This window comes from Magnolia sinica, chromosome 19, assembly GCF_029962835.1.
Source record: "Magnolia sinica isolate HGM2019 chromosome 19, MsV1, whole genome shotgun sequence".
NCBI classification, from domain to species: Eukaryota; Viridiplantae; Streptophyta; class Magnoliopsida; order Magnoliales; family Magnoliaceae; genus Magnolia; species Magnolia sinica.
This window is the reverse complement of record NC_080591.1, coordinates 5,030,695-5,158,954: the sequence shown is the minus strand read 5'-3', so window position 1 is coordinate 5,158,954 and position 128,260 is coordinate 5,030,695. Positions and strand designations below refer to the sequence as shown.

Below are 128,260 nucleotides of genomic sequence, written 5' to 3'. Positions count from 1 at the left end.
AAAAATTACGAAAACCTTAAGATGAGCCCTTTGGAATTTTAATGGAGAGAAACTCAATCACCACTGTTTCCTTTAGTGTAGTCCACCTAATATTTATATGATCATAATTTTTGGTATCCTGTCCTAAAATGGTACGGAGAAACGGATGGACGGCGTGGATATACACAAAATTTCACGGTTGGCCCCACAGTAGGGGAGTGATTTGATACTCTGGCAGAGTGTGAATCTTGATACAAAGTCACCCAGAAACTGTACACGTGGCATAAATTGACTCAAATTAAACAGAATAAATTGTGGAACCCACAGCATCTAATTCAAAATACAAAAATCAGATTGATTGAACGATCCTAATCCATGATTTGTCTACACTCGTTTGTTGAAATATGACCATTGGATATTTTTCATTCAGCCGTCCAATAAATGACCACCAATCCAGTAATCATATAAACAAATAATGTTAATTTTAGTTTTATGGCACATCTAAACCAGGACCCTCAACTTGGACAGTTCAATTTGAATTTATTCCTATGCTACGTAAGCAATTTCTAAGTGCCTGCGTACAATTCATCACACTCTGCAGAGTATCAATTTATTCTTAAAATAAACGGCGATCCACGTTCGGCCTCGGCCTTCTCATTTATTTACGCGATTTTGACTCAAATGCATCGGATTTTCTATTGATTAGCTTTTGGAGTGTAGTCGAATTTCTTTTTTTAATTTCCCTATTAAAATAAACGGTCATCCTTGATTGGATTTTTCCTTGTTTTGATCAATGCTCTGGCATTGATAGAGCTGTGGTGAAAGCTGGATCTGGGATCTTTGTTGGAGGCATTACGAGATATACGAATATTAGGATCTTTTTCAGTTGAATTTTGACAATTGCTGTATTGCAATTCATAGCCGTCTATCGACCACAAGATATAGAGGCTAAGATTTCACATCGAGGAAATTTTTTTGGCACGGTCCATCCACAAGGGGACACAAAAGATCAACGGTCGGGATTAGTGAATCATGGATAATACCGTTAGAATTGAGAACCCGTGCACACTGTGCAAAGATGCTGACACGTATTATATAATGTACTAGCGTGTGACATCCACTGGGCCCACATGCTAAGATGGTCCGACGATCTGGACCGTCCATATTCCATGCCGTAGAAAAAACCATTACCCCAAATCACGCTTCACTAATGATCGTAGCCTTTGAATTTAAAAGTTGAATATCAGCCATTCAAAATTTTCTTTTCAGTGGTATAAATTCAAACATAGATAGTCACAGTCACAATCATTTGTCCAGAGACCTTAGTTTCTTACAGTGGCTCTTATCAGCTAAGACTTGGACGGTTCCGATCATCAGACCACACATTTGGAGCGCACCGCTGGGGCAACCTGGAATGAAATGCAGGCATGCCACGTGTACATTGTACATGTGGGGGTGAATATGATATACCATACTCTGCCAGAGTAACATATAGTAGTTCCTTTGCCTTTTTCTTTTTCTTTTTCTCTTCTTTTCTGAGAATTGGTCGAATACATCGCGTTGTACCAAAATGCAATACATTGAGACTCTAGCCGGGCAATCTTCCAATCATCCAAACCGTTTATATGACGAATACCAATTTGTACGATGGAAATAAACTAAATAAAACTCTCAATTGGGTTATTTCAACCTTTAATACTTTGGCTTTTTCGCTATCACTATGAATGGTCACTATATCCTTTGTATAATCGATGGGTCTAAAACTTCAAATCAGAGACTTTTTTGTTCGTCTCCCATCCAAATAAACCCCTAACAAATAAACGGATTGTTTCACTGAAAAAGGCCCAAATCCAACGGCTATATTTCCGACGTGTCTTGTTACAATACATTCAGATGTATTGTAGCAAACCTTTTTCTTTACGCTTTCTTTTCTTTTTTTCGTTTTCATTTTTTTTATTTACTTGGCACTTACGGCGCTGTGATGGTGTAAAAATGCACACGTGTAAATGACTGTGAGCATGTGAAGACCCACGTTTCAAAACTCCCTCCCCATGTGACCATTCAACCCATTCTTTCAGTCAAGTGTCATCCACGTCTCCCTTGTCGTAGTTTTTAAAAGGGTAAGACTTTATACTCTGGCATGGCCTGATAGATGATACACAGCCACATAGGTATAACTTCGAAGTAGCATACGTGTCATAAAAGGAATTCAAATTAAACTGAAATTACGGTTCCAATTTAAATGTACCATTAACCAAAGGCTAATATTTAATGAGAAGGTCTGAAGTCCAACCGGTTGGACCACAATTTGCAGTCCACCCGGTGGATAAGTTACATTATGTTAATTTCATGGGACATCCAATCCGTTCAATAGATTTTAACCACCATAAGGAATCATAGATAAATAAATCCTTCCTATCCACTTATTAAATAACCCACACCATATAAAACCGTGTATATCCATTAATAAATATCAAAATATAAATGTGGCTTATTTGATAGTGGATAGTCAGAGTTTTTGGTGGGGATAATCTATTGAACGGATTGGATTTCCCATGAACTTAACAGGTTGTAAGTTATCGACGGGGTGGACCGAAACTTTGGTCCAACCGATTGGACTCGAGACATTCTCGTATTTAATTAGTTTTTATTATCAGATTCGTCAACATTTATTGGACGGTTGAGAATGAAAGACATCGGACTGTCTTATTTCAACCAACAGGTGTCCACGAATCAAGGGTTAGAACTTTTCGACCAATCTGATTTTGGGAATGTGACATTGAGACGGAGGGTTCCACAATTTAGACCGTTTACTTTTGAGTTATCTTTTGCCAAGTGCACAATTTTTTAGGGCATGCGTGTTAAGAGACATAGCTTGCCAGAGTATCAAATCCCCTTTTATTCGACAGGTGAACTGGACTTCTAGAAGCCCTCGATTTACACGTGGGTGATCAATGCAAATATATTTGCATCTTCACCGTTCAAACGGTGCAAAAGTCTAGATGTGGGCCACACCCACTTCTTGTATTGGCCACAGAAAACTGGTGGAAGCACCTCTACCACATAATTGGCGTGCATTGGAAGACCGATGTGGACCGTCTGATCGATTGGCCACCAGTCAGTTAGTAAAATAGTTACAAAATTAGCCGTTGAAGTCGTACAAAGACCTCCTGTATATAGACCCAAACCCATCCAGTCGGTTTGCACACCCACAAATCCAATCCGTTGGATGATCACAGCCAACCTAGGCATAGATGCATCTCTACTCCGATTGGTGGCATGCTTGTCCATCTAAACCGTCCAATCCATATCCCACCTGATTGCCCCTGGATTGGATGGTCCCGATTCTTAGGATGCAATGTGCACATCAATTGGACCATTTGGATGATTTGCACAACGACCGTTAGGTGTAACTTACACGTTATATCGTTTTTCAGTTTTAATTTCTATAATTGCAGTTTACCTAATCAGAAAGGACGCAGAGTGCTGACCCTACTACCACCGACCTCCGTGGTGGCAGGATTCCGTGGGGCACACCATGATGTATGTATTTTATCCACACCGTCAATCCTTTTTGCCAGATCATTTTAGGCCTATCCACACCGTAAATCCTTTTTGCCAGATAATTTTAGTCCATGAGCCAAAAATTAAATCACATCCAAAGCTCAAGTAGACCACACCACATGAAACAGTCGGGACAGTGACATCCACCGTTGAAACCTTCCTAAAGGCCTCCAGTGATTTTTATTTGTCATCCAAGCTGTTCGTAAGGTTACACAGATCTAGATGAAGCTAAATCACAAATATTGGCTTGATTCAAAATGTCTGTGGCCCCAATAAGTTTTCAACGGTAGGTCTTTATTCCCTACTGTTTCCTATGGTGTGGTCCACTTGACCTTTGGAAATAATTCAATTTTGAGCTCACAGCCTAAAATGAGCTGGTGAAACGGATGGACAGACTAGGTAAACCATAGCCATCACGGTGGGCCCCACAGAGTCCTGCCACTTTGGAGGTCGGTGGAGGCAGAGACCACGCAATCCACCTCCATTAGAAAATAAGGTGTGACTTTGAAAAAAGTCACCATTTTGATGGACACTACAGCTAAGAATTGAAACTCTCTATAGTACACGTGGCAGGGTGATGAAAGATCTGGTCCGCCCATGTGCAGTGCCTTGACATGGATGGTTCATATCTTAAAAAATTCACACCAAATAGAAATTCCTATCCATCTATTTTTTGGCCATTAAAGTTACGGTGGAAAACAAAAATAGCTAAGAATTAAATGAGCGGTGGTATATATATTGCAGAAACGGTAGCTGACAGTTTTTTATTTTTTTTGGACACGGATGTCCTGTGGAAGTTTTGGATGAAGTTGATATTTGCGTTTTCCCTTCATCTAATTCTATCTCATCTAATTCTAACTTATGAGGAGGTTCTATGGTAAATAAATATCATAACGGGCCTTACCCTGGCAATTGCTTTCTATAGTGTGGTCCACTTGATCTTTAGATCTGCCAATTTTTTGACTCATGTACTAAAAATGATATGGAAAATGGATGAATGGTGTGAATAAAATCCATGCATCGTGATGGCCCCTTAAATACTCCACTGTGCTGGGCTCCATACTGGCAGGGGTAGTAGCCAGTAGGCGTACTAAACAGGATTTTAGGCTTCCTAAAACTAAGGAAGTATCATACAATGCCGGGCCATGCTTCTGGTAATCCAAAACCTTTGGTATGTTGGGTCTTTACCAATTACAATTATTATGAACACACCTGGGTGAACCAATAAGAGGCTATCATTTGTCAATACTACGCTGCTAATAGGGCTGAAAGTTGGGTGGGTTGAACCTGATCCACCCGTGACCGACCTGACATTGGGTTGGGCTTGGGCAAAATGTATGAAGTCCGATTTCAGGCTTGAGCTATACAAACACCAACCCGATAAAACTTGGGTGGGGCTTGGGTTGCCTGACCCAACCCAACCCAACCCAAACCCGATCAATACGTAAGTTACTTATAAATTATAATTGCGTGTGGATTGTATGTGTTGAAGACATAGGAAATTCCGGTGTTGTTGGGTCTCATTGGTCCACATCATTTCCGATGACTCAAGCTAACAAGAAATGTTGGATTTCTCTCTTAAATAGATTGTGTGCTACACAACATGGCTTTTAAATTAGTTGTCGTCTTATATTTTAGCTTGTTTGTTTAGAATAAATGAAGCTCTTTGTGATAAATAACTACATATATAATTAATAAAATCATAAATATAAAAAATAAGGTGTATTAAAATCTAATAAATTAATGCAATCAATAAAATATTAGCACGTATCCACCCGACCAACCCGTCCAACCTGATCGAACCCGCTTGGGTTGGACTTGGGTTGAGAATTCCCAACCCAATGTTGGGTTGGGTTGGGTTGGGTTAGGGTTCAGGTACAAGAACCTTGGATTGGGCTAGGGTTGAGCACCAACCCGCCTGACTTTCAGCCCTAGCTGCTAATAATGACAAAATATATTTTATCTCACCTTATTTGCATACATGTCATCTGCCGAAAGTAAAGTGGTGTAGAACTGTGCTCAGCCTTAATTTATGTGGCGCATGTTACTGAGGTAGCTTCCAAAATGAAAAATCTTCTTAAAGACGTTGGGTGCTCTAGTGGTAATTATGAAAATTTAAGGGATAGGATTAATATCAAAGTAAATGAAAACCAATGGATTGAGACTTGATCCAAGTCCTCACAGATTTTCAGAAAATAATTGAACATCATAGAAGCTTAAAATTTTGAATTAGTAAGGAAATTCAGCTAAGATTTTGCTGCCTCCCCAAGCAATAAAAGGAGAATGCGATGCAGAGCGCTATAAGCTCACAGGAAGCACAATCACAATCATTCTACATAGCACAATACTACATAGTGCAATACTTTCTTTAATTTATCATAGTTTTTAATTCATTAGCTTCTCTCTAGCTAATTTTATCTTAGTTTTTAATCCCTTTTTAGGTTTAGATTTATTTTAGTTTTTAATCCAACTGATTGTTAATTTAGATCACTATTGTCCAACATCATTGCTATGGTATGTTTAATAGTGGTATAGAATATAAATAGCATTCTATTGTTGCATCTCGATTAATTGAGTCATTACTTAGAATATCAAACACCCTAGTCATATCTTGCTGACCACTTAGATCGTCTGTCTACACAGACAATTCAAGTATTTATCTCTTTTTTATTTCTTTATTTTAGTTTATTTCTCTATCAATTACAGTGAGCATCAATTTTATTGACATCAATTTTATGTCAATAAAATTAGTACTAGTTTTTACCTTTATTTTTAAAAATGTTCATTTTCATTCCATTGAGAAATACAAAAGTTATAATCATGGGTTAAAGAAAAAACCCATCGGTGAGAGAAAAAACCCTTATATGCAAAGCAAGATAATAATAAATAAATAAAAACTATTAAAAAGGATTGGCCCCTACCATTCTACAAATGGCCTGATTACTAAAATAACATGTGGTTGAGAGGGCAGCCGACTCTTTGAATTCGGTCTTAATAGGCCAATCTAAATGCAACGGCACCTGCTTTGGATCAATCTTACACACACACACACACACACACACCACGAGGTCCAACTCATGGGAACTTTCCATGAGGTCGAGCTGTGTGGGCCCCACCATGATGTTTGTCGAACATCAACACTGCATTTGATGGGTCCCATGTAGTTTATGGGATATCCCAAAAATCAGCTGTATATGGAATTCTGGTCGGCCATACCATGTAAAACCATGTGAAAACATGCCTAAAATGCCCACAAGTGAGAGAATTGCATTCTGACTGGGGTTAATAGTAGTTGGTACAAGTGAGAGAATAGGCTGACTCGAGTGGTGTTGGGGCATCATATGAGTGACAATCACTGAGGATTGAGCAGGTCTGTGACAATCCCAAAGCTCTTCAAATCGATGGTTTGGATCAATGGGCTGCGGGCCCACCGGTACAAATTGAAACCTGAGTAAGTCATGCATCTTATGTGGTGGAGCCTTGCAAAATGCCACAAGAATAAATGCTTTATTTCTTTAAATACGGTGTATTTTACTCTCAAGCTTAAGAGAAAACGTCGGTATCCTCCAGTGCAACCCATGCCGCTTTACGGTATGGCCACCGGCTAGGCACAGAAGCTGCTGAGAGTGAGGCGGGCCAGGTAAAAACAGTTTAAGCTCTATCTTATTGAAACAACAGCAAGAGAATACAACACAGCAGATTCTAGCTGTGAGTGTGGTCAGTTGAACCTGTTGCTTAGCCTCATGTTCCGTCTTGATGTCACCTCGGCTGCCCAAGTCCTCCCAATTTCCGTTTGAAATTTCCCTGCAAATTAGGAAGTTATTGAAACTTGCCAAATTGAATGTGATTGCAATGAAATCCGGTAGATGAATTATCAACCACTTCTGTTATTCTACTTATGAGACTCGGCCGGTACCTGCTGTGGAGAGAAAGAACTCGTCCAAGACCTTCCCGTGTTCTGCGTGCAGTTTAGAATGGTTATGAATAAAGACCACCCCCATAATATGACTTTGAAGATGATATTTACACCCTTTTTTATGTATACACCGCCCCTTTTTCTCTTCAGTAAAGTGCATGCGAATCATTAAAATGCTACTACAGAGGGGTGTTGGGCATGGAAGTGAATATCAGTTCCCTACCACAAATTGAAGCATGATACAATGGAGGAAATGATTATTTTTTCCCCCTTAACTTTGAACATTGACGGTCAACGCGTCTCATTGTCATTACCCAATAAATTAGAATGAAAATGCCCCAAGCAAGTAGAGAAAAGATGTTGTCGAATGAGTATTGTAAAGTGTCATTTAAGTGTTGATTGTTCAGTTGCCAAGTGTCATTTAGGTGCTGATTGTTCAGTTGGCATCCATTGTGATTACCATGGTTAAAAAATTCAGCATATATATAACATAGTTCCAAAACTTGTGGGCTTGACTTTGCGTTTTGAGCCCAGTCGTTGAGAAACTCGGTACTGGGCCTGACTCAGCCTGAACTCAGAGAGACTTGTCAAGTCGACCTAATGGCTCGGTTAACTCAGTGTGACTCGAATTGAGTGACTTGCCTCCTGATGAGGGTTTTTATTAAAATAAAGGTGGAGTGGCATTCAAACCCCCAACCTCAAACAAAGGAAGAAATGCCCTTAACCAGTGAGCTATCTGTGTTGTTGTTGTTGTCAGCTGGCACGTAGCAGAGATTCTGTAGAGTGATCAACTGTGTAAAGTGAGTTCCTCTATTTGAGTTACATACCATATTACCTATACTAAATTTAATTATTTTAAATATGTATTTTCATTCCTAATATTTTCGATTTACAATATTTAGATATTGAATTAAGTCAGGTCAATTCTTCTTTCTTCTTCTTCTTCTTCTTCTTCTTTTTTTTTTGGAGTCGAGTTCTTGGGTTTTTAAAGTATGATATATAGATAACTCAGTTGAATTCGACATGACTAAATCAAGGCTCACGGAGATTGACAAGAAAGTCTATTGAAATTGCCAGCTGTAAATACCAAGTGTCTATGCCCAGGAAAAGCAAAATCAATACTTTTTTAATTGGTCTGACCTACAGACCTGGCCTGACCAGTTCAAAATCCAGGTACAAACCAACCCAGGCCCGGCCCTTTGGCAGCCCTACATTTGGATGTTCAGTTGAACTGAATTGCAATAGTTTAATTAAATATAGAGAAACACACCTACAAGGACGGTAGGACCATACCCATTTATAATCATGATCAGATCAACCCCCCTTTTTCAATTCCACACACTTCAAGTCGAGTTTGAAACAATCGAAAATTTTATTTGGGTCCCCACTTTTGTAATTTACACTTCATTTTAATTGAATTATTGCAATTGAAGTCAACTGGGCACCCAAATGCAGTGAGTTTTTCACAATTTGCTTGAGCCTCTCTGACACCAACAAACCAAATTGGAAGCTTGTCAAAAAAGAAGAGATAACCCAAATGGAAAATAGATCAGCTTTCCAGTTTTCATATAAGTTTTCCACTTAGTTAAGGGCTGGAAAACTTAAAGAGGATATGGTATTTTGATCTTAAACACACTCCAACTGTCGCAATTTCCCCGCCCTCAAAAGAGAATCCTAGTTCCCTCCTTCAGCTTTTGGTAGAAAAAGAGATCCAAAAGGAAGGGGAGATCAATGAGGATGTTCATGATAGAATTAGGGATGGGTGGATGAAGTGGATGTGTGCTCATGGGCTGTTGTGCGACCATCATATGCTAATGAAACACAAGGAAGATAGCCTATGATTGCAACTGGACTGTTAGGGTATATAAGGTAAGAGTGTTACAAAACTACAAGGCAATATGACAAGAGGATAGCATGGTAGAGATGATGATGTCTAGATTTGTGTGAAGACCAGGAAGCATGGAATCACAATGAGGTCATTTGAAGTAGCCTATGAGTAGCCCCAATAAGAGATGAGGATGAAGAGCAGAGTAAGATGTATGAGCCATGTAGAAAACTCAAGACAACCCCTTTAAGAAGGCGAAATTTTAACCACGGTTGAAGGGCCTAAAAAAGAGAGTGAGACTTGGATTGAGGTGGTCAGGAGGGATAGGAAGGTTTGTTTAATTACAACTGAGGATATGGCCTCAGCAATGACCGGTGAAATGGAATTCATAAAGCTGACTCCAAAGAGTTGCAAAACTGCAATGATGATGAAGAGGGAGGAGTTCTGAGACCCTATAACAATAAGGCATGATGCACCTTGGCTACATTAGCCTTTATTTCCTAAGGGATGCAAGGGGGACTCAATGGTTTATGGTTCTTTGATTCTTTCAAAGCATCCATGTGGCAAAAGAAATGCTTTTGAGCACATGGACATGTGCATGTTGGGTGCACACTCACACACCATGTGCAGAAGGCGAGAAATGTGAATATCATCGTTATCGTTGCCATTGTCATCATCAACATCATTATCTTAGCCTTTCTCCCAACAATTTGGGATTGGCTTTTAAATTGCTGATTGGAAAGAAGTTTTGCAGTTGTCTGTCTGATAGACATCAACGTAATGCAAGTAATAAGCAACCGCATGCAACAAGTGCAAATGATAACAATCGCAAGAAGCTTGTGATGAAGATGCCAGCTCCAAAAACCCCCAATTTGCTATCCTACTATCCATTTGGTGGGCCCAACATGTGGAGATGTCTTTGGAGATTTTTATGGACTTATGATCCCATGTGCAATTGGAGCTGTGTGTTTTTTTTTTTTTTTTTTTTCAGCAATTGGAGCTATTTTTTTTAATAGTATTCTTTTAGTATAGACTTCGAAGGATTTTGTTAGAAGTCCAAAATTAGGTCTTTGGTTGTCTTCGGCAATATTTCCCTTGTAAGGAATCTTATGTCTCATTAAGTCATTAATAGTTTCCTATTTGGAAGATTTCTATCTTAAGGAGCTATTTTTTTAGTATAGACTTTGAAGGATTTTGTTAGAAGTCCAAAATTAGGTCTTTGATTGTCTTCAGTAATATTTCCCTTGTAAGGAATCTTATGTCTCATTAAGTCGTTAATAGTTTCCTATTTGGAAGATTTCTATCTTGAGGCATACTTAATAAGATATATTCAATAAGAACGAGATAAAAATAAGAATAAAAGGGAGAGATTTAGATCCACGTGTGATGATTTTGGATTTTTTCTTCTTAACCATAGAAGTTTTTGTTATGGGGTAGAATCAACGGTTTTTATCTATGAATGTGTGTTTGTGTTTCTTCATAGATGCCAAATGGCAATGATAGGCTGTATTAAAAAAAAAAATTGTGTTTTTAGGGAGAAGGTAATCTCTTGCAAGGGAAGAAACCTCTAAACAATCAACTTCTTGAATTGAGTGATCTGTGCAAAAATTCCTTGTTCTCCTCTTCTTTTCTTTTCTTTTTTTTCCCCCTCATCCATCCCGTGTCACCAAAACTCACTCTCGCCATGGGAGCAACTCAAGTCCAACAACTGATGGGTTCAGGAGTGGGACCCACATGCCCAGCCCTTGAACCAATCCTTTTCTTGAAGTTATGGATTCATTTTCCCATGAAATATGAATGTAGCTCCCCTAAACAAAAACATTAAAAAAATGTTTTCTGCATACATGTTCAGTTGTGCAATATTTTCATATTGCATGCATGGATGTCTGTGTGTCTGTGTGTGGGTGCGCATTTTTGTGCGTGGGTGTGTGCATGCAGTGAACACTGTCTTGACTTATCTTCACGTGCATGTGTAGGTGTCAATGCGTAAGTAGCCATAACTATCGAAACAAATATACAAATACATGTGGACTAAAACATATACTGCTATAATTTAAGGGAATCTAATTCTCTCGCATTTACTGCAGCATCTTTTAATCTTGTAATTCTAAACTTGTATTCATGTGAGTTGAACTTAAAAGGATTATAAAGTAACGCTTACCAGTTTCATACTCCAAAGCTTGCAGAATCATTTCCACCTGGGTCAAAATGATCACTAGTTAGTTCCCAGACTTGTCTTGCAGGATGTCGGCATCCCAATAATTCACTAGAAAGCATTAGAAGGCATTTTGTGCATAAGGGTATGCTACTGTCTGGAGATTGGGGATGCTGATCTGGGTTATAGTCTAACATTCGCAGTGATTTGGCAACTTCACCATTGAGTAGTCAGTTTCTGGTTGCATGCAGACCATTGCTCTGTTTCGGGTAACCATTCTTTTGCAGGTCACTTCAGATGGCTACTACATTCAAATCCCTCACCTTTGAGGTATGTGTTTGCCGCGGGTGCCATGGGGAAGGAAGGAACCGCATAGAGTTCCATCACACAAGCTGCATAATTGCCTTCTCTTTGCATATAAACAGACATTAAGTTTTAGATCATCCTACCACTTTTATTCTCACCATACATGGGACAATGCTATAAAAGGCAAGTATGCAGATGTACAACTTGTGCTTGAGAACGCTCATGCCAAAATATATAAAGAACAGATGGACGAGCTCACTGTTTGCAAATTCTTTTGGGTTTATCACCCAAGTGTTGTTAACTGATTGTGCATACACTCTAGATCTCACTCTCATGTGTAAGGTGCATTTAGTCACTTCCTCCACAGTTTCACCATTATCAATTTTCCCTTGGATGACACACCTCACAATTTTCAAGCCAAACAAAACTTCAGAAGAAAAACCTATACTTTTACAATCAACAGCCAGAGAAAACTAATCATTCAACTAAGTCTCCGGTAATTCATAGTTCTGACTAAGATGGGCAAGTGTTCTAAAAGAAAACCTTCAGCAAGAAAAAAATTCCAGCACTAGAGAGCCAGAATGAAGATGAAAGAACCCATCTTGAAACATACTTGCAAAGGACTCTACTCCTTTTTGCTATTGGCTTAGATTTCTCATTCATCCACAACCACACAAACAACATATGAAATAGGAGTATACGATTTGATGAAGGGAGCAAAAGGAACACTACAAGGGTTCAAAAGAGCTTATTTGAGCCTGGAAATTTGGGAGGGAATAACATCTCTAGAAACTTCTCGACTTTTATATCATTTATGTATTTTGTAGAAACTCCTTGAATTGATGGAAAGTGATTCATGTCGGAATCAATTTTACAGGAAGACTGAATTCTTCTGACAATCGCCCTACAAATATTGTGGTTAGAAATTTAATTATTTAATACCTTTCCTTCTTTCCTAAACTTGTGTTGAAGGACGGGTTCTGCATTTTTACATTCTTTGGATAGCTATGAACAAGTGGAATCTTCAACCCTTTCATTTATATACATCCTGTACTTCCCCAGAAAAGGATGTCATTCAAATGCATGGTAAAAAGACAAAGCAACTGACCTCCATACGTCACCATGCCCGAGATATTCGGAATTGACATCAGGCATGATGCAATAGGACATGAGTGTTTTCTTATCATGAAACACCTGCTACAATACAACTAACCCATCTATGAGTAACAACACAGTACCAAGTTCTCCTCAGATGGCTTCATCCATGAGTTATTGTGACCAAAATAATCTACTTATTCATTAACCCAGCAGAAATTGTCACCTGGTTTCCACTATAACTTCCGTATAAAAGGGTCCAATAACTTACACATTTCATAGGTTGTGAAACCATGCGACTCTATAAGCTTACTTTTCAATTTAGTCTGAACCAAACATGTCAGCACAAAGAGGCATTAAAAAAAGAAGAAGTTAAATCACCCTAAAATCATGTGAGATTGGGTTTGAAACACAGAGTCCCAAAGAAATCATATTTGGTGCTGCCACTACTCAAGAAGAAGAATGCCTTTCAAACCAAAAAAATCATTCATTCTGTGCATAGTACTAATATTTTCAAATCAAAGCAGAGAGCGAATATACTTTATCAAAATCCTTCACAAGATTAGCCTCTATAGAAGAATTGTTCTCATACTCTGCCCAAAGTTCTTTTATCTCCTCAGCTGCAGGAAGCAAAACAACCAATTACAGACAGTATTGTATCCAAATAAAACAAGCATGCAAGTAGGTAATTCTCGATTATAAATATCATGCAGTACCCCTCATTCCTCCACCAAGGACTTTACACATTTCATTCAAAGCATCTTGTTCGCGCCTATGCTTTTCTTCTTTAGGCACACCATCTGAGGGTGTGATATCGCCCACAATAGCTGTTAAAACCATAGTTGTATCTCAAACTCCAATCACAAAAGCTAAGAATTTATTGCATACAAACTTGTCCTTAACCAGTAAACTGTGTGAAATTCATAACAGATAGAAGTTCCGAAAGAACTCAACATAAGTCGTGTATTTTGGAACAATAGCCATGGGCATCCTTAATTATTAACTGTAAAGAAGATGCTTTCTACGTACAACTTGACAATTGATAGTCCACTGGACAAAGATCTACACACTTAACTCTATTATTATAAGATGCAGCGGTTAATGTCCTCAGCCTTTCTCATTTTCCTCCTCATTTCCTTCTTCCCAACTTTATTCATTTCCCGTTTAGTCCAGGTCCTTGCACATTCCCATCTTTGCAACCATGTTGTTTAATCAGAGGTTTTGAGCAAAGCCAGGACTGGTATCACATGGAATGATTTCAAATTATATACTTGCCCATCCTCGATACTCGCAGCATTCTCCATTTTGCTTCCCTCATCTTTTAAATTACATCCAGGTCTTTTTAATGGGCTAGACTCCTATTTTAGTTTGGCAACAGTTACAAAATGGTGGTGACTCTCCTCACATGTGGCAATCATGTACCTCTATCCAGACTATCCAAATTGTGGGTCCCATTGTGGGTGGAGCATATCTCTGAAATCACAATGATCAAGCAATCATAACCATCTATCTCTGAAGAGTCACCAGCATTTTTAAATGGCACAAAACTAATGTAGGAGTCTAGCCCCTTTTTTAAAAGTGTTCTTCTATATGAGTTACAACAACAAACTTGGTGACCTGTTAGTAACACTTTTAAGAAAAGATTTCAATTGGCTTAGTTTACAATCAATCCAGTAGTAACTGCACTCACAGCTTCTGGTAGTTTCATGGTAATGGTCTCACTGTATGTTTTGTAGAAGAAAGTGCATGCTATTCTTTCCCTCTTTTGCCTTTTCCAACTCTTTATTGTACTTCAATGACTCCCTGCACTCTCTCTTGCACTGACTGTGTCAGCATTTGTTCATGGAGTGTTTAGTGTTTACATTTCATAGGTTTCTTCCACCTTGAAAGATTGCCACATATTGAATGAAGCAAGCGCAAAAACCTTGCCTGTATTCTATGGATATTTGAAGAAGTCATGTATCTTCTCCTTTCAGCATTTGCTTCTATTTTATGAATACTTTTCATAATGATACAATGTAAGACAGATCATGTCTAGGAGCTCATCAACTCCAAGATGTCCACATGGTTTTGTTCGTGTAAATCTATTCCATTTTCATAATTCCATTCAGTTCCAAAGAATGCTCATTCAAGCATCATGCAACCAAGGTGAATATCAGGAAAAAATAAAAACTGCAATCAATCAAAGGGAAGAACCATTTGAGTTCAGAGTACCTTCTGCAATGTCATGCACTATTGCAATCTTAATACATCTGTGTAAACAAAAAGAAAGGTTTCAATAAGCCAAAGTTGAAGTGAAGAGAAAACAAATGATGAAGTAGGATTAATTGAGAAAAGAAGAGCATGAGGTTGAGTACGATGTGACAGGAGACAACCTTTCCCTGTTTACACCAGGAAGGTCACCAGCAATTAAAGCCATCAGTGCCATGCGGTACATGTGATCAGCAATAGATTCAGGACCCTTGATTCCATGGTTGATCCATCCCTTCCTTTTTGTAGTCTGAAAAGGAAAAAGAAAAGAATGGAAGAAAAAAAACTGATGAAACTGAAATAATCATAGACATAACAAAGGCACGTGAATTCCTGCATGGTTAGATATCTAGGCCCTGTTTGGTAGATGCCTAAAAATGAGTTCATCTCTCTTACATAATAATTGTTAATATGAATTTATTATGTGTTAGATATCAAGATTCGATTCCCCTCCTTGGCATTACCCGATACAAGTAGTTGTGAGTGATTGCGTGTATCCGCAGGGATTAGTCTCACTCTAAAAGAGGTGGGGACACCCCGTGTCTTCCAAAAAAAAAAAAAGATCTCTAATATGTAATTTTTTATTTTTTTTTAGAGGCAACGAGAGAAATTTTATTAAAATAAAGGAGAAAAAGGACAAGCAAACAGCAAAAGCAGAAAAGGAAGCACACAGATCTGCTGAGATGGCAGAAGAGAGGCTAACACCCTAAAAAACAGAAATCCCGGCCTATCAAGCCTTTAATGTTAACAGCCCATTCCACCATCATGTGCTTGGCCTTGTCCCCAACAGCGAGGGCGGACAAAGACGTGTCATTGAAGCATCTTTCATTTCTTTCCAGCCAGACTGACCACCAGATGGCCATGATGACCCTTCTCCAAATCACAGTTCTAGATTACCGATCTTGCACCCGTGCTAGGACCATAGGAAGGTATGAGCCGTAGGGGGGTTACACTAGGAGATGTTGAATTGGGAAAAGAAGTCGTTCCAGATTTGAAGGATGAATGGGCAGTGGACGAAAAGATGATCCACCGATTCCGCATCCTGCATGCAACAGAGGCAGCCACTGACCAGCTGCATACCATGTTTCCTGAGGTTGTCAACAGTGAGAATTCCGCATCTTGCATCTCTAATACATAATTACTATTAACTAAAATGAAATCAACGCATTTTTAGGCATCTAATATAGGACATGGCACAAATGCATTCTTAGCATGGCTGGACCAAAAGAAGGCCAAATGGAAGAGGAAGTAATTTGTCAGATCCGGGCCTAGTCCCACGTAGGGCATGACATAATCGGGACCCAGGCACATCCAGTCCGAAGAAATTCATTCCGGATTGGGAGAAATTACCGTTTGAAGTGTGAACCATAAATCGGCCATAACTTTTGATTCGGGAATCGTCACAAGACGAATGACCTATCGATCTTTATCTAGCAGGCTATCCAGGGTTAACTGACCCACAAAGTGGGTCATGTTCGTCCGTTTCGCGAGAAAATGCATGCTTTTTTTTTGGGGGGGGGGGGAGGGATACTATTTTTAGTAATTTCGATTTTTGTCGTATTTCCTCATTTTTAGAGTTTTATATTTCCATCTTTTTTAAAGATTAATTGTAATCAAGCCAAGAATCATCCGGTAAGGTTAATTTAGGAATTTCTATTTTTTGCAAAACTTACCATTTCAGGCAAGTTCTATTCTAGTTGAATTAGGACTTTTATTGGAATTAGAATTTCGTTATTTTGGATAATTTCGAATTAGGATTTTATTTTTTTCTTTATTAATGATGTAATCAAGAAATCATACACATTAAACATTATTCAATAAAATATTTGAATCTTCTCTTATTATTTCATGTTGATTCAAGAACTATCTTGTGAATTCAAGGTTTTGACTACTTGAGAAAGATGGTGATCTTTCTCATTACTGTTTCATGCTCTTCCTTATGCCAACACCTGCCAAATACGACCTTACACTTTCTATAGAAGGACTAAAGCAAACAAGCATTTGCATGCAATACACCTCGAGTAAAAAAAAATGAAATTTGATGGATACCGATTGAAGAAGACTGGGGGAATCTCTTCATGGCACACGAGTGTGATATCCAAGCCATTCAACATGCAGGCCTGTGCAAAGATGCATGGTCCAAAACTCCAGCCGTTCCATCCATCAAATAGATAGCTTGAAATGACAAGTGTTCCACAATCAATGTACACATTTGCCCACCTAATGAGCAAATTGGCCTGATTTCTGGGCCAAGAGATGCTCATGGTGGGTCCAGTTGCACATGCCATGTTGTATATCCAATTGATCGATTCCCAATCCCAACAATCATCCAACAATTTAAAACCCAATTTCATAGTAAGTACTCTCACTCCCAGACCCAAAACCATTAACACTCCATTCAGTTTCTCTCATGCACATGTAAATTTTTTCCAGACAAGAGTATAGTCGAAATGAGGATGTTGAGATGGATGAGTGGCAAGACAAGGAAGGATAGAAATAGAAACAAATGCATTTGATGATGGGGACATCACGCGCACTTATGCCGCCCTCCTACACACGTACGTACGTAGGATGACCCCACCATCGATCTGGCTCGATGACGACGTCCAGGGAGGGCCTCCTAGCTAGAAGTCAAGTTTTGGTTCAGAAAAGTGGCCCGATAGTTAAGAAAAGCCCACCATGGGATCTCATGATCGTGGCCCACTCGTCGGATTGGTTTTATATTTTAGGTTTTGGTTATTGTTATTATTTAGAACATCGTGAACGCTTTAGATTTCCTTGTTTGGTTTTTATTTTAGTTTACTTCATCGCCAAGTAATAGGTGTCGCACATGGTGTGAGTTTTTGGGTATAGGGTTCTCCCTATAAATAGGCACCCCTTGTAGTTCTTTTCATTCATTAAAGTTAATAAAAAATTCCTGCTTTATTTTTCTGCTCTCTTCGTGAGTTGTGGAAGAATTCAAAAGTGGGTGCGAAGCCCTCCCTTTTCGAAGGGCTAACTACCGTGGTGCGAAGCCACATCAATCTCAATTCACCCCCATCTTCCATCATCTTTTTTCCATCTTCTCCCACCATCCGTACTTCGAATTTGTCCTTTTGTTGCTTCAGATTTCTTCATTACAGCAGGTTTCCAGATTTCGGCCCGCAGGCAAGCTGAAACTTCAGCAGAGAACCACGCATACACTGTACATCGGATCTAGCTGAGATTGGGAGGTTTTGGAGTCCATCTCTGGCCGATTAGGGCCAAGGTGGCCTTTTTTCTGAATAGTGGGCCCCACACACGTGCGGCATGGATCACAGGCACGTCCGTCTGGGCCATTGTTGCTATCTACACGCGGGATCATCTTTTGGCTCAAGGTTCCTTGAATTGAAATTAGGGAATCCCTTGGATTAGGGACTGATTTTTATGCGTGAGTAGTTGATTTTATTTCCCTTTGACATCATTTGGTTTATAATTTTTATTGCTCCAGTCCTAGCCTGTGTCGGCTTGGACCCACATAGATTCCCCTTTTTTAATTGAATGTTTGGATTTTCATGTGGGACATGGAATTTGTGTGATTGTTTCTGAATTGGTGGGAAATCTTGCATATCATATTTAATTTTCCATGTCTTGCATCATTTGAGCAAATTTAGGAGTAGCACCAATAGGTAATAAGACGAGGGGAAGTAAACTTAGATGGTTTCGTCATGTGCAACAAAGACCAAAAACTGCATCGGTTAAGATTGAGTAGGTGCAACTGTCCAAGTGAAGGCTCTACGAGGGTAAGGGGAAGGCCCAAAAGGACGTGGATGGAGGTACTAAGAAAACATTCGATGACCTACCGTCTAACTGAAGGTCTGGCCCTTGATAGAGTGGATGGGTGGAAAAGGATTCATGTAGCCGACCTCAATTAGTTGGGATAAGGCTTAGGGGCCGTTTGATAAAACTTATTTTCAGCACCTATCACTGAAATTTGATATTTCCATGATTTTCAATGATTCAGATCATTTGGCAAATCTAATTTATTAAGTGCTTAAATTAATTCATCAAAAATATGGTTCTTTTTTTCATCTCCCCTCCCTTCACATAATGCTGAATGCTGAAAGTGGTGGTGCATTAAAATTTCTTTTCACTCTTTGACTCAAATATCCCTAAAATTATTTCAAAACTACAACTCAGCAATTTAAGTTTTCAGCACCTTAGTTGATTTTCAGAGCTTTTTTTTTTTCAGTTTATCAAACAGCACCGTAGATGATGATGATGCAGCATTTGCCAGATAACAGACCAAGCAGAACCAAGTTGACTCATCCCAGTTTTAGAGATGATCTATTTCTAGCCCAAAACTACAACAGTCCACGGCAATAATTTCATTAGGCGCGTAGAATCACTCAAATTGCAGCCTCATGTGTAATCCGAGGTGTGTTTGGATGTGCTTCCAAAATTTGAATTGCAATGATCAGTTCAATACAGTGGAAACTAAGCAACCCAAATTGCAATTACTCCTTCAGCATCCATATTGAGGTATTGTGCTCGAAATCACAAATTACACTGCTTTCAAATGGAACTTGAAAAGGGAAGCTCCTCATTATGAAATTTGCAGATTCTCATCGGCCATAAATCCTTACTGAAAAAGTTCATGATTCAATTCAATTGTGTGTCCAAACATGGCCTTCGCATTCACAGAGAATTCCAACAGTGATTACCCACATTTCTCAAAGCAACAATATCCACACCGAAAACACAATCACCGTGCGAAAATGCACTAGTAAAGAATTTCTGAATCCAAATCACATAAGGAGTCATTTGGATGCCTGTAAATGGGGCAAGTTGGGGAAATCATTTATACTATGCATTTGCATTAACTTTTTTGCCTGTGCCTGTAAATCATTTACACTCTGCATTTGGATGACCTTTTTTGCCTGCAAATCATTTACAGGCAAAAAGGTGGGATTTCATTTACAGGCTCTCCATTTACAGTGTAACGGCTATATTTTCAAATATTGGCTCTCCATTTATAGGACTTGAATAATTTACAGGCTATCCAAACACAAACAATCATTTACAGCTTACAGCCAAACAGGGCAGGCTGTAACTACTTAAACCATTTACAGGCATCCAAACGAGAGAGAGAGAGAGAGAGAGAGAGAGAGAGAGAGAGAGAGAGAGAGAGAGAGAGAGAGAGAGAGATCGTGCAATACCTTGAGGCGATGGCACAACGTGAGGAAATCGATGGCCGAGGACGTAACCGTACATCCGTCCATTGGATCGGACGATTGCTTCGATCCTCCAGTTCCATCAGCGCTAGCGTGAGAACGGACGGTGAGGATGGTTCTTGGAGTTCGGCTGCGGTTCCCGAGTTTTAAGAAGGAAGGAGAAGAGGGAGAGGAAAGACAAGATCGATGGTGGAGATGAGAAGAAGAAGGAGAAGAAGATGAAGAAGAAGAAGCAGATGAAGGAGAAAGGGCTAGATTCGAAGACATTGATTTCCTCGTTTTTCCGGGAAACAGAGTTTTCTCAGATTTGCGTTTGGAAATGAGAAATGCGGAAAACGAGAGAAAAGTACGGACTGTTGAAGGCGGAACTGTTTTTGCGGAGATTTCAATTGCGGGGAAGAAATGAAAATCCCAGACGCGAAGACAATGGAGAGGAATGAGGGCTCTGTCTGTTTTCCATTCGTGGAGTTATTTGATACTCCGGCGGCGTATGAAGCTTGATACGCAGTCTCTCGGAATTTGTACACGCAGCATACTGGTATAACCCACTAAAATCTGGAAATCCAAGTCATACTGGTTAAACAATTCTAACATTTGATTTTTGGACACTCAATTTTTGAAATAGGACCAATTGATAATTTCCGTTTTTAGCCGTCCAAAAAATGTCCATTAATGTGATATTCGGAGAACCGAATGAGCTAAATTTTTGGTTCGTGATAAATCTAAATTGGTACCCATAATTTAATTTTAGTTATAATTTAACTATGCAATTTCTTAGTGCCTGCGTACGAACTATCAAACTAGTCAGTGTATCAAAGTATTTCTTGAATCTATTTTGTAACTACGGTTATATTTTCCAATGAAATCAAATTTTGATATAAAAAATAAAATAAAAATATTTCCCTCCATTTTCAAGCTTGTCCTCCCTCTGTCACGAGGGAGGATTCCAGCGTGTGTCGCCTTATTGGGGCCGATGTAATGAGATGGTACAAAAATTTTAATCGTTCTTATTCGAAGTTCTTCAGTAGCTAAGATATCATCCCATAATTTCCGTACAAATATGATCCTATCCTTCGATTTTTAGTGTTTAATTTGATCCATTGAAATTTATTTTTAATATAATATGTTCATCTGCATAAAACGATGGTCTCAGAATCATCATATAGTGTGATTTTCTTATAGCTTCCTATGCCTTGGACGGTTTAGATCATTGGAAAAATCTCATCACGTGGCCCTACTGAGGCAACACGTGCTGGTATCCTGAGTCGAGACAGACGAAATGAATTTTCCACTTCAACGTCTGCGTTTTAGTACGTGTGTCGTTTTGCACGTTCTGTACATTGAAAGGGCCGTGGAACTCGTGATTTGGTGAGGGACCGGAACACGTGTCAGAGATCCCGGTGGACGATTCACGTGCCAGAGATCCAATCCATTCATCAGGTAGGGCGAAATATGAACGTATCGGATACCAAAATTCAGTGCGGTAAACTCGACGAGTGAAACAGTGCCCGGAACTTAAAGCTGTTAGTGTAATCCCGTCTGTCTGTGTTGTTATGTTAGACCAACTTAGATTAGGAGTAGTGTACTTTTCTTTCATCTACGCCAAGTGCCAGATCACAAGAATCCTCTTGTCTTTTTCAGCAGTATAATTCTCTTTGCTTACAACCAAGTCATTAGGGGAAGGAAAATATAAATCCGAGGCCTTGTCGTATACGTTACATATGTTAGATTGCCGAGTGATATTTTGAGTTCTTTCTACTCTTGTATTGCAAGAATCGAATCCTCTATTCTATATTATGTGAGAAAAAAGTCATTTTCAACTAAAAACAAAAAAGAACTCAGTAGGATACAGACAATTTACTTCACAATCGTTTAATTTCATTTGCGGCCGGTGGTTGAATAATTGGCTGAACAACTTAAGTGCATTGTCATAGAAAGCTTTGGTTCAAATTGAGCTGTGGAAAGCTTTGGTATGCGGGATAACATACATATGTACCAACGACCAGAGGTCATAAGCATTCGGTTCGAATTGAGCTGCAGAAGGCTTTGGTATATTGGACACCATACTCTCGTACGTAGTACCCAATTGGCGTCCAAATGCTTCAAGAAGGTTTGAATGGTAGGTATCCAATCCCCACCGTTCCCTGTGGTATAGTTCACTAGAATTTTGGATCAATCAGATTTTTAGGCCTAAATCCTATCATGAGCTGACACAAATGATGGGCGGGTTGGATATCAAACACGCATCACTAGGTGGACACACTTTTTTTTTTTCGTGGCTTAGCATAGATAATTTTCAGTGGAGGAAGGGCTCTGATCGGACCAGAATCATCTGCAACACTTGTTGCATGGAACACATGCAACAAAAAGCTCTGATGGGCCCACCACGTCGTGGGCGGGACATCCCCTACGTCCATCGGTTCATGTTAGAAGGTCAAAAACCATGCCGATCCAAACTTACGTAGGCCATACCACAGGGAACGGTGGAAATGGGATCCCCACCGTTGAAACCTTCCAAGGGCCCACTCATTATTCTGAGATTAGTTAGGTGATACGTGTGTTGCACGTGACTGGGAAGAATAAACCAATAATGTAACAGGTACGGTTAGGTGTACCAAAAATAAGAAAACAAGCTAGTTTCACACGCACCTATTCCACACGCACCATTACCTTCAACAAATGCGCCAGTGCATCAAGCGCGTGGGACCCACTTCCATCGGGACGGTCCACTTATTTGGGTCCTCAATCTCTCCTTGGATCAATCGCTATAAAAGCTTGAGCCATTAAAGGTTGGTGTAGTAATGTATATCAGGAGACTTTAACACAAGTTAATTTGAATAATAGGTGGATTACGTCCATGCATGGATTCAAATTAATTATCAATATTGCCAAATGGTCATTCGCCTTCTCAGTGGCAGTATTCATATTTCATGGGGGTGGGTTTAATGTTTTTAGTGTTGTCGATGGCTTAGATAAGGTCAGTCCAATCTCAACTTGAAAGCTAAAAATGATATGATGGGCCAAAATAAATAAATCTGGCTATGTCTGCGATGAATAATGATATTCATGTATGAGATAAGTAGAGCCACCCTCTCTTGTGTAAGGTCTTGGTTGTTTATGAAGAGTTTGGATACTTTAGAAACGTTGTTATTACTAGAGTCATGGATAATCATACTTGTTCATGCTTCATTAAGGTGGTGTGCATTCACATCACTTATGCTATTATTTATGTTTACCTATGACTCATGGGATGGCATGTTTCACACAAACTTATCATCAATGTCCAAGTCTATGATAGATTTGAACCTGACCTCAAAATGCCTATAAAAGGGGGCTAGCTCTTGTCTTAAAAAACAGGAGGTTCAGAAAAAACTCTAATAAGCTAGAGGAATTCCTGGCCAGTCTTCAGGTTCCATTTTGGGCATGGCTTTAGGTGGAACCCAAACTGTGGGGATCACTGTGATGTAAATGCCTTAAATCCACACCATCCAATCATTTTTACAGCTTATTTTAGTGGGTAATTCAAAAAATGAAGTAAACCCAAATCTTAGGTGGACCACACAACATGAATAGTCGTGATTGAAATCCTCTCTCTTAAAAACTTCATGGAGTCCACCGGAATGTTTATTTTCCATCTAACCTGTCGATAATGACTTAGATGAAGAGACCACACAAATATCATCTTGATCCAAAGCTTTTGTAGCCTGGAAGAAGTGTTTAACAGTCAATTACTATTGTTTCCTGTGGTCTAGCTGAGATTTGGATCAACTTCATTTTTTAGATCATGCCTTAAAATGAGTTTTCAATACGGATGAATGTCGTGGATGCAAGGCACATACATCATGGTGGCCCCATGGATCTAGGGATCCATCGAAGCCGCACTCTACATTTTAGACATGAATTGGCCATCCATGATGCCAGCTAATGACACATATCCATGACTATCCCACCCCATAGCTTGACATGGATTGTTAGTCGCTATACGACCTTACCTAGTCCAAAATGACCACACACACACAAGCACATCGCTATACGACCTTACCTAGTCCAAATACACACACACACACACAGATAGGGATTTTTACTAAATGGGCTTAGTCTTTTAGGCCTGGGCTTAGTACAGCAGCCCAACCCAGACTGAAGCAGGCCAGCCCAAAAGGGCAATGGAAGAGCCTGGCCCATTGATAAACTTATTTTCAAGCAGCCATTTGATTATCAACAATACCAACGTTGGGATATTTTCAACTATTCATTCGATGGTCCCTAGGATCTCTCAGTCAGTAGTTTTAACTTATGCCCCATCTGCACTGGGCTCCACAATATGAACGGTCTGGATTGAACTGTTTCGAACGTCCAACGCATGTGCCACGTTGACACGGATACCGCATGGTACAGATGCAACTGTACCTTTTTACTACGAGAATTACTGGTGTGGGATCTCTGCCGTAAGCTTCGCATTACCTGATCTATTTTCATGCATGCAGGCACACGTTGCTGGTCAGTCGCGTTTCCCTCCTGTAGTGGATAATATTGGATCGGAAGTTATCTGATGCATCTCCAGAGGATTACATTCCATACACATGCACATTGCAGATGTACACGTGGAATGCATTTAGCACAATCCAAACCGTCCAAATAATTGACCCCTTGTAGAATATTTAGTTGACCGTTGAATCTCTTTAATGAATATTCGGTTTTTGAATTTGGACGGTTGTGTGCTTATTATTTAACCGTCCATTTCGTAGCCGCGAATCCGACAGTTATAATGACCCTTTCAACGTCCAAGTAAAACCGGTCAAATAGTTTGTTTACGTGTAACGGTGCATGTGAATCACACGTGCCTATATTTCTGCATGGATGTGCGGCCTTTCCATCTGCTCGCCTGCAGTGATTAGGTCAATAGCCTAAAAGCTAAGACTGTTTCACTCATCATGTAGGCCACAATTTCCAGCCATCCATTTTCTTTCTACATTGTGGCCCACCAAAGCAGTTAAAACGGGTCCTCATTCTCTGGCCAGAAGCACGTGTGGCTCAGCAAACCTCCAAGATTGGAAGATCCCAAGGGCCATTGTTTCAACACTCTTCAATTGGAGGACAGTTTTGTGTACGGACACATCTACATGTGGGTTCACGTGTCATAATGCGACACGTGTGTGAGATCTGATCTTTCCATCGGGAGTGAGACACTATTTAGATCTTCTAGCATGAAAATCAGGCCATTTCACACGTGAAGTGATCCACACCGTATCAAAACAAATGAACGGATAGAAAAATCTTATAACTATCCATTTACTTTGTCTGATTTTTTATGCAGAAGATCTGATGATTATTTACAACCTCGTGGAAAGCCCAGATCTCATACACGTGCTTCATATTTGCACTTGTGCCTGCATGTGGATGTGTAAGGATATACACGCACGTGGAATTAACAAACCTCTCTAGTGTCCAAAAATCTAATGGTTGAGATTGTCTTATCAAGGAGATCTTTTATCCATTAACTATCCACTGTGAAATGGATCGAAGATGGGCCCACTTGTTAGAACCGCAAACTGGTATATACGGACCCAATCGTCTACTACACCTGATGCACCCAAGTCTTTTGGCCCACATATTGTATACGTGAAATCCACCCCGTCCATCAGATGACAACCCTTATATCCACCGTACATATAAAAGATCAGTCCCGTTAAAAAAGTCAATGGAGCATGGCAATGACAACAATGTAAAATTGCACCTAAAACCTCTAATTTCAATGGTTGTGGCTCGCGTGGTTTTTTTTTTTTTTCCCTTCCTTTCGTCTTGTTGAGTTAAACCTGATGAAAGATAAACACCATGGCAGCTACATACACAAACCGACGGTTGCCGTCCTGTCCCGATTGTTCTCTACGGTGGATCGAACAGATCTTCTGCTCCAGGTCCCATCTTCGAGGATAATACCTGATGAACGGACTGGATTTCACATATACAATATTGTGGGCCCTAAAAGGGGTTAGGTTAGCGTATAATAGCAGTTGTGGCGGGTATCTTTCAATTTTACAAAAACCTACTCAATTAACATTGAATTTACATTTCAGTTCCTTTTTCAAAAAAGTTTTCAAGCAGGCATCCCCACCTAGCTATCAATTCCATCAATATTATGGCACCCTGGGCCTGCTAGTAAATAGATCGGCTACTTGAAAGAACAAATCATCACATTTATGTAAAATCCACCCGGACCACCACGTGCATCACCTCATGTTAATGGAAAAGCCAAAAAATCTCCCCCATCCATGATTTAGGTGGACCATATAATTGAAAATAGTGTATAAGCAACAATCACCCTCTAAACTGTTTCCCTTGGTACAGCCCACATAAATCATGGATGAGGATGAATTTCAATAATCAGGCTTAAATATTATTTATGTGGCATCTAACAGTTAGAGTGGACTTCATATAATCATCATATCAGGCTTTGTGAAAATCAATGGTAGACATCACTCTTTTAATTGTTTTCTTTAGTATGTCCCACCTAAATCACAATTCAACCTGAATTTTTATAGTGAGTCTAAATTGGAATTACACATTTAATTGTTGGAGTAGCTTTACATAAACATTGTGGTGGGCCTTAAAAAAATCAAATCCAAGCATCTCTTTCCAAGAGAGTATCTACAGAAAGAAGGGGATTGCATGTGACACCATTCTTGATTTTGCCTGGCTACTGTGGTTTTTACGTAAAATCTACTCCAAGCACTAGATATTGGGATAATATTAAGCTTAGAGACAAAAAATTAAACTGAGTTGTTATTATGGTGGTATACATGGGAGAAAATAGTTTGGAAAGAGGCAACAACCCTTTTTTTTATATATAGGACCAATGGACTATGATAATCATATAAAATCTATGACAATCATTAGATTCAACACAAACATTTAAGCCTATACCCCAATCATACCCATCCATGATTCACGTAGGTCATACTAGTGGAAATAAATTGGTGAGCCAGTGTTGCCTTGGACATTATTTCTAATCATGTGGTTTACCATAGATTGATTCGATTTCTGGGCTCTTGACTCAACACAGGATGTTACACCTAGTGGTTGTGTAGACTTGAGCCACTCTCGTAGAAGGTATCGGAGTGGTAATTATGTCACTGAGGTAGCTTTTTGAAAACCTATCAAAAAAAAGTATTAAAATGTAAATTTTATATTAGTTAGATGATTCTTTTGTAAATTTCTCTATCATAAATTCGTGCCTTGGAGGTTGGAGCCAATCTCTCTGTCTCTCTTTCTTCATTTCCTTCTCGCCTATTCGTTTCCTTCTCTCTCTCTCTCTCTCTCTCTCTCTCTCTCTCTCTCTCTCTCTTCATTTCCTTCTCTCTCTCTCTCTCTCTCTCTCTCTCTCTCTCTCTCTCTCTCTCTCTCTCTCTCTCTCTCTCTCTCTCCAAGATGGCTAATCCTTTACAGACAGGTGGGATGGTTGTCGGCATCATCGGTATTGAAATCTCTCTCTCTCTCTCTCTCTCTCTCTCTCTCTCTCTCTCTCTCCCTCCCTCCCTACTTGCCAATGTGACATTTCTGTGGAAGATCTAGACCATTCATCTCATGGGCCCTGTTTTGTACGTACCATGGCCAACCTAGACCGGTCCGATCATGAGCGGAGCCATACGTATTTCATAAATGAACATCGTTCCACGTTCAAGCCATGGCAAACACCAATTTGGCCCCACCTGATGGACGATGATCTGAAATACACGTTGGCATCTGTGTGTATAGTAGGATTTGAATTGCACTCCCAAGAATGGCTATATCAGTGGTCCTCTCTCAATCATGGGATTCCCCACCACTCTCTCTATTAATATGATAGAGCCACCTTGCTCTATTCTTGTGGAAGGGTAGAGGTTGATCGGAACCGTCCATCTAGTGGTGTCTCTCTTAGATGGCCCATGATTCCAAAGCCACGTCCATTTTGGCTGAGTTTGTAATCCACGATGGGGTCCACTAGGTGAATTGGAGGGTGGTTCTATCATATTATGATAGGGACCGTTCTATCATATCGGTTCCCTCCTATCCATGAAAAACAACACCTGGAGATCCTTCATTTCCTGTAAATAACAGGAGTCGAACCGAGTCATCTTGGCATGGCTCGGCCAGCAGTTAACACCAGTTCAAATTTGGCTCAGCTCGGTCCTCGAGCTTGACCAGCTAGCTCAGCTCGGTTCCGTGAGCAGCTTGAGGTAGTTCAAGCCGAATTCAAGCTTGTGAGACATTTCTCAAATATATATAATGCATCTTCTATCTCTCATATAATGTAAAATAGTAACAACACATTAAAGATATTTCATCAAACACTCAACAAGTAATGTAAAAGAAATCAAGGTATGAGAGCAATTCTATGGTATAAAGTTTTTTTTTTTTTTAATATTGATTTGTTTTGTGTCCCTTCTTCCCTCGCCACCAACTGATTTTTTAGAGAATGTATGCATTTGAAACAACACTTCATTGAGTCATTTCAGCCAACACTTAGTGAGCAACATTAAGATAAAAATTAGGGCTAAAAGTTGGATGGGTTCAACCCGACTAACTCATGACCAACCCAACATTGGGTTGGGCTTGGGCGTGATGTATCGGGTCTAGTCTTGGGCTTGGGCTATACAAACACCAACCTGATAAAACTTGAGTCAGGCACGAGTTGCTTGACCCAATCCGAATCCCATCAATATATAAGTTACTTATAAATTATAATCAAGTGTGATTTGTCTGTGTTGAAGGCATAGGAAATTCTAGTGCCATCGATTCTCATTTGTCTGTCATTTCCAATGACTCAAGCTAACAAGATTGTTACATTTCTCTCTCCCAAATAGATTGTGTGCTACACAACATGACTTTTAAAGAAGTAATTGCCCAATATTTTAGCTTATTTGTTTTTAAAAAATGAAGTTCTTTATGATAAATAACTAAGTATATAATTAATAAAATCATAAATACAAAAAATAAGATGCGTATTGAAATATAATAGACAAATGCAATAACGAAAATATTAGCATGCATCCATCTGACCGAGTCCACTTGAGTTGGGCTTGGGTTGATCAGAATTCCCAACTCGAGGTTAGGTTAGGTTGGGTTAGGGCTAAGGTATAGGAACCTTGGGTTGGGCTAAGGTTTAGCACCAACCCATCCCATCCGACTTTCAACCCTAATAAAAATAACAAAGTCACCAAGCTGATTCGATCCGAGTCGATTTGAGTTGAGGTTCGAGTCAAGCTTGGGTAAGCTCAAACTCAACTCAAAATCTTGACTTTATCCGAATCCAATTTCAAGCTGAGGTAAGTCAAGCTTTTCTGAGTCAAGTCAAGCAAGTTGACAGAGCTAACTCAACTCGGACGAAAATGGCATGATTGGATGATCCGGTGGTTCCCACGGTGGCCTGCAAATGAATTGCTCAAAGCTGAAAGGCCAGGGGCTCATATTCTACGCGGATGGGACGGAGCACGTACGATCGAATTGCGTGATGAGCCACGCACCAACAACTTGGGTGGTGTGTTGGCGCCATCAATTTCTGTGGGTCTCACCATTTATGTATGTGTTAAATCCACCCTGTCCATCAATTTTGCAAGATCATTTTAGGGCATGGGTCCAAAATTAAGGCAGATCAAAAGCTCAAGTGAACCACACCAAAGAAAGCATTGGGGATTGAACGCTTACCATTGAAAACTTCTAAAGGGCCACAGAAGTTTTGGATCAAGCTGTTATTTGTGGTTTCCCTTAGTCCATATCTGTGTGACCTTATGAACAGATTGGATGGCTAATAAATATTATGGTGGGCCTAGGAAAGTTCCAACGGTGGGATTGATTGTCCATAGGCTTGTTATTAGCAGTCTATCTATTAGCCAGAAATCAAAAGGTTTACTTTCTCCCAGGGAGTTTGAGGCAATCCATTTTTGGTCAGACCCAGCAGGGCAATGGTCTGGATCACCAAACCATGGGCCCCACTAGTCTTTTGGGTGGTTTAATGGTTGGGCGTGGTTTTGCCGGTTAGCCCGTGCAACAACAAGCTAGGTGGTCCCATTGCGTGTGTGACATGTGCTGGTGCACCAGCTCATCTTATGACGTGAGCTCAATACTCAGCTATCTAGATGGCTTGTGTGCCTCCTATTGTTGGAAGCTATGTAGGGCCCACAGAGATTCTTGTGACAAATATACTCCGTACATCAATTTTTCAAGGCCACCATAGGACAGGAATCCAAAAATCAGGCAGATCCAAAACAAATGAGTATGTTGTTTATGTCTTGAATAGCTTATCTTAGTTTCTACTTATTAGCTAGATAAGTATATTTGTGAAACAACATACTTATCAACTTCTCGTCTCGTTTGTCTTTCCTAATGTCTCTTCAGCAACTTAAGAAAATAGAAAATCTAAAAGTATTAATTGAAATAATTAAGTAATTTTAAGTAAAAAAGTTACTTATAACTAATCACAAACCAAACTTACTTATCTAAAATAAGTTACTTATCTACTATTATAAGTAGAAAAAGTAACTTATCTGGTGGCATCCAAATGGGCCCTCAACAAGTTAATCGAACCTGAACCAAATTAGACTCCTCAACAAGTTAATTGAACTTGAACCGAACAAGTTTCGTAGTGACTTGGCTTGATTTTCAATTGAGTCGCGTCTTGGATTTTCGAGTCAAGTCACCCATTTTTAGAATTGTGGCTCACTTCCACAATCTTTCTAGTTTTGATTAATGGAGATTGTACACTTATACAAATGATGATCAGAAGGCCTAAATTTGGGGTGGTAGGCCAGTTATTGAATTGTATTTCTCTAATCTTCTCAAGAATTTTCTTTTGCAGGAAATATTATATCCTTATGCCTATTCTTTTCTCCATTGTAAGTTATTTCATATACTGTTGTGAGCAAAGTACAACCATATTTCTTTTTAAAATTAAACTTATTCATTTGAAATAGTAGTGTACTTTCATAAACATGCTTGTTAAAATACATTGAGATGTATTGCTATTTTTTTTATATCACGATTGTAGTCATTAAATATGGAGTTATATTGATTGAACTGGACATTTTTTATGAACCTTGTTATGGATACAAAAAACAACTTCAATAATGGAAGATTATATCAATGGCCCACTAAAGGATAATAAAAAAAAAAAGAAGTCATTTTTAAAATTAAAAGAGATAAGATTATCAAAAGGTTGAAATATTTCAATTTATATCCTCAATTCACAGTGACATTAATAATTTGAATCACTAAAAAATGACCCTATATCTAATAGACACGACCTCAACGAAGAAATAGCAATACGAACCTGATAGTAAACTCGTCTTTGTAATGATTCCATAAAATATATATTTTTATATCATTTAAATATATGGGAGGGGGTTTGTACCTCCATGGCATGAGATTTTAATACCTCTAAGTTGTATAATATACACCATGTGTGTGGAGTCATGCTCACCCACACATCTTCTTAGGTGAGCACCCATGCACACCTTTACACTGTCATGGGCACCAAATCCAAATGGTCCATGTGATGCAGCACCCCATGAAGCCCTTGGGGCCCAACTTTCAAACTTAAAATTCAAGTCAATCTATGACTTAGGTGAGCCCCACCAAGTGCTTTTATATGTTTTAGGCATGTCTTCACATAATTTTAGATGGTATGGCCCACCTGATTTCTGTATATGGGTGATTTTTGGTATAACCCATAACCTAAGGGGGACCCATCAAATGCACAGTGTTGATGTTCAACACACATCATGGTGGGGCCCACATAGCTCGACATAATGGGAAGTTCCCATGAGGTCGACACCATCTAAAATCATGTGAAGATGCGCCTAAAACATATAAAAGCACTTGGTGGGGCCCACCTAAGTTTTGGATGCGGCCGAAACTTGGTCTGACCCCTCATCCAAGTGGGACACACACAATGGACGTCTGGATTTGTGAACCACATCTCGGTGGCCCAATAAATGATTAGGAATGTTTTAATGGGAGGGTAACCCTTCTCAACTATTGTTTGTGGTGTGGCCCACCCAAGTCATGGATTAACTTGATTTTTAAGCTCATGGCCCACCATGGAATGGTGCATGCATCTAGCTGATGGGGTAGATGTTTGACACACATCACGGTGGGGCCCACATAGCTCAACCTCATGGAAAGTTCCCATGAGGTCCACCTCATAGTACCATTTCCCTATATATATATATATATCTCCAAACCCTAACTTCTAGTGCCATTGACTGGCCTATGAATAAAAAATTGGTTGATTATACCACTTAATGGTCCAATAATTGTTCATTTTTCTCATTAAATGGGAGTTTTCTGATACTAATTTGTATACCAATTAAAAGGCTAGAATCGTCTTCACATAAAGTCAATTGTATAAAAGAACATTACTATCCCTTTACCATATGAAGAAGTGAAGTTTGTTGTTGAAGTTGTTGGAAGACCAAGAACTTAATGGCTCAACATGATCACCCTCAGTCGGTAGGCCAGTAAGTGTACATATATCAGGAATAGATGGGCTTATAAACCCATATAAAAAGTGAAAAGTATTAATCACTTGACTCTAGAAGCAAATGGTCGCAGCTAGCAAATGAGATTATATAGTGGGGGAAAATGAAAATAAAAATCCCAATTTGTTGCCAAAGACCACCAAATGTAGTCTGGACTCTCTCTAACCAGAGTATCCAATCGGGAGTTAGGTTAGTCCATAGTCAAGGTTTTGAATCAGCAACTAGGCACATGCTCCATCATAAGGAACAACTTCGGAGCAAGATTTGTCCTTTAAGGAAAAGATGAAAGAAAGGGGAGAGAGGCACAAGGTTGTTAGAATGAGCGAAGGGAGGGCCCGGCATAAGGCCCTTAACAGATAATGAGGTATAAGGAGTTAGGGTCTCCGGGCGAATAGAATCCCCAAGATGAGTGAGAATAGGCTCTAAAAGGTTAGGAGCTGGAACCTCCATGGCGGCCGATCCAAGTACGAGTTTAATGTCCTGAGGAGAATTCCCAAAAGCCATGACAACTAGAGAGGAAGGGAATAAAAGTGGTCTAGGAACAAGGGAAGAATGATTGCGACGGAACGTAACCATATAAAAATGAAATGAAATATCATAATTCATGTCCATAATAAAAGCTGACAATCATGTTAGGTGAATTCTGACGTTCACATTAAACGCAAACACCATGCAGTCACACGCCATATGTCTAGTCAAAACTTGAACATCAAAGTCTTATCGCATCTCTTGATACAAAGGGACATGGGCACTTTGTTTACACACATTTTTTAACCCCTGATGTGATCTAATAGAAAATTACCATGTGGTGATACTATGTGTTTGACACATATGAAAGTCGTACTCACACCCGAAGAGATCTTCAGTTGATCTCCCTTCAGCGTTACACATTTCATTATTAATACGGTGACACAGACCCTTATACATGCCTTTAGGGGGATGAATTGTTGCATTCCACATGGCCATGATCAACGTGCCCGTTATGAGGCAGCGTACCTGGCATGACTATAAGAAAACCCACCAAGAGAACAGATCTAATCACATGATCAATGCAATGCTCAAGAAGGTTTTAAAGATCAGGAGATCGGACCAATATTTAAGCCAATCCAACTTTAGTTCAGACCCAAGTCGGGATAGACAGACACATCGGCTCGATTAGGTTCCACATTCCACACATCAATCAGAATTAAGAGAATTGGAGAAGTAGATCCAACCTGGTCCAATAACAGATCAATATTAGGTATCAAATCCCCCTCACTCTATACCATCACCTTATGGATGGTTAAATGCAGGCGATGGTTAAATCAGAATCATTTAACACCTCGAAGTTGACAAGATGGGTCATCAACAGAGATGTTGACTGGCCATGAATGGTCCTGGTCTAGCCCCTAAGGTTTTCAAATTTTGGTCTAGTTGTCTTCATCAGAAGAATCTTGGCATTCTCAGGCTTGATATTTGGTGGGTCACGAACATCTCTGCGAATGATCAATTACAAGAATATGATTCAAGAAGCCAACAAGTCCAGATCCTGGTTGGAGTCATTTCTTCTTCATGCAAGCCGGTAGTTCCAGATCAATCAAGAAGATTTCTATATCTAGAATTGTAATGTGAGCGCAGAGGACCCGAAAGTAACAAGGAAACTCAGCAAGGAGTTTCACCGCCTCAATAAGCTATAAAAGGAATAGACAAAGAAGAGCTTGAGGCCCCACGCTAAACACATCTATCTACTTTTCATTTATATTTCCTTAGTTTAGCTTAGCTTAGTTCTAGCATAGATAGCTACTGCATAGTGGCTCCCACTACTATACCTTAGGAGTAGAGTAAACATCCTTAACCTTAAGTTTTAGGATCATAATTAGTTAAGTTTCGATTTAGTTGATCATACTAATATGGTCACATCCTACTAACCACTCGCCTAGGTCATCTGTTCTGACAGATGTATCAGGTATTTATCTTTTGTTTTTGTTTATTTCTTTGGTTGATTGTTACTCTATTGATTGTAATGGGTCATATATTGAAATATCATTAAAATCGGTATTGTTTAGCTTTATTTTATTTATCTATACATTCTTGTTCATTTGAGAGACATATAAACCTAAAGGCTAGTAAAAGAAAAGGTCTTTAAGTCCATAGACTCACGTCTATTGTCACAAGGCAAAACGAACTCATTCGGAAGGGCTAACCCCTACCCTTTCACAAATTTCAATCGCAATCCGGTGGTTGAGAGGATAACTGGATTTTGGTTCGGTCTCTAATCTATCCATCTCGACATCGGGGACACTAGCGATTCAATCAAAACCTTTGAGTCTAGTAGACTCTGGCATGCCTGTGCATTTTACCCACACACGAACAACCAATCTAGGCCCTCGCTCGCACATGGTCTTGTTTCATTGAATTGATAGCAACAATGGTCGAAAGAAGTTGTGTATTTTATACATGTGTAAAAAGGAGATAGCTTTAACATAAATGATTTATTATTTTTAAAAATATTTGAACACTTCAAATAAATACGCAACACTTATACCGATTAACGAACCTTAATGTAAATTCATCATATTAAGCTCTTATTATTTGATTGAAACTTATGGCCACAAATATTTACCTTTCATCTTTTTTTCAATAGAATGTAACTTTCTAATGTTGATAGCTTTTTCATCTACCATACATGAATGAGTTACTTATTCTTCTAGCATACATTTATAATGCCAATTTTAATATATATATATATATATATATTTGTGCAATAGTACTAAAAACTTATTTCACTTATTTTACACTAGAATATTAAAATAAAAAAATGTTGATCATATAATGAAAAACTATTGCAGGCCAACGTTTATCAAAATATGCAAGAAGAAATCGGTTGAGGAGTACAAACCATATCCATATCTAGCAACCTTGCTCAATTGTATGTTATGGGTGTTCTATGGGACTCCTTTGGTGAGCCCTAATAGCTTGCTTGTGCTCTCCATTAATATAATTGGAGTCGGATTCGAAGCCACTTATCTCATCATCTACTTCATGTATGGCAATAATAAACAGAGGGTATGTATGTATTGCAAGCATATTTGTTAGCATGGTAGACATGTACAAGAATCAACACACACACACACACACACACGTATATATATTTATATCAAGTGGGCCATTTTGTATTTTTCAGGGCCCAAAATTCAAAAACTAGTCCATTCAACATTGGGCCAATAGTTCATAATCAGCATACCTGATTAACATTTTGTCTAATAGAACTTATGACCCACTTAATGTACGATGTGGATCTTGCACAAGTTTGCAGCATAAATGTAGAATTAGCAAAGTTCTTATCAATATAATGAGTTAGAATTCTAATAGTACTTCTTTAATAAATTTAATGAGTTGAGACGAGTTTTCTAATGGTGACTAAGAGAACTTTCCTATTATGCATAAACTCCCTCCATGTGGGGCCCATAGTTGAGTTATCCAGATGAATGGACCATGTTCTAGAGTAGAAGATGCTAATTAACATTCTTGTTAGACTTCTTGAGGCTCACAATACCGATATTAACATGTGCATATTTATCCATTACATTATATTGAGATTTTTATGTTTGAGTTTATATGTGTGCATATCATTGGTTTATGATAACTCATATATGTCGATTTCTAGATTGAGTATTATAATGAGATGTCAATATTTATTGATCTAAAGGCTTGATCTACTTCTTGCACAGATATTGGCATTGATATTTTTCTAAGTCCAACATGCGCTAGCAAGAACTGGCTAGCATGGAATGATTTGTACTCATCTTCACGTTAGCATGGAATAGATGTATTGATTAAGGTTAACGCGAATTTATTATCAACACAATGCACATTGACGATCAAGGTCAATGCAAGTTCATGTTCTCACTCAATGATCACTTAGGACAATGTAAAATGAATAGAAAACAACATCCAAGGAGATAAATGTTGATTTGCACTCAAGTATACCGCATCATGATAACAATTTGCATCTCAACGTGGCATCGTTCCTCCAACTAGACTTCCTCTTGTGCTAGCAGTCAAGGTCAACATAGAATACAATTTGCACCCAACCTGCACCACCATAACACACTCTAAATTATCCAATGGTAGTGTGACGTGTATCTATATTTGCTTAACAACTTTTAAGTAGGAAATAACCAGCAAACACCCCGTTAGCATGAAATAATTGACTCATATGGTTGATACCTAATTTTTAAGACCTAATCAAAATGAGCCCCCATATATCTTATGACACTATTGCGCCACTCCGATCCAACACCATCTAGCCCGTGCCAAAGAACTGATGACATCTTTTTGTGACTAAGGAGCGGGCTGCCAAAGGCATATCGACGTCATTTGTAGGGCCCCCTTATGTTGTGGCAGAAAATTGTTAGGGTAGGCACAAAGGGTCACACAAATCAGCTACCTCTGCAAACTAGAAAAATTTGGCCCCATAGGCTTATAAATACATCTCATCAACTTATTTCGAGAGAACTTTCTTTTGGATGGACATTTTAGAGAGAATCAAGATTTTCCTCTAGAACATTCTTTAACTCTTTTATAATAAGGTGCTTTAAACACAAATGCTTTCTAAGACGAGCCTCACTTGCCTAAACATTCTCCCCTACTGGGAGACCCATGCGCGGTGTGCCAAGACTCTCAAGAGAAGCCATGGGTGCCATGCACCAAGTATAAAAAATAGGGCTCCTTCATTCTCAATGAAAAATCATCATCATCGATCTTTCACCAAGCTCCATGAGATGAGGAAATTACCATTTTGGCATATAGTTAGAGTTCTTCAAGAACAACTTTGTTACCCGTTTATCACAAAATGTCTTCATCCTCCAGTCTTTCAGGTCCTTGAGAGGCAAGTTATTCATTCGACACCAATCTTATTTTATGTCATCGTAAGTCCAAGGGAAATATATCCCTAGCCAACTACACAAATAATGTGCAGAATAAAAATTACAATCTTACTTGTGGTTAAGATCGGAGAATCAGTACGCACTCTAACATAAGACAAAATGTATGGTATGAATGATATCTTAAAGGAAGAATATCACTCAGGCATTTATTGTTATAGGTAGCAATAGCCCACAGTGCCTTGTAAATACTTGCTAAAGCTAGTGGAAGAAAGGAGACCCTTCTTCTAACTGCCATTCTTCTAGCCATTACCAGGGTTGAAGGTCGAACCCCATTTTCTTGGTGAGAGCTCAAAAACATAAATTGTTTCAACCAAGTCACTTGGAAAGCTACCAACTTAGCTTTCAGAGACACTCTCACTTGCACTAATGCCTTTAGGGATTCTCCTATTTCTCAGTCATATTCTTTAAAATTGGAAAGTAGGCGATCTCGTAAGGAATCTATTGGGGTTAGAGTAGAAGCAATCCCAAATTTAATCAAACTTACGAAAGACAAATGCAATCAAATTATGCATAAGTACACACGAATTTTACATGAAAAACCTGTTAGTGTATTGATTTGTGCACATTGTTTGTCAATCATATGTATTTATGTGTCAATGAGTCAATTGAGCCCTTGGAAGCTGAAGACCAAAGACACATAAATACCTGAGCATCAAGGAAGTGAAGAACAGGTAAATAAGATGCCTTGGTGACCCTAACCTTTACCCAAAATGACTCCTTGAACCTTTAGATGATCAAGGCCTAATAAGTAAACCTTGTTGATCATCCATTAGTCTTAGGAGCCTAATTATAACATATAGAGTAAGACTAGAAGAGGTGAGAAACTACTATGAAATCGTTTGCATAAAATAGCAATTTTCGTGTGATTCTTGATCTCATCAAGCGATCATCGATCATTCTCGATCGATTGAAGGTGCCCAAAAACGTCCAGCAACAAATTAACAAATTTTAAAAATTTCTCAATGTCATCAAACCAGCTTTCGATCCCATTAAATGAGAGTTTGATCAATTAAAGGCATCGCTTGATTGAAGGCATTGCTCGATCAACTGAACCGGCAATTTTCTGCCCCTTTTTTTAATATTGGAACTTGGTTCCATTATATAGTGCATACAGACATTGAAAGGGGTTTTCGATGCAAATAGAGACTAGATATTTTTTCACTCATACCACACATCCTAGACCACTATCCAAAGAGTTTCATGCCAATCTTCTTGTGATCCTTCACTCTAATGAGCATTTCATGATCTTCTTCGAAGATATCTATGAACTCTCACCTTTATAGAGATTAGACATTATGTCAATAGTCAAATCTTTGTCTAAACTCTTTAGAAAACCCTTCTAGGTAAATCTTTATAAGTATTACAATTTTTCATTAGTTGTAGGAGATTCACTCAATCTCCTATCACATAGTTTATCGCATTGGAGCATCACATGCAAGGTGTTTGATCGTGGAGCTGAAGCATTGCCAATGCATCGGCATCCTGATCAGGGGAGGATTTGAGGAGCAAATTCAAGAATGGGAGAGCTTTGAAGAGCAACTCAAGATTGACGCATCAACGAGGCTCAATCCGTCAAGTAAGGTTGTCATTTATAGAGTCTTTGTACACTACTTCCTTATATAGGATTGAGTGTAAGAGTTTGATTGCTAAACTCAATTAGGTTCTTGTGTAGGACTTAAATCAAGTCCTTGTGTAGGACACCAACACGGGTGTATATGTGTAGGTTCTCATGTAGGACCGAGTAGAGTTGTACACGAGCCGAACCAAGTCGAGCTTGGTACAGCTTAACTCGGCTCGACCACTAGCTGACCCTAGCTCAAACTCAGCTTGGCTCGGTCCTCAAGCCTGATTGCTAACTCTGCTCGGTTCGGTCAGTAGCTCAGGCCAGTTCGAGCCGAGTTCAAGCATGTGCGGCATTTTCTCAAACACATGAAGTGCACCTTCAATTTCTCACAATATGCAAAATAGCAACAACAGTTTACATGTATTTCATTAAACACTCAGTAGGCAACATCAAAATCAAGATACAAGGGTAGTTTTATCACGTATTTTTTTATAGTGATTTATTTCATATCCATACCTTCCTTGCCACCAGCCAATCCCGCGGAGAATGTATGCACTCGAAACAACACTTTGTTGAGTCATTTCATCAAACACTTGGTAAGCAACATCAATATCAAAATAACCGAGTCACCGAAGTGGTTCGATCCGAGTTGAGGTTCAATCCTAGTCGATTTGAGCTCGGACTAGCTCGAACTCGGCTCAAAATTTTTTCAAGCTCCAAAAATCAGCTCAACTCAACTCGAACTCACTTTTGAACCGAGTCAAATCGAGCTTTTTTGAGTCAAGTCGAGCGAGTTAATGGAGCTAACTCAGTTCATGTATAGCTCTAGGACTGAGGTTGTTGGTTAGCTAATAGAAAACCAACTCAAGTCTCTTGTGGGAGCCTCTGACGAGAGTGTACGCTAGATAGGTCTGTAAAGGTTAGAGGTAAACCTAATTTAAAACCTCTGATAGTGAAATTCAGTATACTAATGGGTTAAGTGTGTCTGCCAAGAGTGGAGTAGGGTAACTGAACCACTATACATACTTATGTTTGGAATTTTTTTTGAGCACTTGTTTAATTATGCTTATGTGATTGATTGATGAATTATATGTATGCATTATTAAATGAATATTAGAAGTTGATAGTTAGCGCATCCCACACACACACGTACACTATCTTTTATAGACTAGTTGCCTCATCGAAATATAATTTGTAGTCTATGTGATCGGACACTCTATTGGCTTGAAAGCCTTAGAGTTAATTGTCATAGTTTAATTAGTAATTAGCTTAAGTAAGCAATTGTGTTTAAGTGGGCATAAATTTTATTTGATCCTAATCACCCTTCTCCTTAAAATATAGCTTTCATTTTATAGCTCTACCAAGCTTCTGCACATAACAATAGTATCTTACACCACGTACAATTTTAAAACTCTCACGGAAAAAAAATTCTTCACAAAGTGATAACAAATTCACTATGAAATATAATCTACAAAAGATTGATGCACTTATACTGATGAGAACCCCTTCGAATCTCCTTAAAACCTTAGTTTTTCCTCTCTAAAACCCTTAATGATGCTCCTCTTATGCCATAATTCTGATTACATCCGATATATATATATAATATTATAACCAAAATAGAAAATAAAATATGTAATTACACAAAATCATGGGTTTCGTTGATTGGACATCGATCAAGCAATCCTTGATTGATCAAGTTGTCATGTTCAATCAATCGAACATGTACAAAATTATCCAGAGAGTTAATTGAATTTTTCAAAATTTTGTCGATCGATCGACTCGATAGTTCAATCCATTGAGCCTATCCAAAACTATCCAGAGACCAATCTACACAAATAGGAGTTCATGTTTACCATGATTTTTTTTTTAAAAAAATATGGGATCTATATGGGGCTCACTTTAGTTAATGTAAATCCAACCCATCCTCATACATGTGATCGTGTATCACTGACGCAGGGATGAACGTGATGAGGATAACTACTCTGAATCTACGGAGCTTCTCTGGACTCCTCATAGAGACTTCTCAAATCCACGAGGAAAGAAAGCAGAAAATAGAAATAAATTCTAATAAATTCAAAATTGATTAATTGATCAATAAAAAAGAGTTCACAACCCTTTAAATAGGGGTACCAAGCAATGGGAAAGAAATCAGAATCAAACTACAACTCAAACTCCTAGAATCCGCGACTTACTATAAATAGTAAACTTAGTATTTATAGACGGTCGTGATGTCTACTAGTGCGCAAGGTTTTCGGCCAAAAATAGTAAGTGTCCTATTTGGCTTCACCAAACCGTTCTCCTAATTATTCTAAGCTCTTTTCATGTTGGGCGCAACTCTTAAAGCCCAACGGATGAAGAGTTATAATCAAACTAAAACTTATTATTTATAGTAAAAATGAAATTAAAACAGGGAAATGATTGTCGATCCGGGGGTTTTTCACAATTTCGGGCTGCATAACCTGGCATAGCAGGGTTGGTTGGCTAAAGTAGCTCGTTCTACCCCAAAATCATATATTTTACGTCAGATAACTCATTTTGGATTGCGAGATACGCTCGATTTAAGGTCCGACGGTCTGGATCACTTCTATTGTCGACCGGGCCTTTTCTGATCCATCTTGGCCATGAAACTATCCGCGACCTGCTCTACATCAGTCACCACATGGGCCCACTTAAACTACTTATTAGGCTTAGTTCATACATGTGACGTGTGGGGTCATATGGATCAAGTTTAGATCTGATATAAGGTGGACCCCATATCCCTAGCCCCTTTAAAATTATTTGGGCCCACCTATTTTGGACGTGCAAATGTCCTATGTATACTCTTATTAGACATCGTCAGATAACTATATTGCAGTCCACTTTTTACCCACTTACTGCAATCTAAAATAAAATATTAACCATACATCTTATAATACCCGTTAGTGCCTTCATAACTAGTGGTCACATGCCCCAAATAATTATTGTATGGTTAAGATCTAACTGAAAAAAGTTGGGTTGTACAAGTGCATGCATCCCACAATCCTAAGTGACATTAGCTAACTTGTGGCCCACTTTCAGGTAATCTAATGGTCCCCTTTGGGACATCTAAGTCAATGGAATTGTAGTCCTTGTCTTAACATTGAAGCATTTGGTCATTTTTCTAGAGCAGATTTCAGATTATAAAGTTATTGGATAGATAAGATCGACTCTCCATCGACTAAGGAATGACCTACATTAAAGGGGGCATATATTTAGATATAGTGAATTGATTAAGATGAAACTTTATCTGAGTTTCTTTTAAGACATGCATATGGGATCAGACATATCGTATCAAATATTGGGTGTTCAAATCTATCCATAAAAATCTAGAACTGTCCATTGTTAAAAGTTACCTGAAAATAGATTGTTTTGATCATATTTGTCAGATATAAAGTTGGATTCGACCCAAGCTTGATCCATAGCTCAACGGGCACAACTTGAAATCATCTGTTGGCTCATATTAGACTATGGAGCACTCGATCATGAAAATTCAATTAGATCAGTCTTCGATTGATTTTTTTTTTTGGCATTTGATTCATATTGATTTGATGATCATGTGTATGTGTATTTGATCTCTGATTAATTTGTAATTAGTGATCACACGTGTGGCATATGTAACGCCCGCTAACTCTTGGTGGGTGATGGCGTCACATGTCCTGCTCATGATGGTCGTGTGGGGTCATCATTTCAATAAGCCTGTCCATGTGATCATATAAGCAGCTTGTACGATCATATTTTCATCTGATCACCTAGTTATTGGCTTGGCCACGCTGGGTGGATTTGTGAATTGATGACTTGGCCCTAAACACTACATGATGTGGTCACTAAATTAACTTATTTTTCTATCTCTAGCAAACCTTGTATTTGAAAATAATATGGGTAAATATAACAATTTGCTAATTTTTTAGACATTCGTTATTTACCAAATAAATTATTTTTGCAAAGAAAGTACTTATTTTTATGTATTAGAACTTTTTTCAAACAAATTACCAAACAGATTTTTCAATACTTATAAGTACTAAAATTTAATACTCTAAGATATAAACATGTAATTTAATTTTCACACCTTATTTTTAATTTACCAAGTGGCACCTTAGTCTTACAAAAATCTTCTCTCCTGAAAATACTAGTACACCAAATTAGAGATTCCCTTGTGTAGAGTGTTCTCTTCATTCTTATACTAGAAACCAACATATTTGGAGGCATTTCCTTTGTTTCTATGCATAAAAGAAGACAATGGTAATTACGCATTCGAATTAAATTTGTTCATAAAATATTTTAAAATAACTATTTTTCGATGCTTCCACCATCAAATCTTTGACATTTTTTACTAATGTAAATTGATGTGGTCACTTTTTAACTTAGTATTTGCATGCCAATAATTAAAATCTTAAAATTGTTTTATTGAGGAGACTCTTTGAGCATAATCTATCACGATAGAAGAAGCTCAATGGTTTGAATTACTAAACTATGAGCCCACCTATACAAACACAATGTGTAATATAAAAATTTTTGTTAGTCGCCGACATGAAACTTGAATTGTAATAAAGTACCCAAATAATAAGTACATTTATTTTATGTTTTTCAGCTGAAGGCACTTCTAATTTTAATGGTTGAATTGATGTTCGTGACTGTGGTGGTTGCCCTTGTGCTAACCCTTATTCACACCTACTCAAAGCGGACATTGATTGTCGGGATCTTGTGCGTCATCTTTGGCACTTGCATGTATGCTTCCCCACTCTTGGTCATGGTAAGTAGTATTCTACTGATTTCCTCATATTTGAATATTGTGTGCATATTTATAGTGCATGGGATGCACATGCAAATCAATTTAAACACAACAATCCACAAAACAATGGGTGAGCCATATACCCTAAATTGTACTAATGAGGTAATTCTAATTTTAAAAATTAAAAAGCAAACACTATAAAATAATGAGATCTAACTGAAAAATAAACAAGCTTAATTCACAAAAATACTAAAATCGTATATGTAATGTGATTATAGTAAAATATATATAAAACATGCATCGAAATATATATATATAAACAAAAAAGATGTCATAAGATTTAATGTGGTTTACCTTAATATGACTACATCCATCGAATTATTAACTAGTAAATTCAATTTTTTATAAAAAAACTAGGGGTTATTGAATAGATAGGAATTTATGCCATAAATAATAAATAAAGCAAAAACTCTTACTTCTTCTCTTATTTTGGAGAAAACTTTTGTGATTGTCCAACCTACATCAAAGAAGATAATTTTTTATCTATATATACCTTACTAATAAATGAGATAACTCATCTACAATCCAAAGAGAAGATAATTTCTATAAGGGGTGTTTAGATGAACATAAAATTTAAAATTTGACAAATTTTAATTACCAAATTCATATACTAATAAATTAACATATTTAGTTGTCCTTAACTACAAAATTTAGAAATTATGTAATTAACAGAAGAGACATAAATTAAGAATATAACAATTTAAAAATGTTGAATATAAAGTTGAAAAATCATGAGTTTATTTGGTTAAGCAACAAAATATCATTTTTCTTAACATTGATCTAATGATTATATTTATATAATCAACATCATATTTGAGAGGGGCAAGAAATCGAAGGTAGATCAAGCATAACAAAAGGTTCAAATAATCTCTTTCTTTTAGTATATTCAATATGAATTGTCTTAAGCCATTACTTAGATGGCTAGGATTATCTTATCAAAATAATTTTTAGAATAGATGGCAATCAAAGGTTAGCCGACATGATTGATATTGATCAAACTTTTTTTATGATATAATGAATGTCAATGATTTATTTTCTAATAATTGACGCTTGCCAGGATTATCATATCTAAGTGGTTTTAGGGAGATATTAACAATGAAAGATGAGCCCCGTATGATTAAAGGTGTAGATCACTGATATGACCTTTTTTTAACATAATAAACATTGACAAACCATTTTTATTATTGATATGATGGTTATGTCATGATATCAAAATAATTTTCTGAGAGACAATCAAATGTGTGTCATATATCAAGATAGTTTAAATCAATTACTAGACTTCTTTATTATATTCAATATAAATCATATATTTTTCTAATCATTGATTTTCATTGTTAGCATTATCTTATGAAAATGATTTTTAAAAGAGATATGCAATGAAAATGATAAGCTCCATACGATGGATAGTCCAAATCATTGATCAAAACTTGTCTATAATCGACCGTCCCTTTTTATACACATAAGTTAGATGGCTACGATCATCCCATTAAAGCACTTTTTGATATGAATGATACTCAAAGGTTGGTCCCGTCTGATGGATAGTTTAAATAAATGATCGAACTTATCTATCACAACCAACATAGATAATTTATTTTTTATGTCATATCAGATGGTTATGATTATCTAATCAAAGTAAGTTTTAAAAGGGGATTAAGATTATAAGGTGAGTTACAAATGATGGATAATCAAAATTACTAATCAGACATTTAATAATATAATAACTATGGATCATCAATTTCTTCATTATTGGTTTGGTGATTAAGATCAATTGATAAAATGATTTTTTATAGTTATAAATAATTAAATCTGGATTCCAAATGATGAAAGATTCAAAACGGTGACTCATTATGGTATAATCAATTTAGATCATTAAGCTTCTAACCCATTTCTAAAATGATTAGATCATATGAGCAAAATAACTTTTGAGATGGTGAGTAATCAAAGACATAACCCACATGATGAATATGATGAAAAATGATTAAACATTTTTTAGCATAATGAATGTGGATTATCCATTTCTTAGTCGTTAACTGAACTTTTTTTATAATCATATGTTTCATATAAAAGATTGTGATTAGGTCATTTCTAAACTATAGTTAATTTAGACCATCAATGTTAATGACCATTAATTAGATGGTTTGTATAGTCCAATTTTCAGTATTTAAAAGCAACTTAAAAAGGTATTGTAAGCTTCTCTATTAAAATTTAAAGTTAATAAGGCTACACAAACAACAACAGAGGAAAATAATAAATTTTACAAGAAAAGTCAAACAACAAATCTAACAAATTCTTAAGGTCATTCAAATCATTAAATTGACTAAATTTATGCATCTAAACACCCACTTAATATTTGCTAAGATTAATTTTTTTTAAGAAAAATGCATTTATGATCTCGAAAAAATGTTCATCACTAAAAGGCAACGTGATGGATTACTACACTCAGTAATCTCTGACTTAATAGAAAATTCAACAATTTGTCTTTTAGTAATTAATTCCTAAAAAATAAGCAATAACCACTAATTTACTCTATGTGTTTTCTTTAGAATTGAAAATGAATGCATGAGAGAAAATTTAAAAGTAGTATTAATGGGTAATGAAATGAGAGAAAGTAGACTTAGATGGTTTCATCATATGCAATAGAGATAAAAAATTGCATTAATTATGAGTGAATAAATACAAGTTGAAAGATCTAAAAAAAATAAGGGGAAGGCCCAAAAGGATGTGGGCTAGAGTAGTAAGAAAAGACTTCATAACCTATGGTCTAACTAAAATTATGGCCCTTAATAGAGTGGAATGATGGAAAAGGATTCATGTAGTCAACCTCGATCAGTTGAGAAAAGGCTTAGATGATTATCTCTTTTTTTTCATGATAATAATTATTTTATACTTTCACCCAATATTTTTAAAAAAGCATTAATTTAAAGTTTCATCCTTAAAAAAAATTTAGAACCTAATAAAACAATCATACTTTTAAACCTTGAAACATTCATTCTCGCAATTTCATATACAACCTCAAATCTATGAACATATTGTATATTATTTTTTATATTAAAAATTATCTTTCCTTACTCATTACTATCAAACTTTAATAAAATTATTGAAGTAATATGAAGCTCATATTTTATCAATTGGAAAAATAAATGATCGATGCTACGCAAATACTTTGAAGAAAATAAAAACCTATTTACCTTTTCTTTTGCAAATAAGAGAATTATAGGGACTACCACCTTATCTTTTAGCCTTGTACACATTACTAGAAATCACATTAGAAAAATTAGGGGTGTCAATAGGTTCAAAAGAGAAGATACTATCACTTAGACTTTAATATTGTGCTCTAAGTTGAAAGTGATCAAACTTATCCCATTATTTCTTCGAAAAATGTTCCTCCTCAAGTCAAAGTAGATAGTCATTATACATAAGTCATGTCACATTGAAATAATAATTTTTATATTATTATGAGGCTGTGTACCCTACAAACATTTGTATAAAAAAAAATTTCTATAACTGTTTTTCATCGTCATGTAAAGATTATTAACATGTGCCTAAAGGTTATTAACATGTAAGAAACTCATTTCCCCATATGTAAATGTTAGTGTATTATTTGAATGGGGTCTACGACATTATGTGTATACCATCCAACCTACACATTAAAACAATTATTAAGTGGGTCACACTGTAGAAAATAATAGACAACCACCTCAAAACTTTCAAATTCACGTGGTGGCCCATGCGATGGTTGATCAACCTTTATAGATGAGTTGAGTCTATACATAAACTATATCGTGACTCACAAGCAAAGTTATAGAGTAAGTTTTTTACAAAAAATTTATGAATTATTCAGCCTTAATAACTACATCCAGCATCGTCTACTATATTTAATATAATAATCATTGTCATTAATATAATCAACATCATCCCTATCATCTAATATTATATATAATGTGAGTAGTGAGGATAATTTTACCTGCACGATTAATTTTTCAAAAATATCGAACTAAATCAAAGATAATGGTATTTTAATAAGTTGGAGGCATGCGACTGATTAGTTACATGTAATTGAAATTTATCCACAAAATCCCTCAATGACATGAGTTTTATCTGCTCAATCTCTCTATGCATGTAACCCACATTATCGTGCATTCCACACTTCTCTTTTTCCATGTGTCATCGTTTTTTAATCCCTTTTTACATATAGCCTACACTCTCTCTCTTTATCTTATTCTATTTTCATATTACCTGCAACATTTATAATCTCTCTCATCTCTCTCACCCTTTCTCTCTCCACATGTGTTACAAATGCTATACCCTTAGTAATGTGATGCACCTATTGTACCCTACACAGGGATAAACGTGATGAGGTCGATCACCGTCTTCCTCAAGGATAATTACTTTGAATCCACGGAGCTTCTCTGGACTCCTCACAGAGACTTTTGAATCCACAACGAAAGAGAGCAAGAAAATAGAAAATAAATTCTATAAATTTAAAATTTAATTGATGATTGAAATAAACCAGTTCACAACCCTTTAAATAGGGATACCAAGCAATGGAAGAGAAATCGAAAGCAAACTCAACTAAAACTTCTTAAAATTCGTAACTTATTATATATAGTAAATTTACTTTTTATAGTAAGTTTCCTATGTGGCTTAACCATATTATTCTCCTAATCATTCTAAGCACTTTTCATGTTGGACACAACTCCTAAAGCCCAACGGATGAAGAGTTATAATCAAACTAAAACTTATTATTTATAGTAAAAACATAATTAAATATAGAATTTGACAGTCGATCTAATGGAATCTCACAAATTTGGCCTGGCTAACCCAACATATTTGGGTTGGTTGGATAAATTAGCTCGTTCTACCCTAAAATCATATATGGTACGTCGAGTAACTCATTCTGGTTTGCGAGATATGCATGTTTTAAGGTTCTAACAGTCTTGATGACTTCTGTCTCTGATCGGGCCTTCTCTGATCCATCTTGGACATGAAAGTGTTCGCGACCCGCTCTACATCATACTATTAGTAACCTAACAATGATAATGAACTATTTAAACCTCACTTATGTACATATTATATTAAAGTTTTCACTTTAAGTTAGTTTTATTACTCAATGATTTATATTGTTAGTTCGTATGTCTCATTCGAGGATGAGCGATACTGATGTACTTACTTGATTGGGCGAAATTCTGACCTTCTAATTTGTGGCCTAAAAATATAAGAAAAGAAATCAGCATTGATATTCATTAATTAAAAAACGCCCAATATTAGTGAATGTGGTATTTAAATTGATGATATTTTAAAAGAGCAATTCATATATAGTGCAGTTTAATAGATAAATCACCTATACAGTTAAACATGGTTTTCACTTAGACAAATTAAAAAGATTGCTATATCGTACATATGTAAAAAATTTATGCAATTCTCTCCTATTGGTACATGAAGAAGGCTTGTGTAATAATTTAAACCATTGATTTCATGGGCCATGATGTGAATAGACTACAAGCCAACACTTAGAGTAGCATAATTATCTAATTCTTGTGAGATATTCTTAATGAATGTGGGTCAGCATTCTGATTATTCCTTTAAAATATTAATAACATGTCTACTAGAGTTCAATCTCATTTCTTTTCAGGATGTGGCGTATCACCTGATGTTCCGCCAAAACAAAGATCTCAATCACTATGCACATTTATCACATGTACCACAAGTGAAAAATTATATAGAACTTCTATGCAACGGCCTACATATTAGTATTATTCAATAGGAACAATTAAGTTTGACTTAGGAACGATTAAGTTTTACTTTTAAATTAAGGATAAGTTTGGTTACACAACATATATATCATGAAATTTTATGATATTTCACAATTATTGAGTCTAAGTTGGTGCAAATTTTCATGATAATTCAAGTAAGCATACCAAAATTGATTTTAGTTAATAACTAATGTTTTGTGAATTATTGCAGAAAATGGTTGTAGCTACAAAGAGTGTAGAATTCATGCCGTTGACTCTCTCTCTCGCTTCCTTCTTCAATGGAATATGTTGGACGATTTATGCCCTCCTCGATTTCGACCTCTTTGTCTTGGTAAATATGAATCGGTGAAAGGAATCAAGAAGAGATTGATTCTTCTACCTGTCCTTGCATAATAAGTTTATTTTAGAAGTGTTAGATGTCATTAAAGTTGTACACGAGTCGGGTTAACTCGTTTAGCTTAGTCAGCTTGCTTGATTCGACTTAGAAAAGCTCAACTCACCTCGGCTCGAAATTGGATTTGGACTGAGTCAAGCTAGTTTTCAAAGCTCGAAAAAATTTTGAGACAAGTTCGAGCTTGCCCAAGCTCGACTTGACTTGGATCGAACCTCAACTCAAACCGAATCGGATAGAATCAATTCGGTGACTCGGTTATTTTGATATGAATGCTACTCGCCGAGTGTTTGATGAAATGATTCAACGAAGTGTTGGCGAGGAAGGATGCCAGATGTTTGATTTTGATGTTGCTCGATGGGTGTTTGATTTTGATGTTGTCTCTCGGTGTTTGATGAAATACCTATGAAATGTTGTTACTGTTTTGCATTCTGTCAGAAATTGAAAATGCCACACATGCTCGAACTTGGGTTAGCTACTGACCAAACCGAGCTGAGCTGGCCAGACAAGCTCGAGGACCGAGCTGAGCCGAGTTCGAGCTGGGGTTAGCTACTGGCCTAGCCAAGCCGAGTTGTGCCAAGCTCGACTCAGTTCGACTCGTGTACAACTCTAGATGTCATACACTCACCCAAGTAAACCCCACGTACAACATTTATAAAATAAACTTATTTAATACTACAATAACTTGTTGGTGAATTATCCTCGAAAAATAATAAAAGATAGAAAGAAAAATAATAAGGTTGTATACTTTAAAATCATTTTTGTAGAAAACGATTTTTCTACAACTCTCATTCACTTACCTATGAATGTTAATAGAATGTGTGGATCTTATTCACCTACGTATAAATCTTACCCAACTGTCTATGTGGGATCTATTGTGTTGTCTATATGCCACCTAACCAGTGCGTCAAGTGAATCTCACCATGATGGTGGGATGCTCAAAAAGTTCGGTCTATATAATAATTAGTAGGACCCACCGTAATAAATAATGAACATGCCCAAAAAAATTCAACTTCTGATGGCCCATGCGATGGTTGGATTATCTTTATTTTTAAGGTATCTCATTTTATTAGTGGAGTGACCCTTTTAGATAGATTAAATTCATAGTTGTAGAAAAAGTTTTTTTTTGTGCTTTTACAAATGTCATAAAGAAAATAATATTCATTATTTACTGGGATAAGGATCAACACCCCCTTCATTATTCTTCTTGTACCAACTACACTTTGTTTCAACTTTTATCCTAACTCACATCGTGCATTTAGCTAATGACTCAATCCGCCACTTCTTTTGAAGAAAATCACATAATTAATTTTAACTCCTTTTTATTATGCCATTTATACTTTCAAATTACATATGCATGGAGTAAGTGATTTGGGCTTTCCATCTACACTGTACTAGCGTACCTCATGCTAGGCAACTTCCAATGTCACTTTTGTAAATTGAGACCACATTAGTGAAACTTTCATGAGATCCACCATATCCATCAAGTACGCTACCTCATGTTTACCATTAAACCTGAAAATCATGTTAATCTAAAAATCAGGTAGGCTACAACATATAAAATAGTTATGATGGAACGCCCCTACTAGTTTTATGTAGAGCCTTCCATGGTGTTTATATCATCCAATCCATTCATCTGACATGTCTAATCAATATGACAAAAATATCCAAAATTACATTATTCTAAACTCAGGTGGACCATATCTGACAAATTTATAGGTTTTAAGAATTTTTGGTGCGGCTTGCCTAATAATTAAATTAACTTGACTAATATGATTTTAAAAACAAAAACAAACAACGAGTGGTGTAAATGATGGACGGTATAAACTTTCTCCATTTCTTCCATTTCTAAAGTTTCTTTCAGTTTTTTAGTGACAATAGCCAATTATATTTTGCCTAAATGATTGACATGCATGTTAAGTTATTTTAATGGTTCCATTATCTGTTTTGGAGTATACCTACTCAACAGTCAATAGTTATATCCTTTTGAAAACTTGAGTATTATAACACAATCCACATTTTGATGCAGGAAAACATCAAAATAATAATAATCTAAATTGATGGGGTGGCTCATGATGGCCTTGGTGCCAACTTGAAAGGTTGTGCAAGATCACAACCATTCATAAAGTGGGGCTCAAGCCAATCCACTCATTAGTGAGCTATACGTGTCTTAGAAAAAAATTGGTTGGTGTGCCATCTCCTCTAATCAATGGGGGTGGATCAGGTTATTTTGTGAATGTAAGGGTGAGTTAGAAGAAATGTTAAAAGAGGGGGCAATTGGTCCTACAAGGTTAAATAAGGGGGTGCATGTTCATTATCCTTTATTTATTTATTTCATCACACCACGTGATATAGAAACTCTCAATTATAAAGTAAAGTTACCTTATGCTTCATATGCATGTATTTGTAGATTGTAAACTTGGTAGACATATCACTTAAATTAAACCATCCAAATGGTGGGCCTCAATTTAGATAGGTCATAAACCAAAAATTATTTGTCATCTCATAGCAATGGCCACCTTACATTGCTTGAATTGTTCTACACACTTTATAAGTTCACATGTGATGGGGTAGGTGAACTACCAATAGGGTTTTTTAAATATAATCCCACATCTTCGTCTATTTTTATTGAACTCATTTCCTTATCAGTATTCTTATTCAACTCTATATTTTATTATAAAATCCTCTCCTCTTTTTATACATGATCAAAACAATCTCCTAAATGATGTTCCATTATAGAACTCTTAACTTTTTGCCTTTTAAAACCAACCTTCATAGTTTCATTTGCCCGTAAGTATCCCACATGGCATTTTTTGGCATCACATTAGTGTTGAGTTTTTCGGTCTTGAAACCCAATCAATACCCCACTTATGTCATCATAGATAGTACTTGTGATTATAATAAATGATATATGATCATGATGTGAGGGTGTGGACGTGCACATGAGACAAGCCGCCAGGTCTATGTAGGTGAGATGTGGACATCGAATGTCGGTTGCTTATGAGACTTAGAGTCATCACTACTGAATAAACTTAGAACCTATGGCCAATTAGGCACCATAGGGTTGCAATGAATCAAGGAGTTAAAGACTCCCTGCCTTGAATGTCGTGTCCTAGCTCGTCTGAGAGCTAGATTTGCCCTGTAATTGGCCTCATTTAGAGATCGCAATGACCTTAGTGACAGAGAAGAAAGGGGTTAGGCCCCCTTCCCTAACCGCACTGACGTGCAATCTCTACTATGTGGGTTTCAAAATTTATTGGGGAGCTCAATCGTGATAATGGAGACGGTGCGCTCGACGTTGATCATGATTGAGGGATCTGTTGTTGATGTCTTAAATCTATAAATCAATAGGTCTATCGATGCTATCGAGTAAAGTTTAATGCCATCGAACAGGTGCTCGATGCCATCGAAAAAATCCAAAAAATTCATATTTAGTCGCCAAAATGTTTTGGCGTTATATTCAATGACATCGAGGTGTTCGATGCCAACGACAGTCTATTGATGCCATCAAAGGTGTCATCGAGCGTGCACATAATTGCGTAAGTGCAGGATTTATTTCCAATTTTGATTGTGATTCTTGTATATACATACATATATATATATATATATATATATATATATATATATATATATATATATATATGCTATATACATACATATATATATGTGGTTGTAATCAGGATTTAGAGTATCTCAGAGCTTTCTCATTCATTCTAGGTTTTAAGGGCATAGCTTGGGGTGATTCAAGGCTTGTTCGGATCAAGTAATATCTATCTCTTGTAATTTTCTGCTTCATAGTGCATCACTGTCACTTTATGCTGTGATTTTTTCCTACAAGGGTTTTTTCACCTTAAATTTGGAGTGTTTGTGATTAAACTTGATTGTGTGATTGGAATACTTTGCTTAATTCATCTCCTATGCTTCTACGGTCCCCCAACAAAATCGATTATTGCTTGAACATAAAATAAAGGAATAAGATTGGTCTTTAGTTTCTAATGGGTCATTCTAATGGGCCAGGATCCGTTGATTCAGTAATGTACAAAGTATACACCAAACATGGTCGACCAATAAATAAAATAAGTACAAGCGAGTATATAAAAAGGAATATGTTGCAGTGTGAAATGACTGAGATGAACAATAACAGGTGAATCGCTTAAGGTGACTGCGCAAGTTAGAAATGTGGGAGAGAAACAAAGAACCCTAACAATCTTCTAGTGAAAATTTGGTCGGCGTCTTGGATCCTGACCTTACTCTACTTGTTCTGGACTGTCAAGATAATTCGAGTTGGCTGAGTATATGGTTGGCCGATGGGTGGGGTACTCTTTCCTTCTTTTATTTATTTTCTTTCCCTCTCTTTTCTTTCTCTCCCCTTCTCTTTTTCCATTTTTTTCCTCTTCCCACTACCTTCCCAAGAGGGGACTCTTTTTGTAGAGGTGCTGGCAGAAGTCTAATTTTTACTAGATGTCTCGATGGTTAATTCAAGCCCCAACACCTCCCTAGATTGTTGTTGTGTTTGGGATATCAAATTTTGGGTTTAATATGTGGTGGTGGAAATTCAATTTCGGCCATCATACTCAACTTGAGCTAAAGGCGCTATTGACATCTTATATCATGGGAGGCCACATGACAACTTCTAATTTGAGAAAATGTTCTGGCGGAAACCCAACTTCTGCTGAGTATAAAAAGATCAATTTTGTCCTATTTTGGGAGTTAGGCTATTCGAATAATGTTCTAGGGTTTGAATTGGGTTGAGAGAGTTTCTTAGGGACTTATACAGGGTTTTAGGTTAGTCGATTTCGAGATTTTGGTTTTGGCTTTTGGTAAAGGTTCGAGTCGAGGTTTTCGACTTTGAACTTGAGTTTAGATCTTGATCTCATATGGTCAACCACCCTGTTTCCAATAAGGTGTCTACAGAGAGTATGTATCCTCACTTTACATATTTTAGGTAGTGTTTAAATACATCGTATGGTTTGATTGAAGCCATGAAAATCCTCATTGACATTGTATTGGGCGAAGTGCCTGTGGCTAAGTTAATAACATAAGAGAGATGTGGCCCAAAGGGACCTTGTCCATGAAAAAGAGTATTCGAAACCATCATGTGGTTGGGCTAGCATGCGTGTATAGTTGTTATGTAACTTAATGACCAAATTAGTAGGATTGCAGCTCTTGCAAAAAAGTTGTACCTTGGAGATGTAAAGCATGAAAAATCATCTTTCCTGAGGTATGCAGTAACTCTATAAATCTCTCTTTTTTTTTTTCTTTTTTTAAAAAACTTTTTCCATTGAAATTTATATTGTTATCTTGCATCCATCTCCTTATTTATTTAATTGCTGATATATAATTGTTGAATTCTTATTAAATGCAATCATACAAAGAAGAAGATGATGACTTTCATGTAGAAATGATTAAGCTTTCATGGTGGACGTCCCATACTTGATAGTATGATTACTTTCTTCTTTTCTTATATTCATGTTAGTTTCTTTTATGGTGTGCATGTTTCTATTGTTTAGATGTCTTTCTTCATCTTGTTCTTTTCTCGTTGAAGTCATCTTGTTCTTTTTCTTGGTGAAGCCATCATTCCTTATGTGTTGTGGTTTTGGATTGGAAATCATTCACAATACGTCAAGACTTTAGCCTTTGAATATGTTGTTGATGTCTTAAAATTGTCAATAACAAGGTTTGTCAATGCCATCGACAGACCACTTGATGTCATCGAGCAAATGTCGATACCATCGACAAATGCTCGATGCCAATGGAAAAATCCAGAAAATCCATGTTGGTTGCTTGAACATTTTGTACACACATTTGGAGATGTGGGCTTGACCCATCCACAGGGTGGATCCACGTGTAGGGGCGTGCACACATTTGGAGATGTGAGCTTGTCCCACTTTCTCACTCCACCAGTATGAAGGATGTGTTTGATGTTTCCCTTGAAGGGGTATTGAGAAGATTCCAGGAGCAAAGGACATAAATGGAATTAAAAAATTGGGAATGGGAGATCTTGTATGTTGCATTTTGTACTTAACTTGGGTGGGGTATATTGATGGAGGGACAGGATGTTAAAGTAGATCGGTGGACGATTAGATGGATGTGGTTGGTGGATTTTATATTGATTGGTTAGCTGCAGAGACAGTTATTAGTTACTGCCACAGTCTCTGTGGTTAAAGATTATTATGTGTGTGAATCATTCTATTGTCCTTTTCTTCTATTTGTGCAATTATCTGACATATAATACAAGTAGATTACATACCCCACTCTCTCTCTCATACAATGAACAAAGGGCTTTAAAATTGTTATTAAAATTCCGTCCTAAAATCTGACCATTGGCAACATTAATAAGCATTCAAAACTGTTTCTAAAATTGTGCCTAAAATGTGACTGTTGGCACCAGAACGGTTTAAAACCGTCCTTAAAACAGTACCCAAAACAGTTCTAAATTGTTCCTGATTTTCTGCGATGCCTCATTTAGGAACGGTATTAAACCATTCCTGAAGCATTTAGGGACGGTTTAAAACCGTTCCTAAACAACGATTTTGGTGTAGTGTCTGTCTAGTGCTACGGTTGGGTGTCCAAGGGGGTTTGGACATCTAGGGCTCTCTCATTTCTAAGACATGATCTATATATAAGGAAGATACTATGGTCTCAAAGATGCATAGTATATGGTGTATTATATTAAGAAGGAAGATCATTATAACTTGTCTAATCCATGCACCCCAACCATCCAAATCTCTTTATTATCTGGGTCACCATCCTTGGGAAATCTCATGTCTCTCAAAGGGTAGGATCAACAGATCTTAGCCATTGGATGCTCATCTAGTATGATTTAAAACAAATAGTTGGTTAAAATTGATAGTCAACAATTGACAATTCATTGTTAACTTACTGAAAATGTTAGAGGTGTTGGGCATCCTTTAAAACACTTGATGGATGGTCCAAACCATAAAATCAACCCACATACTAATGTCCCTAGCAAGCCAAGTGGATCTCGTGTCGAATTGTATGGTCTTTGGCGATCCTAATTATGTGTCAGCTAGCTAAAGCACAGTCAATCAGGATCTCTCCATCCAAACATCCTAAGGTTTAGGGATTTTACGGAACTAATGCAACTGCAAGTCGTTCTAGGTTGGGCAAGATGGGTTTCTCAATATAGATGCTTGCCAAATATCCTACCAATGCAAGCAACAAAGGTACCATCCATGGCACATTCACATAGTCATAAAGGGCAAAGATAAGGTGTAAGGATACCAAATTGGCCCATATCGGTGGAGACTATCCATCCTAACACTAAGTCAATCCCATCACATAAGATGACCATTTGTATATGATCATAGATTTTTCTTAGAACCTACATGGTAATGGTCATGGCATTGAGATTCATGGACAACAACGGCCACCCTCCCTTGGCCAGTGGCCATTGTTCCAATCTTAGGTGTGTTGGGGTCGCTCCTCATATGGAGGTGGAACCCACAGTTGTAGGCTTAAGTGGCCTTCAATGGCACGTGTGTGAGAGTATTTTGGTCTTTTGGCCAAGCAAAATAAAAGGATAGAAAAGGCTTTTTTTGCATGGTGAGAAAATTCTAGTAACATCGTGGTTTTTCTTTATTGGAGAAAAAGATTAAAAAAAGAAGAAAGAATGGGGTTTTGTAAAAGACGAAAATGAAAAGCCTTCTACCACTAAAATCATCACATACGGGTTCATGAGGGTTCATTCACAACGTCTGTTTCTTCGATTGTTTCTCCAAAAGTTGTGTTGAGGATTTTCTATAATCCCTGATTAGTGAAAAATTCCTTTTTTATTGTTGCTTGTAGTCCACCTTTAGGTGAAGTAATTTAGGTATCCAAGAGAGGAATCTTCATAATTGTGATTCCATTATTTTTATTATAGTGGTTTTGTGCCGGACTAGGTTCCGTTGTCTAAGGTCTCTTCATAATCTTATTTTCCCTTCACCTCTGAGGATTTTCCACATAAAAAAATCTTGGTATCTCTTGCATTTTATATATTTGATGATTTGCTTATTTGTGTTAGAAGTGATTTTCATTCTTTAAATCTTTTATATTATTAATCACATTGATTTGCACAAAGAAAAGAACCTCGTGTAATTTCCCAACGAGATGTTCAAGAACAACTAAGAGGAAACCTTTCCAAAATCCATTTAAATAAACATATTCCACACACATTAACTAAGGCAATGAATAATTGAATAATCCTTGCATAAAACTGATCAAAAGCAACAAGATATTAGTTTTTTTTTTTTTTAATTCCAAGGCATGATCCCAACATTTCATACATAGACCCTGCATTCAGCTTATGAGCTATGATTGGACAACCATTGGTCCAGCCCAGTCGGGCCAGCGCTTCTACACTTTTATTTTCACGCATTTAATATCTTATTATACATGCAGATACCGAATGGATTGGGTACGATTTTTGCTGTGGCTCAGTTAATACTATACGCATGCTACTATAAGTCGACTCCCAAAGGCGATGAAGATATATCCAGACAAGTACAGTTGACTGCCATCACCACTTCTACTGATTAGAACATCCGTCCGTCTTCTCACCTTCAACCATGATAGTTCTTAAGGCTTTTTATTTTTTGGGTTTAACCAATTTTCCTTTGTACTGAGCAATCTTGTTAGGTTGACAGGCCATTAATGGCTTGGTTTTGCACAGTCCAATTGTTTAAATAAGCTGATCATTTAAATATTTAAAATAACTAAAATAAAGTAGAATATATATGAAACAAAACTCATGTAAAATCAATGTGAAATTTTTAGGAAAATAGAAAATGATAAATATATAGTATTTTCTTCTTCTTCTTCTTCTTTTCCCAAGAATGAACAGTGTAAATGTAATTTTGAAAGATCTATGGATGGAGGAATTTTGACTTGTTTTGAATGAAATGATTAATGGTGGTTTTGTATGAAACCCAAGCATGGGTTGAGCTTGATCCTGTCTTGGATCTCACTAATGCTTCATACACTTATTTGTTGAATGCTGACCATTGATTACTTTTCATATTCTACTTCCTATGTGTGAATTGGTGGCATGTGTTGTGATGATCTATACCTAGTAATAGCATTCCTTGGAAATGTTTTCTTCCATTTTTATTTTTTCTTTTCTTTTGCCAACTTAGTAGATATATGAGAATTGATCAGATACAACAAATGTACATGAACTTTAACATTCATCCATTTCTTTCCATACAAGGTATTACATGCAAAAACATCCCATCCGTCCAAATTTCAGATTTTTCAACTCATTAACTAATTAATCAGCCAGTTCTTGCTTTCCATAATGAGCTTATTAATTAGAGGGTTGTTTTTGTATAACTGCCCGCCTTAAGGGCCATCCACTTATAATTGTCTGCTTTTAAAATATTTAAATTAACAAGTTTATACTTTATGTGGAAAAATAGTCGCCTCTTGGACTTTGACAGGCCCCCAATGTCAAGAAAACAATGCAACGGTGTGAAAATTATATATTTGCCCTTACTTTCTTTGGTATTTATGGCTATACTCGGCATAAGAGTGCGGGTTAGTAGAAGATTTGATGGGATCACCTTTATCTACCTATGTGATTTACACTGTCCATCCATTTTGCCAACTCATTTTAGGGCATCTGCCCAAAAAATAAGTCTGATGTGAATCACATGTGGACCCTACCACACAACCCCATTACAAACTTCTCGGGGAGTAGTAAAAGTTTTGGATCCAAGTTGATATTTATGTTTTCCCTTCATCGACTCTATAAATAAGTTGGATGATAAATAAACATCACTGTGGCCCCTGGGAAGGTTTTTAATAGTGCATGTTAAGTGACCATTGTTTCCTCTCATGTGGCCCACTTAAGTTTTGGATCCACCTTATTTTTGGTCACATGTCCAAAAAAAAGCTCGCAAACTGAATGGATGGGTGGATTTCTCACAAACATCACAATGGCCCACCAACATCCAAGTGCAAGAACTTTATGCAAAAGGCTATTGCAGGACATCCAATCATTTTCATCGGTACACGGCATTGCGCTTGACAAGAGCTAATAAGACATGCTAATTTTCCCTATTACGAATAGATTGCGTATTACATCACACAACTTTTACCGTGTGGAGCTTGTCTAGGCCACACCATGATTTATGTATTAGATCAAACCATCCATCAATTTTTCCGGATCATTCTAGAGCATGATTTCAAGAATGAGGCAAATCCAAAGCTCAACTAGACCATGCCACTACCTTCGTAAGATCAACCATGAGGTTTATTTATCGTCTAACCTATTCATAAGGTCACATAGCCCTGAATTAAGGTAAAACACAAATATCAGCTTGATCAAAGCCTTCCATAGCCTTAAAAAATTTTCAATAGGGAGTCCAATTCCTATTGTTTCTTATAGTGTAGTCCACTTGATATGTGCATCTACCTTGTTTTTGAGCTCATATCCTAAAATCATTGACAGTGTGACATAAGAAATGGATCATGGTGGGGCCATGCAAATTTCACACATCAAGAAATTTCATTGTTTGTTGTGAAGCACATTGTAGGAAGAGAGGAGAACTGGAAATGTTGCATGTGGAACTTCCATGGTCCCTATCATGGTGTATGTGTCAAATCCACACTATCCATCCATTTTTCCATATCATTTTAGGGCATGAGACCAAAAATGATGTAGATCCTAGTCTCAAGTGAGCCACACTATAGGAAACAGGGGGCATTGGATGTTTACTATTGAAAACTTTTGAGGGCCACCGAAGGCTATTATTAAGATGATATTTGTGTTTTCCATTCATCCAAGTCATTATGGCCTTATGAAGAGGTTAGATAGCAAATAAACCTTATGGTGGACCTCAAGAAGTTTTCAACTATAGTTGTTCAATCCCCACTACTTTCTATAGTGTGATCCATTTGAGCTTTGGATGTGCCTCATTTTTGGGCTCAACCTCTAGAGTGACTTGGACAAATTGATCAGAGTATGTATCTAACACATAAATCATGGTTGGGCCAGAGAAGTTCCATACGTTCAAAATTGTTTTGTGTAATACACAAGATATTAAGGAGAGAAAATCAATGAGTTTTAGGAGCTACTATCATTTGCGATGACATGGACCAATGAGGAGCGACAACATTGAATTTTCGTGTGCCTTCAGTGAAGTGGATTTCCTATTCATAGAGATATCTGTGCCCAAGGCTGTGCGGGGCCCATAGAGATGTTCATGACAAATCCATCATCTATCTATTTTGAAAAACCAAAATAGGACAGGATTTTAAAAATCAAGAAGATCCAAAACTTACAAGGGCCATACAACCAAAAACAGTGGGGATTGAATGCTTGGCTGTGATAAAAGTTTTTTTTTACCAGTGTGATTTTTGTCCTATAGTTTATCTAAGTGGTAATAGTTCTATGAACGGTTTGGATGACATATAAACATCATGGTCAGCTCTAGGAAGACTTCAACGGTGGACATTGTTGTTCCCACTATTTTGTTGGTGTGGCCCACATGAGTTTTAGACCCACATGATTTTTAGAATCTTATCTTATTATGGTCTTTAAAAGTAGATAGACATAATGGATTTGTCACGGACATATAAGCCCCACGTAGCTGCATGCAATCCTCTTCCACCTCCAACACAAACTATCCACACTCTTAGTAAAAGAGCTAGTTGATTTTAATTAGAAGATAGTTTTGTCATTTTTGAAAATATAAATTTTAAGCCATATAAAACACTAATGCCATTAGATGGTGCAAAGCATGAGCTTGTTAATTTAAATATTTTAAAACTGAGTGATTATAGGTTGATCACACTAAAGGTGGATGGTTATGTGAAAAAACCTCTATTAATCACAATAATGTTGCAAGATTTTCAAAATATTGGCCGTTATAATTATTTTGCAAAACTATTAAATATTAATTTAAAAGGTTATTTAAAAATTTAAAACTATTTTTAGCAAGATTTTCCTGATAATATATCGAGAGAGCCCGCAACCTCTTAAGTTGGGTTGTCAAGGGGCTGAACTTCATATTATTCAATCCCAGCCCAAAATCCTCTAGACTAGCCCAAGCATAGTCCATGTCCAAAAGAAAATCGGGAGTGCTGCCCATGCCTAACCCGGCTCATGATGTGAAAATACAATAGAAATTTTAAGTTATCTACATTAAAGTTAAATTAAATTAAATTTGCAATTCCACTTCAAAGTAAATTACTAAGTCATGCATCTCATATTATCCACATATATTGCACCCGTAAATTACTAAGTCATGCATCTGATATTATCCACATATATTGCACCCATGACCCAAAAGGATAAAATCTCATTTCACAAGCCTCGAGCACGCGATACTCCTAATGATAAATGCTCACATATAACTATTTGTACGCCTAATTAGTTGGCACGTGGGACCCACTGTGATGTTTGTATGGCATCGATTGTCAATAAGGTAGTGTGGGACCCACCATGATGTTTGTATGGCATCACTTGTCAATAAGGTAGTCCCACCATGAAAATGAGATACTCCAAAAATTGGGTCAATCCACCCATTGGATGTGCTAAGTGGGGTCAACCCACTATGGCTTGGCATTTCCGCATTTCTTTCATTTTTGTGGACTACAAGATGGATGGGATCTATTTCTTTTCGTGGGGCTTGTCTAAATGGCTGTATATGCACACCACCTTTCTTTGAGAGAGAGAGAGAGAGATGTCCCCACATAAATGTGGAGTTATTTGCATGGTTGTTTGTTTTCTATGATGTGCCCCACCTAATAGTTGGATCTACCTCACTTTTGTGGCATCCTATTTTTGTATCAGATAACGTCATTGGATAGGTGAGATATCATACAAACACCATGGTGGGCTCCACACTCTAACTAGTTGGATGTACAACTGGTTATGTTTCAGCTATAGAGCAAATTGCTCAGCCTTGAATTTCTTTCTCACGAGTATAAAAGGGACACTTAAGTCTAGCGCAAATACATATCAATTCCGAGAGCCCACAAGTTAGCCTGATTGATTGACAGCCTTGCTCTTAATGGCATTGGAGTAATTTACTTGATATTTTATCTTATAAGAGGAAAGAGAGGACCACCCCATCATGGACCCATTGTAGAATAGTTGTAACGAATGTGTATTGGTCATTGTCCCTTTTTGTACTGATAAAAGGCACAACCTGGTATAAGTTAATTAAATTGTAAGTCACACAATGCATGTTTGAAAATTATCTTGTTAAGTACATACTTAACAAACTTATTTCTAATAGCAGCCTGTCATCCATTCAAATCCTACCACACCGTCCCTCTAACGATCTTAGCAGAGTCATTCTACCATCAAGCTGTCACCAAAAATTCTTCCACAGTGGAAGATCCTAACCAAAGTTCTTTTTGTCTTTCTCATTTTTTTAATATGATTAGGGCTGTAAGTGGGGCTGGCCCATCAGGCCTTCAGTTTTGGCCCACGTAAAGCCAAGCTTGGACTAATATATTACGCCTGTTTGGTGGTCCCGGTCCTAGAACTAAAGCCCATCCATTAATCGGCCGGGTTCAGGTTGTTTCTAAGATCCCATCGCCCCAGACCGGCTTGTTTCTTTCGACTCGTCAATGGCCCGGACCGGGCTGGAAAGTAGGTTTTGCTTCATGGGTCCGGCTTCGACCTGGGTCTTTAACTCGTGTGTTGGGCCTGGACATTCTTGCCACCGTTTATCACACGTGTGCTACACACGTATGAGAGACAGTTCATTTGTTGCGCCCCATTGGTGGATTGGCCATATGCCAGTGACAGGACAATTGATTGGCTACTAATCTTGGGTTATGCCGTTCAATGCCAGCCGTTGGATTTATTTCTCTGCACCCATTTGGAATTCCTCATTTGTCTTCCATTCAGTGGATTGGATCAAACCCAAAACGTGAAATGTTCCAGGGAACGCACCATATTGACTGGAACTGACAGATGAACGGTCTAAATCTAGCGTGCTTGGTAATTTCTGGGACAGTTTATGACATGGGATCAACGGCCGTGGAAGCCAACCAACCTTACATCATAAATATCCAGACCATCCAAACTGAACCATCCGTTTGGATGGAGCATGACATGAAATCTCATTGATTGGTGAATCTGAACCGTGCAATTGGTGGGCATTGAATGGATGGTTAGAAAGAAAAAGGGTCAGCAGTTCAAGTTCATCTCGTAAGATTACAGGGTTAAGATGGTCCAAAGAGAATGGTTTCCGGCTATGCTCCATTCACAGAGGAGCTCATATCTGAACGGTCTGGATTACTCCCTCCTAAGGTGCGTCCACACACACAGCCCCTATAACACGGGTGCAGCCCTGACTGTGGGGCTCACCTTGATGTATGTATTGTATATCCACACTGTATATCCGTTTTTACAGCTCATTTTAGGGCAATATCTCAAAAATAAAGCAGATCCAAATCTTAGGTGGACCACACTACATGAAAGAGTAGTGATTGACCATTAAAAACTTCTTGTGGGCCACAGAAGTTTTGGATTAATCTGATATTTGTTTCTTCCCTTCATCCAGATCTTTGTGACATTATCAACAAGTTGGATGGCAAGTACAAATTACAGTGGGCATTAAGATGGGCCCTAGAAATTTTTTAATGGTGGCCATTCAATCACTACTGTTTCATATGGTACGGTCTACCTGAGATTTGGACCTGCTTTGTTTTTGGCATTATAATCTAAAACGATCCGAAAAAACGGACGGTGTGTATCTACAATACATACATCAAATTGGGCCCCACAGCGAGGGCTTCACCTGATTCGCTACCAAAGGCAAGCAAATGGACCCACCTCCCAATCTCGGGTCCGATTTTACAGTAGGGCTGCAACCTGTGCTCGGTCCACCTGGAAACGGATTGGCCGGTATACCATACACGAGCTATATAGCTGATGTATCAACGTCAACAATTTATGCGGGTCCCATTATGAGGTATGTGTTATATCCAAACTGTCCATCCATTTGGAGAGCTCGTTTTAAGGTTTGAGACGAAAAATAAGACAGATCTAATGATCAAGTGGGCTACATTACAAAAAGTAGTAGGGGATTAAATGTCTGCCAGTGAAACCCTTCAGTCACTAAAGTTTTGGATCAATGTGAAATTTGTTTTTCCTCTTCATGTAGGTCTTTTTGACTTTATGAGCAGATTGGATGGAAAATAAGAGCATATTTAGTTTTCTGGTTGAAGTATAATTACCTTGTAAATGAATAATCATTATTTACCAAGGTAATTACCTGCATCTTTTCCAATGTTGACTTTACCGGTAACTTTTTAAGCACTTAAATTAAGGATTTTGTAAAATAAATATGGGCCCCACCATAATGTGTGTGGCTTATCCACACCGCCCATTCCTTATGCCAGATGAGTTTAAGGCATGAACACAAAAATTAAGCAAATCTAAAGGCCAAGTGAACCACACCACATGAAATTATGAGAATTGAATGCTTATCATTAAAAACTTGTTGAGGCTCTTAGAAATTTTAGATCTAGCTTATATTTATATTTTTCACTTATCCATGTCCATGTGACCCTATGAACGGGTTAGATGGTGAATAAACCTCGATGTAAGCCTAATAAAATAATCAACTTTCAATGGTGAACAAATTAAGTCCATTGTTTCCTTTCATGTGGGCTAATAGAACATTAGATCTTCCTAATTTTTTCAGATCAAGCCTCAAAATATTCTAATAAAACAGATGAATGACACAGATATATTATATACATTATGGTGGGGCCCATGGATTTAATTCAATATTTTTCAACCGTTTTCCATGTGAAATTACTCCCTCGTTTCTAAACAAGTAAAAAAAAAATGTAATAATTACTATTTTACATCGACTTACCTAGATTCTGGAAAACCAAACATGCCCTAAAGGTAATGATAGGCCCTATGAATGTTTTAATGGTGAAAATCATTCGCTCCCTGCTATTTGTGATGTGGTACAGTTGAGCTTGGATATGACTCATTTTTTTGGCTCATGCTCTAAAATGAGCTCTAAAAATTGATAGACAGTATTGATCTAATAAATACATCCTTTCAAGTCCATGTAACATTGATCTCTTTTGATCCCTTATGCATCACACGTCAGCCATGTTGGCACGCAGGGCAGTGGATGCGTGCTTACGTAACATTACCCTTCTTAAACTGGTGAGTCATCCACCAACATACGGACGTCTGTCTAGACTGTCCAAATCATGATGACATTTGGATGGAGCATGTCCATGAAATTACGTTGATAGGACAAGTGTCACCACCTGATTGGTGGCCCTCTAAATGGATGACGGAGAATAAAAGAGTCAGCACTCCGCATTAAACTACTAATATATGAGACCGGCTAGGTTTTCTGATCACTGTTGTCTTTGGGCTCCTCTCTTTTTCATGTGGGCCACGTTTTTTACGATCTAAGATCTTCATTTGGATATCTGGGAAGTTCGCTTAAGAGATGATTTTTACATTTTGAGTTTTCAAATCCGGGAGATATATTTTGATTTGCTGCCTTTGGACTCACGGATAAGGGTGCGGATGGAAATTGATTCTTTGCATTTGAATTCTGTTAGTATTATTGTTACGCAAATCTTTTGAATTTCATTTCCCAGGCTTGTTTGAAAAACAGATGAAATTTTTAATTTTCTTTTAAAGATTTCAACTTGAATCTTGTGCATGATCATTTAATTATATAAATGTTAATGATGTATACGTTTTACCATCTATTTTCCAGTTAAATTTAGGGAATGAACCAAAAACATGAGGCAGATCTAAAATTCAAGTGGACCGTGCTAAAGAAAGTAGCGAGGATTGGATACAGATCTAAAACTCAAGTGGACCTTGCCAAAGGAAGTAGTGAGGATAGAATGGTTGTAGTTGAAAACTTATCAAGGCCACAAAAGTTTTAGATTCAAGTGATTTTTTGTACTTTCCTTTCATCTAGGTATGTGCGGCCAATAATTAAGTAATACCCTCACCAAGACCTAGACAGAGATAGACGATCTTATCAAATGCTTGGTAAGACCTATTGTGATGTATGTGTTTTATCATGGTTGCCTATCCAAAAAATGAGGTAAATTGCATGCACAAATGGACCACACCACAAGAAATGGTGAGGATTGAATGCCAATTGCTGGAAACCTCCCAAGGGCCATGAAAGTTTTTATGAGTTGATATTTATGTTTCCTCCTTGTTCAGGTCTATGCAACATTATGAACAATTTGGATGAAAAATAAACATCATGGTGGTGTAAACACCCCACCAATCATAACAATATTTGAATTGTTGATGACTTCCAAAAGTCTGCATCAGTCAACCTTTACACCTTGATCCATAGCTCAGGTGGTAGACTGTGTGAAAGATACCTTGTTTCAATGCTAAGGTATTGGTATCGTTTTCCCTAGTGGGGGTGGCTAACAATGAAGTGTGAACAGACAGTGGGTGTACTAACAAGTTATAAAAAAAAAAATAATAATAATAATAAAAAAATAATTTCTCAAATCTAAGCTCAAAATCAAGCTTAAAGCTAAGTTTAATTGTATGCCAAGCCAGTCTAATCCTAAGTTTAATCCTAAGCCATTTCTTGAGCCTAACCAACTTTAAAATCTAAGCTAAACTCAAGCTAAATTGCATCAAGAGGAGGCTTAATCAAGGAAGAGCACATCCAAAATACTCCTAAGACTTCTCAAAATTACGAGATATACCATAATTATCCAAGAGGTGCATCAAGAGGAGACTCATCCAAGTGAGAACACGTTCAAAAGTCAATTCTTTCCACGAATGCTATTGAAATTCTTTTTAATTACACCTACTACCATAAGAGCTAATGAGAGGATGCCACGCGGCACCAAACTCTATTATCAAATCTCATGGCCCATTTGACATGTTTGCCCCCCACATACTCCCATATTACCAAGTTGTCATTCCCTTACCTTAAATATCACTCACCTCATTTATTCTCAATATACACCAACATATAAAGAGTAAAAGAAAGAGAGGGCCGTCATCTAACCTAACTATCTCTTCCCAAACTTAGCTCATCTAGCCCAAGCTTAACCCATCCATTTCAACTAACATAGCCCCCTCTTTCCCAACCACTTTGCCCAACCTACTCACTTAGTATAGTTTATCCAATCAGCATAGCCCATTTAGCCCATCCAAACCAATCAAACCCACTAACCCAATCTAATCAATCCAATCTATTGCTTGATGATGATCCTCTAAGCAAGGAAAAAAAAAAAACAAATCTAGTCAATATAAGTCATTTATCCAAAGTCTAATTCATATTCAAGCCAGTTCAGTCCATTTAAAGCCTCCATCCAACCAATACAAGTCATTTCAACATCCAAATCTTACAAAATAGGATCGGGTTTAAGATATTTGTCCATCTCTTATATGAAGAGTATATGGTCTCTTCCTCCCTCTCCCGCATCGCCATTTTGTTAGTCACCTCACGTGGTACACTTGTTGATTTTTTATTATCATTATAACTAGTCACAACACCCATTCTCTCTCCAGTCCCCTAACTCTATAGTCTATTTGAGTATATACTTTGGGTCTTGTTGGTTTATTTGGATATTGCTACACAAAAAACTTGGACTGACCATGGGTTTTTTTTTTTTCCGTTCCTCTTAGATTGACAAGTTTGACGAATTGCCAATGTTTTGATCCCTCACTCCCACTCTTAAGTTAGGCATTCCATTCCATTAATTTTTGTCATTATTAGATTATAAATACCAACATGCCCCTTCTTAATATCTTTGATGCTTTAGTCGATTCGAGTGTATGCTATGTAGCTTGCTGGTTTCCAAGATCTGGCCACATAAAAAACTCGAACCAACTAGAATATGTTTTTATTTATTTATCGTCTCTCTTAAGTAAAAAGGCCTTGGTGGATTGCCCTTTCCAATCCCCCACTATTACTCTTGAGTTGGACATTGCATCGTTACATTGCATTTTGTTTTATCACACCATTTGATGTTAGGCCTATCAAATTCCTTCCAATTCATTGATTTTCATATAATAGAGACCAAACATAAGTACAAGTAGAGAATGTGACTAACACTTTACATCTTTGTCGTCGTGGTCCTTTACGCAGAATTCTGTATCAAAGATCACGAGTCATTTATGATAGGTAATCATCGAATTCTCTAATTTTTTAGATTATGAAAAGTCTAATCAATTGCATAAATCTAAAGTTAATTTAGCTAATGGTGACTACAAGTTAAATATTCTATTTTAATGAACCATTTGATGTTAGGCTCATAAAATCCCTCAGAAGTCATTTATAATAAGAAATCATCTGAATCTTCAATTTTTTGCAAAGTTTGGTCGACTGCCCCCTTTCTCCCCAGAAATAATCATCAGAATCTCTAATGGTCGACTGCCTCAACCCTGATGAGATTTCGGGGTTGATATATGATGGCCCAATGAATGCTCCTTTTAATACAATTTGGTTAAGTCATGGTAGTGGTGATACTCAATCCATGTGGGTCTGTGTCACATTATAACTATCAATCCATGTGGGTCTGTGTCACATTATAAACAGGTTAGATGACAGATAAACATTAATATGACCTAGGAAGGTTTCAATGGGACATCCTTCTCTCCATTGTTTTATGTGGTGTGATCCACGTGAGATTTGGATTGCATAGATTTCCGGCTCATCTCCAGAAATGAGCTAGAAAAATGGATTGACCGGATAAAACACATAAATCATGATGGGGCACATATCTTTGACACCGAATAACTGGCTGGTGTTCGGGTTATCAGCCAAAATGCGTCCAATCCCATTGTTCACTGTGGTGTGGTCCACCTGAGTCGTGGATCTTGCTGAATTTTTTCCCAAACAGTCTAGAATCGAGGATAGAACCCGATGGACGGAGTGGAATTTTCCATAGTCAACATGGCGGGCCCCACAGAGCTAGGGTGTTGTACGTGCTGTGTAAAACACGGAGTTGCAGAGGATTCTGGTCCTCCAAAACACCCTTCTATAAAATCGCCATTCTTCCTTCCTTACCCTGTTTTCTTCCTGAAATGCCCTCCGTTTCTTCCCAAAACACCCTCATCTCCTCCAAAGTTCTTCTCCTTCTCACTCTCTCCTCCTCCTTCCAGCCCACATGGCAGGAACACCTCTAAAACTTGACTGGGACCAGCTCTTGCCGGGCAACGATCACGGCCCACTTCCCGAATTGGCTATCGTCCCCCCCGATCCACCACAGAAAGACAATGTCAACAGCGATCCACTGCAGAAAGACAATGTTGAATATCTCTCCGATCGGCAGCTCGATGAGAAGATCCAAAGGATGCAAGGCAACATGTCTATGATGTTGAGATTGCCCGACAAGGGTGCAAAATACCAGGCCTGCTTCAAGCAGCTGGAAGCCGAGCGAGAGCGGAGGAAGCTGCAACGGCTGCAGAAGGTCTGGTTCTCCTTTTCCAGTAGAAAGCTGCTTTATTTTTTATTCTCTCTGATAATTCCAGACTTTTCTTCGTTTTCTGAGTACTGTCTTCAAGAAACCTGTGCTGGTTTGATTGTGGAACGTCGGTGATCTTGAAGAAGTTCATGTTTTTGTACTGTATTTTGATTTTTTATTTCTTCATTTCTGCACCTTGGTTATGTTTGTTTCGAGCTAATTCGACTGGGGAGTTTTGATGGTCTTCAAGAAGTCATGTATTTTCATGATCCTTTTTATTTTTCTTCAGTTTTGTGTATTGGATTCCATTTTTATCAGGTTTGGGCCTTTTTTTTTTGGGCTAATTTGATTTTGGAATATCAGTAATCTCGAAGAAGTTCCTGTTTTTGTATCGTGTGTGTGTGTGTGTGTATATATATATATATATATATATATATATATATATATATATATATATATATATTCCCTTTCATTTCTGAATTTTAGTTATGAGTTAATTCAATTGGGGAATTTTGAGAGTCATTGAGATATCCATAAAACTTCCTGACACTTTTGATTTTTCTTCATTTTTTAAAATGCTGGATTCCATTTTTTAAAAAGCGGAGTGTCCATGTTTCTTGTTTCTTGACGACTCTTTTGATTTTTTTTCCCCCATCATTTTTTCTGTTTGTCTTGAGCTACTTTTGTTCACGGAACGTTGCCAATCTTGAAGAAATCCATGTTTACAGATGACTCTTTTGGCTCTCTCTCTCTCTCTCTCTCTCTCTCTCTCTCTCTCTCTCTCTCTCTCTCTCCTCTTCATTTTTGTATAGTCTGCGCTATTCATTTTTTTGGCTATTTAGACTGTGGGATGGTGGTAGTATTGAAGGAATCTGCTGATAACCATTTTCTAACTTGGTTCCATTCGGTTTGGGTTGTTTGGATGCCTGTGAAATGCTTTAGTTGTAAAGGGTTTGCAGGTAAAGACATAGTAGAGGATATTACTAAAGGCTTTACAACTTTCAGCTGCAGAAGAAACCTGGCAAAATGCCATGTTTCAAGCTAATGGCTAATTTTTAGAAAGATGATTGTAAAGGGAGCAGGGGTTCTCACCATCTCCCCCAACGGCTCTCTCTATCCTTACTTGCCTTCACTACCTTTGGCAACCGCATCCTATCTCATTCCCTACTTTGAGTATAATTCCCAAAACCTTATACGAAAATACTGACTGTTCAAATACCTGAAATCTCTTCCTCTGAGTCTTCAATCGTTGCCAAACTCCTCTCTCTGTGGGCAGAAACAGTCTTTCTCTTTCTTTTTCTTGAAAGGAGTGTTGTTTGATGCTTTGGCTATGTATGACGTTTGATATACAGGCACTTGGAAATTGTACATGTGGTGTATGCTAACCCAAATCAAACTGACTGGATTGTGGAACCCACTGTCATTACCTTATAGGTTAAGAATTTGGTTGGTTGAGCAATCCGAACCCCTGAGTGGGGTCTGTAGTCGGGTTGCCTTGTATACTAGGGAATTGGCTCCTTGAGTTGTTTCTAGGTATGGTTGGGTGGGGTTAGCCCCTGTTGTATTCTACTTTTGTTCCTTTTGTTTTCTTTTCTGTTTTTTCTTTTGTTGTTTGTCTTTCTTTTTCTTCGCTTTGCTTATTTATTTATTTATTTAAGCCTTGGCCTTTTAATAATATTGCATTATCTTTGAATATAAAAAAATTCCTAACCCCTGAACATTGTCGCCTTTTTTCTTTCTTTCTTCCTCTTCTTTGTCTACATCTTCTTTTTGAAGTAAGGCTATTGGATATTTTTCATTTCTAACAGCCAATAAGGGTCTAGTAATCACATATTTTGATAGTCAAATAAGAGTTTTGTTTTTTTGGTTCATGATACATCTTAGCTATTGCTCACCCTGTGTCTTCAAAAAAAACAGAAAAAAAAAAAAGGGTCTAGTAATCACATATTTTGATAGTCAAATAAGGGTCCAATAATCTCATATTTTGATACTCATATAAGAATTTTTTTTTTTTTTTGGTTCACGATACATCTTAGCTATTGCTCACAAATTTGGTTGGTTTAGTTTGAATTATTTGTATGCCATGAAAGCAAAATTTCAGTACTTCCTACTGTTAAATCCTAATGTCTGTTTGATGGACATTTGTTTGTCAAATCAATGGGCCACGATCTCAATGCTTGGTTTGGCATAAGGATTTGTCCTAGGCTTTATTGAGATATGCTTGACTCAATGATCCATCTCAAATGAAACCCTTCTATGTTATTTGAAGATTTATAGGAATGTACCGCTCAAAGCTTTATCTGGTGTGAATACCCTATTATAGGTTATGAACAATTTACAAGTTATCTAAACACAAGCAAGTGTTCATTTGTAAACATTTATAGCTTAAAGCCAAATATGACACACCTGAGTTTCAAGTGTAAGTGTTTACAACTTAAAGTTTTATAGGCATCCAAATGACCTCTTAAGCTTTTATGGAGATGTTGACAGTCTTGAAGAAATCCATGTTTTCCTATCACCCTTATTTATTTATTTTTATATGTTGTGTTCTGTTTGTTTAAGCTATTATGGTGATACTTGCCATGCTGTAATGTTCTTCACCAAGTTCTTCATAAAATGTCATTTTTTTGGCTCACAGGATGCTGATGAATGTGAGAAGCCCATGCAATCCCAAAGCTCAAGCTTATCTGGTGAGATAAAATATTGATTCATGTGATACTTTACTGCATGCACCCTGTGTGTGTGTGTGTATGCGCACGCGCGCGCGTTGAATCTCTTGACATTGGAAGCGATGATGATGCTTCTATTTACTTACAGGAAATATTTCTACGCTCTCCAAAACTCATTTCTATAACCGAAACGAAATAACAAAACGAAAGAAAAAGGCTAAGCTAGCTCCCCAAAATGAGTGATGCTCCATCTCTTGCAAGGGAATCTGCTTCCTTGTTGGCCTGTCTAAAGACATGGCACTGGGAGACATCCAAGTCTGACTCTTCAAACTCTTGTTCCACTCCAAATGGCAAATCTATTGCATTTATAACTTCCCAAATGCAAAGACTACCACAATCATAAACCTAAAAAAAGTAGGTAACTGATATAGTTAGTAGAAGATAATTGTAGCCAAAGGAGACTCTAAAAATAAACCGCCTTGAACAACTAAACCCAAATCCTAATCCTAATAAAAGTATAAAACTATAACATTAGTAAACAACAACTAAGTTCTATCCCATCACAAAAGTTAAATGCTGAAATATAATGTTAAAATGAAGTTGCATTTTTCAAATTAACTTCCCTAGAACATAGCTCTTGTTGAGCAGATATTATGGGACGTGTAAAATATCAGAAACCCAAGTTCTGGTGTTGTCAACATCCAATCGAATTTGTATCAGAACCCACAAATGTGTTTCTATGTCCTCTTTTGGGCTTCCCACCAAACCACAATTGTTGTTTGATTGATTACGGACTTCTTCATTTATGCTTCTGATGTGATAACCAATAAGCATCATCACCTGAGCACATGCTTAATTCCAGTAATCTATTTCGATTGACTACGAACTTCTTCCACTTCGTTATAGGTGCTTTAAAAGAACTTAACTCACCTTTACTTTCTTTGGCTTTATACTTCCCCAAATTGCTGATGCCATGGACGTTCGCAGGTGCATCCCATGCCTTCAGCCCAAAGCAACCAACTCCAAATTCTCATTCACAGTCATTTGGCCAATGTTTTACGAAACGACTGGATGACAAGGTGAGAAGCTATTGATCTAGCTGATGCGCCCTGATCTTTTAGTGGCCACTGTAACTGATTGCATGAAAAAACTTCTATTTCCTGTCACCAGTCAGGCAGTTGTACCCGTGATGCATTTGATTCGGAACTGAGATATTTTGGCCGAGGTAAGCACAAGAATGGGAAACGAAGTGGAAAATTGGCAACCAGTGAAAGACAGGGGACTATGATGTCTTCAAGACCAGTGCCTTTTCGATGCCCTAGCAGTTTATCGACCAATATAGATAGACATGGACCTACAAGTGGCAATCACAAGGTTATTGCTTCTTCCAGTTATTCTACTTTGCATCCGGAGGAAAACTTGTCCAGCCATTTCTCTAAGAAGTATGCCTTTTAGTTTCTTACAGTAGCTTGATTGTTCAGTGTTATATACTAGTATGGCTTTGTTAACATAAATGGATATTTAACCCTGTACTACTGTTATATTAGCTGCAGTTGCTAATGTCGCACTCATTGGCATAGCTCTTTTCCCCTGGCTTTGTTAACATAAATGGATATTTAACTCTGTACTACTGTTATATTAGCTGCAGTTGCTAATGTCGCACTCATTGGCATAGCTCTTTTCCCCTTTACGTGATGCATCTATGTAATTTATCTTGAAATTATTGGGTCGTTCTAATGAAGAGTTTACTAGCAGATTTTCTTCTTACTGCCCTATTTGCCTGCCTATTTAGCTCTTTTTAATCTTGTTGGATGAAACCCATGCACAAAGTTAATCTGCATCCTACCTTGGAAATCATTGAAAAAAACTGAATGCATATGAGGAGAAAATGAGGTATTTTGCTCACATGTGTCATGTTGGTACATGTGCCTCTACTCACCTCTTCTACATATGCTCGTGGTACACTGGCCTATTTGGATTGTAGGAAAAAAGATGCAATTACAAAAAAAAACAAAAAAACAAAAAAAAAAAACTTTACATCTTTTGGGCCTTTTGCGTAGTTGGACATAAAAGGCAATAGTGAGATTGGACACAACAATCATTAGCCTTTTCCATAGTCAACTTCTCACGAACGAGATACGAGTTGAGCATTGTTAGAGGAATATTTTTAGAGCAAGTGGTTAATTGTCCTGCATCAAATTGGTATCCGAGCGGGAGGTCTTGGGTTCGAGACTCCTCACCGGGGGTGATTAATGCAGGGGCATTTTCACACCGGGCTCAAGTGGGATAGCCTGTGGGATGTAGGGACACTCGGGGTGGGCGGCTTGTGTGAGGCGGGTGGCTTGGGAGAGGTGGGCTCCACCTGTGTGATTCGGGTGGCTCGTGTGAGGCGGCATTCGAGGCAGTACCCATGTGATTTGGGGCCCACGAGGGGGGTTCGACTGAGGTCCTAACCCATTAGATGTGGGCCTGGGCTATGAGATAAAGGGATTAATTCCCAATGCTCTAACAGTTCGAGCTTTTAGAGCAAGTGGTTAATTGTCCTGCATCAAATATGAGATTTCCACATGCTATCAAACAAGATTCCCAAAATTGAAATCCATGCAAATCCATGTTTGAATAGTGCTCATGGAATCCATGGGAATCCATCATTGGATAATCACTAGACCATCCAAATCCATCATTGGATGATCATTAGTAATTTTATTTTATTTTACCACAATCCAAATAGGCCCTAAGGAAAAGGTTGTCGAAGGGACTGTTTGGATTACAAGTTACCATAGTAATGTAAAGGAAAAATGTCATCATCATGATTTTACCACCGCCAAACCAAACATGGGAATCGTCAATCAAATGCAGGTGCTTTTAGGAGACGAGTAAATGAATTTGTAATCATTGCACTTTTTCATAGCATTACCATGGAAATCTCGAATCCAAACAACAACATTGGTGTATGGATGTGATGATTTGACATTAAGGTAATGGAAAATTGCCATCATTGCAATTTTACTACTGATCAACCGAACACGGGAATCAACAGTCAAATGCAGATGTTGTTCAGAGACAGGTAAATGAATTTGTAATCATTGCACTTTTCCTTTTGCATTACCATGGTAATTGGTAATCCAAACAGGCCCTAAGAATAGAGTAGAGTAGGGATGGCAATGCATATTTGCTTACTCAATTACTCGAGATATCCGACCCAAGAAAATCAGATTTGGATATGGATGCTTACCCAATTCAAAAAGTTTTACTCGATTATCTGACTTCTAAGTGGGTTGGATGGGGACATTACCATATTTGTGTCCTTGTACCCAATTATCCAAGGGCATTCTCATAATTTCCCAACTAATAATTACCTTTCAAAAAAATCCCAACTAATAATATTTTAACTTAAATATTAAATACTAATATATGACATATTAAATTCCACGGTGTTTACAGACATTGGCATAGATGATGAGTTTGACATGGTGACCGCTAGGTGATTTTTGTCAAAATTGGTAAGTTAACTTAAATATTAAGTACTAATATATGACATATTAAATTCCACGTTGTTTACAGACATTGACATAGATGATGAGTTTGACATGGTGACCACTAAGTGATTTTTGTCAAAATTGGTGAGTTTTTTTTTTTTTTTTTTAAATGCTTTTAGGATTTGTTGCTTGACATTAGCTAATCCATATCTGATATCCCAACATAGTAAATGGAAATCCATTTCTAGGGGATGGAAATCCATCTCTTAAGCAAATTTTCCAATGACCCAAACGAAGATCATTGGACCATAGAAAATTGTAGGCCCCACATGGAAGGGAGAGTAGCCTGGAGACCATAGTGATCAGCCCATCTCATATTAGTAATTTGACATGGAGTGCTGGCTTCTTTTTTCTATGTCATCCTTTTAGGGGTTACCAATTGGGTAATGATACTTGTCTCGTATCAGTTTAATTTCAAGGATATGATCCATCCACAATGCACCATGGTTTCAACAGTCTACTGGATGTACAGATATTGGTGGATGACTCACTACAGTCTAAGAAAGAGGATGTTACTTACGTACACATCTACTTTGTCCGACATCAGATGCCCCTACATGCCAACATGGCAGACGTGATGCATAGGCGACACCCATCAGGTGGGTCCAAGCAGTGATGTTATCTGGGTCAAAGATTGGGCCAGTCTGCGCCTCAGGTGGTCCAGGTGTGAGTTGTACGTCAACCATTGGTGGACAGACGCAAAGAGTGAGCTGGCCTGATTGTGGGACATCTGTGTTAAGCCAGACCTGTCAGAGTTAAAAATTGACCAATCCAGTTGGGCCCGCCCCAAGTCATCAGAGTTAACAACTGGTCAATCCAGTTGGGCCCACCCCAAATCGTCAGAGTTAACAACTGGCCAATCCAGTTGGGCCCGCCCCAAGTTGCAGCTCTAGCAATTGGGACCCAATAATGGGAAGTGGATCCACTTGCCTTTGACATTTTATGTTAGTTCTTCAGTAAAATGTTTATATGAACTTTATTGGTTGCTTTATTTTTTGCATGGTCAGTGCTAGCTTCTCTCAAAATAAGATCAGTGACGTCTAATGTTTAAAATATTGCTGGAAATTACTCTTCCCAAAAAATGATGGAAAATGTATTACTTGTTTTCATTTTCCATAGTAATTTCATTGAGGAGCCACAGATTTTGTAATCTAATATATTCTTTGATTGATACTCATGACGTTTGCTAGCCCTTTGTGTGCCTTTACATGCAACACATAACAAAACTGTGGGTTATCTTGGTGGTATATGAGGTGGCCTATATTGTGAAAATGAATATAGACAAAAGTAAGAATGGTCAGGCAGGCCACACGTGTATGTTTCGGTATAGGGATGACCCCTCTTACGAGTGACAAGCTTGATTCTTGGCTATGTTAATCTTTGCAATAGGGTGAACCTTTACCATAGCTCGGATATCCCATTCGCTTGCCAGGTATATGTGCCGTGTGTGGGGCTAGCAAACCATTAATACTATAGTGGTTTTTCACTTATGGACATCTTTGTTTCATTGCATGTAACGTTCAAAAAAATAATAAAGTAAATGGAGACGTCAATGCTTTACATGGGCTCCCGTTTTGGACTTATGTTTTATTCCAAAGCTGTTTGCAAGCTCACATATGAGAAGTGTTTAGCATTGAGAAAACAATTGTAATAAAAATAAAATAAAAGGAGACATCCATGTTGTAAGTGGGCTCCCATTTTGGATTTATCTTCTCATTCCAAAGTTCTAAGTAAGCTCGCATATGAGAAGTGTTTCCATTTTTTCTCTCAATAAGGATGCTCTTGTTGCATTCCTCTTCTCCTCTTATGCATGGTAGGTAAATGCTTTTCTAACATGTACTATATAACTCTTTGCTAGGAGGATTTCTTCTCCAGTTCAAACTTCTCGTGATTTGAGGAGTAGGAAGGTATGTCTGCTTTCAGTTCTATTTTTTCCACTGAAATGGCCTTGCAAGCCCTCATGATGTGGAACTATTGACTTATTCTTGGGCTTCTTTTTTTTTGTTGAGAATCTTCATTCGTCGATGAAATGGAATCTCCGTCATTCCCTTTAAGATTTCCAAATGAAACTTCATTTCCACTATGTAAACTGTTCTTGCTTTTAGTTTTTATGTGTGTATATGAGTCTACAGTGGCAGTTGTCACTCTCTTAGTTGGAATCTTTTCACCAACCATTTTCTTAGGCTGAAGATTCTCATCAACAATTCTTAAGAGATACTATACAAGAGGAGATCCAAGCATTAGAACAGAAGGAGACTTCGGATGTGGTTTCTTCACCTCAAGGAAAACAGGCCACTAGAAGACAGTGAAGCTGAAAGATGATGGAACTCAGTCCTTATCAATGTCTAGTTGCACATGCATAGAAGTAAAAACAAACTATGATGTGACATTTGCTGTAGTTGCTTTTTAATGCTGGTCATTGTTTTTGCTATGAAATAATGGACTCTTCATCAGGTGCAATTATCATTTGGAGTATAAAGTTCCTTTTGCCAAGATTTCTCATGTTGTGGTTCCTTTTGTTAAGTTCCCAGTTAGATGCCCTATTTCTACATTTTCCCCCCTCTCCAGCCACTTGGGTATACCAACCATGATGCCTGCATTAAGGTATCACCACATCACCACAACCATAGCCTTGTCTTATTTTATGAATTCATCTTTACCATAGATCTAAATTTTTTTTGACTTGACTCGAAACTCAAGCCTACCACTCGATGATATTTCGAGCAAACTCTCTTAGAAATTCAGTCTTTGAGCTTGATTCGGTCAAGACTTGTTGAGTCAGCTCGATAACTTGGCAGACTCAATATAGTAGGAGATTGGAGGAGAACAAGGAGGAAAATAGAAGAAGAAAGAAGAAGAAATGGCTAGGGCTTTTGCTGTTACACAGCCCCACACCTACTCATATATATATATATATATGTATATATATATATATATATATATATATATATATAGAGAGAGAGAGAGAGAGAGAGAGAGAGAGAGAGAGAGAGAGAGAGAGAGAGAGAGAGAGAGAGAGATCGTTCTTCATTTTAAATGCCGTCTTCCATTCGTCGTCAGGTCGGATGCGGATCTAGTGGTATCCATTGTGAAAATAAATTTTGGAGAAGATGCTAACACTTGGCATCAAGTCTGGCATATCATCAAACTGAGGAATGGAAAAGTGGTACTTTACTGTGATTTTATTAATAGCTTGTCTATCTACACAAGTACACCAACTCCCATCCTTCTCGCGGGTCATAACACATAAACTGAGGCTCTCTCGGATATAGCCATTTGTCATCAACTTGACGCTTTAACTCGGTGCGCTCGGCGGGACTCATTCAATATGTTAGGAAGTTAGGTGAGGATGCTCCAAGAACCAAATATATGGTGTGCTGAAATCCTGCAGTGGAGCCAACTCCTCGGACAGATCATCAAGGGCAAATCTTGAAAGTCATGCAATGTGGATTTGACTTCGTCAGTAATAGGCTCAACCTAGTTAGTAACAAGCTCTTGCACCCACCTTTAAAAAAATAGGTTCTTGTACTTGTTTTGTGACTGGAGCGAACATTACGCTCTTCTCTATGCCTGCTTCTACAAACTTCCACATAATGAGAATGCGCGAGTTAGGAGAGCAACTGATATCGACGATGGGAGCGTAGATGAAGGGGGCGACATAGGCTATAATAGACAAAGATGGATACAATGACCAAGATATAGGAAAGTATGCCTGTTAGCCTCACCATTGCTTTGTACCTTTCGGTCAAAGATTCAAGGTGCTTGTTAGCCTCATCGTCGCTTTGTATCTTTCGGTCAAAGAGTCAAGGTCGACTAAGAAGGATGTGGGCGACATTCATCGAAATTATGTCACTCACACCATGTCGTTCCCATAGATGCCGATTTTAAAGGGTACCAAACACCTTCAAATCACACGGATGGCAGTGCCATCAACCCACAAAACCTTATATGATTTTAGATGCCTTTCCATTAACAATTTGAGCTTATCAATCACTTCTTTAGTGACAATGTTAATTGCACTACCACCATCGATGATTATATTACATAACCTATCTTGGCATTTTTCCCGTGTATAAGGGTGTACATCAAGTCAAACCGAGTCGAGCTGGCCTCCAGCTTGACTCGGCTCGGCCACTAGCTGACCTTAGCTCGAACTCGGCTCGGCTCGGTTCTCCAGCCTGACCGGCTAGCTCGGCTCGGTTCGGTTAGCAGCTCGGGCCAGTTCGAGCCGAGATCGAGCCAAGATTGAGCCGAGTTCGCCATTGCAGCATTTTCACAAACACTTGGACTACACCTTCAAAATCTCACTATATTTGAGATAACAACAATGATTTTACAGATATTTTGTCAAACACCTAAGCAACATAAAAATCAAGAAAAAAAAAGGGTGTTGGTTTCATATACATTCCTTCCTTGCCACCGGCCACACTTCTTTGAGCCATTTCATCAAACACTTGGTGAGCAACATCAATATCAAAGTAACCGAGTCACCAAACTGGTTCGATCCATGTTCGATTCGAGTCGAGTTCGATCCGAGTCAAGTCGAGCTGGGGCCAGCTCGAACTCATTTTCGAGCTAAAAAAATCAGCTCAACTTGGCTCGAACTCAGCTTCGAACCGAGTCGAATCAAGCTTTTTCGAGTCGAGTCGAGCGAGCTAACCGAGCTAGCTCGGTTCATGTACACCTCTACCCATGTACGAAAAACCGTGGTCCGTCACCAATCTTCCACTTGCACGTAAGGAGGCAGTATATGATAAGAATAGAGCTTTCAACTTCAGCTTAGACCTCAGTTTCAGCAGGGGAGTCCTTTGGCTATGATGCTAGCTTTACATAGGGTTGTTCCATCTCAATGTGCTCATCGTAAAACTCTAGGTCGTCCGGGTATTAGAGGTTCTCATTACTAAAGTAGTGGAGGTTTCTGGCTTGCAGATACACATTATAAAAGTATTCTAGTTATCCACACCAATAATATTCAACACCCCATTGTTATAACCTAAGGGGAAAATTAGGATTAGGGCCTTGCCCTTTGGTGTTATGTCCCTGCAGTGCTAGTTGTATTTGGTATGAATTTTGTGGTGGAGGGCATTGCAAAGGTTGTGGCTGCCTTAAAAATGGAGTCTGTATTTGTGGGTGCAACTGAAAATGGTAAGGAGGTGGCCGATAGCCGTGCAGTGTAGTCTGGTTAAAATGTAGATCCAGACCTTTTCTTACGGAAGGTTCCCTAGTCTCCCCAGTCGAAGAGCTAAAGCATTAAAGAGTGTGTTGCCGCAACTTCTGTTTAACTCGTTGAGCCTTCTGGTGAACATCTTTGACTGACTCAAAATCATACATAACCATCTCACACTGGATCTCTTGGTCTAACCCTACCCGATAACAGTTAGTTGTTATGTGGTCTGTCTTTGCAAACTTTCAATGGACTGAAAGTTCATTGAACTTCTCAGTGTAGTCATCCACCAATAAAGTTACATGTTTGAACATTTGCAAACTTACAATGGACTAAAAGTTCATTGAACTTCTCAGTGTAGTCATCCACCGATAAAGTTACATGTTTGAACATAAGGAGCACTTGGAGAAGAGTGTTCATGTGAAGGCAAATACTTTTTAGTTTCTCTCTCATGTTGGCCCACCTGGTAATAGCAAAATGACCCATGATGAAATTGTTGTCGTCAATGCTTCACCATTGGATTTTTGTTGGGTCCTTCAGCTTGACCTTAACAAAGGCCACTCGCTGAACATCGTCCATATTACCATGCAAAATAATCTACAAGAATTGTAATCCAATTGACAAAAGCCTTTACTTCAAGACGACCCATGAAGTCTGGAACTTCAACTTGTATTTTTTAGTGATATCGTGTTTCTTGGGTGTCTCTATCAAAATGTCACGGGCTCTCCCTGCAAAGAGCTATTGCATGAAGTCATAAATAGAGGCATTGCATAAAATCATAAACAAACTCCTTACCATTTTGATTCACCAAAGGTTCTGTCTGGAACCCTAGTTGTAGATTTGGGTCACCATCAGAATCTCCAGTGGGATTATGTTGCTCTCCATGTTGTTTTCCACGTATTTGGTCAACAACGGTTTCCAGGCTGGCTGCCCTTGTGTAGCTTGGCGATGCAATTGTCTCACTTTTGGTCGGCAAGCCTCCCTCGATACATGTTACCACTATGGCTGTCAGAAAGTAATGGACAAGACTATATGGTAGTCTTTAGTGTAGAACAAAGATTGTTAATGGGTTGGAACAAGGGCCGGATTTGGACTGTTCAATAGCATTTTCTGTGCTGGCTACCCTTGTGAATGACTTGGTGATACAATTGTCTTGTTGATGATCAGTAAGCCTCCTTCGATATATGTTACCACTACCGGTAGACATTGTTTCGGGGGTGCTATTGGAAAGTAATGGACAAACTATATGGCGGTCTCCAGTGTAGAACAAAAGATTGTTAATGGAGGTTGTATCTGAGTTGTTAATGAGTTGGATTTAGATTGGAATAGGCTCTTCTTCTTCTTTTTTACAAATTATTTTAGTGGGTTAGAATGGGGCTGGTTTCGGGGTGTTTTTAATGGGTTAGGATAGGGCTGATTTTTTATTTTATTTTATTTTATTTTTTTTGGGGGGGGGGGGGGGGGTTGTTGGGGGGTTTAGTGGGCTGGAATGAGGTTGATTTTTAGGGCTTTTAATGGGTTGGAACGGGGCTGATTTTTGGGGGTTTTAATGGGGTTGGAATATGACTAATTTTGGGGGGCTTTTAATGGGCTAGAATTGGGCTAATTTTAGGGGTTTTAATTGGTTAGAATAGGGCCATTTTGGGGGGGATTTTAATGGGCGGTTATTGGGCTGGATTTTGGAGGGTAGATGGCTGCCAAATTTCAGCAAAGTCTCCCCTTGTCAATTGGACTTTTGGGCTTTGTAAAAGAAAATAAAAAAGTGCATGGGGGTAGGAGAGATGGATGTAGGGAAGAAAATAAAGGGAAAAAAATGCAGAAATTTATGATTAAAGAACCAAAAAACAAAATATCATGGCTGTTGTTAATCCAAGCCGTCAACCTAGCCATTGGGACCTGCTTTGATACTAAACTAGTGCAGCTACCCCACCATCGATCTGTCTCGATGACGACGTCCAGGAAGGGCCTCCTAGCTAGAAGTCAAGTTTTGGTTCAGAAAAGTGGCCCGATTGTCAAGAAAAGCCCACCATGGGATCTCATGATCGTGGCCCACTCGTCAAATTGGTTTTATATTTTAAGTTTTGCTTATTGTTATTATTTAGAGCAAGTGAACGCTTTAGATTTCCTCGTTTGGTTTTTATTTTAGTTTACTTCATCGCAGAGTTGGTGTCGCACATGGTGCGAGTTTTTGTATAGGGTTCTCCTATAAATAGGCCGCCCCTTGTAGTTCTTTTCATTCAATTGAAGTTAATAAAAAAATTCCTACTTTATTTTTACGCTCTCTTCGTGAGTTGTGGAAGAATTCAAAAGTGGGTGCGAAGCCCTCCATTTTCGAAGGGCTAACTACGTGGTGTGAAGCCACATCTATCCACATCCGTCCCTACCCTCTCCCATCCATATATCTCATCTTCCTCCGTACTTCGAATTTGTCCTTTTGTTGCATTAGATTTCTTCATTGAAGCAGGTTTCCAGATTTCGGCCCGCAGGCGAGCTAAAACTTCGGCGGAGCACTACGCACAAACCGTACATCGGATCGAGCTAAAATTTGAAAGTTTTGGAGTTCATCCCTGGCCGACCAGGGTCAAGGTGGCCTTTTTCTGAATAGTGGGCCCCACACACGTGCGGCCGGGATCACGCGCACGTCCGTCTGAGCCATTGTTGCTGTCCACACGCGGGATCATCTTTTGGCTCAGGTTTTTATCCTCTTTTATCCTCTCATAGCCGTTTTTCATGAATCATAACCCTAGATTACATGATCCCTAATTGATTTGCCCCTTTCTATCACCTTAGGGTTCCTTGAATTGAAATTAGGGAATCCCTTAGATTAGAGACTGATTTTTTATGCATGAGTAGTTGATTTTATTTCCCTTTGACATCGTTTGGTTTCTAATTTTTATTGGTCCAGTCCTAGTGCAAACATGGAGTGGAATTGGCACGGGACCAGATGAATCCCATCTCACCTAATCCCTTCTAATCCCATCGCCCAAGCTGACCCTAAAGGAATCTGCACCACAGAAAAAGAAATAAACAGTCTTGGTGGATCATTATTTAATTTTCCATGGAAAAATGCTGTTGTTAATCCAAGCCGTCAACCTAGCCATTGGGACCTGCTTTGATACTAAACTAGTGCAGCTAGCTAATGGGAAGGGTTCACCCAAATGTCTTCAAACTAAGCACAAGAATTGCGAACAAAGCAAAATAATAACTAGAAAATTTTATTAATTTCCAAGGTGCCTTCATAATACTCATTCTAGTCCCTTGAATAAGCTTTGAGACATACAAATAAGGAAGATTCATAATGTCATTGACAACTAATAACTTATTACAAAAATGGAAAAGTAATAAAGGGATGTCCAAGGAATAAGAATGCAATTAAGAAGATTTGACTGACTGATTATTGCACAGCTAGTTGATTTTTGGTATCTAGCTATCTAAATAGGAGGCTTCTCTTTATTGATGGGCCAACTGTGGGGCTTAATGAGCCCGGCCTTGGCTCATGGATTGTGAGCCAAGATCAGCTTGCATTATCCGATCATACGGATGACGTTAGAAAGTGTATGATCAGATGGTCCTTTGAAGGGAAAAAGTATGAAATTTGGAAGAACTTGATTTTAGAAGATCTATGGTGATTTTTCTTGAATTTGGTAAGTTTTTTTGTGGTGTTTCATGCAAAATACAAGTGGGAAACAATACAAATTTATGTGTTCTACTATGTTGTTTTCCTTGAGGAATTTTGTGATACTTGTTCACATGGATCTGTTGCAGTTGAGTGTTTTCCAACTATAAAAACAAGTTCCGTGTCATTTGGATGAGATTTGAGTTTGTTATGAAGTTTTTCATGGATTAGCTTTGCCATATAAGCAGAAATGGCTATGTGATGGAAAATATTGCACGTGTCTTTGAAAGGATTTTTCATGACAATGGGGGTCTAGTGGTTTGATAGTTGTTGAGTTTGGCTATACCATTCGATTTAAAGAGGTGTAACGGACAACAAAAGCTCAATCTACAAACAAGCAACAATGAAGATCTTGTATCCCACTCTGTTGTGTTTTGAGGGGGATTGGTGGCCCATGCTGATTGTCATTATCTTCTTTGTTTATTGAAGCTAGGCATGATCAATGTCCATGCTCCAGCTTGAGTAGGAAAATGTATGCAATTATGTGTCAATATACATGCACATGCATGTGCGTGTGTGCGCATGTGTGTTAGTCCTTTAGGCTAACACTTGTTGCCCTAAAACTTTTTATCCTCTCTCTCTCTCTCTCTCTCTCTCTCTCTCTCTCTCTCTTCATTCTCTTCCCCTTCAATCTTTCCACTTCTACTTATCTAATATGGTAATCTGATCAGAACTGCTCTATACCAGTGAACCTAATCTAAAGTGTCCTTGCAGGCATGAAAATTGGGAGGACTTAGGTTTCTTTTTTTCTTTTTTCTTTTTTCTTTTCTTTTTATTTATTTATTTTTATTTTTGCTTCTTTACAGGTCCTGCATATCTGTAGTTGCATGCTAATAGAATCATTCCATACCGATGTTGGAATTATTCTTTCCTTTTTTTGGAAAACAACTACGATCCCTAAAATATCGCTGCCTCAAAAATTGACAATTGGAACTATTGGTTTACTCCAAAGAATAGCACAAGCATGCTAAGAAAGAGCTTAGTTGCATGATCCTTCTGATGGATGCTGTGTCCACTTCAAATCACACTTTGGACTCCTGCTCACACTCCTACTTCCTAGCTGTTTTATATTTTCTAAGACTTTGAAACAAGCGCTTCTCAGCTTCTGCACCCGAATATGTTTTCGCTCTGCTTCGTGCTTCATGCAACTATAAGAGCAGCAAGTTGAAATAACAATGCTAATTTTCTTGCCTGTCCCCTAGTTGTTGATCTTCCCTGTTTTTGGGAGGTCTGTAGACTTACTAATTCTTTGTTTGACTGTTTTGACCTGTATACAATGCATGGTTTTCGTTCAGTATTGTCTCTTTGGTTTGTCTTTACTTGTCTATTTCTCTCGATATTTTTGGCAGTTCTGGTTTGTATGTTGTTTGAGTTGTGTTACATAAGATCACTGAATGATGTACTCAGATGACAATCATATAAATTTATTGCTATTTTTACTTCTATTTCCTTTTAGTGAGGTTTTGATGAATCAAAATAATGCTGACTTACTGGACAGGTTCAGACCGTGGTTCTTTTGGATGAAGAGGATGTACAGACTACACAGCCAAAACAGTTGATTCACCAAGTAGACAAAGCAGAAGAATGGTACACTAAATTGCAATACTACAAATCTCTTATGTACCGAGTATTTGCTGTCCTTTTTGTGTTGTTTGCCAATTTATTTAGGTGGGTTTCAGCCATTGTTTGACAAGTATTGTTCTTTTACAGGATCAAGGACACTAAAATCTACTACCCCTCAAGGTACACAATAGTCTTTTATCTGTGGTACTGGCTGGGCCATGATTTGTTTGTCTTGGATACATAGCACTTTGTTTCTTATGATCTCTTTATGTTGGTTTTGTTGTAGCCTGTGCAAGGGCTTTTTTAATCTTTTCATTTGCCTCATTTATTTTCTTTATGAACAGGAATGATCCAGAATGTGTTGAACTTTGTGGCTCAGATATGGAGTGCTTAAGTCCCGAATCCCCTTTGTCATCAACTATAATGAATTTTTACATTCGGTAAGCATATTTATCATTTGTTTTATTTTAATAAAATATCTTGAAATTCTCAAGAAAGAAAAAAAAGAAAAGAAAAGAAAAGAAAAGAAAAGAAAAAAAGCGCAGATTCCCTAAGACCCTCTTGTTTTTGTTAATTCAAGGAGCTATTTCCATGGGATTCTGTTGAAAGAGGGAACAGGAGTTCTTATGTTTCTCATGTTTTAATGCTACTCTCACTAGCAGTTGTTATATGAATTTACCTCAGACATTAAGGTATTGTAGTAAACCAGACGGTTCAATTAACATTTAGTAGGATTTCACTAACTCCATCCCCATTCATTTAAATCATTTAATGTTCAAAGTTCAAACATACCTGCCATTGCAAAATAATAAAAGGGATGGGGAAAGTGGCAAAAGATACCAAATGAAGTTTCTTTGAGTGCTTTTGTGTTCTCCCTTCCTATTTATCTATTTATTTATTTTTTTGGTCCATATGGGGGGGGGGGGGAGAGAGTGGTGCATGAGATAAAGATAGGCTGGGGGAGGGAAGCCTTACAAGTGAACAAGCTTTTGACATTCTTGGCTTTCTCTATTTCATTTGCTGGTCTTCATGATTGATGCTTTTGGTTTCCGCATTTACAGCCTTATTGCATGGGCATGTTTAATTGTGCGTCTTGGCTATTTTCTGATTAGGGGCTTTGTTGTCATCTAGGAGCAGGCACAACACCTGATTATGGAGAAAATGGTATAACAATCTGTCTTCAGCCATGAGTTCCTTCTCTTTATGAGCTATTTCTATCTTAGTTGCTCAAAGTGGGAGCGCATTCAAGAGAGAGTGTGAGGAAGTGGTGGTTCTTGAAAATTCAAGAAGTGGGAGCGCCTAGGAAGCATTTATATTTAATAATATTTAAACAGTTTGGTAGATGTTCTCACGTTGCTTGTCTGCACTGCACCCCATGAATTCGATTGTTATGAAATTCTACTCTCACTACTAGTCGTAGTTATCAGTATCACACACTAGTTTCAGTTACATAATTACATTGGCAGCTTATATCATTGTGCATTGCCAGTAGATTAGAAACAACATACGAAATGTATGATGGTGATTCAGTAAAATGTCCACCAAGGTCTATACTTTGGACATGTCTTTTGTGTGGTGCTCATTTGAACTTTAACGCATGAAATTGCAACAAAGTTCCAATTCTAACAATGGGCTTGCTCATTTTGGCAGATATCTTCAGAGGCCAATATCCCCGACGGGTAGGCTGAGAGGTGATTATCATTTCTTCAACACATACTTCTACAAGAAGCTTGAGGAGGCCATCTCAAACAAGGTAATATTCAACCCCTTGGTGATAAATGACTTAAGATGCCATCTTTCTAATAATGATCCCACTGAATCAATCCGAACATCATTTGACACGAAAGAACTCCAAAATATAACCCCGAAGCAACCAAGCAAAATTATAGGGAAGTGGAAGAGTTACCATTTGACATGACAGAACGAACTCCAGAACGAACTCCAAAAAACAACCTTGAACCAAGCAAGCAAACAGTGCGGGGAATGAGAGGATTTATCAACTCCACTGTTCCCTCATGTGTGATGCGCCTGTTGGGAATACACAATTTCCAGTTTTTTAGATGTCTATGATATAACAATTGTATCCAAGCCTGCTGTCCAACAGAAAACCAAGACCTTGAGGGCCTGGAATTAACCATACTCTTTTTGTTGGAGCAGCCAGTCCACTTTGATTTATATATATATATAACTCTTCCCTTTTTGTTAACAATAATTAGACAGGTTATAGTTGAAAGGCTCCAAATCCTAAAGCTGCCTAAACTGTCCTTCTAATCCAATATGAATCCTTACAAGATTTTTGCAATTAAAGGGGGGGAAAAAAGGACTTTAACCTCCCCTTTAAGTTTTCAGCTACTTTAGAAACTAGTGAGTAATGTCTTGTAAGCAAATTAGGAAACACACGAATGAGTAGATACATGCATGTGCCACATAAGCCATGTGTCAATCTGCCACAAGGTAGACTGCCTATCTTCAAGCATCCCAAATGTGCTACATCTGAACTTCAAGCTCCTCACATGTTCTTGTGCCACTTGTGCCACCATGCATGTTCAAGCAACCCACATGTGCCACCGTGCTTCTTCATGTGACTAACATGTGCCAATATTAATCTACAAGCGAGTTGCATGTCCATGTGCCAATATGCCAAATGTGACTCGAACCATATGCTCGTCCACACATGGTGTTTGTCAAATGTTAGGCAGTACAACAGAATTGTCTATCTATACAAACCTATTCAAACAGGTCGTACTTGGACAAATATGCTCATATTTGCTTATTCGAACAGAATATTGATGCTAACCAAACAAGAATAAGGAACATATATAAATATTATAACCTAATATGGCTCAAACCCCTCTTTCCACAAAGTGTGAACACCACTGTATCACACTTCTCTCTTCAACCCCCCAATTCTTTTCTTCTTCATCTTGCTTAGCTATTCTTCATAACTTGCTTTTGTTGTAATTTGTAGAGAAGCGACAAGGACATGTTTTACGCGAAGTTTAGGAGGTGGTGGAAAGGCATCAATATATTTCAAAAGGCTTACATTTTCTTGCCAATACATGCCGAGTAAGGTTTTTTTTTTTTTTTTTTTTTTTTTATATATATTTTAAATTCCAAAATATATGTGAATTAATTAGCATAGGCACTAAATGTTAGCGGGTCCTCACTCTTGCTCCAGTGGTAGACTCGTAGGAGTTTCAACACCTGGCCAAGGGTTTGAGTACCCATAGGTGGTGAAATCCCCGGTGTGAGTGTGTGGGGGTGAGTGTGCGTGTTTAAAAAGAAAAAAAGCAAAAAAAGGAGGCACTAAATGTTAGCAGCTGGATGACTTGTGATATTTGCTTCGTTGTGCAGTGTATAGCTTATCGTCCTCCTTTAGCTGTGTTTTCGACTTTGATATCCATTGACATTTTCGTGGTATTTGGCGTGATTTAATGTAATCAGCGAGCACTGGAGCTTGGCGATTATCTGTATGCCAGCAAAGGAAGATGAATCAGGACCAATGATTCTGCATTTGGATTCATTGGGATATCATGCTAGTAACCGAATTTTCATGAACATTGATAGGTGGGACAGCTGAATCCTTGTACAGACAATTTTTTTAACTTATTGTATCTAGACTCATTATCATGATGAAAAGATCATCATCATCTTCATCATCTAAGTTTTTTTCCAACTAATTGTGATCAGCTACACAAATCTTGTTCCACCATTTCACTCTATCAAAGGATCGTATCCTCAGTTAAACATAGGTCAGCAAATCTTTTCACACTACCTCCACCCATGCCCCTTTAGGCATTGACCTTGCCCTGTTAGAGCCTTCAATTTGAACCAACCCACTCCGACTCCCTCCAACCTGCAGTTGTTGGTCTCTCTTACACATGGCCAAACCATGTAAGTCTGCTTTCTATCATCTTATTACCTGTTGGTGCAACTACCAAATTCCTTCAAATGAGTTCAATTCTAATTCTTATCATTTCCAATGTATTCCAAAACGGTTATGTAATGGCAGCGGCAGTAATGTCATAATGGCTGTAATGACTGTCATGGAGAAATAGAGTCATAATGGCTGTAACTGCCGTTTCTCCAGACTCATTTTGCAGATATGCAGTATATAGTTTGGCATGCTGCTTCTCCAATATATAGTCATTCTTTCATCTGATCAACGCTATTCTGGATCCATCTTCAATCCACAGTGAACCAGTCCCATCCAATGGTCCACCATGATCGCAAGCAGGTCCATAAAGGAATTTGCACCAGAATACAGAAAAACCTCGCACAGCATTATTTGCTTGTTTATTCAGTGCCTTATGTAATAGTTTTGATGTGATTTCATTACTATTATCTGGTTCTGTTTTAAACATCTCATATTTATTGTTGTGCACTCCCCATATATTCCTTCTCCTTATTTCTAAGAAGTGTCGTAACTTGTGCCTTTGTAGTTATTTACGAGAAGAATGGACCTACCTGAAAACAAGCATCCCTCCTCAAGATGTTCCTATTCCCAACAAAATATGGAACAAACTCTCTCGACGAATTGCACGGGAAATAATCACAGTAAGAATCTTTGTAGCAAGGCATTCTCGAAGCTCTTGCACTCTATATAAGTTTTGTAAGTGGTGAACGCTCCAGTCTTACTGGGCAGATGTGGGGCCCAGTGTGTGTTCATGGAAGCCAACCTGTCCATCTGATGCATCACCTCAGAAAATCCCAAGAGCTCAAAGATCATTCGGATCCAAAACTCAGATGGGCCACAGAATAGGGAAATATTGACAGGAAATGCCCACCGTTGATTAGTGTGGGGATCCACCATGTTTTATATATATAATCAAGGCTGTTCAGACCCTTCTGCAAGACCATATGATGGGTCAGGACAAAATTCAGGCTGTTTAGGTGGATCCTTGTGAAATTCAAGGGTGGGCGTTTCCCTTCCAGATCGGTCTCTTTGCTGTGCCAAATAGTAGTTTTGGATTGGCCTGATTTTTTGGTTCTCGGGGTTTTCTGGGGTGACTCATCTGATAGATGGGTTGGATGGTGTGAATACATAACTGGGCCCCACATCTGCTTGGTACTGGAGTGTGCCCCTTTGTAAGCTGCTATCCTTAAAAACTACGCTGTGGTTGTTTAATTACTATCGTATAAATGCCAATGTGTTCTATAGCGGACCTAATCTAATCATTAGATCATATCAAAGTTGTTGCTTGTGGAAGATGCACTGTTGACCAGAGCCCAGTACCACACTTACAGTGGTACTGGTACCACTGGAGTGTGCCCCTTTGTAAGCTGCTATCCTTAAAAACTATGCTGTGGTTGTTTAATCTATGTCATATAAATGGCAATTCATTCTTTAGTTGACCTAACCTAAGCAGTAGATCATATTGAAGTTGTTGCTTGTAGAAGGCATTGATAACTAGAGCCCTTGTTTCTTGGCTATGGTTTTATTTATATATTGATAGATTCCAATTCTAAATTCGAGATTGGAAGGAAGGCTTTTTATGATTCACAGGTTCAACAATTAGCAGAATCAACTAGAATATTTGGAATGCAACTTTAGTAGGAATAGCCATTGGTATTTAGTTAAAATTGATGGCTAGAGAATTCTTAAAGTTTACTTGTTTTGTTAACATGGCTTTATAATTTAAAAGGGCAGAGATCAAGGTGGATGTTTCCAATAGCATTAGAGGTGGCTGGATGAAGTGGAGATGTGCCCCTGGAGTGCTATGTGATAGCTACATGCCATTGAAATTTAAAGGCAAAGTGTGGGGGTTGAGACAATGCGAGTAGACAAGCGTTGCAAAGTGTGAATGTTGATACGGATGCTTGCGGAGACCAATGTTTTAAATATCATTATCGTGTAATGTATCGCACCCTTGGGATACTGATAAATATTAGTTATCGCATAGGATATATCGGTTGTATTGCATAATGTATCGGCTGTTATTGGGAAACATGGGAACATTGGGAAATTGGCTGAATTTTTCAATGAAACATTAGGGATTGTTGAAAAAGAATCATTACACACTTACAGAAATCAGAACATTACCAAAAAAAAAAGAGTACACATAATAGGGGTTTCCTTTGTTTTGGGGTCCTAATATATGTGCTTTCCAACTGAACTGATGCAAGTATCTACAAAGTCTATTCATATTATTTATAAACATAAGAAAACATGTATGGAAACACACACAATACATTCAAAAGCAAAAGAAGAATCAGTAGATCATGTTACATACATGTTTAATTTTGTGATTGGATACAAAGATTGCAACTGATTTGTGAGAAATTGAGAAATTTTGATTTTCTCAATTTTCCGCAACTTAGACCCATCTCCCCCAAATTTCAAAATCGAAGCTCTAAATCCATGATTTTTCATGGAAAACATGAAGAATCATAGATTTGTAACCATTTGACACTGGTTTAACGTCATTTACAACAAACACATGGATCGAAAATTGAAAATGCTCACTGGATCAAATAGGTGGGATATGTTAGCACCACCTGTGTGTTTCATATCGCGCGTTTCGTATCGCGCAGGTGGGATACAAGATATATCATGGGATATATCGGCTGTTATCGTCGATATTTAAAACACTGGCGGAGACTAGGACAGGAACTTTGATTAGGGTTAAAGGGCCTGAGCTGATAAATGATGGAGAGCCACTTCAGATTGTTCATCCATGTGCTAAGAGAATGGGAACAAGGTGTTCAGTAACAGCAATGTTGTCTGAAACCGCCACCCCGGGTAACAATGGCTATTGCATAACTGTTTTTGAATACCTTGACTGAGGATACTCATCCCCGGCAAGGAAGTGAATAACATCAACTTGGGTTGAAGGGCCTGAGAAGAGGAAAGAAGATCTAAAAGGACTTGGATCTCAGGTGCCAAGAAGGGATATGAAGTATCATTAACTTATTGAGGTTAGGGGTTTGAGAATGATCAGTGAAACAGAATTCATATATCTGATTCCCCAAATAGATAGGGCAAAGCTATGATAATGGTGAGGATGTTATGTGTAAGATCATTGACTTACTGATGTTAGGGCCTTAGGAATGATTGGCGAAATGGAATTCATAACTCCCAACTCCCAAAGAGATGGGGCAATGCTATGTTGATGAAGAAGATATGAAGGATCATTGACTTGGGTCAGGGCCTTCGGGATGATTGGTGAAATGGAATTCATAAATTCGACTCCTGAATAGATGGGGCAAGGCTGTGATGATGATGCTTGGATTATTATTTTTTTGCTTTTTTGGCCATGGTGATAGATATGTTTTCCAACTCTTCATGTCTTTTGTGATGCTTGGTTGGTTAAAGACATGGATACCCTTTTGTTTTGACTGACAATAAATGGTTGATGATTGTTAGAGGAATTCCTTGAAAGTCAAGAATATCCTTGCTCATGATGCTTGCACGATTTGAGGATGCACATGCTTGTGATTGTGCATATGGTATCTGAATGGTGTGGGTGTGGGTGTGGGTGTGGGGTGCTTGCGTTACATGATTTTCACGCATGCGAATGCTCCTATTCTTGTATTTTTTACATTTTCTAAGGGGGTTGTTATAACACACCACCCATTTTTAGGCCTAATTAGATGACCATCCTAAAAGGTGACTTCTTTTTTTTTTTTTTTGTGGGGGGGGGGGGGTGGGGGATCTAGACCATTACAGTGGACAGCAATCTAAACCGTTCAACAATAGGTGCCTAATTATATGGACCATTCAAAAGTAGTTGGGGAACTGTCTGGATCGTTCAAAAGTAAGTGGACAGCTATCTAGACTTTTTCCAATATGGTGGACAACAATCTAGACTGTTGAAGAGAAGATGGACAGTGATTTGGACCGTTCCAAGATGGTGAGCAGCAATCTTGACTGATCCTTCCATCAATATATGCAAAGCAATGGCCACGTAGAGGTAGTTTTGTCATTTTCAAAAATCGGCTAATAGACATGACTTGGATTTGACAGGGAAAGTGGTTAAATAAAGGAATCCCTCAAAATGTGGGTGGTGACATCTAAAGAAAGTATTTTGGGCAGTTCTATCTAATTATGCATAAAACAGGTGGCTTTTTATATATATAAAAAAAAAAACCTTGTTTAATCAATTAATAATTGGAGTGGTGTCCCGATAAATGATCTTATGCCATGCCAAATGTTCAGGAATGGAGCATCATGTCTCTTGTGTGCATTTATGCGTTTGAATAAGTCCCTCTGATCAGTAGCCCACTTTCATGTGCAGGTACCCCAGCAGAAAAATGATTACGATTGTGGCCTTTTTGTACTCTACTTCATGGAACGCTTCATTGAAGAGGCTCCTGAGCGGCTTAAGAGGAAAAATCTTTCCATGGTAAAATGCATCCTAAATTCCTTTTATACTCTATTGACTCTGCTTGCTTTTTTCTATTTTTCTTTTTTCAATTTATTTTTCTTTAACATTATTTAGCTGATCAGTTTGGTAGGAAGTGGTTCAAACCTGAAGATGCCTCTGAGTTGAGAGAAAGGATTAAAAACTTGCTTTGTGAGCAATTTGAGAGTGCTCGACTAGAAAATGGCGGTACTGTATCGCCTTCATCTGAGGGTGGTGCTTCTCCAGGCAAAAGCGGTGGCCAATGCATGGACACTTGATTAGGTGTATGCTCTTAGCAACAACCATCTTCTCTTGGAGATTGTATAGCATATTCCTTGTCAAATAGCATGCTCCTCGCAGCTTCTCATCGTTGTATCAACTTTTAGAGGTCCACAGAGAAAACCCACATGCAGAAAAGCTTGTTCGTTTGTCGATATTTTGGATCTTTCCATCAACTGGGTATTGAATATCATCCTCAATTGAAGAGGGCATTAGAATGCCGTTTGTAATGACAAGAGACTACAGCTGTGGAGAAAATGGGCAACGGTTGATGCTTGCAGGGAGGATGTCTGAAAGCTTTTGGTTTTGAAGACGAGACTGAAATTCTGGTCGCATGGAGTTTCTGTTTGCATTAACTGTTGGTTACTTGTAAAGGAAAGTTCAAGAGAATTGACAGTAATGTGAGGCAGGAAAGCATTGATGTGCATACATGGATTGTTAGGACACGGGAAATCCCATTTAATGTCATGAGAAGTTTCATATAATTATTTTTCCATATGGCGCGTGTTAAGATTAGATGATGGGCGGACACTGTCTGAATGAGACATTTTCTTAAGGGCAGTATTATGAAATGCTTTGGCAGAATGTTTGTACTGCAAAAGTGGGGCCCAAGTGCATTGTATATTCTCTAGGCCATCCATTTATTGGCCACCCATGTAGAGTTGGGATTCTTCCTACCTCTCTGGGGGATGTTAGGATTTTGGTTGCTGGCATCCATGATGAGGCTCATCATATCATCCGTTTGGTCCATTGAAGCACATGGGCCCTACTTTTTTACAAGCTGAAAATCGGAATTGCACCGTACAACCTTCAGTCTGAGCATTTTACAATGGACTGCAGGTTTTTCTTGGTTGAATGACATAAAAGGTAGGCTTCTCTGTCCACCAGTGACGGTTTTCAAGAGGCTATTGTTTCAGTAGTTTAGCAAATAGGCCTAGCATGCATAAGATCTGAGCTGCCCATTGGGTGGCTGCCACTGCCCAATTATTAACCGCTCTGCTAATCAAATGCGACATGGAATATCGGTGAAGGGTCTGCCGATACACACATGGCCCATCTGATGTCTATTGAGTCAAAAGCCCATCATGTGGCCCACCCAACATGTACCAAGCTTGATTAGGCCAGAGCACATGCAAGACGTGACCACATAACTAATTCATGTCTTTCTATGACACTTTAGAAAGTGTCATCAGCCGCCTGCACATGCTATTCTTGATTGACCGTTGGCAAGCGGATCATGAAAAAATAATCACAAGGCAACCACTCATTCGCCCATTCATCATTGAAGTAGCTCGTAGTAATTGGGTTTTAAGAGGGTAATCATCATATAAAATAAGCTAATCTTACATAGGAGACAGGTGAAATGCCAGTCTATCCAACAAACTGACTCTCTCTCTCTCTCTCTCTCTCTCTCTCTCTAGTCAATCATCTCATCAAATACACAGATAGAAAGAAAAAAAGAAGCTTTACATCACCCCAGGAAGACAAGATGTGCAGAGCTTTCCACCCCTCCCTTTCTATTCATACCAATCCATCTCAGCTCTGATCAAATTCCATCTCTTCCTTTTTTTCCCCCTAAATACAAATTCCAATTTCTTGGGCATTATATATTCGAATCCAAATCATCTGTGTGTGCTTACGGATGGATGGATATATATCTATCTCATGGACCCCGGTATTTGCGGAAGCACAGACAACCCTGCTGCTGGTCGAGCGGAATCATACCCCCGCCCTTGGATGTGTCAATGGCCTCCAGCATAGAGACCACCTCATCCATCTCGGGCCGCTTGTCAGGGTTTGCATCCCAGCACCTTTTCATCACATTCGCCAGAGAGCTTGGGCAACAGCGTGGTATCTCAGGCCTCAAATTCTGCAGGTTTCAGTAGTTGTGTGAGTTTTAACCTGCATGTTTGCCTGTGGTGATGGGGCTATGGACAGCCCCAATAAACTGCATGTGGGACCTGCCAATGATCCAACCATTGCCCAGCTAGGCCCAACTGCATGTGGGGCCTGCCATTTGATGATCTGAGAACACGGACAGGAGATACCATGAAAATCTTCCCTTTTGGATGATCACAAATGTTCGACTGGCCACCATTAATGTGGACTGCCGGCCGCAATGGCTATGATCATCCTAAGAGGGATCCCTGACCAGATCGATGACTCTAGGTTATTGAAAGGTGAGCCCCACCTACATCCTTGGGTTGAACAAAAACCATGTTTTGATGGAGCATCATATGATACATGAAGAAGACCTACCTGTCGGACGACTGCGGATGTCACCTCTGAGAAGCTGAGATCAGGGTATGGCATGTCACAACAATATATCTCCCATAAGCAGATGCCGAAACTGTACACATCACATTTTCGGTTATATGGGCTGCCATTGAGGACCTGTAATCCATCCAGCCTCCAAGTCACTGACGATTGCCTAGAAGAAACAAAATAAAGCACTAGTATAAACAAGTGTGTGTGTGTGTGTGTGCGTGCGCGAACACGTGAACAGAATATCAGTCGTAAGTATGCGATTGATCCCCTGCTTAACCAAAACACACCCAATATTTCTCCCATATACATCAAATGTTCGAGAAGGATAGCAAGATAAGTGTGAGATAGTCAAATTTGTGTTTCTTCCCATCATTTCTCAGAATACATTACAAGCCAAAGATACAGTAAAAATGGTTCACAGCAGGACACTGCTCCAATCATCAAACAATGAGGAAAGGTGGGATCATGTGCACCTCCTCTTTAGGTACACAGGTGATTTTCTTTCTGATGCAGTGGACACTGAGGTGGGAGGTGGGAATCGAGCATTACTGGCACTAAAGGCAGGATCGGAGTGGCAGGGAAAGGTGGATGGGACCTCTCTTACCTTTCTTATGGTTGGTGAGGAAGATGCAGGCAGCCTTGGGGAGATGCACTCTTATGGATGGGATAGGAGATGGGATTGAGGCAGGAATCCAGTACTAATCTAGTAGTATGGGATGTAGCAATCTCCCATCATCGGTGGATAGCTTTCTCCAAGGCTGGTTTGGTCGTAATTGTCTAAATAGTCTGATCCTTCCACGGGATGGACGAGAGATGGTGGAAAGACTACAAAGTCCATTTCTCATGCAAGTCTTTTCCCCCTTCTCCTTGGACAAATGGCCATGCACAATAGCCTCCTCATGTAGAAGGGCCATCAGTTCAAGCCAAACCCAAAGAGCTGGGATAAGGCTACAATGAGATGAGTAGATTACAAAGATGTGAGATAAATAATCATTAAGCAGCCTAGTTATTAGATAAAGTCTTGATATTGCATTAAACTCTTCAAGGAGTTCACAGTTGCGAAATGTTCCTTAACAATCATGTCTGAATTGAAGGCTTTTCACCAGAATGCCTTGGGTGTGAGAATTGTTCTTTACCAGGTCTACTCTGTTGAAAATCAAACTTATTGATGAGGGACCCTATCAAGGTGATAACAGTTTTAGTTATAACCAAATCAATTGATCTCTTGTCAAAGAGTACAAGAGAAATTTGAGATGCCCCATCTCGTCATGCTCATGAGGTTGTGAAAATCAAGTTGCTTCAAGATGAAAGTTCTCAAATGACCAAATCAAAACACTACAAGACCATGCTGACAAAAATGATAATCAGTACTAACAGTAGCACGTCCTACAACAGTAATATAGAAGTGCAACATGATGCTAAAAAATAAGGCGATGAGGATGAAGAAGAAAGAATCTACTTAAAAGCATGGCAGCTGGATTTTCCTGGCATTTGGTTAATGGTTCTTTATTCTTGACTTTATGCACTATACATCAATGGCATGGGTGCAGAGATAGATCACATAATACAGTTGAACTATAGTAAAGAATCATGTAAAACTTTCATGAAAACAAGAAAAAGAAAACATTAGTACCAAGACATACACTAGAAAAGACACACACACAGAGAGAGAGAGAGAGAGAGAGAGAGAGAGAGAGAGAGAGAGAGAGAACACATGCATGAGAGGATATAGTACAAAATGCTAATGCAAAGAGTTTCAGGAGAATCAAAAGAATTAGGACACAAAAGAATGTATCTTGAAGTCGTCAGTACATCTCACTGAAAAGTTCATATACAATAATGATGCACACATCATGAGAGAAACACTACATACATTCAACCTCCACAAATTCTAAGGTATCAGCCACAACTGTGAAAAAGAAAAAGAAAAGAAAAAGACGCTAACTAATAACTACAAAACAGAAACAAACAAAAGAACAAGAATATAATTGGTCATGATATGTGTTGTACTTGAAAGTGGAAGGTCTACCTCAGGTGCCATGTAACCAAGGGTTCCTGTCTCCCCTGTCATGTCATTAGGATTTTGGGCCTCAACCCGAGCAACTCCAAAATCAGCAATTTTGACAGTGCGCGTCTTATCTAGAAGCATGTTCTCTGTCTTTACATCTCTATGAACAATCTTCTTGGAATGAAGATAACTCAACCTACAAGTAGAGAACTGACTTGGCTCAAGTGCATACTCATTCAACAGCCACAAACTAGAATGTATTCAAATGAGAAAGCATTCATGAAAAAAGTAACGAAATCAACAGCTTTGAATGGAAATAAAAAAAGATTTGGAAGAGCTTGACCCTCGTGCAAGATCCAGAGCCAATTGGACGACAACTTTGAAAACCAGCTTCTTTCTCCGATTCTTTATGAGGTATGACTTCAGTGCACCCCCAGCAAGGTACTCAACGACCACACAGCAGACATTGCTTGGCATGCCAAGATGACCATTATCTGTTTGTATATTTAGCTCAGGTGTGCCCATCGTAGCCCCAATAAACTGCAAGGGAAGTTAACAATGAATTTCTAGACCACAATTTGAAGCTATATTTTTGAAGAAAATACACACCCAGGTGCAGGTTGACATAGATACAGGTTTGTTCACAATGCAAAATAGAAATCGGCATTTCTAGGTAATGTTCTATGAAGTGCATGCACTTTCCACAACATCAAGGCCTTTTTTGTGCATGTAAATACCATGAAAACTTGGGAGTGATGCAAAGATGAATTTCATTAACATATATTCCCCAAGATCACATCAGTTCTTTTTGTTAACATGCATTAGAAGTACAAGATCTCAAACTATCCCTGCGAAATCAGGATTTGGAAGATGTAAGCAACATATATACATGTTCATATGTTCACAGCCCAACAACCTTAATTTCCTTACCTCTCCCAAAAAAAATAAAAATAAAATAAAATAAAATTTTCAAAATTCAAAATTTAAAAAAAAAATAAAAAATCCAAAGGCAAAACCCTCACCGGAACCCACAAACCATTCCAACCAACGGTCTGAATTTCTTCGAATATGTTGATGCGAACACCAAGCCATTCAAAGTATATCAATGTAGGAGGCGTGCGTTACCCGTGTCAATGTGATTGGATGACGAATACGGGTCGGGTCTCTAGAGGTTGAAGACCTTACACATGTTCGTGACATGTGTAAGTTGCTTATAAGAGACACTTGGACCGTTGAATCGCAAGGATGGTGTGATCGAACCGTTGGATCGTCACGGCCCACCTTCATTACACCACCTTCATGGCGCTATTATCGTGGCCCATCGGGCATTTTCAATTTGCATTTAGTTTATGAACATTTAACTTATTTAAGTTTTGAGACAGTTTGTGCACAATTTTGTGCGAATTTCTTTTTTTTTTGAAACTTTTTTTTAGTAGGTGTATTTTGGTAATTTCATGTAATTACGAATTTATAAGGGTTGCCCTAAACCCATAGCATGTTATGTTATGTTTATGAAAAAAAAAAAAAAAGGAGAGCTTTTTGCTTCTGACGATTTCGTCTTCGACTTCCAGTGATTGGAAGAGGGTGTGAGGCCCAGGTAAACGATTTCTCATCTTCTACTTCTCTCTTTTCTCAAGGTACTCTTTTCTTTAACCCCATTCTCTTCCTTTTCTCTTAGAATCTTTAGATCTAGAAGCCAAATCTTGTTTCTTTTTTATCTAAATCATTAGATCTCAAAAGATTTTTATTCCCTTTTCATCCCCACATAAAACCCATCACCCAAATCTAAATCTGAATAACCACCATTTTATTTTTTTTTTTGAATTTTCCAGATTTCCCAATCCAGGAAATTCTTATTTTTCTGAATTAGAAAATCCACTTGGATCGTTAGACGGACCTATTGCAAGACAAAAGTTCTATCTTTCGCCGGATCCAACTAAATTCAGATTTTAAGATTCAATGCTTCATGTTTGTGATGGATGACTCTAATCAATGCTATATAAACCTTATTTCTTTCTTGTGTTTATGATATATAAAGCAGACTGATATTTATTTGTTTTTTAAGATTGCATGAATCTGCCCCTTTCAAATACCATGCTCATTTAAGGTTGGATTAGGCCGTCCTACATCAATTTTGGTATCAAAGCCTAGGCTTCTTGCATTGGGTCGTCTAAGATCGAGTTATCAAGAGTCTAGATTTTTATTTTATTTTATTTTTTTCTAGGGTTTCATGCATCGCATATAGAGTCTAGATTTGAAATTTTCAAATTTGCACAAAATAAAAAATAAGTCTAGATCTGAATTTTTCCACATTTGCATCATTCTAAAGGTTAGGATCATTGGTGTCCATAGTCTTGTGTCAAAACAATATCTTAGAGTTGTATTTTAGGAAACCTAAGTTGAGTCTTACTGTGTATGCCCACTTGGACTGTTAGAGGATTTGGTCTATACCCGATTTTCAATATGGAACAATTGACTGAGATGATGAACACGATCAACCAATGTTTGGCCGCCATTGAGGCGCAATCTAGGAACACGAATACTGGTATGGATTAGATAAAAGCATCCCTAAGAGAAATCTCCGACATTAAAGGGGATGAACAGTCTCACGTAGGGAGAGTAGTCGAGGAACGGGTAGGAAATCGTGGTAGAGGTTGTGGAGCACGTGGCCGAGGGGTAGGACGTGGAGGGGCGCGAAATCCGCAACCCGCTGTCGAGTATTATGACCGTTATGATGTCGATGAGAGGGTCTTAAAGAGTGTTAAAGTAGATGCTCCTAGTTTTGATGGACGTCTTGACCCAAAATCATTCCTTGATTGGTTAGCGGACATGGACCATTATTTCGAATGGTATGAGATGTCTGAGAACCGACAGGTGCGGTTTGCAAAAATGAAACTTGTGGGTCAAGCTAAATTATTTTGGACAAATACGGAGAATAGGATCGAGAGATCAAGAGGTGTCCCAGTCGCACATTGGGTAGAAATGAAGGAGTTATTAAAGGAAAAATATCTTCCTCTCTCTTACCGTCAAAAGCTCATAGATCAATGGCAAGCATTATGCCAAGGATCTATGTTGGTTGCAGATTACATCGCAAAATTTGAGTATATGATGCGGTGTGATATTCAGGAGGATCCCTTAGTGATGCTAGCGCGTTTCAAGGTGGGTCTTCGCATGGATCTGTAGCGTGAGCTTATGACCCATGCAGTGAGTGACTTGGATCAGGCTTACCAAGTTATACAGGAGTTAGAGCTTCACCTAAAGTCTCCTATCACGAGGCACTTTGAGTCCCGAGACTCTATTGTTAGATCTGGTTTTCAGGGAACCAAACCTAACATTGGAAGTCAGCCTAGGGCGCAAGCTAGTGCACCGCCTAAGCCTAAAGATGATAAGGGCAAAGGTGTCCTTGGTGCCAATCCTGACAGTGGTTCACTTGAGATGTTATGAGTGCGGAGGTACAGGTCATTTCGTATACCAGTGCACGGCAAAGACTCGCAGGAAAGCCTTAGTCATAGACGAGTCAAATGAAAATGAAGATGGCATAAGTGATTATGAAGTTGAGGAATATCATCCAGAGATAGATGCTAGTGATTATGAAGAAGAACCAGAGACTGCACCACTAGCTGTAGTTAGATGTGCTTTAGCGTAGGCCAAAGAGAGTGATGATTGGCGCAAAAGCACAATTTTCTACATGTTTATCAAGAGCAATAACAAAAATTGCAAAGTCATTGTGGATAGTGGTAGTCGTACCAACGTGGTCTCAGCTAGCACAATCACTCGTTTGGGTTTGAAGCCCATCCCTCACCCTCAACCCTACAAGGTTTCTTAGGTTAACACGTCTTCTATGCCTGTGTCCTATCAGTGTTTAGTCCCCATGCAAATCGGTTCATATAAAGATATGTTGTGGTGTGATGTTTTACCTATGGATGTAGGTCACATCATTCTAGGGAGGCCGTGGTTATACGATAGAGATGTCACGCTTTTTAGTCGCTCGAACGTGTGTACATTCACGCATGAGGGTAAGAAAATCAAGATTAATCCGTTGCCAACCAAGAGCCACATGGACAAGGCTAGGGATGTGAAAACGAGTGAGTCAAGGAAGGATGTGAGGAAATCTATTCCGAAGTCTCTACATATCATAAATGCAAAAGAGTTTGAGAAAGAGACAGATGATGATTCGACAGTGTACGCCCTAATGGCTAGGAAAGTTACACCCGAGGTTTATGTAGAGTTACCCCCTGAGGTGACTTCGGTTCTTGAGGAGTACAGTGATGTATTCCCTCAGGATTTACCGGATGAGCTTCCGCCTATGCGGGACATCCAGCATGCCATTAATTTCGTCCCGGGGTCTACTTTACCGAACCTTCCTCATTACAGGATGAATCCTACAGCGCATACAGAGTTGCGTAGACAAGTAAATGAGCTCCTGCAAAAAGGTTTCATCCATGAGAGCATGAGTCCGTGTGCCGTACCAGCACTATTAACGCCTAAGAAAGATGGTACGTGGCGGATGTATGTGGATAGTAGGGCCATTAATAAGATCACAATCAAGTATCGGTTTTCGATACCGAGGCTTAATGATATGTTAGACATGATGGCCAAATCCACCATTTTTTCCAAGATAGACCTCAAGAGCAGGTATTACCAGATACGCATACGCCTAGGAGATGAGTGCCTTCAAGACGAAGGATGGATTGTACGAGTGGTTGGTCATGCCCTTTGGCTTGACTAATGCACCTAGTACTTTTATGCGTGTGATGACCCAGGTTTTGAGACCCTTTTATGGGAAAGTTCTTAGTGGTTTATTTTGATAACATACTCATATATAGTACCACTAAAGAACTGCATCTCAACCACTTGAGACAGGCCTGTAGTGTCCTGAAGGCGGAGAGGTTATGTGTGAACCTTAAGAAATGTTCATTCCTGTCTGATAGAGTTGTCTTCTTAGGGTTCATAGTGTCATCTGTAGGGATGCAAGCAAATCCAGAAAAAGTCAAGGCCATAGTTGACTGGCCTAAACCGTGGAACATACATGAAGTGAGAAGCTTTCGTGGCTTAGCCACATTTTATCGTCGGTTCATTCGAGGGTTTAGCACTATTATGGCTCCCATTACTGATTGCATTAAAAAGGGAGAGTTCATATGGTCTAAGGCCGCAGCTAAGGCATTCAATGATATTAAGGGCAAGATAATAGAGGCTCCTATCATGCGCCTACCAAATTTTTCTAAAGTCTTTGAAGTAGAGCATGTGATGCTTCAGGCGTAGGTATAGGAGTACTAGGCCAAGAGGGTCATCCAGTTGCCTATTTCAGTGAGAAACTAAATGAGGCAAAACAAAAGTATTCCACCTATGACAAAGAATTTTATGCGGTAGTGCAATCGCTACGTCATTGGCGTGATTATCTTTTATCGCAAGAATTTGTCTTGTTTTCTGATCACGAAGCTTTGAGATATTTGAATTCCCAAAAGAAGCTTAACCCAAAGCATGCCAAGTGGGCATCGTTTCTTCATGAATATTCATTTGTCCTGAAACATAAAGCTGAGATCGAGAACAAACCAGCCGATGCCCTTAGTAGGAGAGTGACATTGCTCAACTCCTTAAGTGTAGAAGCTGTCGGGTTTGAGCAACTGAAAGACGAGTATCCCATGTATCCAGATTTTGGGGGAACATACGTGTCACTCTTAGGTGCCCAGCATAGTTCGGGTGAGTTCGTGCTGAAAGATGGTTTCCTTTTCAAAGGAGACTGACTTTGTATTCCCCGCACTTCCCTCTGGGATTTCCTTGTTTGGGAGCTCCATGCTGGAGGTATTGCTGGCCATTTTGGTTGAGATAAGACCATCGCCTTGGTAGCGGATCGATTTTATTGGCCAAGTCTCAAGCGAGACGTAGCCAAAATTTTAGGACAATGTCAAACATGTCAACTGGCAAAATAGAAGCAGAATACTGGATTGTACACGCCATTGCCAGTGCCACACGCACCGTGGCAAGACATCAATATGGATTTCGTGCTTGGACTTCCCAAGACAATTAAAAAGCACGATTCCATTTTTGTGGTCGTGGACCGTTTCTCAAAAATGGTTCACTTTCTCCCTTGTTCTAAAACCTCAGATGTGTCCAACATAGCTAAGATCTTCTTTGAAGGAATGGTTCGATTACATGGTTTGCCTAAGACTATAATGTCCGACAGGGATGTTCGGTTTACTAGTTATTTTTGGAAGACATTATGGCATATGATGGGTATGAGATTCCAGTTCTCGTCTGCCTACCATCCTCAAACTGATGGCCAAACTGAGGTTGTGAATCGAAGTCTCGAAAATCTACTACAATGTTTGGTGGGTGAACACATTAAAACTTGGGACTTAGTCCTGCCAGTCGCCGAGTTTGCATATAACAGTTCAGTTAATAGGTCTACGGGTATGAGTTTATTCAAGATTGTTAGTGGTTACAAACCTAGACTACCTATAGATTTGTTACCTATGACAGTCACCCAGAGGACCTCAGAGTCAGCCGATGCATTTTCCCATCACATTCATGAGTTGCATGCAAAGATTAGGAGGCGGATAAATGCTAGTAATGAACAATACAAAATTTCAGCTGACTTACATCTTAGAATTCAAGAATTTAATGAGGGTGATTATGTAATGGTTAGGATGAGGCCAGAACGGTTCCCACAAGGTACCATTAAGAAGTTACAAGCACGCAGTGCTGGACCATTTAAGATTCTGAAAAAGATTGGGTCCAATGCGTATGTGATAGATCTTCCACCTCGCATGGAGATTAGTTCAACATTCAATGTGGAGGATTTAATGCCTTGTTCAAGCCATCCCATAGACCCTAATTTTGTTCCAAACCATTGGCCAATTTCTGAATTTTCTTCCCAACCTACACCATTTATGCCTACTATTCTTGAGATAAGAGAAGAAATTGAAGGAATTGTGGATGAGCAAATTGTTTCAACTCGAGATGGTGGATTTCAGTGGTACTTAGTGAAGTGAAAGAACAGACCATCATCCGATTGTACATGGTTAACAGAAGCAGAATTGTAGCGACTAGATCTAGATTTATTAGAAAAGCACAAGAGTTTTATCTCGTCGGAGTGGAGATCTTCTCAGCCAATGGGAGTTGATGCGGACACCAGGCCATTCACAGTATATCAACGCAGGAGGCGTGCGTTACCCGTGTCAATGTGGTTGGATGACGAATACGGGTCAGGTCTCTAAAGGTTTAAGACCTTACACGTGTTCGTGACATGTATAAGTTGCTTATAGGAGACACTTGGACAGTTGGATCGCGAGGATGGTGTGATCGGACCGTTGGATCGTCACGGCCCATCTTCATTACACCACCTTCACGGCGCTATCATCGGGGCCCATCGGGCATTTTCAATTTGCATTTAGTTTATAAACATTTAACTTATTTAAGTTTTGAGACAATTTGTGCACAATTTTGTGCGAATTTCTTTTTTTTTGAAACTTTTTTTAGTAGGGGTATTTAGGTAATTTCATGTAATTACGAATTTATAAGGGTTGCCCTAAACCCATAGCATGTTAGGTTATGTTTATGAAAAAAAAAAAAAAAGAGTTTTTTGCTTCTGACGATTTCGCCTTAGACTTCTAGTGATTGGAAGAGGGCGTGAGACCCAGGTAAACGATTTCTCATCTTCCACTTCTTTGTCCTTCTATCTTTTCTTTAACCCCATTCTCTTCCTTTTCTCCTAGAATCTTTAGATCTAGAAGCCAAATCTTGTTTCTTTTTTTATCTAAATCATTAGATCTCAAAAGATTTTCTTTCCCTTTTCATCCCCATATAAAACCCATCACCCAAATCTAAATTTGAAGAACCACTATTTTTTTTTCTGAATTTTCCAGATTTCCCAATCCAGGAAATTCTTATTTTTCTGGATTAGAAAATCCACTTGGATCGTTAGACGGACCTATTACAAGACAAAAGTTCTATCTTTCGCCGAATCCAACTAAATTCAGATTTTAAGATTCAATACTTCGTGTTTGTGATGGATGACTCTAATTAATGCTATATTAACCTTATTTCTTTCTTGTGTTTATCATATATAAAGCAGGCTAATATTTATTTGTTTTTTAAGATTGCATGAATCTGCCCCTTTCAAATACCATGCTTATTTAAGGTTGGATTAGGCCGTCCTACATCATATGTTCTTGAATCCCCTTGAACTACTTGCAACATCTGTCAATATTACCAATATATTGTGGTTGGGGACGCACAGTAATGGGTGCAACTAAAGTATGCCTTTTAAAGAGCTTTCCTATGGTTGGTTAGTCTCATAGAGCTATTGTTAATGTCTCAAAAGTTACCAATCACATTGGCCATCTGCCCATAAAATGTTTCTAATGAGTAGGGGTTGACTCATCACCTACAACCAGTTGTATGCTACAACCCATTTTTTATGCCTCCAGAATTTTGGTTTCCAATGTTGCCATGGAAAATATCACATATTTTCAAGGGAAAAATGCATGTGGAAAGGGTTATAGATTAGGTCAATCTCAGTGTTTTAAATAGCAAATAGCATGTAGCATAGCATTCACTCCTCTAAAGTGTGAGGCTTAAGCTACATAGTGTGCAGCATAAGCTACGCACTACTTCTAGATTTTTAATTAAGGTTGTGCTTGGTTGTGTCAAATATCATGAAATTTTATCATATGTTGCACCAAATTTTGCCAAATTAGTCTAATTACTAATGAGATTTGGTGCAACCAAACACAACCTAAAATAATAGGAAAAATCGGCCAAGTACAAAGGTGAAGAGCAAGCAACCTAACTGATCTAATTCTATTACTTACATTAGTTTACTAAAATCAAAAGATTGAACCAATTTCTATCAAAAAATGAAAAATGTAACAAATCATTATTTTAATGTTTCAGTGAAAAATAACTTATAGCATAAGCTGCGTAGTGTGTACCATAGGCTATGTACGGTGTAGCATATGCAAAATTAGCATGTAACATAGGCTACACATGACTTAAGCTATTTTCATGAGTTATGTGGCATTAAGGATAAGCTGGGCTCTACATAGTGAAGCTATTTAAAACACCGGTCAATCTACAATCTACCATAGTTGATAAGTTCTCCTAAAGGTTTAGGATTGTAATCACTAACCGTATCTCAGCACAGCTAATGACCTATTTTGTGTGTGTGTGTGTGTGTGTCTGTGAGAGAGAGAGTGTGTGTGTGTGTGTGTAAGAGAGAGAGAGAGAGAGCAAACATGCCATTGTCTTGCATCAAACATGAACATTCAAAATGTTGCTAAAAATTTTCAACTTGATGAGAAATTAAAAGGGCTTGTTTGGCTTCTGGTATTTGGAATCCAAATCATAACCGCACTGGAATCAAAGTGATTTGAAATCTCCAATTGTGTTTGGCAACTTGTAATTGGAATTATATGGAATCTAAAAAATATGTTTGGGAGCTTGAATTTTGGCTAAAGAGGATTTTTGTAATATATTCACAGAATAATGAATTTGATAAAGTAATTCATCTTTACTAACCCAAAATGGCATATGTTATATTTTAGATAATCAATGTAATAAGCTCATTGAAAGATATACTTTGGCTAAATATGAGGTTATTCCAAGCCTCAGGGGGCCCACAAAAGTGGGTCCAATAATTTTATAGTTGAAGTAAAACCCCATATGTTCAAGATAGTGAAAGATATCCATTCTGACGCATACACACCCAGTCCAAACCCACACACCATGCAAATTACCCATACATTTGCTTTAAAATTGTGGCCCATATGATGAGTGGATGGACCTGATTTTTGAGAAAGTAGGTCAGCAAAGCTTTTGTCTCTCACCTACTGGGGCCCACAGATGCATGCATGCTGCAAGTACGATTTCTGAGTACATAGGGTTGGCAATGGTCCCATTGGCCCACTAGGCTTCTAGGCCATGGCTGCCATGAACCAGAGTTGAGCCTCAATTTTAGGACCATGGGTCTGCTTGGGACTTTTATCAACAGCCATATAATGGGTTGCACACCTTTGATAACAACACTGAAAAATTTTTGGCCCAATACATAAAGGCGGCTAAGCCAATCCCCAAATTTTGATTTAGGCCCACTAAATTTATTGGCTGATCTGCGCCCACTGCTACCCCTAGTAGCAGAGAAATTAAATTATTTTCGAAATTTAATTCGTGGGTCCACCACAAGCTAATTGCTATCCATGCAATGCAAGCATCATGCTTCTCACACCTTCATCGTGGACATGTTTTGTGTAGTGCATTGAGATGGGCTAGGACAATGGATATCCAAGTCTAGCCAATGAGTGAAAAAACTAGAATCCATGCCCAGCCCAACCTGTGAGCAATTTACTGAACTAGGGCCATCATGGGCCCACCAGCAAAACTATCATCCATCCAATGTTAATCAACTCAAGTGAGGCAATGTCTACTTGTTGGGACTTTAGACAGATGAAAAGCCCACATCCAGACTAAAATTTCTCTGTTAAATTTTTGTATTGGGCCTTTAAGATGGTTAAAGGATAAATTGGGTGATTTCTCTGCTAAATCTTTGTACCGGATCTTAAGCGAAGATGGGGAAAATGCAGGGATAGCATTGACAACATATGTATGGCAATATGGTGCTCTGTTGAAGGTAGCGGTTTTCGGATGGCTAGTCGGAAGAAACAAGGTGCTCACCATCGACAATCTCTGTAAGAGGAACATGGTTCTTTTGAATGCTTGCCTCCTTTGTTTGCGAGATACGGAATCAGTGAATCACATGTTCCTTCATTGCTCTTTTGCTAGGGAGGTGTGGGGTCTTGTCTTCCAGCTCTTTGGGGTACTATGGGTGCTTCCGGGCTCTATAGATGATTTTCTTCTATCATGGCATGGAGGGGGTACAGGGAAATCAGAAAAAAGCATTTGGAAGTTGAGTTGTCTAGCAGTACTGTGGGCATTATGGTTGAAAGATATGGTCGTGTTTTCAAGAACAAGAGTGAGAGAGCTACATGTGTTTTCAGGAGGGCTAAATCTTTTGTAATAAAATGGGTTTTTGGCTTCAGATAGCTCTTTTATACTTCCGTTGGGCTGGCAGTAGTTTTTTTTTTTTTTTTTTTTATTCTTTTGTATATATTGGATGTGGCCTTTTAATGAAATTATCTTCTTTAAAAAAATTTAAAAAAAAAAAATCTTACAATCATCTGCCCACTAGACATAAACAATCATCTTTTACCCCGGCTCTTGCAACCAGCCATGGTAGAGGCTCACATTGAGGCCACTCACATGTCGGTGCGTTACCACCAAGCATTGACCCCCTAGGGAAACCATTATGCATGAAGCACTTAGACGTGGGAAGGCTCGTGCACAACTATTTGGCTACACAAAATAGATTGAACCAACCAACATATGAAGGGTCATGCTCACCCACACGGACCCATAGGCACAGTGACAAATCTTGTTCTTGGCAATTTCTTGGCCCACAAATTTCTTGAGAGATTTTCAAATTTTGAGGTTTTTTGCAGGATACTATTGGGAAATTTTCACTGAAAATAAAAACATTTATTGTGAGCTATTAAGTAAATTAAAATTTTAATACACACACACACACACAACAAATTCATTAATGTTTTTACTACTTTCAAGTTAATATCGTGATAATATTGCAATAAAAATGCAATAATTTAAAATCTGCTGAGAATTTGAAAAACTCGCGATAATATTACGATAATATTGTTTACTCATTTAGTGTATTTCTTGCAATATTATCACGGGATTATCAAAATCTCTGAGATATTTGTCACAATGCCCAGAAGTTTTGTTTTCCCTTTTCTCAATTTGTATGGATTAAAATAAATAAATCTGAATTCGTCCCACCCACTCTCCATATACCCATACTTGTAGCCACCTAACCTCCTACAAAATAGTTATAATTCTACAGATCTCAAAACACAACTGAATATTAAATACAATCTTCCTGAAACCTATCATACCTTAAAACCAATCGCTGACAACGAAAAAATAAAATAGTAATTGAAGAATCCATATAAAGCAAATTGCTAAACAATTACAGAAACATTTGGAAACCACAAACAAATCTTGGAAGCTTCTAGAACTAGAAACTTCTAGAACTCCAAAGCAAAACTCATTATGCAGAACATTATGATCTTCACCACTGTGTGGTTGCTTGAATTTTTTTAAATAATGAGATTTTATTTTGTTTTGTTTTTTATTTTTTTATTGTTTTTTAAGCAATAAAGATTTTTATCAAATGGTAAAAACTACAAGCGAATAGAATGCCCAAACAAAAAGACTTGGAGATACAATTCATTTTTTGCATTATCATCAACCATAGACTTCCCTCCACCATGAATAATAAGAGGACATAGAGAGGTGGTCTTGAACTCCCTAATTTCCTCCACCCATCTCCTCAATCTCAACAGGTAATCTCCTGCAGAAGAAGCCCAGGTGATTGCATTAGAGGAATCCCCCACAATGATTGGAGTGTGCATTCGAATTGGCTCTTTCAAGCCCAACCACAAGGCCCTAATTTATTCTTTTTGTTTGTTTGTTCGTTCGTTCGTTCGTTTTTTTTTTTTTTAAAGATCACAAGGCCCTAATTTCTGCCACATCAGAATCCAACATACCAATAGGCCAGACATGGAAATACAGAAAATCATTCCTTGGCCGTCCCTAATAATCTCTCCAATTCTGGCTTGCCCAAGTAGCCCCTAGAGCATCATCTATGCCTTATCCCAATTAATTGGGGTCAGCTACATGAATCATGCTCTGCCATTCCATTATCAAGGGCCAGAACTTATGTTAGACCATAGGGCAAGTCTTTTCTTACTACCACCACCCACGTCCTTCTGATGGTTGCCCCTGGAACAACCATTGAATTTGGGCTTCCATATTGCCCTGGGCAGAGGCACCCAGGCACAAAGGGGGCAGTTGGTTTGAAACCATCCTCTATGATTTCCATCCACCGCTTTTGGACTGCAGGAAATTCCATGAAACTGGAAGCCTGCGAGATGATCCTTCCACAAACCCTTGTAGCCACCATCTCTGAATAGAGCATATTTTATTGGCAAAGGAGGAAAAAGGATAGAACAGGAGGAAGACGAGGCCCCAACTACAACATATGGGAGAATTTGTCCCGTTTTAGCTGACCTATCAGCCAATTCATTCTTTTCTCTGCCAGAAAACAGATTTCATCAAACACACATGCAAGCCTCCAAAGGACTGCCCAGTTAATGACATCAAGGAGTTTTCTGACACAATAACTAGCCCAATTGCTCCTTAATGAGCAGCCCAAACCCTTCTATGTGGGCAAGAACCTCTTCCAATGAAGCATCACTAGAGCCAACTAGACAAGAGAATGTGAAAATAATAATGTTTCCTATGTCTTCATGTAACCCTCCCCCACAGCTTGGACTGAGGTTGCCTCTTGATGAACCCTCAAAATTAAGTTCACACTGCTTTAGAGGATGGTGATTCCAATGCAGCACAACTTTGGGGATGCACGTTTCACTATTCTCCACCAAAAGCCATTTAAAGAGAACTGATGGCGAAATCCTGCAAATTTTAGGGTGAAAATGATCATCATGCTATGCTACTTTTGATGCATTCAGCATTCTTCGCCACATCAAGGACCATAGCAAGGGAAAGTGGGTCATTCATGATTCACAACAAGGTCATTGATTCCATAGATACCCACTGCTTTCATCACTCTAGCCACTTAAGTGAAGCTCAAACTAGTTGATTAGATTGATGAAGCTTTACAGCTTTTTTATTTTGGATCATTTATATTTTTTCAAACATTTTATTTCTCAGGCTTTCTTCCCAGAAATGTTACGTTAATTCAATTCCCAAATAAGGGCATGTTTGGATTGGGGGTGAACTAGGGGAAGCAAACAATTTCCCTTTGATTTGAAATTTCCTCTGTTTGGATTACATAAAAAGAGAAGGAACCCCATTTTCTTTCCTCGGCAAAGGAGGTAAACCTTTTTTTTTTTTTTTTTCAAAAAGTCAGATAGTGTGAGTGGAAGTTTCCCTATGATGTAACGTTTTGAATAGTTAAATTGAAGGGAAAAGAGGTTTCCCTTCGAAAATTGCAAACCAAAAAATGGAAAATGCAGAGGGAAAGCAATTTCCTTCACAGTTTCTCAGCAAAACACATAGATGCCAAGGATTTGCTTCCCCTAGCATTGATGTTAGTTTACTGTCCACTTATGTCACATTTTTGTTTTCCCCTGCATTCCCCTAGTTTACCAACAATCCAAACAGGCCCTAAACCTGTATCTTTTACAAATAAATTGTAAAATATTTACCAAGGAATGTAGACATGCAGGTGACAGATGAAAAATGATCAGCACTCTTTGGCATTTCAGTTATGAGAATACTACCTTCAAATGTAACGACAGCTCCAACTTAAACTAAACAACAAACAACAAGCAACGAGGAGAAACACTTCAACTCTAAAACCCTATGTTTGTGAACTAAAAATAAATAAATAATAAAAATAAAAACTTCCAATCACATTCATCAAGAATTAAAACAAAAAACACTCAATTTAGTCATGAATCATTCAGGACTCAGTTTGATTGGTCAAATTGACTCTACTTGAGTCAACAAAACTTGGCTCGAACTGCCAAGTCTGTGCAATATTTAAAAATTCTAAATGCTAACTATTACCGAGTCTTGGTGTTCAGGACAACTTGAATCCAGACTGAGTTACTCCACTCGACTTGACCTGACATACTTTCAAGTCCAGTTGAGCTTTTGAGTTTTAAAACTAAGTTAAAACAAACTCTTCAATGTCCACTGATAAAAGATCATGCACTGAAAAACTTGCACTGTTAACACAGTTTGGTCAAGATTCAAGTCGAGTAATAAGAGCAAACTAAATCTTTAATACCTGAAACTAGATCAGGCATTCCAGGAAAAACAATAAAAATAAAAATTGTCAGAGTATCTTCTCAGCCCAGTAGAGTTTTGCCGCTCAATAAAGTTGAAAGAACAATGAACTCAAACTTAGTTTCAAGATGACTCAACCGATGCTCCTCAGAGAAACCAAGTCAAGTTTCAAGCATTTAAACAGGATTACTGCAATACTGACGATAGACAGAGAATCAAAACATGACCAGATACATGCACATGAACTGAGGTCAATTGTTTGACTCTGCTAATTAGGCCCCAAACATATCAGAAAAAAAAAAAAAAGACAGAGAGAGAGAGAGAGAGAGAGAGAGAGAGAGAGAGAGAGAGAATGCACATCTGCAAAATGGAATGTTACCTTAGTCACATTAGGATGATCAAGCTTATGCCAAACAGCAACTTCTTGGGTAAAAGCTGCCCGAAGTGAAGAAATTTCAGCTTCTGTCCTGTGACCCTCTTCCCCCCAATCAAGCAGCTTAACTAAAGAAGAAGGAAATGACTTGTTAATGAAATCTGAGATCGGTTTCTGTTTCCATAAAGGAACAAGGCAAAACTCAGATGTGGTAAGAAGCTATTTATTTGATAATTAATCAAACATGAAAAAGTGAATAGGGGAAAGAGTAACGTAACTATAGCTTACACTCATGTATGAAATTCAGGTACAAGATAATTTCCCAGCATAAAAATCTCAAATATAAATTGCACAAGTCCAGTGTCTTTATGCTGCTGTGTATATGGGTTGCACTGTTGCAGAATGCTCTACTTCTAGCCATTAGGATGGGAAAAGGTATGCAAAATTATGCTAACAGAGAAAAACATGCATATGAGAATGGTGAGAAACCAGGGATCCTAAGCATAACTCGTGCTTCATAACAACAACAGGCATAAATTGCAGCTTGTAATACTAGTAGCCAGTCTCTGAGAGGTCGAAGAAGAAGAAGTTGGTAGCCAGTATCCACAAGGTCAAAGAATAGGAAGAGGAAAAGGGTAGTGACTTGTGGGTGTATCAATCTTCTTGCAGACACATTCAAGGATGTCTGTAGCAAGTCTCCACGTGATCTAAGGAGGTGATGATGATGCCAGAAAGTATGGATCTAACACCCAAAAGTTCATATATGAAGTTGTACCCCCATATCAGATGGATCTCATCATTGATACTGGACACCCAAAAATCTAGATCTGAAAAAGAAGAAGAAGATGGTGGTGTTAGTGATGATGAATGCTGAAACAATGGCTGGTGGATCCCAGAAAGTCTAGATCTAACACCTAAAACTTCATATATGAAGAAGAAAGTTTTAGGGTTCGAGGTGGGGTGATTATTCTGGTTATCAAAGATGATGGGTTGCACCACTTGCAAGGACGATGGGTGTAATGATGCTGTTGGTTCTGATTTTCTATGATAATGAGTGTTGAACATTGATAAACAACACCCCCTATGTCTAAGCCAATCTGGGTTTCCAAACTACGGTTGAAACATATACATGGTCAGTAGAAGGTTAGAATATATTTCAATCTTGATGAGGATACATCTTCAACAATGAGTTGTCTTTTTCTTTTGTTTGTTGTTTTTTTTTTTTTCGTCGGAAAGATAACCGCCAATATTTTGAAACATATCCACTCATCAGGTGGGGCACCTCAGTAGTACTAAAACGATGGCCAGTTAAGAATCAATCAGTTGTCATGATGGTAGTTAATACAAAACTGTTCTAATTCTAATTGGTAAGTGGGTTCTAGTTGTAGTTTGTAATTTTTATGGATTTAGGGGTTAGAACAGGGAGGTTCTGTACAACCTCGCTTAATCCTACTACATCTTATAAGATGACTTTGACAGATTGACTACAGTTGGCACATATAAGCTACCACATCAACCAACCGTTTTAGAAACAAACATCTTCCATCAAATAACATTTTTTAAACTCCTGATAACAGAAGCTCCATATGAAGGGCATAATCTGTTCCAGCATCAGATCCCACAGGATGATAAGCTGTTTTCTTTTGGTTAACACCAAAATCTCAGAAAGGTTGGACAAACCTCTTTAATTATTTCAGACAACGTTCTTTCCAAAAATTCTACTAAAGATCCTTGGCCGATTAAAAGTCAGTTGAAGATCGCAATAGTTTCAAGAATTCCAAATAGATACAAGTTATCAGCTTCCCCGTAAGCAACTATTGCTGGTGCTGACATACATCCATGAATTAATAAACTGCTGCAAAAGGGCATGTGAAATCATCACAAACGCTAGTTGGCCTGCCCAACCCACATAAAGTATTAACTTCAACCACAGATGAAGTAACTGAACATCCATATTTAAGCTAGTTGCATACTGTGCAAGCTCATAGACAGTAGCCAGTTGACCAAAGGACAGGGTCTCATGAACCTGGCCAGCTGGGTACTCCACTCCCAACTAATATGAATACAAGTACCCTCTATCAAGCATAGGAAGTATATGACACAGAAAAGCCAAATTCTTAGGCTGAGTTTGCTCGTGGCAACTTCAGGAAGGGAGAAAAATATGTTTGTGATTTTGGATTTTCTGCTCTTGGGGGCCGTTTGAGGTGAGGTATATGGGGCGTCGATTTGTGAAATGCACAGATTTCAAATCTCCCCTCTTTGATTTTTGTTGGGGATTTGCCAAATCCATGGATTTCCCAATTCACGCCTCCATAAATCCATGGATAAGGGGCAAATCCCACTCCCTAAAAAAAAAAACTAAAGACAGCAACTCTCCAAAATGAAAGTCTCTTATAAAAGCAACAAAAAAAATCCTTTGCAATAAATGCTCCACAAATCCATGGATGTGGAGTTTACTAGTTTGATTTCCAAACAGTGGCCTTTGGAATTTGCCAAATCCAAATCCGATGCAAAACCATGAATCTGACAAGTTCATGGATTTACCAAATCCACATTTTCATTCCTTGATACCAAACAGGGCCTTAGTAGAACTTCTGAAAATCACATATTTCTTTCGCAGTGCATCGGACAAGAAGAGCTCTTCTGTACCCACAAGAGAATCATTTAAGGATTTTGGAAAATTGCAAATATTGGTTATATATTGTAATATAATCCTGTTAAAGTATTTTCCTAACAATATCCACAAGTTGCGTTGTGGATCAATCAGCCAGATTCACTCTTGAGTTCACAATAATTAGTTGGTCTACAGTCCAAAATTGCAGGTGGATCTCGAGTCTCAAGTCCAAGGAAAAGGAGATCCTTATCTGAATATCCAAGTAGCCTAGTCAAATACTCCAGTCTCTTGAAGGACCCAAGTATCATAGCCCAGAAATCATCCCAAGTACCATGCCTTTGTGATAAAAGTCAGTGTAAAAGTTAAACTCTAGTTAAATGCCAATGTCCATACCATATCAGATCAAACCATGTGTACTGTGAGTTGGATACAACTTACTTTCAAGCCTATCCCTCTCACTCATATTAGACCTTGGACCACCTAGTTCCTCCATGTGGCTCAGTTTTCTTTTTTTACCTTTGTACTGGAGACATGCCCTATTCTAACGAACTACATCTTTTCTTTTCCGCATACTTGCTTTTTATCCCCAACCCTCATTAGATTACAAGGCATGTCGAACATATAAGAAACAACAGACAGTTAGGATCACATGATAATTCATTAAAAGTAACCCCAATTCAGCATTGCCACAGAAACTACTCCCGTGGTGTCACAGATTTCCACAAGCTTCAATTCACGAGAAGTGACTACTAACTGTTCAAATAGGATTGGCGATGAGAATAGAAAAAGGCAAGCCATGTGCCAAAAGGGGAAAAAAAGACGAAGATGAAGAAGATACATCACCCATTTCTGTTAAACGAAATGAAGGCCTAAAACAATGGCAGCGGCTCAGCACGGCAACACTATAGAGTTCATACAAGTCTGCTGAACAGATCAAAGCCGTTCTCGATAAGAATATTAACAAAACCAACAATTCAAGCCTTTTAACCGAATCAACCAACAATAAGCTATCTTTCTTTTGTTTTCTTGAATCAAACAACCTTATTATGTAAAGTCGAAACAAAATACTGAATAAAATAAAATCTACTCAAAGTGAAAAGCTATGCGATTGAGAGAAAGAAAGAAAGAAAGAAAGGAAAAAAAAAAAACCCAAATGGGTTTTCAAGAAAAGCAAAATGGGTATCACAAAACAATAAATGAAAGGAAAATATATCTTAAAGAAACTTATTTTTAAAAAAAAAAAAAAAACAAACAAACAAACAAACAAATGGGTATTCAAAAATTAAACAAGAAAAGGAAATCAAACTTTAAAAGTAAATTAGAAGAAATATGGGGAAAAATCAAACAATTAGTATCTAGAAACCCAAAAAAGAACCCCAAAACAAAGAAGAGAAAATGAGTTTAAAAACAAAAAAAGAAAAGAAAAGAAAGAAAAGGGAGGAAAAAAAAAAACAAATATGGGTAGTGAAGAAAACCCCAATGTCTATTCCAATCAAACAAAAGAAAACCCAAAACCCAAAGAGATGTAAAACCCCAAATGGGTATTCAAGCAAACCCAAAATTAAAACAAGAACAAGAAGAAAATCAGAAACAAACCTCTCTCAATCTCTATTTCTATGAATCAATCAAACTCACCAGCGACATCTTGGCCATCATAGATCCCACGATGAACGGTCCCGAAGGTCCCTCTAGCAATAACGCCCTTGATAACAAGCTTGGCTGGATCAATCTCCCATTCCTGTCTGGTGACAGACACCCTCCTGTCCTCCTCCGTGCTCTCCCTCTTCTTCTCCATCGTCCATGCCCTGCTGAGATGCCTGTCCAGCTGCTCATCCAGGCTCTTCAGATCAATCTGATCAGCCCTCACAAACCCATCACTGCTTTCCTTCATCTCTCTCTCTCTCTCTCTCTCTCTCTCTGTTTTCCTATGTTCTGTTCTGTTTTGCTACTTTCTCTCACTACGTTTCTGTGTTTTTTCCTTTCTTTCTAATAATGAATGAGAGAGAGAGAGTCTTCTTGGGTCTATTGTCATCCATGTGGGCACATGGATTGCCTAACCACAACGTGTGCTTCTGACCCACCTCTCTCTCTCTCTCTCTCTCTCTCTCTCTCTCTCTTCTTCCTTTTATTCTCCTCTCTCTCTCTCGTAGTATATGAGAAAAACTTGGATACTGGGTGTGATGGATGATACACAATCTCTCTCCCTCCCTCTCACTTGTTTTACTATCTCACAATCATATACCAGAAAAACTTTATACTCTGGCAGAGTGTGATGGACGATACACAGGCTCTCTCTGCAGTAATATATGAGAAAAACTTCGGATTTTCACGGATGATACAGAGGCTACCTTCTATGATAACGTATGAGTAATATTTTATACTCTGGCGCAGTGTGATGAATGATGCGCATGCACTTTTAAATTACTCTGAAATTGCTGATTCAAATTAAACAGTCGAAATTACGGGTCCCACTTTAGATGTATTATCAACCAAACTTTAGGTTTATTTGATCGTATGACTAGTGGATTGGCATACATGTATTGGACGGCTAAAAATGTAAGGTATTCAATAGTCCTCTTCGGGGCTCCAACCCAGCGACAGACGACAGTGGGTTTAACAGTCGCTATGTATGCCATGTGGATATTTTTGAGTGCCTACCTATCTGGCGTCGTACTCTGCCAGAGAGGGATGCTTGATACGCGGGCGCTTGGAAATTGTACTCGTGGAATGTATTGATCCAAATAAAACCGACCAAATTGCAGTACACATCATGCGAAGGATATTACTTTAAAATCCTACGGAATAAAGGGTTAGAATCTCTGATTAATAGAAATTTGTTTGCTGAGTATCCACCGTTTATTATTTTTTAACAGAACCGTTCATTAAATGTCCACCGATTGTGCGGTTTAGAGAATCAACTGATATTAAGGAGGGTCTAGTTTGAGTTGATTGTATGCCACGTGTACAATTTATTAGTGGGCCCACTTTGACCCCACCTGTGATCACAATGGACGGTCGAAGATCATTCGTCCGCAGATATATGCCCGGGTTCAGGCGACTGAGGCCGTTCAAATAAGGGCTTGTAGATTAAGGATGATATGGCCATTTTTTCCTTACCGTCAATCTTTGATGTACTTAAAGTCAAGTACAATCTACGGTAGGATGGTCGTTGGTTATCATAGGTGGGTCCACTTGGGTCACAAGCTCATACGGGTTTTAACAAGAGGTCATGGGTTCGAGTACCCATTTTGGTGTGAGTGCACCGGCATGTGCAATGGTACATGATAATATCAGTTCTGTCCGCGAAGCTCGATTCAACTCGGATCGAAGCGCCAGGTCGAGCTGAATTTTTTTTGCTTGAAAATAAGTTCGAGTTAACCCAACTTAACCCTTGAGCCTGACTTGAATTGAACCCAACTCAAATCAAACTTGAACCAATCCAATTTGGTGTCTCAATTATTTTGATAATGATGCTCCTCATCAAGTGTTTGATGAAATCACACAAAGTAGTTGGTGGCAAGGAAAGTATATATATATATAAAGCCAATACTTTTTTTTTTTCATAATTTTTATGTTGCTTAAAAGGTGTTTAATAAAATACTTGTAAAACTATCGTCACTATCTTAAATAAAGTGAGGTTTTAAAGTTGCAGTACGGGCGTTTGTGAAAATGCTGCATAGGTAAACTTGTCTTAATTTTGGCTTAAACTAGGCTTAAATTGACCCAAGTTGCTAGTTGAACCGAGCCAAGCGGGCCTTAAGGCTCGAGGACCGAGCTGAGCCGAGTTCAAGCTGAAGGCGAGCTCGGCTCCATGTACACCCCTAATTTTATGTGGAAGGGGCCGTTGCTAAGTAACCTGGACCGTTGATTTTATGTCCCATCAATGACTCTGGCAACATCGCATGCAAGGTTTGAAGATCCTCGAGGCCACTTTCTTGGGCTCATGTCCATTGACTATGGTTGGTATATTCTTTTTAACCGTTTATTTGCAGCAACAGATCAAAGGTCCCACTACATCAACGCTTGGATCATCAAAACGTGGGCTCCACTTATCCAGACTCAAGGGCAGAGGAAAGTATGCACATCCTCGATCGAGGAACATGTTACTCGGTACGTGTCGTGCGAGGACGAGCACGGACGCTCCTCGAGCTCCTAAGTTGTAGGAATGGTTCAAAGGAGATCAAAGTTACATGGGCCCACAATGATTTATTTATTATATCCACACTGTTTATATATTTTTAGAGATCATTTTAGAGCATCATCCAAAAAAATAAATCATATCAAAAGATTATCTGGACCACACCACAAATAGCAGCAGAGATAATGATTTTCACCGTTAAAAAATTCGTAAGGCCCATCATAACGTTTAATTTCCATCCAATTTGTTCATAAGGTCACAAAGACCTAAATGAAGAGGAAAAACAAATTTAATATTGATCCAAAACTTCCGTGACCTCAAAAAGGGTTTCAATGGTAGACGTTCAATCCCCAATGCTTTTTGCAGTGTAGTTCACCTGATAGCTAGATCTGTCTTATTTTTTGTCTCAAGCCTTAAGACTAGCTCTCCAAATAGATGGATGGTTTGGATATAACACATACCTTATGATCAGACCCAAAGAAGTTACTGACGTCAATACAGCAGCTATATAGCTGGTGTGAGGTACACCAGCCAATCCGCTTTCCCTGTTTTTCCGTTGCTGATGGCTGCACCACAGTGATAGTTAACAACCATTTTCAACTTGTGGTGTCCCATCCACCGTCAAATCACCGGACCCAGCTGCTGGGCGGAGCATGATTCACACCGACCGTACAATCTAAACCACTTTGAATTCACTGTCCTATGTGGACGTAACCAATTGTATTGTCAACCGTCCATTTAATAGGCAACCATCAGAAGGTGGGATTATTAGATCAAAGTGGTTTTCAGGATATACACCATCCACAGTGGGGCACATGGTTTGGACGGTGTGGATTGACGCGTATGGATGCCATGTTTACAGTGCATGAGACACCGGTACTTAAGAAAGGGATCTCAATCATCATCTTTCTGTTTCTGTGGTTGGTGGCTTGGAGTTTTTCTACAGAGTCAATGCACTTTTCATACAAGCAGTCTCTCTTTCCTCAGTTGCAGTTGGTAGTTGGAAAGATGGGGCTTTGGGGGGCTAAAGCAGTTAAAAAAGAGGGTTTAAATAATAAGAAATGGTAGTCTGATGTGTATACTATTCCACCTAATCTGAGATCTGGGTCATGATGTATGGAGGGAATTTAATTCATATTTTAGTAGTCATTATTTGGGTGATTAGCAATGGCCCACCAAAATATGTTTATCAATTGATTTAAAAAAAAGGAATGATCTTGTGGAGCACGGCCAGGGAAGACTGATGGCCACTGGATCACGATCGGGAGTAGGACCCACCACATGCTAGAGGTATGGACACTGGATTCTCCTAGTAAATGGTGCTCGCTATGGTGTATGAGAAATAGATCAATCAAGAAGAATGACCACCGGATTTCTGACCATGTGTCTCTTGTTCGGAAAATCTGAGCCATGGGAAAGGTGGGGCTCACCTTGAAGATCACCTGGTTGAAAATCAGGTTATTCCACTGAACATGGACACTTTTGATGGTCTGGATCTTGCTTAATGGCTGGATCTGCCTGGTTTGGTCCATCTCTTTGGATGTCCTACACACCATCACACCCGATTTGACCGAACTAGATCCGACGACTTATCACCAACACATGCGCAGCACCATTGTGTGCAAAAGATCAAGACAATATCCTTATTGCCATGCCATCCTTAAAAGAAGATCACAAGGCAGGAAAGTTATCGCAATGAGACATGTGTTAAAAGTTGTTACATAACACTTGTCATCGTATCTAATAAAAAATTATTACATGGCACGTACCAAAATAACGAAGGTCATTTGCTACGTAATGGCCTGGAAGGGATTTTCATGGCGGTTAACACAACCGGCAATACTTCTTCTTACAATACGTGGCACAAGTTAAGTGTTGCGCATACATGAAACCATAAAGGAAAAGCTCTAATAAGCACAATTAGCTAAGGTGGTGATTAGATGCGACACATGGCATATAATGCTAGCCACATACATTTAGAAATGACTTGATTACACAAAGATCATGAAGGAATCTTTTAGGATATAAATAAGTTAATTACACAAAGATCATGAAGAAATCTCTTAGGATAGAAATACAGTTAGGTCGCTTGTTAAATGATTGGCCAATTAAAGAAAGATCTTACAAACTCAAAAGTATAATCAACCATGTATGTTATTTAGCTAATCAATTAAGAGAAGATCCTAGAGACCAATTCTAATATAAGAATACCCTGATCCATAGCTCAATTTTGTAGATTGAGTGAAAGATATCTCGTTTCAACACTAAAGTCTTAGTATTGATCCCTAGTAGGGGTGGCTGACAGTGAAGTGTGAACTGACAGCAGGGTGTACTAACAAACCTTTCAGTGCACATTGTCAATTTTTATTCCACCTTGAATAATAATAATAATAATAATAATAATAAATTTTTTTATTTTTTATTATTCAATCTACCTCCAAAACTATCAACAATCTCAATGTTGAAGGCTAGTCCAAATTGATTAAATTAGAATATGATAGCTTGGCACAATATGTCTACAATCACGTGGTTGGACCTAGGAAGATTTGAACTGATGGCTGGGGGGGCCATCATGTCATGTTCTTAGAGATTTCACTTGACCATCTCACTACAAAGTTTGGCCAAAGTGACAAACAGATCATCATTTAATTCCGAATACCTTAACATAGAGCTCAAATGAACAATTAATAGGTGATCATTCCACGACAACCTTGCCCAGAGAGTCGGATTCTAAGCAATGAATGGATAGTTGTTTCCACAATTATCTCACCATGAAGTGAAGACATGGAGTGATGAGCAGATTATCACCCCCATCGACCTTTCTATCATGAAGTATGTGGTTGAGTGATGAACGATCAATTGTCCAAACAATAATCAACTCACCCACAAAGCTCAGTCGTGTGGGGGTAACAAACAAATTATTTGTTTCTAACAATTATCTTGCTATAAAGCTCAGTCGTGTAATGAACAAAGTGCCGAAGATCTGCCTGCCATTGGCCATATCTCGGCCACAAACCAATTGTGTAACAAATAGATGTCAACCCTTCCAGCGAACCATGATTGTCTCGCACAATGGAGTTCAGCCAATGATGAACGAACTGTTATTCATAAAGACAGCTCAGCCATGAAGCAAGCTGAGTAGGTGATCCAACTTGCATGCCAAGCAAGTTTCATGTTACGAACAAACTTGACAACCATTTCATTATGAATAATTTGTCATTAGCTATCATATTATTTTTTATTTACTTTTCCAACTAACTATAATTAAAATTTATTCATTTAGTTGATTGATGTTGGCCTAATTTTATTCTTTTAAGTAACATTATCTTAATATTAAATAGGATAAGCTATTATCCTCTTAATTGAAAGTCATTATCCAAAGGTAAAATGAACTCTACAAAAGAACAACGAACTCTCTCCATCACAAATTATTTGATTATGCGCAATTAGTGATTAGATAGACAACTAATCTTAAAAAATCTAGTCTTAATTGACCTATTTCGGCACCTAAGGTCACAGGGGATTTAATTTGAGTTGAACCGCTATTGGCTCTAGCACGCCCAGCACATAACACACGTGTAACACATCGTGCATTACACTTGTAACTGAATTAAACCCCAACTGATGCATGAAACTTGACAAGAAATATAAATCTTTAGGTGCAAGTTCACATACAATGTGTGATATGATCATTTAGCTGCCATCATATTGCAATCGGTGTGGACGCATGCATTGAATCATGTTAGGAGCCCGCTGAAGGAAGTAGATTGGGTGCTGAACCCAAGACCATCGATATCCTAGGTGATTGGACTCTATGGCCCCACCGTAATGTATATGTTTTATCCAATTCCATGTGTCCACTGATTTTGCTAACTCATTTTAAGGCATGAGCTTCAAATTGAAGCATATCCATGAGCTCAAGTGGACCACGCTGTGGGAAACAGTGGGATAAGGACATTTATCAACCAAACTTAATTAGGTTCGCTGTGATATTTATTTGCCATCTAACTTGTTCATAAAGTTACACAGACCCCAGTGACGGTAAAACACAAACATTAGCTTCATCTAAGACTTTTTAGGCTCCCGATAAGTTCTTCCCAACTATTTCATGTGGTGTGGTCCACTTGAGCTTTGGATATGCTTCAATTTTAGGCTAAAAAAATGAATAAACAGCGTGAATAAAACACATGCATCATGGTGGGCCCCATGGAGTCCGGTCAACAAGGATACGGTGTTGGCATGTTGGGTCACCACCGAATCCGCATCCCCTGCAAGATACCACAGCCCAGAGACGTTAATGCGGTGGGATGACCCACACATTCCTACGTGGGCTCCATTGCCACGTGTGGACCCATCCGTTCATCGCGCTGTTCATTTATCATCCAACGCATGCGCCATAATCTAGATCATTCTTCATGATTAAGGCCCCATGATTTATATATGGGTATGTGGTCCAATCTGTTAGATGGATAAGCCAGCCATCATCACTTAGTAAATACTTCCAACCTGTCATGTCTGTGCAACATCCAATCCATCCAATAGATTAGCCCTACTGTAAAAATTCACTTCTGCAAAACTTAGCACCATCCATCCATCTGATGTGCCACACAATATAAAATAACATATAACCAATGATGAATAACAGCATACAAGTGTGGCCCACTTAATGAATGGACAAGCTTATTTTTATACAGGGTAATCCTCATGCCGAGGCTAATCAACCTGACAGCTTGAATGTGGCACCCACATGACAATTTGGAAGTTATCCATTGGGTGGACGGTTAATTATCGTCCACTGGGTTAGACTTGAGACCTCATTTATATAGATCAGATATTTAAAAAACGTCTACTAGTCAACCCATGACAAGGGTACCGACAATTTACTCTCATTTTTTAATTTATTTTTTTCTTTTTAATAATAAATATTTTAATAAAATAATAAAAATAAAAACAAAAACAGATCATGCTTTGATTAGATGAGGACTTGAGACATTGGTGCCATGTGAGTCTGTTGCATGCATTTACAATCCCAAAGCATCTATCACTTCTTCTGCATGTTTTTACCTAAAAAGTGTACAGTTTATCACATGGCCCTACCATAAAATAAGGAGAGAGAAATAAATGCCATTTCATAGGAATAAAAGATAAGCACGACACTTTATCTTTTATTATTATTATTTATTATTTTTAAAAAAATCACATACACTCTACGTCGACACTCGGACTCATGATCCCAATATTGAAATTGTTAGGATAAACGGTGGAAACCACATAGAGATGAATCTAAGATTGTAATCCAAAAGCACGAAGCAAACACAGAGAGAATGCAGCAAGTTAACATGGAAAATCCTTTTAAAACAAAATCATGACACACAGCGATAGAAATTCACTATAAAAGTAGAAATTACAAAGGGAAAAGACTTATCTATACCTTTTAAAACCTTAGAATTATTTAGAAATCCTTTGGAATAGTTTAGAAAGCCTTAAAATATCTTAGAATATCTCATGGAGCAACTTAGGAACTCCTATTTATTGATTAGTAACTCTAACTTTTATACCCAATTGGAATAATGTGGAAACCGCATCAAATTTACGTAGTCCGCGCACAATCTATGTAACTTTCAGCTAGTTGAACCATACTTCGGGCAAGCTGATCGACACTTTAGTTAGCCGAACTTGACATTAGGCTTGCCGAATTTCTCGTGATTTTTAAAAGAAAGTGTTGCTGGATTTTCACCCTAACTTTCTCGAATTGGCCGAATTTTCTGCAAAATTTCACCCAAAGCCTGCTCGATGTCGTAGAGCCTATTTGGCAGATTTAAGACATCGATTAACAACAGAAACATAGTCTATCTACCACTAAGCCATGGAACTGGGCCCCTCCTAGTGGCCCATTTCATGATAGTGAAAAACGAGGTGGGCAAAAAATAAATGCAGCCAAAAGTCAAAATCTCTCTCACATGTATTGTTATTCGCAATTTAAATGGCTTGACTTTGTGACATGCCAAACACCAACATGGACAGAAAATATGTGATATCAAAAGGGTTACAAAATCCATGTTTGTTGATCAAGATGAGGATGAGTATACATGGGG

At 38.3% G+C, this 128,260-nt stretch overlaps 4 protein-coding genes and 1 long non-coding RNA gene across 11 annotated transcripts; 2 read left to right on the top strand and 3 right to left on the bottom strand.

Moving 5' to 3' along the window:
* Positions 1-7,032: 7,032 nt before the first annotated feature.
* Positions 7,033-20,730, bottom strand: LOC131234685 (uncharacterized). Its single transcript, XM_058231610.1, has 8 exons — positions 20,268-20,730; positions 15,216-15,340; positions 15,055-15,092; positions 13,557-13,667; positions 13,381-13,460; positions 11,446-11,482; positions 7,460-7,501; positions 7,033-7,347 (listed from the first exon to the last, which is right to left on the bottom strand). The coding sequence occupies exons 1-8, from the start codon at positions 20,547-20,549 to the stop codon at positions 7,262-7,264; spliced, it is 801 nt and encodes a 266-aa protein (XP_058087593.1). The 5' UTR covers positions 20,550-20,730; the 3' UTR covers positions 7,033-7,261.
* A 6,977-nt stretch (positions 20,731-27,707) lies between these two features.
* On the top strand, positions 27,708-59,021 carry LOC131235640 (bidirectional sugar transporter SWEET6b-like). Its single transcript, XM_058232901.1, has 6 exons — positions 27,708-27,753; positions 31,114-31,150; positions 35,623-35,839; positions 43,893-44,054; positions 50,058-50,177; positions 58,641-59,021. Exons 1-6 carry the CDS (start codon positions 27,708-27,710, stop codon positions 58,776-58,778), a joined length of 720 nt encoding a protein of 239 aa, XP_058088884.1. The 3' UTR covers positions 58,779-59,021.
* Positions 59,022-70,207: 11,186 nt separating this feature from the next.
* LOC131235683 (ubiquitin-like-specific protease 1D) lies at positions 70,208-96,374 on the top strand. 4 transcript variants are annotated; one of them, XM_058232970.1, is made up of 14 exons: positions 70,212-70,649; positions 73,282-73,333; positions 74,300-74,391; positions 74,483-74,754; positions 78,710-78,758; positions 87,190-87,278; positions 87,402-87,434; positions 87,599-87,694; positions 88,905-89,007; positions 90,223-90,320; positions 90,699-90,821; positions 91,697-91,811; positions 95,492-95,599; positions 95,704-96,374. In XM_058232970.1, exons 1-14 carry the CDS (start codon positions 70,347-70,349, stop codon positions 95,875-95,877), a joined length of 1,707 nt encoding a protein of 568 aa, XP_058088953.1. In that variant the 5' UTR covers positions 70,212-70,346; the 3' UTR covers positions 95,878-96,374. The 4 variants fall into 4 exon arrangements, with proteins under 4 accessions (XP_058088956.1, XP_058088954.1, XP_058088957.1 ...); XM_058232973.1 differs by lacking the exon at positions 91,697-91,811 and having other exon boundaries at positions 70,208-70,649; positions 95,704-95,886; XM_058232971.1 differs by lacking the exon at positions 90,699-90,821 and having other exon boundaries at positions 70,209-70,649.
* An 805-nt stretch (positions 96,375-97,179) lies between these two features.
* Positions 97,180-120,121, bottom strand: LOC131235684 (serine/threonine-protein kinase STY13-like). Of its 4 annotated transcripts, none has more exons than XM_058232975.1 (7): positions 119,663-120,114; positions 118,871-118,951; positions 115,420-115,541; positions 100,498-100,694; positions 100,176-100,350; positions 98,138-98,272; positions 97,180-97,748 (listed from the first exon to the last, which is right to left on the bottom strand). In XM_058232975.1, the coding sequence occupies exons 1-7, from the start codon at positions 119,916-119,918 to the stop codon at positions 97,542-97,544; spliced, it is 1,173 nt and encodes a 390-aa protein (XP_058088958.1). In that variant the 5' UTR covers positions 119,919-120,114; the 3' UTR covers positions 97,180-97,541. The 4 variants fall into 4 exon arrangements, 3 of the variants coding, with proteins under 3 accessions (XP_058088958.1, XP_058088959.1, XP_058088960.1); XM_058232976.1 differs by having other exon boundaries at positions 118,871-118,948; XR_009166237.1 differs by having other exon boundaries at positions 97,610-97,748; positions 98,138-98,309; positions 119,663-120,121.
* Positions 116,604-118,861, bottom strand: LOC131235685 (uncharacterized). The gene is made up of 2 exons (XR_009166238.1): positions 118,466-118,861; positions 116,604-118,363 (listed from the first exon to the last, which is right to left on the bottom strand). It is a non-coding gene; the product is annotated as an uncharacterized LOC131235685 (long non-coding RNA).
* Positions 120,122-128,260: the final 8,139 nt, after the last annotated feature.

Bases quoted from the DNA above. Each gene is read 5' to 3' on its own strand.
- LOC131235684 (XM_058232975.1), bottom strand. From the start codon at position 119,918: ATGAAGGAAAGCAGTGATGGGTTTGTGAGGGCTGATCAGATTGATCTG. The intron at 118,952-119,662 runs GTGAGTTTGATT...TGATCTGTTCAG, and splicing joins TGATGGCCAAGATGTCGCTG to CAGACTTGTATGAACTCTAT. The intron at 98,273-100,175 runs GTAGACCTTCCA...GATGGATTACAG, and splicing joins TTGGTTACATGGCACCTGAG to GTCCTCAATGGCAGCCCATA.
- LOC131235683 (XM_058232970.1), top strand. From the start codon at position 70,347: ATGGCAGGAACACCTCTAAAACTTGACTGGGACCAGCTCTTGCCGGGC. The intron at 70,650-73,281 runs GTCTGGTTCTCC...TTTGGCTCACAG, and splicing joins AGCTGCAACGGCTGCAGAAG to GATGCTGATGAATGTGAGAA. The intron at 90,822-91,696 runs GTGGGACAGCTG...GTGCCTTTGTAG, and splicing joins ATTTTCATGAACATTGATAG to TTATTTACGAGAAGAATGGA.
- LOC131234685 (XM_058231610.1), bottom strand. From the start codon at position 20,549: ATGTCTTCGAATCTAGCCCTTTCTCCTTCATCTGCTTCTTCTTCTTCA. The intron at 15,341-20,267 runs GTATTGCACGAT...TTTCCTTTTCAG, and splicing joins CGTTGTGCCATCGCCTCAAG to ACTACAAAAAGGAAGGGATG. The intron at 13,668-15,054 runs GTACTCTGAACT...TGGTTTTAACAG, and splicing joins AGTGCATGACATTGCAGAAG to CTATTGTGGGCGATATCACA.
- LOC131235640 (XM_058232901.1), top strand. From the start codon at position 27,708: ATGGCTAATCCTTTACAGACAGGTGGGATGGTTGTCGGCATCATCG. The intron at 31,151-35,622 runs GTAAGTTATTTC...AAACTATTGCAG, and splicing joins TGCCTATTCTTTTCTCCATT to GCCAACGTTTATCAAAATAT. The intron at 50,178-58,640 runs GTAAATATGAAT...TTATACATGCAG, and splicing joins ATTTCGACCTCTTTGTCTTG to ATACCGAATGGATTGGGTAC.